This window comes from Aythya fuligula, chromosome 3 (assembly GCF_009819795.1).
Source record: "Aythya fuligula isolate bAytFul2 chromosome 3, bAytFul2.pri, whole genome shotgun sequence".
Taxonomy (NCBI): Eukaryota; Metazoa; Chordata; class Aves; order Anseriformes; family Anatidae; genus Aythya; species Aythya fuligula.
In genome coordinates this window covers 16,790,398-16,898,531 of record NC_045561.1, presented here as the reverse complement: position 1 = coordinate 16,898,531, position 108,134 = coordinate 16,790,398, and the positions used below count along the sequence as shown (strand labels likewise).

General features: G+C 39.8%; 1 protein-coding gene across 3 annotated transcripts; it reads right to left on the bottom strand.

The window, feature by feature from the left end:
- Nucleotides 1-13,259: 13,259 nt before the first annotated feature.
- LCLAT1 (lysocardiolipin acyltransferase 1) lies at nucleotides 13,260-104,395 on the bottom strand. Of its 3 annotated transcripts, none has more exons than XM_032184031.1 (6): nucleotides 104,148-104,395; nucleotides 75,143-75,311; nucleotides 73,458-73,656; nucleotides 66,068-66,214; nucleotides 57,776-57,892; nucleotides 13,260-17,338 (listed from the first exon to the last, which is right to left on the bottom strand). In XM_032184031.1, exons 2-6 carry the CDS (start codon nucleotides 75,305-75,307, stop codon nucleotides 16,830-16,832), a joined length of 1,137 nt encoding a protein of 378 aa, XP_032039922.1. In that variant the 5' UTR covers nucleotides 75,308-75,311; nucleotides 104,148-104,395; the 3' UTR covers nucleotides 13,260-16,829. The 3 variants fall into 3 exon arrangements, with proteins under 3 accessions (XP_032039922.1, XP_032039923.1, XP_032039924.1); XM_032184032.1 differs by having other exon boundaries at nucleotides 104,300-104,395; XM_032184033.1 differs by lacking the exon at nucleotides 104,148-104,395 and adding an exon at nucleotides 80,147-80,233.
- Between the last annotated feature and the right edge of the window lie 3,739 nt (nucleotides 104,396-108,134).

Genomic DNA, 108,134 nt, shown 5'->3' with positions numbered 1-108,134 from the left:
ACATTTGAGACAGCACCTTTCTCAAAACCTATCTCCCCTTTAAGGAAAAGTAATTCTTTCCCCCTCTGTAATTGGGCTTTAATAGCAACATGGAAACGGCCCTAATTTGCTGCCACCTCCTGGCAGCTCTAGATTTCCTCTTTGCTGTTAAATACTGCCGGTGTGGTAGGAGTGATGGTATCAGCAGCTGTTAAAGCCAGCAAAGGAGGAATAACATGATCTCACTACTACACTGCAGATGTGCACAGCAAGGCTGCCCAGGCTGTGAAATTGAGCACTCTGCAGACCCTGACTGTCATTATCACGAGGAAACCAACTGTGTTGCCTCTCAGCAAGGAGAGAAATGCAAACCTGCAGCACGGTGGGCGAGGGAATGGCAAGGGCTAAGGAGCACATTGGTTTTCTTAGAGGAAAAAGTGAGCAAGAATGACCTCAATGGAAAACTATTTTCTCTCCCTTTCTTTCTGCCTCATAGACAAATATAGCCTTACAAGTTATGCAAAGGCAGTTATCAAGCATGCTTGGAATGAGCAACTTGGGAGGTGATTTGTCTTTACCCTTGGTTTTGGGCTTTTATTCCATTTCCTCTTGCCTTCTTCCCTCCAGCATGATAAGTCTCTGGCAGCTGTTACAGCTTCGAGCCAGCACAGCCCGTGCAGCATCTGCACTGAAGCTGTCCCTGGCCCCAGAGCTGTGACAGGCAGCCACGAGGGCATAACTCGAACAGTGACGCTCAAAGCAGAACCACAAGCCCATCACAGGGCCAGGCAGGGGCTTCCCTGGACCAAGAGAGAAAGGAGGACCCTCGAGGGGCAGCCACCAGCATCCCCTGGCCATTGTGAGTGCCATGGGAATAACTGCTGGTCTTCCAAGCATGATCAGTGAGGAAAGATGGGTTGAACTGTGGTTAAAAAAGATGCCAAGTGCTTGCACTGAAGGAAGAAATGTGTAGATTGAATGCTACTAAGACTTGTCTAACAGTAAGCAAATGCTGAACTAGCCTGCCTGGAGATCTCGTGGAGCCAGTTAAAAATATCTGCCCACAACAACACAAGCACACTGCAATTGTTCCTCCTGGCAGACTGCTCAGTGACAGGACAGATGCTTTTCTTGCAGCCCTCTTTCTGCATTAGTAAGTGGGATGAAAGCCCCAGCATGAAATTCATTGAACATTTTCGCCTGGAGGTAAAAGGCTGCAAGTGCATGGAGCTGCTCAGAAAATAAATAAATAAATAAATAAATAAATAATAATAAAAAAAAAATCCATTTGCCTTTGTTCCCTGGACAAGCATGGTGCCAAGCACATGGAATTGCTTTCTCCTCCACAGAACCAGTCGTGCCTGACTTCAAGAAAATCAATCAAGTGGGACAAAACTACAGCAAACAGATCAATCTTCAGACACAGATTGCTCAGTCTTTGATAAACTAAAAAAATGGAACAATTGCCTTCCCTAAAAAGTAACAGCAAACGTCATCCACCAGCATCATTGCTTTCACTCCTGGTGGGGAAGTGGACCAATGCTGCTCACAGCTTTTCCGTGAATGGGCTGGGAAGCAAAGCAATTAGACAGATGAAAATAAACCATTCATCTGAACACAAAAGCCAGCAGAAGAGCTGTTGTAAACAAGGTCGTATTTCCTTCTCTGTGTGGTTTTGAGTGCTCTGCTTTTCTGACAGTGGTGATGAGACTGTGGGATGTGCAGTGCACCCAGACAGCCCCCTGCACAGGGCTGAGATTTCATGTCTATGAAGCATAAGAATAATGTGATACTTTATTTATGGTTTGGGCAGAATGGGAGCTTTTGGGTGCTCCAGCTGCGCCACCAAAGGGCCCATCGGCAGTGGTGCAGCTTCATAATGGGTAACAAATACTCTACCACATTGCTTCCAGTCATTAGAGCAATTTATTTCTTATAGAAATGCTGCCTCTTTGGCAAAAATAATGTTTCTTGGCACCTCAGCTTTTAGTCCTAAATATTGGTTTGGGGAGAAAATGCTGAGCAGTCCCAATGCCCCCGCTTGGTCCATGGGCCTGGGGCAGACCTGCGAGCTGAGCAGAAGCACCATCACAGGTGGTGGTCCTCCAAGAAATTATATGGCCAAACAGGATGGGGCAGGACAGGAAGGAAATCATAAATTTGATCTGTTAGTATCCATGAGGAGATGGAAGAAATTTTTAAAGAAGAAATGGAGATGCTCTCTGCTCGTAGGCTATGCACAGGAGAGGTGAAGGGCATGGGGCAAGAGGAAGAAGAGCTGTGCTAGCCAGTCAGTCACCTGTGTGACACTGAAGAGGCTTTTTCAAAGGCTGCCACAGCATCTCCAAAGCGTATGTCAGGAGACTACAACAATAACTTCTTTGGTTTTGAGTGCTCACAGCCTCCCACAGATTTGTTGAAGTATTTTTTTTGTTGAGAAAACATATTGTTTTGTTTGAAAATCCTGAAGCCAGACTGCAACAGAGATCTTTTTTTTTTTTTTTTTTTTTTTTTTTTTTTTTTTACCATCAGTTTCGTGGAATAGTTGTTTGGAGTCATATTTATCTCTAAATAACACCCCCTATGTTTGAGAAATTATGTACACAGTGACTCAGTCTATCTTTGGGATGATAAAAGTCTTCAGATCAATCTCCTTTCAGATTTCTTCGTCTGTATCTCCTGGGACTGATGATGGGAAACGCGGGACACAAATGTGTTCTGACACCTTTAAAACACCACATTACAGAGTTGGTGGTACCGTATCGATTGGGCCTAACAGCAATTCTTTTATTCACTTAAATATTTATTGTGATGAGCACTTCTTAGATTCTGATGTTATTGGGACGTGCATGGATTTTTCTAGCTCAGACAAGGACTTTTTCCTCTTGACGGACACCAGCAGGTTCCCATGCTAACTGCTGCACCAATGTATACACCTTCTTCCTCTCCCAAACCAGTTAGGACAATGCTTGCTCATTAATGATGGCACAGATGGGTGTGTAATTCCCCAAGCACCCAGTCTTCTCATCCCATATGTCCTGTAGCCTGTTGCTTCTCTCCCTGGGCTATGCATACCGCTACCAGAAGTGTTTCATCATCTTGTATTGATCTACATGGAAAAAACAAATGTACAACCATGGTCCTACAATGACTTAGTGAATGACTTTAGTTCAGGATCTTCTGCTCTGAAATGTTGTTCTTTGTTCCCAAATGATGTTCCAACTGATCTACACTGCGGATGACTGAAGGACTTTAGAAGAGAGGTCACAGAAACAGCTCACTATGCCAGTCTAGGATTGTTGTGCTCACCCTTACTGGGACACATTAATGAAGGAGCCTGGTAAGCTTTGCTTTTTCCACATGGTGCCCCATTTTGTCTATATTTCACACACACCGACTGCAGTAGGGCTTCAGGCCACCCCCTCCAAGCACATGTCCCACCAATGTGCACCGTGGCTTATGGAAGCTGTCTCTATGATCCTACAGCAAACCGGGGTGAACAGAGCTGTCTGAAAGGCCTAATGTTTTGCTCTAATTGAATTAAGTTCTTCCATGTCTGTCCATAGTGAATGTCTTCACTAGCTATTAAAGTGTTAATTTTCTTCCTGAGCCTGAACCCAGAATTTCCAAAGCAAGATACCGAGGAGAAGACTGAGGTAAGGCGAGCTTCTTACCAATGCTTCTGGCATCTCAGCTCCATCCTCACTGCCAGTGAACTGAAATGCGCAGCGGACACATGCTCTGAGATTGTGGCCATCAAAATGGAGGCTGAAGTCACTGCCATCACAGCAAAGACCTTCTGCTTCAGTATAAAGAAACACATCATTAAGCAAGAAGGACATTGCAGGCTTTTATTGTTTTGCGCTGGGTACAAAAACCCAATGTGAATGTAAACAAGGATTTGGTAGTCTTGCTCTACTGCAGATGCCCCATGAACCAGCTAATTCAGCCAGCTCTTCACAGGTCTGCTCTGCACAAAAATCAGACCTGCAGCTTTCACTGTAGCTTGGGGGTTTGATGCTTTGAAAAGCAGACCTGCCCCATGCCTAAGGATAACATACAAAGATAAGGCAAGATCGAGAGGGACAGCTTGAGACAAAATCACAGGTATCTTCTTGTCTCCATAGGTCTGTATTACACAAAGTAATTACAATAAAAACACGATTGAGTACTATCAAGCCTCTGAAAACAAGCTGTGTATACTAGTGCCCCAAGGCAAGGTATCACCTAGAATGAGGGCACTTGAAGGAGATAATCTCTATCCCTATTCCACTGTGCACACACACACAAAAACCATTCTCATGTCACAACATGAAAGAAAATAAACTAAAACAACTCCAAATCTTACAGACATCAGAGAAGGGCAGCCAGCAGAGGAAGCGAGCACACATCTCACATCAACCTGCATCGGGCTGCCAGGCGACGCTGTCAGTGGCACTTCATCATCATTCAGCACACAGCTCCAGGAGTGCAGCAACATAGGCAAGTGTGTACACGCCAGGATAGAAAATATGGCATCAAACAATATTATCATGCCACCTGTTTCATATAAGGTGGCAGTGCCCCTTGCTGCTTGAAGGGACGGGCAGCATCCAGCAGAGGTTTGCAAGAAAGGGTAAATACGAAGGCTGGGAAGACAGGGAGCTGTTTGCATGTCAGTAGCAGCACACGTTGCTTTGCAAGCTCTCACAGCAGCAGGATGGTTGGTACTAAGTTGTGATGCTCGTGATTAGCAGTATCAGTAATAATAAATACAAATCCCTGAGCCAATTGCAAGTGGCCAGCAAAACCCCCAAACAGCCACCGTATTGCAGCACTCATGACAGGAATACTAGGAAACAAAATCTCCAGCAGTCACACTGCACCCCCATTGAAAACAGTCACTGCAGCCAATGCATCTTTAATATCGTCCTCCAGACTTGCCTTTTGCCACATGGTTCAGAAACCACAACTGAAAGAAATTTTTCACAAAGACAATGCACATTGGCTTTAATAAAGCTTTGATATTAAAATCCCTTAAAATCCTGTATTCAGATTATTACCATGTTCTGGCGATGGCCTTCCAAAGACAAAGGAAGGTACCCAAGAAAGCAAAACAGCATCCATAAACAACCTCTTTTATCCTATCTTTCTAGAAGCGTCCATAACTAGAGGATGCGGGATACTGTTCTTCTTCCAGCAAACATCTTCCTGTGTGGGTGCTTGCACAGACTGTCAGGGCATGATCCTGGTGGAGGACCCAGCTCTGCATGGTCTACAGGAGTCATTACAGAGCCTTCAGAGCCAAGTTTACACGTCAGCCTTGTTTCCTCCTTCAAATACTCAGTATCGTCTTCATGTTTGCATTCAGAGTTGAACAGTGGAAGTACTGAAGGACAAACCAGTGCATGGGTTACTCCGAATCCTGTTCCTGCTCCCTGTTGCTCTTCTGGAGCAAGGCATGCCAGGGAAATACAAATTCTAGCTGTGGCTCTGTTGGTATGCATTTTGCCAATGTACCCAGCAGAATGTTTATAATTCTTTTGCCTTTTCCTTTTCCTTTCTTTTTTTTTCTTCCCTGTTTGTTTTGTTTTTGTTTTCCTAAGGTTGCTCTGCCTGCATATATGGTAAACACATCCATAGAAACAATTTTATGAAAATGCAAAAATTCAGATAATTCGCCAGGCTGTTCATGCTTGGAGTAGCACCCTGGGTTTGGGCTTAAAAATAACCTTTAAATTTCATTTAATAACTGCTATCAAAATCCTGTCTGAATCTTAATGCTTTTTTTTTTTTTTTTTTTTTTTCTTCTTCCTGCTTTCTACACCCCTCCAGTCTGAGGGAGGAATGACAAAATATTGTCATTATGTGTCCTTCATGTTTCTGCGCAGCTCTTTGTAATTTAGCTGGAATTTGACTCAGCCATTTGAAAGAACAAATCCTTACACCTTGTAGTCCACAGCTCATTTCTCAGAAAAGGAAAGAAAAAGTACTGGCACCACACGAAAGCTTCTGTATTTTGCTTTCCATGTATATTTTCCCGCTGTGCTCTGTGGCTTTTCAAAACTACTAGACTCACCCAACAAACACAAAACCTTTATTTATTTATTTATTTATTTATTTATTTATTTATTTATTTATTTTTCCTCCTAAAAGGAATGATGCTGATGCTCCTTATCCATGGTTACTGCAAATGGAGACGTGGGTTAAAGTCCCTCTTGTTTCAAGTTTAGCTCTTAGGGGCTATTAGGAAGAGAATAAAATTAGTCTGAAAGTGTGAGTATTCTTGCCCATAAATTCTATCCTCCTCCAGCAATGAAGTACTGAGCAGCTGTCAGATGTTCACTGTATAGTAAGAAGCTTCCCAAAGAGCTTTCTTCTATCAGTATGCCCACTCTCCTTGAAGCTCTATGAGGCTTTTAGCATCCTCAGCATCCCAGTGCAGGACTGTGCCCCAAGTGCAGGACCTCTGCCTGGGCTCTGATGCGCTTGGTGGTGTCACAGAGCTGGCAGTGACCTCACAGTCTCACTCCTGCCCTTATCCCCAGTGACAGCAGCCACCAAGGCCAGTGTCGCACGGAGAGGCATCTCCCGAGGATGGCACAGACGCTCGTCTCTGGTCCCAGCATGCTGGATGCCCTGGGGCTGGCGCTGCACGGCTGCCTCTGCCTCGGCCCCGGCCTCGTCCTGCTCCTGGTGGCCTGGGCCACCCTGTGCTGCTGCCGCAGCACCTCGGGCAAACGGCGCCAGGTAGGAGGGAGGCTCCAGGCCAGCCCTGCTCAGGAAGCCTGGCAGGGCAGGGACGGGACACGAGGCCTCTCAGTGGGCTCAGATGGGGCCAGGCTCACTGGGGGGCTGCTCTCTGCCAGCAGGGCTGTGCCAGGAGCCGAGGCAGGGGAAGGTACGGGAAGGCGGACGACTCAGGTAGAACTCTCCTCGGCCCTGGCGCTGGCTCCTGCAGGCGCTGGGGTCCCCTAGGGCCCCGCTGCTGCCGAGCCGGGGGCAGCTGGGCCCCACCACAGAAGCCAGCTGGCCACTGGCCCAGGCACAGGGCCCATCCCCGCAGACACTTGCTCAGGGCGCTCCGCGTCCCCCATCTCTTGCAGACGCTGAGGCGCCGCACGGCTGCAGGAGCAGCCTGCTCTGGATGGGCAGCAGAGCCCTGGGCACGCTGCTGTGCTACGACCTGGGCTGCAGGCGCTGCAGCCAGGCTGTCAGGGAGAGGCAGCAGCGGCTCCTTGCCAGGCAGGCGAGACCCTCCTGCTGTCCGTACTCCTCCTCCTCTCGGGACTCCAGTGACTCCTGCCGGCACGGGGCCATGGCCAGCTCATTGCGCCCAGCCAAGAGAACATCCTTCAGGTCCTGGTGGCAGCCCGTGCTGCGGAGGAGGAAGCAGAGGAGACTCTTTGCCCAGCACACAGCGCTGAACACCCAGGGGGCAGCCACACCTCCCCGCCGTGCTGGGCCTCCCAGACAGGCCGAGGAGCTCGTCGAGATGGCTCCTGTGCGCCACGAGGCCGGCTTGCCCCCCACCACAGGCTCTGACGCGGCTCACAAGGATGGCAGCCTGCCTGCTGGTGCAGATCCTTGTCCCGTGGCAAGGCTGGAGCAAGGGCTGGGCTTCTGGAAGCTCCTGCGGATGCACACGCTGAGGAAGTCCATCGAGACCAAGCTGGGAGCTCTCCCCGCCATGGTGCAGCAGTCCCACAGGAGGTACACGTACAGGGTGGCACGCTGCACGGCTCCCACGCTGCTGCCCTCCCGTCCTGCCCCCTCCTACTTCTGTTCACCGGAGGCCCTGTTCCTGCATGAGGATGTGCGGGAGTTCCTGGAGATGCACATCCGAGAGAAGAAGCTGCGCCACCACTGGGGCTTGCCTGCAGGGTCGCTGGCAGAGCCCCAGGCACTGCCCTCAGCCCCCTAAGAGCAGCGTGCCGCGCTCCACGTTCAGCACTGCCCTCGAGACTCAGGGTTGGGCACCAGGAAAGCGGGTGTCCGATGGAAAACATCCCCTGCTGCTGTGCTGCGAGGGACAGAAGCTGCGAGGGAACGTGGAGGCCTCCCCATCACTGACTCCTCCTACCCCTGCTCAATCCATTTCCTACTCGTGTTCAATCCATTAAACCCATTCCTATTAAAACTCCTCTCCAGGGCTGTGGGATGAAGAACATGGCACCACTATGATTCTATAATTCTATGATACCGAAGAGAATTGGCCCCTGTACTAAGCCCTGGGGGACACCACTATTCACTGGCTTCCAGCTGGATTTATCTCCATTTATCCCGGATGGTAATGGATCAGTAGCTTTCTATTTCTTTGCCATCCAGCTCCCAAGTGCTCAAACAGGAGTTGAAACCCATGCTGTGCAGGAGTTATAGGAGAGCAGGCAAAGGCTTGGAGAGGGAGCCACAGAAATGTCTTGGAACAGCTGGCAAGGGGAAAAGAATAGCTCTGTTGGTGCATGGATATAAAAAGGTTTATGTGCTGTACCCTGAAGGATAAAATTGACTCCATTACAGTCAAGTGCCTTGCTACCTTCAGCTGTGTGCAGACACTTCTGATCCACAAGGAAATTGCTTCAGTGCCTTTTGCTGTGCCCTCTTAGCTGAGCTATGCAACAAATGTACTCTCCACAGTGACACTTACCCTGCACCCGCTGGTTGAGGTGGGCTCAGGAATAACTGTCCAAACCCTCCACATTAAGTGAGGTAAAAAGTGATGCAAGTGCGGCTGCCTCCTGCAGTCACCCCGGCCCTGGACCGCTCCTGTGCCAGGGGACCCAGGATCTCTGTGCAGGCTGGGGAATGCAGCTGCTGCTTTCCCCTCTGCAAATTCAGCTGGTGGCAAAGCTGAGCGCCTGTTCCAGAGACACAAAAAGAAATAGGACATGGATATGACTGGTCACACAGGCTGCCCCAGCCAAGGACTGCCTTCAACAGCACTCATATAAAACACAGAAACAGACAGCCAAGACCCCTTCCTCCTCTCCGGCTGGTAGAGATAGTTCACTAGTGAAGGCACACACACAGGCCTCTCTAGGTTCACAAGCACACATGCATTCACAGATCCTTTGAGTCCCTGGCATGACCTGTCTGCTCAGCACCCCTGCCTGGATCCCACAAGTGGCATGGCCCCTCCGTCCATCCAGCACCCCCAGTGGATCCCTCAAGTACCAGTGCAGGCTCTCTGTCCACTCAGCTCTCCTGCCCAGATCCCTGGACCTCTTACTTGCTTCATGGCTCACCTACTCGCTGGCTAGTCCACATGAAGTTTGCTGCAAATGCAAGCGCGCACACACACAAATACCTGCACAGAGGGGAGTCACCAACCCTGGGGGTATGTAAGAAAGTTGGACGTGGTGCTTAGGGACATGGCTTAGTGGGTAATATTGGTGGTAGGGGCATGGTTGGACCAGATGATCCTGGAGGTCTTTTCCAACCTTAATGATTCTAGGATTCTATGATATTCCCTATCGTAAACTCATATGCTATTTTTTCCCTGTACGGGCAGAGCCTATCAAGTTGATCATGGAGTCCAGCGGGCAATAGAGAACGAATTTTTAATTTTCATTTTCCAGCAGCAACCCCAGCAAGTGAATCTGACATTTAAAGCAACTACTGAGATTACATTACCAAGATTACATTTAATATGGATGGCCAAATCCTTCAAACAAAATCAATATTCTTTTACTTAATAATACCCTCGCCGCATCTTAATGAAGGCTCCTCCAGCACAAGACTCTATTTTTCTGCAGTCATTTCTTCCCGTGACATCACTGACTGCATCAGATGGTGCATAATTGCTGTTTTCCTCCATTTCAATTGGATTTTATGAATTCCCATCCTTGATTTGTCAATTGCAGGATCAATTAATCAAGGGGTTCTTAGCAGAGAAACGTTTTTACTACTGAGAAGGAAGAGGAATTAATTTAAATTCTGCATCTTCCTGCAGTATCCAACATACTTTATTCAGTCTCCCCACAAGGCATGGACAGGAGGACAATGAGGGACCTACAGACCAGCACTTTGCCACCTGGGTTAACTGCTGAAATAGGAACCAGCTACTACTGATAACCCACAGCGGGTCAGCAGGGCAGGGCCATGCAGAGAGATGGACCTTTCATGGGCAGCATTCAAGAAGCAGCAAGGCAACACTGGAGCACAAGTGGTTGCAGCAGCTGTGGGTGAGAGGAAACACACACCAGCCATCCCAGTAGACTCATTTAATTAGCGGTGCCTGGAAAAATTTAGGCATGTGCTAAACCTTTGTGCCATCACAGAGCCTGATGTAAACCTTTTCTGAAAGCTGGGGGGAAAATGTTAATTTATGTATCAGATGGCACATGTCACTGGGTGAAGTGTCCCCCGGCGGGGTACATACAGCCTCCTTGTCAAGCTGAGATTTTGCTGCAGCATGGGACCTGCTTCCTCAGAGGTGAGGAGCATCTGAGCTAACATCCCAGACAAAGCCAGTGCCAGGAAGGCCATTTGTGCAGCCTGAACTTGTCCCTCTAAGCTCCAGGACATGTCCTCCTAGAACCCAGTCATATTTTTAGGTTCTTCTCCCTGCTGATTCATTAGTAGGGCTGATGTTCTCCAAAATGCTGGGCATCCAACCCTCAAACCGTGCACTCAGCGCACTTGTGATAAATACAGACCACTTCAATTAGATAAATTGCTCTAATAGGCATTATCTGTCCTTGCTGTGCACACACAGGCCACCAGGAACTGAGACGCCTCTGCCAAGGGTATGAATGGCTGCCTTGCTGTTTGTTTTATTTTAGCCATCTTCCGTTCTCACTGGCTTCCTTCTACATGGGCTTAATCAATTACTTGGGGAGGTTCAGTGGCCCTGGCAGGACTCCAGTTTTGGCACAACCTATCCACACTGCTGCCAGGACAAGGAAAGGTGGAGCAGCTCGCACGGGAGCCAGGGACGCAGAAGAACATCTTCCTTTCCTCTTCAGGGCTTCCTGGACTCTGAAAGCTGAGAGTCTCCAGCATCTCTGACTGGCTCCACACATTTGTATTGGGCAGTTTTAGTTAGTTAGCTTCTAAAATACACCTGAAATTGGGACTCAGCTGCAATTAGTGGATAAGAAGCAGAAAGGTGAGGAAGGTTTGGTGCTTGAGTGTTGTCATGCCCCTTCTCGCTGCTGACATCTGAGATGTTGCCTGTATGAAGGCTTTTAGCAATATTGACCTGGGAGCGAATACAAATAAGACCAGCTGGGATTTGGAGAGGCCTAGCTAAAACCTGAGTTTGTTTCTTAATTATATGTCAGAGTACTTGGCCAGTCAGGAGGAAGCAAAGGACTTCACAGCCAGGTTTACCACTGGAAAGGAATGTGGTTTTGGTAAGAAAGGGTGCCTGATTTTGTTAATAGAGCAATGAGAGCACCTAACTGCATGTTGTATCAATACAGAAAGCCTAAAATGTTCAGGAACTTGGTAACAGCAAGGCTTAAATGGAGCTGTGCTATGATCTTACAAGATTCATGCCTGATAACTTTACGACTCTGATGTTACTGCAATCTGTAAGTGGCAAAATGCAGAATAATCACTAAATAAAGCATCCAAAATACAGTATGAACGACATAATTAATAGACATAACAAATGCCTATGTAAGTGATGTGTTTGCATGGTGATTTTTAGCCCATGGCCTCTGGGTCCTTGTGGCATGTGCAGCAAGAGCCTGATGAAGAGGACTGGGGAAGGTCTGCCTCATGTTGGTGGGTTTGTCCTGACATCTCTCCTTGAGAAGTGTTCAGGGACCTGCTAGGCATAAACCAACGAAAGCCTCGGGGGGACAGAGTCATGCTTGCACATACTGTTTAAAAGAGGAGGAGCTGTTTCCATCACATGCACTCACTGCACACCGTTTGTTCAGCATTACTCAGCCAGGCTGGCCGTGAGCAGCATACTGATGGCACAGAGATCTACTGAGGTGGCTCAAGGGACATTTATGACAAGAACTGCTCCACCTGTATTTGTTGTTCCTACCGTGCAAGCACACAGAACGTCCTGTAATAACTTTAACAGCTTTTATGTAACGGCTCAGAATAATGAAGCTAATTAAAGCTGAAGTATTTAACCTTTATTCCTATCTTTACCTACCAGTCAATGATCTGATCTCTTCTGGCTGCCTGCATCCCTTGCTGGCAGCTTCACGCACTGGAAGGGGGATGAGGGATGGTCCCATAACTAAATAACCAGCTCTGCTTTTGCTCCTGGACCAACCATCTCCTGCCAGACCGTGGCCTGCCACCAGGCAGAGAAAAAAAAGGACAAGTGTGACCAAATTGAAGGGCACGATGCTCTTCTGGAGCCCCTCTGACCCTCGAAGAGGCTCGGCAGAGTACTGTAGTGTCCCACCACCAGTGGAAATTTGTGCTCCATCTCCAGGACCACAGCTCCAGGGTCTGCCAGAGCCTGCGGTGGGAGAATGCTGAGCCCTGCTGCTCCTTGTCTCACTCCCTCCTCCCTCTGAGCCCTAAATGATGCAAAAGGCTTGGTAAGGATTTTTCTTCTCTGAAGACTCAGCAGGCAGCAGCTAATGCAACCTCTCCTGCTCATCCCCAGTGCTCACATCCAATGGATAAGAAAACCACAGGCTCCCTCCTCATTAATCCCTATTTACATGCTCTCTCACTTACATAGCACTTTCTGTCATTAGCAGCACAAAGCTGCGAGACCGCCTTTAAGCTTCACACCACGTGAAGAGGCAGGCATGGCTTGCTGTAACCTTGCAGACCGAACTCAGTAACAAGTACCTCAGCAGCTCCCGAGAAACACAGCTCTCACCCTTCCACACCACTTTCCAGACAACGGAGAGAGAAATCAATGAGCCTGCAAAGTTATATTAAAAACAGGTCCTATAAGGAAGTAAACCTTGCTACAGACCATTGTTTGTGTCAGTAAATACAGCGGTAATAAAAGGATATACCTCAAGCTGAAGAATGATCTCCATATTGACACCTAACACTCCTTTTCAAGCCACAGCTAATTCTTGAGCAATACTGGCTAAGAAGCAAAACAAGGTAAATACTGAGCTATACTTCCTACACAAAGGTTTCCACATTGCTTTACAGGAACACGCTAGAAGAATGTGTATAATTGTCTCTTTCCAACTCGTTATGAACAGTAGGGAAATGTGTCACCTCAACAGCTACAAACCATCAGTCAAGTACCTGAAGGGACACCAGTCTACCCAAATCAGACACCCATCTGAGCGAAGACAAGGTTTGTTCCTTATGGATATGTGCAGCTTATGTCACACGCTGAAATGAAAACAGTAAAATTAAACACATGCAATGCTTCAGGTCTTTATTGTGGCTGTAGAGTAATTGATACATGGTTAAAATATCCTAATATAATCACTGAATTTTGAAAACTAAGTTTTTCTGTAGGTTTGTAGTGTCCTGGTGTTTTCATTCCTATGATGTCCGTATAAAAGCAAGTTATAAAAACACTGATCTTTTTAAACAACGGAGATTGATTCAATGCACAAAACGAGGAACCATGTTTTGTATGATCATGACAAGAACTCACAGAGCAGCCTGGGGCCTTGCGGCATTGAACATATGAGAAATGTCTTGGTCTGTTGTTCTCTTACCCAGATGAGTTTAAGGACACACACAGAGGACAGGATTGTAATCTTTCAGTTCTGAGCAAAGAGAAAGAAACCCACAGTGCTAATAAGGAAACATTTGACTGAACAAAGAAAGAGTATCTTCAAAAGCAAGAAAAACATGCCATTTCCCTCAAATAACATAAGGAAGACCTAGCAGAGATGGAGGTGCTGTAGCAGGAGTAGTCACTGCTGAACAGTGTGGCTACTGGGACTACAACAGGACATAAGCCATGACAAACCATGCTAAAAAGTAAGACAAATCTTGGTGGCAAAATGCTGTCCACCAAAGATAGGTGTGTTTGATTCCTGGTGTACTAGCACCTTTAATCTAACAGCATTGAAAACACTTTAAAATAATTTACCCAGCACGTCTTAATAAGTGTAATTCAAATAAGGAAACAGTTAAAAGAACAAGATATTCTCCCCAAAATCTGCATATTAAAACATTTTGAGTAAAAGCTACATTTTGACCAAAGAGGAAAAAAACATTCAAAGATCTCTCACAGCTCTTCAATCACTTTTTAAACATTTTTTTTTGTCGTGCATTTCTAATTAAATTGGAAAATGATACATATAATTTGAAAATTTACATCTGTCTCAAAGTCAACACCCTTCCTTGCGAGAAGAGGATTTCTCATGTGCTGCCCTGCTTTATGGAGTCAGGCAGTGCAAATGTGGCATTTACAGCTCACAAGAAGTTATTTCTGTTCAATCTGAATTGCAGAATTGCAGAATGTTTACCACATTACAGTAGGTTATATATTTGGCTCTGGCTGGATAGAAAATCCCTTTTAAGGGATTTTATTTCATTTATTTTATTTCATTTTCAGAGTCCAACTCTAATCAAACACATAAAAATATACTAGAAGTCTTTCAGCTCTATGACTAAGACTCATGCTGATGTTTCTCATACATTTTATGACATCACAAAGTTCTCTGAATGACTGAAAAAAAGTGTAATTGGTACTTATGTCACCATCATGTAACCTACCCTCTGAAATAATTCCTGAAGACTACACTTAGGCTATTGGAGCAGTCTGGCCACGTTTACATGCGGTGTGAAAGCACAACCACAGCTCAGGACAAAATAAAAGCCTTTTAGACCTCCTTTGCATTAACTATAAACGAAGTTCTTAGATTTTCTCTTGCAATGACAGTACCTGGACATGTAGAGAACTGCACAAAAGCACAGCACAAAGCAAAAAAAAACCGACAAGCTATGCAGATTTAAGGTTTTGCCTAAATGTCTTTGATATCACAGGATTACATTAACAAATGTCATCATACTGCACAAGAACTGCAACAAAACACCAGTTATTAAGTTTTTAGGTACTCAAATATAAATATGAAAAAATCATTAAGAAATATAATCCTAAATATAAACCTACTTCCAAGTATTTTTTTTTAAGAAAAAAGGGTTAAAAAATTAGAGTAAAATAGATAGCTTCAAGAACTTTCTGCATAATAAACAGTTATTAGCACGGATTAAAAAATACTTGTCATCTTGCGAGGGACAGTTGAATCGAGGCTGGTGATTCATTACAAAAATGGCCTTTGATACAAACATATTAGCCAACATGTTAAGTGTTGTAATGTAGAAGAAAATAGGTGTGCCCACAGTACTACCCCAGTGCTTGAGATGGGCAGCACAGTACAACATACACCTTGCACCCTGTACATTTCCATTTCGGACCAGTGCAGCTCAACATACAGAGCCAGGCCATTTGGGTTTAACTCAAAAGTCAGGAAAGTTTTGCAGCAATACATGTGACCAGGTGGTCTAACATTTTTGAGGCTGAACAACAAACCTAATCTGAAGTGTCTCCGAAGTGCTGGCAATGTTTGTGCCTTTTAGTGTGTGACCACAATCGTTACTCTTATTACATACAACAAGAAATAAATACACTTGCAAAATACACTGCCAGAGTTTAAACCCCCAGGTTTTCTGAATGTCATGAAACAAAGGGAAAGTTGGGGCCCAAAAAAACAATGTAAAATTGCAAGTGAATATGGAAAAGGAACGATATAATCAGACAATCAATGAAAATAGTGCAAAGGGAAGGGGTAACTCAATTTCTATGTGCTGTGATAGTCTGAACCCTATCTCTTGTAGCACCTATATGGAGACAACTGTTGCATCAGATGCATTTCAGCAGGTCTTGCTGGCATGCACAGAAAAGACAATCTTCCTGCCCAGTATTTTGACAACTGTCCAGTGTTTAGACAATTGAAATGTCTAAGGAAGCAATGTGAGAACAGAACTAAACACTTCAAAGAAAAGATATCTTGGCTTCTGAAAGAAAAAAAAAAGGTATTTGCAATTAGATAATGTCTACAATGAGACCTCTTTGAGAAAATATTTACCAGCTACTCCGAGACAGACACTTATTTTTACCTCTACCAGAGGGAAAAAAAAAAAAAAACAAAACACCAATAAAACAACATCAACAACCAAAAAAGCCCAGCTCCCCTATCCTGCAACTCTGTATACCACAGTAGGACCAAGTCTCTCACAGCTAAGAAGGGAACCAAAGCAGTATGAAAAAACAATAAGAAATCAAAACCTATGTGCACAGGTCTGTTAAATACTGTTAAGACTTAAACAGAGGCAGAGCCAGCATTGTTTTCTGTACTAAAACACAATGCTGCAAGGCTTAAAAAAAACTTCTGGTTGACTGAGCCAGAGTAGGTGACTAGTGTGCTAGGTTCAGTAGTGTTTGGAATAGCTTTGGTGAAAATATTTTATAGTAAGTTTGAATATTTGAAATAGCAAAAAAAAGGAAACAAAAATCCTCCTCCAACTTCTACTTACCATCAAACCATCGGTAGACTTAACAGCTTTTCAAATCTGGTGCTTACTTTCTAACAATGTGATTACACAGAAATCCTATCTCTTAGCCAGACAGTTTGGATTGGTATATGAAAGTTCAATGCATATCACAGTTACTAGCATCCTTTTGATTGTTTAATAATCCAGCAAAGTGTTTCTTAATTACAGCAGGATGCAGTTGCTAGCTGCTTGCAAGAGCAATGTTGAAATTAGATTGAGATAAAAACATTTTCACATGTAGCAATAACTAACGTTTTTCTTTCTTTTCACAGAACTAAGTGCAAATGTCTAACAGACAATGGTGATAGTAAAAGACAATTCTCATGCAAAAATTCTTCCCTGTTCATAGAATTTTCAGGATGTCTCAAAATCATCATCGAATTTTTACATCCTTCTCTACCCAAGAGCTAATTGTTTTTCATTTTTGTGTCGATAAATTTCTGTTGCTTTTTAAAATATTGATGACAAGCAAGTTCAATTAGCTCCAACCCACCAAATATTTTCTGCTGCACAACAAAAAAGACTACCATGGCCACAAAGTACCATCGTGCAAAGCGGTACAGGTACAGCAGTGCAAACATCCCCAGTGGGAACACTGTCCAATACAGAAGCGAGATGCACTTAACTGCAAAGACCCTGAGTTCAGATTTGCATGGTGGAATAATGCTTTGCCTCGTTTTGTCAAAGCACTTTCCACCTTCATAGAAGTGTCGGAGTCTCTCCTCTTTTTCTTCCCAACGCTTCTGGCACCAAAGCTGCAACTCCTCCTTAGAAGTGGGCACTGTCTCTATGGGGTATCTCTGGACATGGAAGTGAATCTCCTTTGGGAAGTTTCCATTCAAAAGGTGCTTCTCTGTCTGAGGAATGTTTTGAGGGTATGCCACAGTTATGTCATGGATAGCATCGAGGTTGTTACCTAGAAGAAAGATTTGGGGTAAAAGATCAATACAGATAATGCAGCAACCAAAACACTCATCACTTCAAGGCACGATTGAAAACTGTCAAAATGGTGGCAGAAATCCCAAAGATACATTAGCTACACAGGGTTTGTTTTATCTTCTGGAATTTGAAGGCTGAAAGGTCACAGGTTTCCCATCCATTACCTCTTCTGAATCCCAGCAAAAACTTTTTGGAACAACATTATACTAATTTGTACAAACTAATGTACAACACAGTGAGTAAGAGGATAAAATCAAATTTGAAGGAGAGAAGATGCACATCTGATTTTGGAAAAAGAACAGAGCATGCAAGAGAAATCTGTTACAATCTTCCAAAATAGTCATACCTGTGCTGCAAACTGAAATTACCTTTAACTAATCAAATATGAATAACAATGTTATATGCTGTAACAATGGCAAAAGAATGAGTTTGAAATTTGATCTGGAGCAAGCAGCACACAGTCCCAATTTATGGATGATCTAAGAAGATACACCTGAAGCATACACAATGTAAATAACAGGAGTTCATTATGTCTAGAGTCCCTTATAAAGGCTCAGGAAGCTCTCCGTAGCTCAGCCAGTTTGGCAGGGTGCTCCAGTTAACACAATTTTTTACAATTTGACAACCCAGTACTCTGACAGGGTGAGCTGTTGCCTACTGCATTCCAGATCTGGCAAACACTAAGTGTGGTATAAACAGTGGAAAAGCTGAGCTTTACGTAAACCTCAAATTGTTAGCTATTTCACCAGACTATATTGAACCATGTAAAAAGCAATTGTAGATTAGAAATTCAAGAGGATGCTGATGAAAAAACTCCACTCTTCATTACTGTGCCTTATCAAGCCAACAGTCTGAGAGCAGAGCATTATTGCCAAAGTAGGCTTTACAATCGCATCTTTGTACTAACCAGTTTTACATGGACGCTCTTTCTACATACCCTTTTTACCCTTGGCCTTTGACCAGACATTCTTTTTGGATTGTATAGAGAAAATTCTGTCAGTGTAAAACCGATCTAAAAATAGGTGCACGGTGCACTGGACATTACAGAGCAGCTAAGTTCTGCCAGCAGTAATTTATCTTGTCTTGCTGTTTCTATTTTACTGGCTGTCTCAGGGCAAAATAGAATTGGAGACTAAATGCTGCCTACAGTTGCGATGTCTGAAGACAAGTGCTGAGTCACCAGGATGGTATGGGGAGCACTGACTAGAGACAGGGTGATTACGCCAACCAGCACCATCAATACCAGGCAATGGGTTGCCAGGAGATAGATGGTGATATAAAATCACGCGGCAGCAAGTCCTAAGGAGTTAGACTGGAACTGCTGCAGGACAGCAAAACCCACCATTCCCCTGTGGCAGGGATGCCTCCACTGTCATCTGCTTCCTTTGAGGACTGAGGGAATGACTCATGTTCTTGTACAAAAAGCCTGAGTCCAGGTTATGACTGTATTGTGTGCTGATTGGTAAGAATTCGGCTGTATCTGCAGAGGGGCTGCTGCAGGGACCTGAAAAGCCTTTGTAAATCAGAATTCTAGAAATTCTGCACAACGATAAGCTATACTAAGTGGTAGGAATTGTAGCTGATGAGCTATGTTGATGGATTTATTTTTTTTTAATGCAATAATAAATCTCTAATTATAACCACAACCCTGTGGCCGGTCTTCATTCTGCCAAGGATCCCTAAAGAACCTGCCCATCCTCTGCAGTGCTGGGTGACAAGGACAGAGCAAATCAGGTAACATTCACAATGGAGGTTTCTTAGTTAAATTACATTCCAGATGCAAAATTAAACCCAAATCATCAGGCAGGTACCCCAGCTACTCAGGACAAAAACACCAGTTTCAGTAGCTTTAGGTTCTTGCGACCTTCACTCTGTAGCAGAAGACCCATATGCCCTTCACACCTATGAACAGTATGCTGTCCTACACTTTACAGAAGCACCTTGGAAAAAGAAAGCTTACTGCTGCACTCAGGAATGGTTAACAAAATTTATCTGTGGTTATTGTTACACAGCTATAAACACAAGGTAGATGATTAATACATGCTGCAATCTCTATTTTTGGATAACAGAACAGCTCAAAAGCACCGTTACTTTTCTTTGTAAGCATTCTGTGCTCCAGTCAAAGTTATTTATGCTTCAGGTATGTGGATACACAACATTACTTCAAGTAATCACAATGCACAGCTGGTCACTTTGGGCAGTGCACTTATATGTGGCATGGGAAGAATTTGCCAGGCTCGCAGCCAAAACAAACAGCATCAGAGAAAGATAACTTCTTAAAAAAAAGTTTCCAAGGAAAAACTAGGACATATTCTCTCGCTACACCAGCTATTCCATCAGGATTTTTGTTCTGTGTCGAGCTGCCAGCCCATTAGAGGTGAGGATGCTGCAGCCCCCAGTTCCATAGACCAGCTGGGAGCAAGTGTGAGCACATACTCCCAGTAGGTATGCACACAGATAAGCAGGTACAATACAGACACAAGGACAGCCACAGATCAGTGTGAACAGGAAACTTTACACTTAGGCAAACAAAAATGGCCCCATCACATTCCCCTCTCCAGCTGACTGGGATAAAGGTCTGTCAGTGGAACTTAGGCACAAACATACATCCATAGGGATTCTCCCAGCAAATGGTCCTGGAGCCTTCGTCTCCCCAGGAGCTGGACACGTATGCCCCTTGGGCTGCAGCTCCTCCCCAGGTGGGGAGCGTGTACACATGCTGCTGATCCCCCAGCAACTGACCTTAGACACGGGGTCAGCCAGTAGCTGGTCTTTGGTCCTCTCTTCTCCAGTTGCCTCAAGCAGACAGAAACATACACACAAACTGGTCTCGGCTGACCCCGGAATCTATAGTATCCCTAGCTGGTGGCTTGGACCTTGTAATCCCTTTAGTAGCTAACTTGTGACCCATCTGATCTCCCCAGTACCCAGCTCACAGCTGCTTCAGTAACTGGTTCCTAAATATCCCATAAATCTTGCACAATCCCCAGATGCTCTTCTCTGCACCTCATGATTCCAAAAGCCCTGCAAGCAGCAACCCTCATCAGTCTGTAAGGTGATGGGCAGGAGCACCGTGATGAATGTCCACCCGTGCTCACAGCTGATGGCACTCCCATGACAGCCCTGGTTGGAACTGGGACAGGGGCTCTGTTTCTCTGTCTGGGTTTTGGGGTTTCCCTGCCCTGTGCCACTGCCCTTTGTGTGTGCACAGACAACCCTTTTATCTCACAACCCAACATTATAAAACCTTGCAACCGAGTGTTTCTTACTATGTTCAGAATAAAGATACCATAGATAGCCTGAAAATTACTTTTAATAGTGTGTGTTAAATAATACATCAGCACAATGCTTCAGCTCTAGGGGAAAAAGTAGCCTAAATGTAAAGGCGGGATTAAACTATTTTAGGCTTTTTTTCAAATACATTTGCAGATTCAAAACTGCCAGAAGTGATGCTCTGTCCCAGATCACAGTCCCAAATATATGGATTGGTTGCACCAGGCTCATCCGCTGCACTACAAGGATCACTCAAGCACGGCTCGTTCCTCAGTAATGAGTCACGCCAGTGGCAAGGACACTTCCTTGCTCATACCTGGGACTGAGCAATGCTGAGCAAGCTCCCTGTGAGACAAAAGGATCTATCTGCATAAGCACTGACTCGAGAGCCAAAATGATGACTCAGAACGGAAGCTCTTTAAAGTCAAAATGACCATCAGTATGCCAAAAATAAGGATGAGTCCCAAGCAAATCCAGGTAATGAACTGCTCAGACTCTCAGCAGTCTGGAAAGTGAACAGGCAGATGAACCTCCCCAATATTAGCAGTGGTGGCTATGACCCTTTTTCATTCCCAGTGAGGGTCTCAGCAGCTGTAATTTGTCCTGCTTTACTTACTATTGACGTTACTTTAAACCATACAAGGATTATATGGTTTCTTCCCCTGTGTTGATCCAGTAGAGAAGATGCTATTCTTAATCAGTACCTCACAGAGTGATGAATTGTTGAGCCAGAATGGGGATGTGGAGGTGCCTTCACAATAAAATATTCGTGATAACCTTAAAATAAGCTGTTCTGTGAAGTCAGGCTAATACATAAGGGCCTTGGCCCTTCTACCTCCCACCACAGTGTAGCTACACAACCTTCCTCCTGCAAAGCAGCATATCTACCCTTTCTTCACAACAACTCCAGATGCTTCATACATCTCCAGACTTCATAAAACATTGCCTGTAGCTCTTCCCATCCTTCCCTTAACATCCTCAACTCTGCACGCATTTCCTTAGGAAACCAGGCAGAAGGAGGCTCAGCATCTGTAAACAAACTGACCAAAGACATAATCAAAGCAGAGATGGAAATGAGTACAACAAAATAAAACTGGCTGCGTTGCACAATATGTGATTATTTTATGTTAGCTTAAAATGAAGATACGTTTTTGAACATAAAAAAAAAAAAAACAACACACAAAACTGCTTACTAGGAAATATTACTTTGTTGGCTCCTGAGATTTGAATCACTTTTCTTTGAGAAAACTACATTCTGGAGTATAAGAAAGGAGCAGATTCAAGGATTTACCTTGATTTATTCAAGGAAAGTATCATCCTTGTGAAGATTTAAAACTCCAGGCAGCCCTCCTTAAACCAGCAGTGTGAACCAGGGTTAATCTAAATCACTTTCAATTCCGTAGTTATTGGAAATCTTTTTTTGGCTAAGTATAGCAATCACATAAGCAACCAAAAAAAGACACAATGATAATTCTGATCTTGATTAACAGAGAAGAGTGATCCTGCGTAACAGTTCTTTATCTAGCTATCCGTTTTTCCACTGTCACTGTGATACAAGGAGATACAGAGAGCTTTGACCCTGCCAAGAAGGAGTTAAGGCAATAGCACCTCTTGTCCTTGAGGGTGGAAGCCTGGGAAAGGGACAGTGACAGGTTTTGTGATCATCAGCAGGGAAGAGCAGTGCTCTGTGTGCTGTGCATGCGAGTGGAGATCTACTAAGAACTGCCACAAGGCACCTCCGAGGTACAGAGACCAAGATAAGGTCACCCTTTTGTTATAAGCTCAAATCCTTCTTGTAGCTCCCTGAATCTTTTCTAATATTTCAACTTACTTTTCCAAGTGTGGGTACTGGAACCAGAGAGAGTTTCCCAAAATGGCCTCATTAAGTTCTTACACAGACACCTAACACTAATACTCCTACTTGGGGCTGATTTTTTAAGTCTTTTTGATGTCTCCAATGATTACATCTTTTCTTGAAGGTACAGTACTGCTTGGAGAGCCAATGTCCACCCCTGCTTATTAAGCATTATAAAGTCCTTTGCTGTATCCTGGAAGGCAATGGAGTCAGTAAGCTACAGTGAGAATGCCAAGGGCAACACCTGGGTAGGGTTTGAAGTGATTTGCAACAGAGCTGAGGCACAAACTCCTCCATGAACTACGGCTGAGCTGGGGAGCCACCTCCCATGGACGCAAGAAGCCAAAGAAATGGCAACAGGGACCTGACAGATACCACTCCCCAGTTTTTAAGGAGCTTTTAACTGGAAAGGAGAATACTGCCTGGCACACTGTCCTTGAAGGACTGTTGATGCCTGAGTTGAGTCAGGGCATGCCAAGAAGCTGTGGTAAAGTTTTTTTACTCTTACATACGACAGAACCTGAAGTTCTCTCACCCAAGGCTAGTGTTTGCTAATCAGCTTTGTGTTTCCTTTCCATAAGTCAGAAGGGGGACTACAGTAAAGCAAACAATAATTTACCCAAATTTCTGTCTTTCTTTATGAGCATAATGTCACTGAACTTGTAGTGCCATGATAATCTAATCAACTCAAGTATCTCTCAGAGATTTAGCGATTCTTTGCAGCAACTATAAATGAATCTTACTGCAATGGCAGGGTTAGATCTCGCTCCTTCCTACTTGAAGGGATGCTCTTTTCTTCAGTAGGCACATCTGTCAGCTCCCTTCCTCCTCTGCAAACCAGATCAGCAGTAATACAAGAAGGAAGGAGTGGTATAATTCAGTTATAATATGAGAACTCAGTACCATGGGAAGACTGGGAAAATTAAGAGCAGATCAAGAATTAAATTATCCCTATCTGCAAATTAAGATGTATCAAGTGCTAAACTAATTCCTAGTGGATTAAAGAACACCCAGGCACATGAAGGAATGGTGTATAGGGGTGGTGACAGGGAACAATTTGACACAGTGGCTCTTTCTGCAAGGCTGTCAGATGGCAGTAGCCCTTAAGGCTTCTCTCCCAGGCTCCAAGGGGTTACTTTCTGAATTGCAAAGCAAAAGCTGCTTGAGCTATAAATAAAATAGAAAATATGTGGAGAGGAGGGAGCAAAGGGATAAAAGGGTTGGAATAACAAGTTATTTTCAGTCACTAAGGATGACCAGGCATAACTGACTCACCACTCTTTACTCTATCATTCCTGAACTACATTTATCAAACCCAGATAACAAAAACACTATATTTATTCCCCTGCATGTATAGCTTCCCATACTTCATGTCTGTTCTACACACACATATGGAATTAGGTTTTCACAGGTATGTTACATGTTTGGAAGGAGAAAAGGTCATTTTTAGGCTTATTATACACTATTACTTATTCGTACTGGAAATGGTATTTCTTGTAATAGACAGACACTTATGTACTGGTATGCAGCTCTACAACTCCACTAAACTTTAACATGAATTTCCTGGCAAACTGACAAGACATTCAAATGAGAATCACAATTATACTTGAAATAGAGATAATTTACTATACTGCAGTGAAATCCAAGTCTACCTTGTCATAAAATGTCTTTGTAGAACGGCAAATTTATATAGATTAGAAATAGCTGATTCCCTTCCCTTCCCTTCCCTTCCCTTCCCTTCCCTTCCCTTCCCTTCCCTTCCCTTCCCTTCCCTTCCCTTCCCTTCCCTTCCCTTCCCTTCCCTTCCCTTCCCTTCCCTTCCCTTCCCTTCCCTCTTCTCAGGAATGCCATGGAGTTGTCACTTTCTGTCAGACCCTTAGTTCATGTCAATGGCAGGATGGTACTATGAGTAGCATAACACCATCCAACTGAAATGCAATGGAAGTGATAAGTAAATAAATAATGGCTGTTATAGAAAAAAAAAAAAAAAAAAAGATTTTATGTTTGGCTTCTAGTGAATTAAATTAATTCACTTCTACAGCTGAGATAAAAGGTTCAGCTTAATTGCCTCCCCTTACTCATTTTTTTCCCCTTTTTAATGGCTACAAACAAGTAACCTGTTAATTCAGCACACTTTGCTATCTGTTCTCATCACTAACCAAAGTCAGCCGCTAGAGAGTACTCTTTAGCTGCTCAGTTACCTTCAACTGTTTTATAAACTTGCCCTCATCAAACTGTCCTAGGGATCCTCACTCATGTCTACGGCAGCATCCAGGAGCCCCAGGAAAAGCTATCTGGTATGGGCAGTAAACTTCAGTTCCAAACAGCGCTATGGGTAGGCTAGATGATGCACCCAGTACCATCATATTTGGGATACACAAGAAGAAACAGAAAACACGTTCACACTTTAGAGAGATTCAGTATTAAAAATACAGGCCATGCCAGTCCAAAATACTTGATGAAAACATACCCTGCAACAAAAATAAAATATAAACTATATGTTGAAAAACACCTGCCAGCAGCCACCTCAAATATTTGGATTGAGCGTTTCCACATAAATCTCGAGCCAATCTCTCACATTTCCTGCCTCCCTAGTATGTGCTATTGCCATTCTTGGTCACAGTGGCTTGTTTTGATTTCAGTGTACAAAGCAAAAGGAATGCAGAACAGCACCAGCAGTCTGACAAGAAGGTATAATGTCAGCACACAGAGAATTATTAGGCTTACAATCTCTCTCTGATCGATACATATACAATGAAGCGACATTATCCATTTGCTCCACCTTGTTTTGAATCCAGGGCAAGGATTTTGCTCTGAAAAATACTTAACACACTACCATTCGAAGAACTTCTGCCAAGTGTGTCTGTTTTATTATCTGAATTCACAGCTGAGGTATATTTACACAGAAATAAGCTCATCTATATACCTTACTGAGTTAAATCAGTTTGGGGCTTGAGAGGCACTTGAGCTTCATTAAACCAGCACAGCCCTCTTCTTGAGTTAAGTTCTTTAATGGAACTTAATTCTTTGAGATTCAACTCTAATACCACTAATTCCATTTCCATGTTTTTTTTCCTCTGCTGGCTGACTACATAAAACGTAGAGCCCCTAACACAAAAGCATATAGCATTGCAAAAAACAGGCATGCAGACTCACGACTGTATGCACTGAGATATGAACTTGTTGTTCCTAATCCCCTGGTGCTAGAACAGTCTCCACCAGACCACAGTACACAAGTGGACAAACTTTATTAAATTTAATCAGCCCAGTACTTGGGGGAGCCATCTTAATCAGTAAGGCATTTAATGAAAAGCTGCAACTCCAATGAATACTCTTTAATTACTACTGACTAATATTTATCCACAAAGAGGAATTTGTTTCAGGATTAGTCTGAGGACCTGGAAGAAGCCAAAGACATCAATTTAATAATGGAATGCCTAATTAAAGTATAATGGAAACCTAATTGTGATGCACTGCTTTTATAGCGCACAATTTATTTAGAACAATTGCTTTTCACTGGGCTCATTAGGGAAACTTAATCAAAACACAATAGTAAAAAAGAAAAAGGAAAACCAGAAACATTGGAACTTCCATGATGATTATAATCAGCTGATGAAAGATAGTGACATGCTTGTCAGATAAAGCACTGCCATCTCTTCAGAGGCTGTGGCTGAAAAATTTCAAAGGCTAATGATGATACAGTTCTCTCCCTCCTTAACAACATGGGATCAGACCCAAACCCTACTGCAGCTACTTGGTGGAGCTACTCTGGTGGAAAGGAGCCATAAAGTTGAAGGCTCTCACGGATTCTCCTCAGAGAAACCTCGTGTAACGCATGCAGCTTCCCAGCTACTGGTGAAGCATGTATATCCTGCTGTATTTTATTCCTTTTGTTGGTGAAGCGCCAGGAAAAAAGCAGAATGGAAGGGAGCTGCTCCTGCTGCTTCTCCACCCTGCAGTGCCCCGCAAAAAACACGCACAGGGAGCTCCAGGAGCAGAAAACCTTCCCCCACTGGTGGCTGCTGGAAACACAGATCCCTTGGCTTCGGCTCAGTGTTGTGATGTGAGAACGGTTTTACCAACAGTAGCTGTCATGACTGTCATGGAAAAGAAAAAGGGATGGTACGATCTGTGAAAACACAGAGCTGTGGCTTTGTAGATGAACGACAGATTGTGGTCATTTTAAATGCACAGCAGCAAAACAGCCCTGTCTCTAGAAATAACAAGATTTGTTTATGGTTTTGTTCCAACTACTGCTGTTCATAGGGATGGTTAGAAAAATTATACCAAGGTAAATTCTTTTAATGAAAATGAGCAAAGACTGCTGAGTGCCTAAATGGTCATTCCTAAACCTAGGTGTAAGCTGAATCCTGAACATCCATCTTTTTGTACTTCCACAGGTGTGATGCTGTCAGTCGGCCAGCCTGAGAAATAACAAGTGAATTCTTCAGGCACAGCAGAAGAGTAGGATGTGGGGCCAGTGGTTCATCTTCAGACATAGTCTCAGTATTGCAATGGTGAGGTTGAGAGAGACCACTCATGTCGGTATACAGTGGCTCAATATTGAGCCAAACTCAACTTACTCTGCTCATATCAAAAAAAGAACAGACTGAGGCTCATAGTCTACATGTCGTACCTTCATGTTAAAGGCACAAATTACAATGGTCCATTGCTTTTTAATGCAGATCAGAAGGCAATCCCATGATGGTAAGTGAAGTCACAGATGAGATGTAAATCCCTGTTGTATACAGGCCCATTTGAGCAGAAGTCTAAAACTCATTTCCTGAAAATACCTGCTAGAAACTTCCGCCTCTGAACTCCAATGAACATTTAACTTGGATGGCACTGTGCACTAGAAAGCCCTGAAAGCAGTCATTACTAATGTTTTCAACATTGATTTTTGACACAAATATGAATATGTACATAACTAAATCACAAGGAATAGAATCAACTGAGGCAATTCAATTTAGGACCAGCTTACATTGGACTTTTCAAGAGCTGCAGAATGATAAACCACAAGTTGGTCTTTTTGCAAATAAATGATGGGGTGATGAAAAATCCAATCTACCTTGACTGAGGTCATAGACAATTTAGGTCTATGAAGTAGTGCTGGTAGAAACTGCACTTCTGTTTGTCCACCAGGACAAAAGAACTTCAGCTGCTTTGCTGTATTTTCTGAAATAGAGAAAACATACCCAATGGATGCTGAAACCCAAGTCCACCACTCATCTCAGTATATTTTCTGCCCAAGTAATAGTGACAAAAACTATCTTCCACCAACTCTTCCATCTGCACTGCCTTTTGATAACATTAAAAACAAGAAAACAAACAAACAATAAGCAATTATAGCATGAATATCTTTGCAGCTATACATAGTGACCAAGGTAAAAAAAATACAAAACAAAGAGTGAGAACTAGTATTTTTCTTCTCCTCATGCAATGTCAACCTACAGTCATAATTTCATTATGTGACGATGGTAACTTTAACTATGCTGTTTTACCCTAGGAGTGGCATTTCAAATGTCAAGGCTGACAAAACTCATTCAGCAAACCGAAAACTTCTGTTCAAACACCTATTTGAACACTCATGCTTCAGTGGGCTTCATAACAAAGTGAAAACTTCCTTTATTAGTTTAGAAAATATATCTTACGTCAAATCAAAACACAGTGTTAGAAGAGTGAATATGCTGTTGCAATAATAGATAATATCTCATGGGATTATAAAATGGAATCTTTTTCTAGATCAATATACAAACGTAGATGTTGTTGTAGTATCATTTCACTCTCACCAACTACAGACATGAATGAATAATTCTACCCATAGAGTAAAATCCTGGCACATGTTGGCAATTTAAATTGACTAGTACAGTGAGTTATGGTGCTGTCTGTGATGAAATAACTTAATCAGTGGAAGCTCCAAGATGGAAATGAATTGGCTACTGTCCACTTGTCTTTGCTGACTTTCAAAAACTTCTCCCCTGATACTAAGAGTGACAAACTAGGTACGAAGGTGATTTTAGACTCATTGGTAAATCATTTCACCTGATCTGAAATGGAAAACTGATGGAGATCCAGAAAGCTAATTTTACTGTTTTCAAGTTTTTTATTTTAAGTTATTTTGGTAATTTCTCTGTTAGAACTACAAGGCATATCTTTATGTCCCTCCCTAAGCCATACACTGTCAAGAGAACTGGCAAAGATGGCCACAGTAGTAGTCTGATACAATTTTATTTACAGCAGACATGAGGCAGATATGAGGCCAAGTTAGTTACTAGGAACATCCTCCTGAGGCTAGCTGCAGGAAAACCTCACTGGAATTCTGAAAGGGAAAACTTCAGATTTGTCTAATACTTAGAAGAAACCCCTCCTTTATGTGCTGCACTGGGGCTTGATGGTCTTTGCCACCTCCAGTCAGGTTAACACCAGGCAGGGTATATATGTTATCCAGAGTCCTTCACAGGAAGGTCCTGGTGTCACCTGGCAGTGGGAGCATAGCAGGGTTTGTACAACGATGGAATAACAGTACATGCAAGGGTAGAGTGGGAAGACCTAGTGCTGAGCCCTGCCAGCAGTCCAGACCCAACTGCGTCATGAGAGCCACCCAGCTGAGCACACGATTCCTGATATGGGCAGCTCAATCTCCAGTTGGTCCTGAGAAGTCCCGACCCTGTACTTTCGTTTTAGCATCTGCAAAAGAAATATAAACTATAGCTATCAATAGACAGGAGTACTAAAATAGAATTTGTTTATGTAACACTCTGAAAAAAGCATGATTACTCAGACACTTCTACAACAAGAAGGGTCATGAAAACTGATGAAAAGTCCATCACTTCATCCGGACAGAATCCTGAATGTTGACACTACAGCTGATCTGTGCAGCTAATTCTGATACTATACCACCCTTTCTCTTCATGATCTATTGTCTGCAATTGTAAGCCAGTAACAATACCTGTCTCACTTCTGAATACTGAAAAAGGGAAGAACAGAACAAACACCACTTAATGCATGATGCCCTGAATTCTTGATTCTTAAGCATACGTTCTCAAAAGGCTGTTTTAAGAAAATATTTACTTTTTGGTTGTTATGGTGATCATCTTTTCACAGCAGTTTATAAAAACAGGAATGGCTAAAAATAAAAAATCCAAAGTAACCCAAGGAACTAAAAGGGGAATATGGCATGCAGATTTTTCTGGTTCAGAATAAATCTGCATATAGTATCTTGCAGCAGCACGTTTTACAAAGGGAATTAAAGCCATGAAATTAACATTTTAATGAAGTAGAGAGACCATTGACGTCAGGACTACTCACTGATTGCTGCTTCCAGGTGGCCTAATGAGATGAAAATGAAGTTTATATCTTTAGCTAGTCTGAGCCAGGCTTGTTTTCTGACTGTGATTGAATTTAAATGAGAAGATACTTCTGTGTGCAAACATGTCTAGCCTTAACAAATCTAGGCATAATAAATGCTTGATTTAAAATATTTCACGTGAAGAAAAGGGATTTCAGCCTTCTGCCACAATTCAAAACAAATGCAAAGCCAAAGTTTTATCACTAACTCTATAGTATGCCACCGTTTTGTACCAGTTGCTCCAGGAATCCTCATATAAAATTTTTACTGCAAGATGTCTTTGTTTATCTGTGAAGAAGCAGAAAACATTCTGGATTCTAAAGGTGAAGTGGGGTATCATAAATCTAAGGTAGCCTGTGGATAGTCCATACTGTGACTGTTTTGGCACCAGAGGCATGTTAGACATTCAGGTCAACTGATGGAAATGCAAGACCACCATATATTGTGAAAGACTCTTCAAAGCAACTGCAGCACATCATAAATTACATGTTTCTAAATGATGCCAAGAGTGCATTTTCTTTTCAGCCTTCACTGTAAATAGTGAATAGATATGCATAAATATTCATCATCTGGGAAGGGGCAACACACTGGGGGACGAGATGCTGGAGAGCAGCCCCACAAGAAAGGATCTGGGTGTTTTTGGTTGACAGCAAGCTGAACACAAGCCAGCAGTGTGCCTTGGCAGCCAGGAGGGCCAACCGTGTCCTGGAAGTGCATCAAGCATAGCATGGTTAGCTGCTCAAGGGAGCGATTGTCCTGCTCTACTCTGTGCTGGTGCGGCCTCACCTGGAGCACTGTGTACAGTTTTGGGCGTCACAGTGCTAGAAAGATATAAAACTCTTAAGAGAGCTTCCAAAGGAGATCAACAAAGATGGTAAAGGGTCTAGAGGGCAAGACATATGAGGAGCAGCTGAAGTCACTTGGATTGTTCAGCCTGGAGAAGAGGAGACTTCGGGGGAGGCTTCATTGCGGCCTGCAGCTTCTTCATGAGGGGGATTGGAGAGACAGGCTCTGCTCTCTGGTGGCCACCGATAAGACCCAAGGAAAACCAGATTTAAGTTGTGACAGGCGTGGTTCAGGCTGGATATCAGGAAAAGTATATTCATTGAGAGGGTGGTTGAGCACTGGAACAGGCTCCCCAGGGAACTGGTCACGGCACAGCCTGCTGCAGTTCAAGAAGTGTTTGGACAGTGCTCTCAGACACAGTCTGATTTTTTGGGTGGTCCTTTGGGGACCCAGGAGTTGGAATCAATGAGCCTTTTGGGTTCCTTCCAACTTGGGATATTCTATGATTGTTTCTTATTAGAGGAATGAATTAACTTTGGTTTCATGATATACTCAGAATTTCTATGAAATTGTGCAAAAATATTTAGTATTTTTCCACTTCCTAGCCTTGTTACAATATTCAAAAATAAATATTTAAAAAACAAACCCAAACCCAGACTCAATTGCTAACACTATACCTGATATTAAGTCTAATTCTCACTTCATTCCTAGGTTCACACTTTTGTGATGCAGACCTCAATAGTCCTAGTTTCTCGCTTCATATGACAACTTGACATACAGTCTGCTGCTGAACAGTGTCACTGATCAGTACTAGAGAACAGAGCAGGGCAGGAGAAACGCAGAAAAGTTGTAACTGACCTTCCAAACTCTTCTCCTAAGTCTATGACCTAGAGCTAAAGTACAGTAATGAGAGGACGTTTCATTCCCCTTACAGGATATTCTCTATTTTGTCCATTGTGAGTTGTAGGTTCATAAAAAGAATAAAGGTGATCCATCAACAACACTTGTCTCTCTATAAAACCAAAAGCTTCATAGGAGACCACTGCTATGGAATAGCCTTCTGCTCTTCTGCAAGCTGGGGTTAATGTTGTTTACTACTTCTAGTAGACTGCTTATTAGCCTTTTATAGGCATCAGCTTTCTAGTCAAGCTACATGTCTGGATACAATATCTGTATTTGCATTCTTTTTTTCTTATTTGTCCCCTTGGAACAAGCTATTGCATATGGATTATATTTGAGGATTCAGTAACTAGATTAAAAAAAATGTCCCACTCAGTAATGGAACAGCAATAGCTGCTAAAGCTGTCCCTGACTTCTCCACAGCACTGCCAAGCAACGATCCTGGCTGTCAAGGCAGAGATTTCACAGAATCATGGAATCTTTCAGGTTGGAAATGACCTCTAAGATCATCTAGTCCAACCTTTAACCTAGCACTGCCAAGTTCACCACTAAACCATGTCACTAAGCTCTACATCTACACATTTCTTGAAGACCTCCAGGGATGGTCACTCAACTACTTCCCTGGGCAGCCTGTTCCAATACTGCACAACCCTTCCAGTAAAGACATTTCTCCTAATATCCAACCCAAACCTCCCCTAGCACAACTTGAGGCTATTGCCTCGTCTTATCACTTGGTGCTTGCGAGAGGAGCCCAATCCCCACCTACCTCCATGCAACCTCCTTTAAAGTAATTGGGAAGTACAATAAGGTCTCCTGAGCCTTCTGTTCTCCAGGCTAAACAACCCCAGATCCTTCAGCCGATCCTCCTAAGGCTTCATCTTACTAGGTGTGAGTCAGAGTCGTAGAAATCTTAGGAAGTGTGAGGCAGAGTGAAATTGCTTGGAAGGACTTCATGAAATATGCATCATGCCCTGCCATGGAAACTGAGAAGCAGGGAAAGTGACTGACTCAAGCAAGGCAGCCAGGAAGAATACATGGCAGACACAGATTTGTGATGCTCTTGTTTCATCAGCAGCAGAACCCATGTTCTCAGGAGCAAATAAACACATCTGAACTCAGGACTGCCACCTGGCTGCAGCGACTGTCTGGGACACGGAGCCTTCAGATTTGATTCTTACACTGTTTGTTTTACTGAGCTGAGTGACCTGGATGAAGGGCTGGGTATCAACCTGCATGTTCAGCATGCTACAAAAATAGAAACGTATCCTGTTGTGGAAGGAAATACCTTTCTCTCCAAAAGAAGTTTTTAACCACTTTTATTCTCAGGATGCAGATGATATGGCTAAACCAATCCGGTACTAACTCACCTCCAGAAGGAGCAATACTGCTGGTCTGCTGCTTCACACTGCATGCTCCCTCCCATTGCTCCCCTGGTCCTGCTGTGAGCCCTGTCAGCAGATGGAGCCAGCAGAAGCTAACCCTGCCAGAGAGCCATGCTTGTACTGGGGCTGCAGGGGAATCTGAACACCTGGTTGCTGAAGGAAGTGAGATGCTGGTATTCCTGCTACCTCCATCAGGAAAGCTCATCAGGCTGGAGTGGATGCTGAATGCACAATACATTTTCATATTAGAAACCTCTTCCTTCATCCACCAAAGAGAATAAGCACTCTCAGTTTACTCCACCCATCCAAGAGGTCAGTGCTGGCTTGTCTTTCTTGGGGCAGGAGACTCAACCTGCAGCTCACATCTGTTGTGTTGGTAAGATGCAAAAACAAGATTACTCAGAACACAGTGTCCTCCTGTAATTCGTATAAATTCTGGGCCAAGGGTTGGGACATTTTTTCTTCATTATTCTATCGTTGCCTAGCATAGCAATTTGCACTTGCTATTGCCTAGAACAGCATCTGGAAAAAGTTAGGTAGCCAGAACAGAGTAACAGACATGAGCTCAGTGTGTTCCCAAGACCTGATTTTAAGAGATACAACACACCTGCAGCTTTCAGCAAATTCATTACGGAGTTAAAAGGCTCAAAGCTTTCTGACAAAAATCAAGCCCATGAGGATTGAAGTGCCCCAGAAATATGCCACTGTTTTCTACACGCTAGCTAAATGCTCCAGAGGCTTATGAACATTTACCTCGAGTATGGATTGCACTATTTCAGCCTGGGAGGTGACAAAGATAATGAATAACCTCAGCAAGATCCACATCCGAGAGGGATGTTCACAAATTCCTGGCTAGCAGCAAATGGAAAAACAAAGGCATGGAGCCACAGCTGCTCCTTTTCTGAAGAGACGAAGGACCCAAGAGAACCTCCAAAATTCCAACACGTCCTCCCAGCTCTCTCTGGTGGGCTTTTACTCCATTTTGTTAAATAAATGCCCTCTGCCCTTCATCTAGACACAATGCAATTTCTGCAATCACTGCCAAAACACAAAATTGCTTTGATTACGGAGCAGGTACATGCCTCGCATGATTTAGCGCAAACAACTCCAAGCGAGCTGAGAAGAAAACAACCATGTTGGACCTATGTTGAGGTAAAACTGTGGTTTTCAGCACTTTTTAATCCCTCCCCCAGTATCGTCACACATTTATTTATCTGGAGCAACAACAGCTTCAACAGATTCCTGAAAATAAAAACTTCCAGGGACAAAGAAAATCACACTACAAGTCACCAGCTGCCATCGATCAGTGCTCAGCTCTTGACAACCTCACACACAAAACACTTCCTGATGTCAGCAGGAGATAAGAAACAGTGAAGTGCCTTGAGGGAAGAGCAGAATGAAGACTGGGCTATATTGCCTTCTCCAGATGTGCACAGCCTTAACCTTCTAGACATTTGTGTTTTAATTTTGCAGACTTCATCTTGAGAAGAGAATTACTAGTAGAGTAGTTCCTTAGGTTTTCCACTCCTCTGAACCACCAGAAACAAACAAACAAAACACAAGAACTGACTGCAATTCATTTGTATGCTTAATAAATACATTTTTACACTGACAGATCAAACAGGGATAACATTTGATGCAACATACTTATTTTACTCTTTTTACTCTTCTTTTGATAAAGAGTAAACACATTTTTTTAAAAAATTGAAAATAGCCCATGGTACCCGAGATAAAATAAAAACAAAAACAAAAAACAAAAACAAACAAACAAACAAAAAAAAACCAACAACAACAACCAAAAAAAAGAATGAAAAAGAAAGAAAGCTCTACATCATCCTTCAGTTTTGATTCCCTAACTGCCTTACATATGACAAAGCACTTGACCAGAAAATTAATTTCAGAGACAGAAAAATAATTCTGAATCCCATCAAGGGACATTTATTTGAAACCATGTGAGGTTCCTGTTCCATGAGAAAGCTCTGAGTAAACGGCGCTGCAAAGAATCTGCTTCAGCCAAAGAAAAAGAAAGCCTTGCCATCAGAATGGCACGAAAATGACAGCATCAAACTAGACACAGGCACTCTCTTCTATGACTCTTGCTACACCTATGTAAAGCATTAGCCACTGTTTATAAATACATTTCCTTAAAACAAGGTTGTAGTTTGTGCATTTAGTATCTGGAATTTATAGTGTTGTTTTTTTTAGGAGACAGGCATATGCTCTCCACACACAATATGTACAAAAAACATGCATGCTTAATCATGTCTAATCATCTCTTCTACCTTTATGAAATGCATCTATGATTTCCATCCTAAATTATGCATAGGATTCTTTATTGTAAACGATGTGACTCACCCATATAAATGTAATCCGCCAAGAACTGCTTACTGTAGTCAGCTGTATGGCAGGCACATTACTGGCAATACAACGTAAATTACCTCAATACCTCCACCCCACCCACCAGCTTACTCTCCAAAGTGTTAAAGCTAAAAGATATTTTACGCTGCGTTTTGGCAATACTCCTGCCATGTGCAAAATGAGAAAAATTCGGTATGAAAACTTTTCTTCTAGGAAGGATTCGTATCTTTTTGTGTGTTTGTTATGCATTCACTGTGTGTGACAGATATGACTCAAACATATCAGTCCTAGCTGGGACCTGTACGAGGTTCATGACTGATAATGATGACAATGCCAGTCATCATAGCAACTTTCACTGTTAGAGATGAATCTCAAAGCTGTCCAAATGGGTTCTAGAGATTCTTCTTACTAGGATTGAAGGCATGATTTTCCTTTTTAAAACACCTAGACTGGCTGCTAAAAAAGCTTGGTTAACATGTTTAAATAATTCCTGTGGTGTTTCACTCACTGCTTCTCAAAATTAGCTCCCAGGTGTAGTAGATCCACTTATTTCTGTTGCTTAACTAAAGTAATCAACAGTTTAAGGATGTTTTATTCAAACAGATCCTTAGCTTGTATTTTTCCACTTCTTACATGGAAACACGGTCACAAATACGTTTGCGTCTTGTTTCATGCACAGAATTGCAATTAGATCTTAACCTCGTGCATCTAAAGAGGAAATCATATGAAGTTTCACAAAAGTTATTTTTATATTCCACTCCAAAATAGAAAGGGTGTACTTGGGAAAAACAAAACAAAACAGGCATTACAAAATAAAGACGTCAGAGTACAAAGGTACTGTATTTGGTTGTTTCAAACTCTTCGCTCCTTAACCACATTACAGCAATGAATGTTCTGTGTGTCAAAAAGACCCTCACCCAGCTGCTACAGAATAAGTGGCCTGATTTTATTTGCGAGAGAAAAGCACTCACAAATTTAACTTGCTCTGGCATTCTGAAAATATTTATTCCATATAGCAAAATCTATTAAACTTGAACCTGAAAAAGAATGCAACTCAAGTATTTAAATTTTTATTTAAATGTGTGTGTATTGCTGTATCTGTACGTTTATATGTTTTTAAAAAGCAAGTTGAATCTTTTTATTCTTGTTTTCAAATAAAAATGATTTGAATTGGACAGAGAGTGGCTACTGACAGCATTCTATTGAACACGCAAAATCCATTTGGTGGAAAAAAATGATAAAAACAGAAGCATTTTTTTTAGTTGACAGGTTACCTAATAGAAATATATTGTGTTTCAACATGTTTAAAAGAAAGAAGATACTGGCAGAAGATGAATTACAGAATTCATCTATTTTGGTTACAAACTGCTTATTTTTATTTTCAGAAAGCTAATGCACTACCAGTCCTGTGCAATCACATGTGTATAGCTTGATTTGTGTATTTGTGCAGTTCCCTGACCACAAATGAAATTGCTGGATTAGGATCTAAAATTTAAAGAACCTTCCTTAACCTCTCATATGTGTGTATTTATATACACAGGCACCAGCACCTTGAACAATTTACAACCCCTTTGTGTATGCTTATTAATTTTCACTGTGCCACCTGTATCTTTCATTTCCCCTTATTTCCCTCAATCCACAAATCCTATTCTGTGCAAGCAAAGTAAGCCATAAAGTGGACAAATATAATTGCTGAGATAGTAAGTGAATAAGAGAAGCACCACGTTATACAACAGAGCATTATATAACGTTACTCCCTCCTCACATATATTGTTTGACTTTCTCAGACACAGTAATACAGGATGAAGAATACAGATCTGAGGTCACTTTCTGTTTGCACATGCAGTTGCTGCAATGAGTTGCTGTAGGTGAGTGCACACATATGAAGTGATTTTGAAAACTACACCTGTGTACAACTACCTATAGTTTTCTGAAATTGAATGATTTAAAAATAATACTTCTTAAGTTTTTTCTTACAGACTCTTAACCTTCACTAAGAAGTGATTATGTAACATTTCCAAGCTATTCTGTGTCGCTATACAGACCCTGTATTTTATTAACAGAATATAGAACGATCAAAATCCCAGTAGGGTATGCTGGCATTACTCTCCCTCCAGCTGGTCATCTCAATCTGAAACGTTCTCCAGTCCATGAACAGGAAAAAACTACGGAAGAGCTGACAGCATCATATGCCACAGACACATGCATCCCTGTGAATTTCCAGTTTACAATACCAACAGCTCTATGAAAGACAAAACAAAACAAAATAAAACAAAAAGGCACATTTCATATCAGGATTTAAAAAACAAAACCAAAAACCCACACCTTAACAATTCAACAGTTTCTGGTTGAGGAGTTTCATCTCCTTAGTATCTGCATATGAAAGTAGATTGTCTAGCTGCAGAAACAAAGATGCAGAAAGACAGATGGTGTTGCATGTAAAAATTGTGCATTTTTATATCTACCAAAATACAACCGAGGGTGTGTGTGCAGGAGGTGTAATCCTCTTCCCAAATGAATAGAGGATTTTCAATACAGGATGGGTCCAGAGATAGAGGTCAGAGAGAAGAGAAAGGAGAAAAGGTCACATTCAAGCTTTTAATAGACTGTATTATTTTCTGGAGGATATAATTCCAAAACTATTTGGCAAAACTTCAGGATATCCATCAGCATAAGCAAAATGAGGGTCAGTTGGCTATTTTGTGAAATATTGAGCATTTTATGAGTCATAAATTTAATAAAATGTGGATGTGCTAAATTTACTTCACTCCCAAGTCACACCCTTTTTTGGTAACCTCTGTCCATGATATTCTTTAATGCATCAATAATGGGAATCCTCAAAAAAAATCTAAACTCAAAGAAATTAAGACTGAATAAAAACAGACAATACATGAATACTGAAGTCCCATTTAAGGTAACAAAAGAATAGAATAAAAACTCCAAACACACACACACAAACCATATATGTCAGTTTTGATACAGGTTTTAATTAATGATAGGAGAACCAAGGTTTCACATAGCTACTCTAATTAAAGGATTAGGATCTTGTGAGTAGTTTTACCAGCCTATGATAGACATTTCACAGCTATTACACTTGAAAGCCCAATTGTTAAACTGCCAAGACTACCGTTAGATCATGTCACTAGGCTCTACATCTACACGTTTCTTGAAGACTTCCAGGGATGGTCACTCAACTGGCAGCCTGTTCCAATACTGCACAACCCTTCCAGTAAAGACTTTTTTCCTAATATCCAACCGAAATATCCTAATATCCTCCCCTGGCACAACTTGAGGCCATTGCCTCTTGTCTTATCACTTGGTGCTTGGGAGAAGAGCCCAATCCCCACCTACCTCACTCCTTTAAGGTAATTGGGAAGTACAATAAGGTCTCCCCTAAGCCTCCTCTCCTCCAGGCTAAACAACCCCAGCTCCTTCAGCTGATTCTCCTAAGGCTTGTTCTCTAGACCCTTCACCAGCTTCACTGCCCTTCTTTGGACATGCTCCAGTACCTCAATGTCCTTCTTGTAGTGAAGATGTTCAACACTGAACACAGTATTTGAGATGTGGCCTCACCAGAGCTGAGTACAGGGGGAAAATCACTCCCTAGTCCTGCTGACCACACTACTTCTGATACAAGCCAAGATGCTGCTGGTGTTCTTGGCCACCTGGGCACACTGCTGGCTCATGTTCAGGCGAGCATCAATCAGCACCCCCAAATCTTTTTCCTCTGCATGGCTTTCCAGCCACTCTGCCCCAAGCCTGTAGCATTGCATGGGGTTGCTGTGCCCCAAGTGCACGACACAGCACCAGTATTTCAGGATTACAGTGCAGTGGAGGAAAAACACCTGCCACATAAAGAACAGCATTGTGCCACATAAAGAGCCAGACTTTCATGAGTGACTATGATGTGGTGTGGAAAGACAAAGTTTGCAAAGGGCCTCACAGATACGTTTCATTTCAATTTTAAGTCAGACATAGAGGAAAGTCATTGGGGAAAGGACAATCTGTAGATTGCAATACTTTTAGTACTTACAAATTAGTCTGACTCATAAACAAAAAGTTGGGTGGTGTAGGAGAGAGGGGGAAGCAAGATCTAATTAAGGAAACCACTAAATACACGCTTTAGCTTAACCAAACACTTATATGTTCCCTTTCCTAGAAAATAAACAGGAGGAGGAGGAAGGGAGGATAAACACAATTGAAACAGGCAAAACGTTGTCTTCCCAAACAAAATCCTTACGTAAGAAATGGTATCAAAACCTTCAATGGATTAATAGACTTTAAAAGACATCATTCTGAGGAAACCCTTTACTGGGGAAGGCTTTGAATTTCAAGTTCCTGCCAAGAAAAAACAATAGTGGCTCTCTCTTTTGGAAATTCAGAGAAGAAGGGTTATCACCGTTTTACAAGGATGTAAACCTTGTAAGCCATTCTTTTGTTGTCTTTCAAAAACATATTCACTTATTTCAACTGACTATGTATTTCCTCAGGAATTTCAAATCAATAGATACTTTCAGGGAAGCTATACAGGTCAGTACAAAATGAGCTGATTTCTTGATTTTCCAGAACAACAGTCAGCCTAGGCAGAAGATTTTATATTATAGGTGCAAATAATTAATCTTCAAATCTTAAAAGCAATCCTGTGAATGCAATTCTGAAAAGTTGAACTCTTGGGATGTTCATGAGGAAAGCCACTTTCTCCCCCCACAACCATACTGGCAGACAGCTGAACTGTGACTCTTTATAGAAAGTTTGCTGTATGCAGGCGTTTGGCTTTTAGTGCTCTTTTTAAAATGCTCATGCATTAAACTGCTATTATGTGATCTCTCAGTTAAGCAACACAAAAATTGCAACTGTTGGGAAAAATACCAAAGTACAAAAATTACCTCATTTCTCTTGAAGGAATTTTGTTTGGTTTTCTGGTGTGAGCTGGACAGTTGATAATCTCAGAATGATCCTATGTCGCATGAAATACAGCATGGCATAAACCATGTCATGATTTTATCATACCTGTTTCTTTATTATGGCCATTACAAAGCATGGGATATTGCTATTCTACTAATTTCAAGTGACATACTTTTAATTACATGATAACAGCCACAAGTAGTGGAACATTTTGTTTTTGTTCTTACTCCTGTTGTTTAATAAACAGAAGAGGACTTCAATCATACAACATCTGTAATTTTATAGCATATACAAAGTGCCAAGGGACCAAATTTACCAATTTATTTTACAGCCTAGAGGATACATGAAGGCAAGGAGGTTTTGTGGAGATCTGGAATTGCCAGGTGTCTACCTCAGGTGCCAACTTTCAAGAATTCATTATTTTTCTTTTGTCAACTTGCCTAATTGTCCTGCTGCTTAGGCTAAGCTGTAGCAATTAAGTTGGCATTGCCATCAAAATACAACAGCTTCAACCTCATATTGGCATGCCACATTCCTCCCCCACCAGCACTGCTGACACCAGCATTTGCAGGCCAAATGGTGAATTGTATCAAAAAGAATACAGCAGTTGAAAAACAGTCCTTTTCCTGTATTTTTCCCAGGTGGCAGCACTGGCTTAAATGCATATAAATCTATGATGTTGGTTAGTTTCTGTGTGGAATAAAAATTACTTCCATCATCTCCCTCTAAGTTTTGCAACTTGTTCAGATGCAAGCTAACTTTAGAATCATTTTCTGCTTTGGTTTAATGAAGTTCGGCTGAAAAATAAAAATCTGAACCTCCACAGTGCAAACCCCAATATTCTGGTTAAAACAAATGTATTCTCAGATATTTGAAAATTCTTGACTGGATGTAATTCAGCAAAGCTTTATGTATTTCTACAGAACTAAGGAGCCAGTCTTGAAAGAGCAAGCAGACAGAAAAGCAGTAGATCCTCCCTGGAGTCGGTGACAACTGCATTCATCTTGGAAGTGAGCAAAACAACTTTAGCCATAAAGGGTAAGACATTATTAGTAATAGAATTCTTCACATTCTTTTCACAAAAAGACATTTCATATTACAAGACGATATCCTAACAAACTAGCCTTAGATGGTTTGGTTGGATTGAGTCTGCACAGTGCAATGCCAACATATCATACGTTCTCCTGATCAAGCAAAAATTAAAGTAGGACAAGCTGTCCAGTCCAGATTGGGTTATTTGGTCTAAAAATACAGTTCCTGAATACCCATTTCACATCAGTATGAAATAACTCAGATGGCAACAACCAATTTCTTTTCCTGCAAGGTAGAATTAGTACCTCCACATTACAATTTCCCAGGACTCTCATTACAATACCTTGCTATAACTGCTACACAGAACATCAAGTTCAAGCTGCTTGGACTGCAGTGGTTTAAATTTCTGGGCTCTTTTAGCCTCAGATTAATTTCTCTGAAGGGAAGACGGGGTACCACAATCACAGCTAAAGCAATTCAGCTACATTAAAGACTAAAGCTAAAGAAAAGACCTTCTTTTTCTGAGTCTCAGGGAGAAAAAGAGAATTTATGTTCAGTGGAAGAAGAGACATGCAACTCGGGAAAGTACAAGGAAGTTGCAAGCATATGCAAGGAAAAAATGAGAAAGATTAAAGCCTAGCATGAGCGCAACCTGGCCAATATGGTAAAGGATAACAAAAAATGTTTTTACAAATTTGTTAACGGGGAGAAGAGGGCCAAGGAGAATCTCCATCCTTTACTGGACATGGTGGAGTACATGACTACTGAGGATAGGGAAAATGCTGAGGTTTTTAATGCCTTCTTTACATCTGTATTTATTAGTCAGACCACTTATCTTTGGGGATAAGTGGTCTGACTAGTAAAGTACTAGTACAGTCTGGGATGGGGTGCAGAAAAAACACTCCCAGTTCAGGTGGAAACAGTTAGAGACCTGCTGCTCCACCTGGACTGTCACAAGTCCATGGGGCCAGATGAGATCCACCCGAGGGTGCTGAGGGAGTTGGTGGATGTGATTGCCGGGCTGCTTTCCATCATCTATCAGTGGTCATGATCATCCAGAGAGGTCCTGGCTGACTGGAGACTTACTAATGTGATGCCCATCTATAAGAAGGGTTGTAAGGAGGACCCAGGGAACCACAGGCTTGTCAGCCTGACCTTGGTGCCAGGAAAGGTGATGGAACAGATCATCTTGAAGGCAATCGCACAGCATGTGTAGGACAAGCTGAGGATCATGCCCAGCCAGCATGTCATGAAAGACAAGTCCTGCCTGACCAACCTCATCTCCTTCCGTGACTGGGTGACCCGCCTGGTGGATGAGGGAAAGGCTGTTGATGTAGTCTACCCAGACTTCAGCAAGGCCTTTGGCACGGTCTCCCACAGTATTCTCCTGGAGAAGCTGTGGCCCATGGCTTGGGTATGTACACCCTGTGCTGGGGTAAAAACTGGCTGGATGGCCGGGCCCAGAGAGTGGTGGTGAACAGAGGGAAATCCAGCTGGCGTGGAGTGGCTGGAAAGCTGTGCAGACAAAGAAGATCTGGGGGTGCTGGTTGATGCTCGCCTGAACATGAGCCAGCAGTGTGTCCAGGTGGCCAAGAAGGCCAGCGGCATCCTGGCTGTGTCAGGAATGGTGCAGCCAGCAGGACCAGGGAGGTGATCATTCCCTGTACTCTGGTTTGGTGGAGCCACACCTCGAGTACTGTGTTCAGCTTTGGGCCCCTCACTACAAGAAGGACATCGAGGCCCTGGAGCGTGTCCAGAGAAGGGCTACGAAGCTGGAGAGGGGCCTAGAGCACAAGTCCTGTGAGGAGCGGCTGAGGGAGCTGGGGTTGTTTGTTCTGGAGAAGAGGAGGCTCAGGGGAGACCTCATTGCTCTCTGCAACTACTTGAAAGGAAGCTGTGGGGAGCTATGGGTCAGCCTCTTCTCACAGATTACCAGTGATAGGACTAGAGGGAATGGCCTCAAGTTGCACCAGAGAAAGTTCAGGTTGGAAATGAGGAGAAATGTCTTTTTGGAAAGAGCAGTCAGGCATTGGAATGGGTTGCCTAGGGAGGTGGTGGAGTCACTGTCCCTGGGAGTGTTCAAGGAAAAGTAGCTGGTATGGTGCTGTGATTTGGATTTAGGAAGAGAATAATGTTGATCACACGCTGATGGACTGAAAAGCCAGACTTTTCAGCTTCTCGCTCTGTCCTGCCAGCGGGCAGGGTGGGGGTGCAGCAGGAGCTGGGAGGGGACAGACCCAGGACAGCTGCCCCAAACTGGCCAAAGGGGTATTCCATCCCATCTGGCATCATGCTGGACAATTAACAGGGGGGCTGTGTGGGGTGGGGGGGACCGGCTGCTGGGGATAGGTTGGACATTGGTCAGCAGGTGGTGAGCAGTTGCACTGTGCATCACTTGCTTTGTACACATTATTAGTAGGTAGTACTATTACCCTTATTGTTATTATTTTATTTTCTGTCCTAATAAACGGTCTTTATCTCAACCCACAAGCTTTCACTTTTTTTTTTTTTTTTTTTTTTTCCCCAATTCTCTCCCCCATCCCACTGAGAGGGGCAAGGAAGGTGAGTGAACGGCTGTGTGGTGCTTAGCTGCCTGCCAGGTTAAACCACAAAAGTGGTTGAGTCTCAATCCATTTAATGCTAAATGAAACTCTGGAGAATTTCTGCCTATTTCATAAATAGACTTTAATTTCTCATCTTCTCATTTGTCTGACTGAAAGTTTCTAGGGCGAGTTTTACAGTACTGCTGGGCATTCCCAAATGCAGCCAGGGGAAGCTCTGCTTTGAACATGGAAAGCACTATGACTGTAAAATAATTCCATAGGTACCTAAAACCAGGCAGTAAATCTGACCTTAATTTGGCTGGGCTTCAATTTCCCACGTGTGTGAGATAAATACAGACACAGTGAAAATAAATTCCTTTAAGATCATGAAGCACTCTTGTACTAGAGCAGCAAGCAGCAGAAATGATTATATGAACATTCTGTTTTCAGAGAAGAGCTTGAAATGTGCAGTACATAAGCCCTGGGGCCATACACTGAAGACGAGGAGAAAACAAAATATTTAAAAGTTGCTCCTTCAGTGAGTGCTCATTGAAGGAAAGGATGTGTGTGGGGAAGAATGGCATGCAACCATTTAGTTAAGAACCAGATCATCTTGTATATAGGTATAAGAAAGCCAAAATAAGATTCCACGAACAGCTTTGTGATATTTGCTGACTTTGAGTGCCAAATTTGCCAAGCATTATGTTTTTTCTTTTTAAGTCTTGCTTTCACTCTTGGTTTCATCAGAATAAAATTACCAGTGCCCAAACAAATGGAATAAAACACTTACAATGTAATGATACTGGCTGCTGAAAAGTGATAAAATCAAATCCGATCTCACCCTTAAAAAAATACACTAACCCTTCAAATACGAAAGGTTTCATTTGCTTTTAAAGCCCAGACCTGATTTTGTAAGAAAGATTCAAAACTGTAAAGCTCTTAGACTAATTCTTAGAGCTCTAGACTTATTATAGCAGTGCTCATTAGCAACCGTAAAGGTACTTCACTATAATTTTTTTGATTCTGTTTCTCAGGCATTCATAAAATGAAATTAATCATTCATTTTGGACTTGAACATATAAAAATTGTACATTTCAAAGAAGCAAAGAAAAGAAATAGGATTTTGCCATTCTGACTTGCAGCACAAGTGTTAAAGCCTCAACTACAACGTTTGCACATACCAACTGTTTATGACAACAGTAGTCTTATTTTGGGCATTACAAAATTCAGTTGATGCTTCTACTATTTTTTAAAGCATCCCTAACACACTTGTGCACAGCCATTTCAAAGACTTTTTAATACCTAGAACTGCAAAACATACAGGCAAATGATTGTGTCCTGCATGCCTCTGGCAGTCCATTTACCACTGATTAAGGACTCCTGTCTTACTGAAAGCTGAATACTGGCTAAACTAATCAAATTCAGCAGTAGATTAGAAAGAAGGAATAGGACTAAATTTTCTGCTCCACGCTGAACATTGTCATGACAAACAATTTGGCAGATGCTGATCTAAATGCTTTGGGATTTGTATATCAAAATTGAATAGCCATATGCTTTCCACTGAAATGTGCCAAAGGTTCTTGAACAGCTTCTGAATTTTGTTTACACCTGTGCATATTAATATGCAATTAAGAATTGTTTTAATACCCTCACTCCAAAGACTTACAGCTTGAAGAGACTCATAAAAAAACCTCTGTATATAATCTAGATTTATAACTTTTTATATATTCATGGGCAATTCTGACATGAAGCAAGCAAGCAGCATAAATAAAAAGTGCATATGGAGTCAGGCTAAGCACTGCCAGGCACGGAGTATTCTACAGTAGAAAGCTAAACACACCTTTTGTCACTTTTTCCTTCTCCTGAAGCCTGTTTTTATTCTACACTCAACCACCACGAATGAGTTTCCTGTCTTGCAGATAACAAGCTAGCTCTTGGCTGAATTTTGGCTGGAGTTGTTCACGTGGGGAAGCCACACGGTTCAGCCACCCTTGGATTGACACCATCTCCACCTCTGCCAGCCCAGCCCATATACTGGTGGGAAGCACCCCTTCATTACTTCCACGAAGGTTTGGAAATAAGCTACTCTTTTCAAAATCTTGGCATTAACTATGACTGCTTATCACACTGATTCAACACTAGTCCCTTTAATCACTGAAAACAACAAATGGTGACATGACACCCAACACAGAACTAAATTGGCTTTTGAAAGGTTAACTTATCTGTTTCTGTACAAGACAATACTTATGAAGACCACAGTTCTACTCTGTGTAAAACATACATTAAAATACCTACTCAGGAAAAGAAGATTTAAGAAGAAAGGATCTATTTCAAGCATGAATTTGCTGCTTTGTTCTATTCAAATGCAAAACAGTGTTGTTGCTTATTATATTGCCACTTTCAACATTGCTTAATTTACATAAAAATTAGATTCTTTTGCATTCATCAAGCATTCATGGTTATCTGTGTATATTGAATATATTTCCATGTCACCATCCATTGCTAGATAATTAGTGCCTGCAACCCTTACCACATTTCGAACAGTGAAACATAATGAGATGTTATTTAACATCAAGTTTTCATTCAGCAGATGAATAGCAATTTCCTACCCATCTTCACCTCTCCTGTGTCTTCATACTTTTTTCTGATCTACTATACTTAAAGGGGATGCACGTTTCATTTATGTGATAGGCATCCAGTCTACTGAAGTTAAACAAGCATTCAACACAGACATCTAAATGCTGACCTTCTTCACCTTCTTTGTATTACCTTCTCTTCAAGTCATTCTACCTATTCCAACATATGGACATACAAGACAGAGGAATTTTCATTGAGATCAAGAATATCTACTTGAAACACTAGAATATTATTTTTTTTGGTATAAAAATATTATACAATTTTTTGTCTTGCACAATGACAGATCCAGAACCTTATCCCAGTACAGTTTGAAATTTTCCACCATTTTCAACAAGTGAAGGACATAGAGAGTTGAGCAACAAAACAGACACTTAGAATTACCTAACATAACTTTGCACCAAATTCCAGAAAAATCCCTGCAAAGGAATTCTTACCTCAAACATGAAATATGATAGAACTGTTGTTTCCTCCCACAAAACCCAATGTTTCTATTCTTAGTACACAAAGACTAAGCAATATTGAGGTACTGCAATAGCCAGGGCACAGGCCTGATACCAACAACTTTGTCATTTTCCTCCTTACTAAGATGCTTACAGCACTTTACAGCTTTGGGACTAAGTTGTGCTCACATCTACTGCTCTTGGGCTAAGCACTTTGGACCAAAATTTATCTTTGGTTAACAAAAAGACTACCTGCTGTTTTGTTTTTGTTTTTGTTTTTATTAATTCATACTTCCTTTCTAGACCTGGTGTTGCATTCATTTACTTTCAAATACTGACAAAAGTTCATGGAAAAGCTACAACAGCATGCACAAGTAGGACCCATTACCCCAGATTCCTGCACCCTGCCCAGCACGCCATTCAAAGTTCTGGTAGAGATTTTACTGTCCATCCCGCTTCCTTTGGCAGCTTTACTTGACAGTGGTCTCCTTTCAGTTCTGATAGACATGATAACTCAAGCACATAATCCATTCAAAACAAATTCCTTTGAGAGCCACCAGCTGGCAAACTGGCCTAAAGACAGCAAGTTTGTCAGTGGGGTCCATATTATTCAAGGCTGTTCAGAAAATAGCAAGGCTTTTCAATAGCCTTTGTTTATCTTGTGACAAAAGCCATTGAGCATGTTATTCATCTTCTTATTATTTGTTCATAATTTGCTCCTTACTGTTATGTTTGTGTTTTGCTTTTTTTTTTTTTTTTTAAAACAGAAATCTTTTTGTGAAGTGTTATACTTTTGGGATAAAAACTATACTGGTATTCCTTTTCAAGATAACTAGTCTCAGAATTTGTCCACACCAGATATACACAGAAAATGACAACATTCCTGAACATTTTCCTGGGGGAAAATACAACATGATGCTTCTGCTTCATAAAGAAGAAATACAATTTAGTAAAGAAAGTCAGTGAAGAAACATATCAACTTGAAAACTGGAATGATTTTTTTTTTTTTTTTAAGAGAATGAAATCTGAGAGTTAGAAGATGCTTGTTTTGTAATGTATTCAAATAACCCATTTGATATTGCACTGCTCCCTAAAACGTACTCTGGATTATGCATAGATATAAAACGTTATTTTATTTTTAAGATCTAGATTTGATAATGCACTGTCACAGTATACATCCTCAAATCCCTCTTGTTTCTTTCATCTATCTTCAGAACTTTCATCCTTTTGTATTTGCAAGAACTCTTTAACTAAAACAATGAAATTACCAGACTGGCAAAAACACTTTTGTTCTCTCACTCAAAAGCATACACCACAAGAGGGCTACATTCAATCTTGCTTTCTGAAATTCTTGTTTCTGGGCATTTAGTTATGCAATCTGAGCATTCAACCCTTTTCTTTATTTTACTTTGAAAACATGCATCACCTTATGAGACTATTGACTTGTAGGTCAAGACAGAGCATACAGCTAGTGAACCCTGGATTTTTTTCAAGCCACATGTACCTTCTCAACTGGGTTCCTCTGTCAGCTAAGAGGAGGCAAGGGAGCAAGATAGTCAAACTCATTCTGAAAAGCAGCACTGCCACCCTGGTTTAAGGATGCTCCAGGATATTTTGCAGACTGTGTGTCCTCATTTTGGTCATATTCTGAGCTAGCTGGACCCTATGTTGGCTTCATTACCACAAGTTTTTTGGTTTGTGTGTAATGCTGCCCTAATCTTGCTATGGTGCTTTCAGTCAGTTCAGAGGGAGTGGCAGAGTGAAATCATTTTGCTCCTAAAAAAATTATGGGGGATATATCCTTACTGCATAAAATCACAAAGAATAATAAGTAATTTCTTTCTCTAACTGTACTAACAAGGTTTTAAAATGTGATCCTCATCCTAGACAATTTTTCAAGAAAGACAGAAAACAGCCCATCAAAACCCCTACATATATACACACCTTCGTATGTAAGCAATAGTGTACCTTACATGAGAAACCTCATCATGCAAGCCATGGACTCATTATATTCTATCAGCATTTCCCTGTTCGATTTTAATGAGTTCTGCACTGCTCACTGCTATCCAAACAAGAACATGTGAAAAAGAATATGCTGCTGGGTGGTTATGAAATGCATGGGGAACAGTGAGAGGCATGGGACTGAAAGTCAAGAGAGTTTATCCCGTCAAGGAGGTGAATAATCTTTCCAAATGTTTTCTCCTCATGTACAACACAACTATTAAAAATCAGGGATTACGTATATAATTTAAAAATGATTGCATGCTTACATGCATGTCTCAGTGTGTAACGTCAACTGAATTCATTAGCACCACAGGTAGAATAAATCCTAATCAATTTCCATGGCTTCTCAGCATTGTTTGGAATGTATTATTTACAGGTTTATTAGATATTTCCAATGCTGTGGACATGCAGTGTGCACTACGTGAGACAGCTGCAGCTTAACTGACTGCTACCTGCTTCAACAATACTGGTGTACTGGTGTGATGGCTGTTTCAGACACACAAAACCAAAATCTCTGCCTCAAAAAGACACAGTCCTCACAGATATGCAAAGAATGGGAAGAAAAGAAGGAGCCACATAGCTGCTGAGCATATGTTTCATTTCTTTCTTTGATCCACACTGTAAGAAGAGCAAAGCAAAGAGTTCATAGAGAAAGCCAAGGAGCTTTCAGGTCTTTTGTAAGGAATGCTTTTTTAGGTAAGTGAAGACAGAAGGACTGGTTAAATCACAGTGGTGCTGCTGATGAACCCAGAGAGCACTCAGGCAAAGAATCCTTCTGAGGGAAGATTTTTTTAGAAACATCCCAGCAGATTTAAAGAACAGTAATTCTTATAGGATTTTAAATGGGACTTGTGTCCCTAAGGTCTGTGTGTTTGGCTTTTCAACATCAGTACCCATAGCAACTTCCAGGCAACACAATCGCGCCACTGCTCACAAATTCCAAAGCGTCTGAAGCGTTTTTGAGAATGTCTTTCTTTTTATTTATTGTGCGTATTATGCTTTTCTCCTAATAGATGTGCTTATTGTCTCCATAATGCCACAAACCATCAGGACAGGCTGGCTCCTTTCAGTGCAGCAAAGGACTGGTTATCAGCATGAGCCAACCAGAAGGATGCTCAGGCCCCTGCTTCTGCAACTGTTTCATAATAACTAAGAGCATTTGCTTTTAATCTCATACTGCAACATCAACAGTGACCAGCAACACAAAAGAAAAAAAATCAGTGTTTCATATACCTACATGTAGATAATACGTACGTCAGAGGTGCTTATTTTAAGATACAAGCACTAGCTTTTTACAGTAAGAAATGGGACTGGGGAGAGAGATGTCTACAGAGAATGTACATTAAACTCAGTTCTCCAGTTCTCAGCTAGCAGCTATTCCACAGGACACTGACATTATGGGAAAATATGTTCAAACCTTGCATCTGTACATACTTCATTATAACAGTTAATTCACATTGTACAGATCTTCAAAGAATTGGCATGGCACGTACACAGCAGAGGGAAACTCTTCCAAGCAGAGGGAAACTCTTCTACCAAAGTTTGGTGAGAACATCAACAGCAAAGACATTATTTCCTTCCCTCCAGAAGCCTGCAGTTCAGAAAAAGGTTGACAAATGTCTTGAAACAGCAATATTTCAGATTACATACTAGGTGAAGAGTTGAGTTTATGCTGAAGTTTGTGTTTTGATAAAAATCTATTTTAGAAAGCATTTATACTCTACTACAATTTTTCCCAAGCTCCTCTGCCCTTGTATGTTTTTCGTTTTGCAGTATCAGTACCATAGCAACACCCAGGACTCATGAATGTGGAACTGCTCTCAACATCTCTGGAGCAGAGTCGTGCAAATGACTGCCAAGCTGAGGGATCTGAGTCAGCCTGGAAAAGTAAGACGTTGGGCTAATTTTTGTATACCCTGAAAATAATGGCAGGGGACTGGGAGGAGAGCAAAGGGAAGAAGGAGATGAAGCTGCAACAGTATTAAGGAATGAAAGAAAAAAAATGCTTACAGTTTAATGATGATTAAATTTTGCAACTAGAGGAGATTGCAAGTTTTATTACTATCTTACAGATTTGATAGCTATATCAACAACTTTAGGGTTCCAACATTTTCAGTAACTGAAATGATACTCCATGGACCTTCTCCCCTGCCAGCAATTACTCATATAGAAAAGTGATATCAGAAATAAAAAAATACATTTATAACAACTTGATGGAAGTGAAAAGAGCCAGCATCTGCAAAAATTGGAAGAGTGGGTAATTCATTAAATATGTTCGAGAATCTCCTCTACAATACAACGCTGATTTGGGATTAGTCTATTCAGTGTGTAGATGCAATTTTTCTAACAAAACACATCAGGAAACATCATCTCCTAACTGAAACTAAAGCAGTATTTTGTCCTGAAAAAGTATGTTTACTCTCTGCTCAAGACTTCTTGAAGCAATTATCTACCTTATTAATAAACAGAGCTGAGAAATGGATATGGTGTGTACAGCATCTGGTAATGCCATGTGAAATAGATAACAATACTATTCTGACGTTTAGAGTAATTAATTTCTACTTCAGCAATAATTATACTACTAATGCAACCAACAACACCTGCAAAATCATGGATCATGGCCTGACAAGAGCAAGCAGTAATAATCTTGAACTTTACATGAGGCTCACCTATTGTAGGTCCTGCAGCCATTAGTCTCTAAAAATAATAAAAACAAAACAAACAAACAAACAAAAACAACAACAAACATACAAAAAGCTCAGTATTCTGACACACACACACAAAAAAAAAAAAATCCCCTTGATAATTTTTACATCATTCAGTAGGCTTTCTTAGCATCAAGCCAGTCACAAGGATGTCATGAACAAGCCCACAAAAGGGACAGGTTCTTGTTTTGTGTGGACTCAGTGGAACATAGAAGCATTCCAAGATACTACAGTGACCTAACCTTACTGCTGTGAGGGACACTATAAGAACAAAAATAATGAAAAAAATGCCATCTGATCAGATGACTGACCTTTTGAAATAAGCACCCAGAGAGATGCTGACCATGTCTAGACTAGCAGATATACCTCATTACACACATTCATTTCACCATCTAGCCAAAAATCTTAAACAGAATAATCTTTCATTAAAATGTCTTGAAGAGAAGACAGATTTAAACAATCAATCAGATCATGAATGTCATCAAATCAGAATGTCATCTTTAATTCTGAAGAGATTTATTTAGCTTTTACTGAACCATCTTTTTCCTGAACTCTTATTTGTCAAGCAAGACCTTCACTTCTACCCATGTGGTAGGCTACCATCACGCTAGGCTTGCACTTGCAGAAATTAAGAAGTCCCCATTTGCCAGTCATTAGCACACGTTTATCACAGACACTGTGTATTCTGAGTGAAGGGAAAATGCTGAAAACCCCTAACTGCTGGCAATTTTTATTTTTTTTTTTAACATGGTTAGCACAGCTACTAGGAATAACCTGTGAGGAGGTAAATGGAAAATGATCTGCTACATGGTTTATCTGCTTGTCACAAGCCATGACGCACATGTAAGAGAGCGTAAGAAGATTACTTCAGTTGATGGATGTTGATAGGCTCAGGATCATACAACCTGAAATATTTCTTATGAGTTGTACGGATGTGTAGGTAACAAACCCAAGAATCTGTCAAACTGCAAACACTACAGCTAGCAGTTCTGACATGAAGATACTGGAAATGCTGCAGTGAAATGCTGCACTCCATTCTCAGAAAACAATAGAGGATGGAAAGAGGAAAGGATGGGGTCTGAGAGATGAGAGTAGCTTGGAAAAAAAACACAACTCTTTCCTAGAATGACTGAAAAAATGGGCTGTTTGACACAGAGGTGAGGTGAATAATGCTCCAGTAATACATGAAAAAAGAGAGGGGAGGAAAAAATGTGCATCACAGGCCAGAAAATATCTGACAGAAAACCGGTGCTTGCTCTGAGATGACGCCAAAGTGTGCTCATGCAGATGTTTGCAAGATTTGGTAATCACTGATGGTTAGCACAATTCTGGAAGAAGTCAGTCTGCCCTCTCCCATGCTCCTGCTTACAGAGAGAACTGTCACTGCCTGCAGCAAAGCATGACAGCCTCCCCTGGATTTTCTACATCACTGAATTTCACAGACCTGCCCAGTGACAAAAGGACATTTTTGAGCAAGGCCTTTGATTGGTTTTTGTTTGTTTGTTTGTTTTTATGAACTAGTTTATTATGAATTTTCTTCCAAAACATAAAAGGCATACAAGCTTCAATTTATACAGAGATAATTTTCTACATCAAAGGCTATGCTATTTACTGCACAGGTTCCAATTCATATGAAAGTACAATTACAGTTACAATGCCAAACAGTAAAGCTTTAAAACTGCATTTTCAGCTAAAGAATTGCTGTAAGCTCTTTCGCAGCAGCTCTGCAATTTCTAACTATCAGTCTTACTCATAAAATGACTCTGGGAGGCACACATACACAGAGCAAAACAGCTTGGGAAGAAAGAATTTCCTTGCATTGAGGAATGATATCTTAGAGTTGTTGCTTAATCTTTGCAAATCTGGCAGACATACATGTGAAATTAGTTGATTGAGGACTTCATGTGGCCACTTACACCTTCCTGTTTTCCAAACAATGTGGTTTCAGTTGACACATGCACAAAACAATCACCAGAAACAGGTCAGAGCTGGTCTGAGAGGTTGCACTGCTTATCAATGCTGGTCAGTGTACAAGCTCTGGCCCCACAAAACTCACAGAGACTTTGGTAGTGGTCCAGCATAACATTCTGGGAGTCAGAAATCTGTTAGATTATAAAAAGTGAGGATAGCTTTCATTAGAACAACAGATCTAGATCTTATTGTGATGTGATATGGGTCCTTTCTATGTACTGCATCTCTGTTAAACAGAATATGAAGCGGGCACGAACATGAAAACTGCTGAAGACCTGCTTCACTGTGGTTCCATTGGACCAAATAAAACCTCTGCAGACACTTCTGTTCTCAAGACCTGCATGCCTTACTCACTGTTTATGTGAAGAGGAAACAAACTTTGCATGTCAGGGTAGGAATCAGCTTATTTTATACATTCAGCTATACAGCCCTTAACCCTTAATTATGGACCCACATTTCACACCTGTGTTGATTTTCCTTTAAAAAACACAAATATAATGCCCTCTGAAATTAGTATTACTTTGATTTATATTTGAAGGAATGAATGACATCCAGGTATTAAAGACATATAGCAAGTGTCAAAAAGAGGTCAATTAAAATTTAATGTTAACAGAAATGATTGCCTGCAATAGTACGAACAATCTTCTAATGATGCTTTAAAACCTTAGCTCTGTCTGAACCCTTACTGTTTATTTAGTCCTGAGAAAATACTTAAAAGCCATGAGGCAAGCTTAAGAAAACATTCATAAACTACTTTTTTCCCTTGACTCTTTGACTACAATTACAGATATTATGTTAAGATAACATATGCAATTCAGTGAATCCAGACAGTATTGAATCAAACTCAAAGGTATAATTTTCAATCTCTTTGAAACATAATACTAGAGATGTGTGAACTTTCAACATAATTTGAAATGTTAGGAAAACTTTATGAAATACAACCAGGCCTGAAAACCTAAACTTAATTTCTGCTAACCTTCTTGACCATTCAGAGAAGGATCTTAAACCAGAACATCATGACCATTAAATAAACCCGAAGTGATTTTAATTAACCTTGTTAGAGGCATGCTTATAAAAGTCTTATTTAAATTTTTGATTATTTCTGTCATTTTTCAAAAACCCACAGGTTGTAAAGATTTCCCTTAATCCAAGTTCTGCCAAAAGTAACTCCATGTGTGTGACATCTACTCTGAGTTGCAAGCTCAAAAAAGGGATTTGATAAGAATTTAGGCAATGATCAAAGAGAGGTATGTAATGAAGACTTTAAAAAAAAAATAAGTCATGAGCAGTCTTAATTTTGGTGTCTCGAGTTCATTTTCCATTGCTTTTTTATATCAAAACATGATGTGACTCTGTATTTCCAAAAATGCTCACCTATGTTCACTACTTCTACTACTTCCCAACTCTTCCTTGCCAAGCAAGGCTTCCAGCAATGAAAAACCTACCAGCAGGTCCTTATTTTTTTTTAATAATCTCAAACTTCTCCCTTTGGCAGGCAGAGTAACCAATATGTGGTAAAGATCTGGAATTACTTACCCAAAGAAATGCAGCAGAAAGCTCTAATAATTTTTTACCAGGTGCTGATTCAGAATTTTCTTGCCAGTCTCTTTGATGGAGGTTAAGTAGATATATATTTTTTTAGCTCCCATAATCTCAGAAATTAGTTAGGAGTCACCTTAGCAGCATTTAATAATTTAATCAGGTAGTTGAAATAATGACCATAGAAGAGCGAGAAGAAGGCCAGAGGAATCTGTGTTCATTATAACTGGCAAAAATCAATTTGCATGGCTCAGAAATTTTTGCCACCTATGGAGAGCAAAAACCCTGACAGCCACCAGGGCTATGTTGTTACTGTATAGCTAGTGCTTCCTCTAGGAAGCAACTCCCTAGCTAAGACACAAGCAACATTTAACTGAAGGTTATTTTTTTCCCCAGTTCTTCATTTCCTATTCAGAAGGGTCACTAATAGTTATTTTTAGGTAATAACAGGTAATTCTATCTATGCATATTAAACAGTGTTCTTGTCAAATTATTACTATTTTTTCTAACATTCAAAAACCAGTTACATTTCTAATGATATTTCCCTCCCTTCCTCAGCCTATTTTGGGAGCAAAATAACGTGCTCAGACCTAAAGTTAAGACACTTCAAGCCTTAGAAATGGAAAAGAGTGTAAACACCCTGTCCTTAACAATCCTGTGGTGTTTTTTACTTTATTTTTATTTTTTCTTACTGCTGGTATCAGAAATTAGAATTGTACGAAAGGCACTCAAATAGTACAAATAATCAGTCAAACCAGAGCTGGATGATAATGCTAGGTGTCAATGCTATGTGCTATCTATACCTGGACAGATGACCACCTGGACATCTACCTTTTATATACAAAATAGTGTATATATAGGCAGGTCTGTAATACTTGAAAGTGTTTTAATGTAAAGTGACTACAGTTGGCTTGTCCATATAAATAAAATATTTCCACATAAATTGTCCATATCTGGCACACTTGCAAACAATTGAAAAACAAGTCTAAAATTAGTAAATAATAAATTAGTATTTTAAAATGCTAGCTGAACTGCATTCTCACACATACATTACTACCTAATACTCTACAGTTATAATGTTTGTAGCTTATAATGGCTATTGTTGTACCAAATAACTAGTGAATTCAATGCTAGAGGGACATTATCATTTCACATAACATTTGCCTGCCTTAAACAGAAGTAGAGCTTAAAGCACTGGAAATTTGCATAGATCTCTCATGCAAGAGAGAATCTCTGCATCTCTTGTACAAGAGAAAAGTATTCTTATAAAAATAGAAAATGACTGTATAGCCATAAAAGCTCATTTCTGAGGTAAATATAGAATCTACTATTTTTTAAGTTGATAATATTTCAGGTTGAAATCATTCCTTTAACTTAAAATTTATTCCAGCCTAGAAATATTATTATGCAATAGGTTAATCTAGTGCTGAAAAGCTTTAAGTAAAACAAGTTTTTGAAATTTCATGTATGAAAATTTTTTCATTACAGCAAATTGAGTAATAAACATTCAAAGTACATGAAAATGTCCACTGAATGTCAGATGGTCAAAAATATATTGACTATATCTGTGGTCAAACAGATATATAGTCCTTTACAGAGAGTGTCCAGTTGGACAAAATATCAAAGTATTTGCTGTGATTTTGGTGTATCTGCTCAGTAGGAATGTGGTAAAATGCAAGTCAACCCTACTTCTAAAAGCTAAAAATTCTAGCAAGGAAAAACCTACCAGCAGGTCCTTATTCTTTTTAATAATCTCAAACTTCTCTCTTTGGCAGGCAGAGTAACCAATATGTGGTAAAGACCTGGAATTACTTATCCCAGAAGAATGAACCTATAAATAAGTCACTTTATATCATGCTTATATCATGTTTATTTTCTTCAACCATGCATTCATATATACTATGAATATTCACTCATCTGTATTTGAATTGCTGCCCTATCAGTATTATTATAATGGTTACAGTTATGACCTAGAGACTGGCAGAAGTCTCATCAAAATGCCCATTTCCAGAACAACCCCCAGATGTTTCATTCTAACAAGCAATTGCACCTCTATACTCTGCTCCCTTGATATTGGGAATTGGATTCAGTCTCTAACACCAGATGAATACAGGGATGGAAGATTATTTCTAGGTAAAAAGCAAGTACCACACATTCTCTCACCCACTGAGCTGCCAAGCAACATAACTCATATTTCACACAGCTTCTCCAAACCACCATTGCATCGAAAAGCTAGCAGCACTGGGCATCTTCATGTTGCTCAGCATTCCCGCTGTCCATTGAATACACCAATGTGTGCTCTCTGCCCCCAAAAAGATTTTCCTTCTACTTTCAAGAGAGGACAGTGTAGCACGTCTGCACGTTCAGACTGAACCCTGCAACCACCCTGTTGGGATTAAGGACAGGTATAGACAATAAGGTCCTTGGGTTCTTTTTTGCTATTTTCCTGAGGTAGACTGCTAAACAAACTACACTATTTAAAAAATGCAAAAATATTGATCTTGTACAATACATATCTTCTGATGATATTAGCATCCCATATCAACTCTCTCAAATCTCTCCACGTTACAATCATTTAAGTATGGTTGCAAAGAAAAACCTTTTTTGTGTGATCAGTATACATAAAGCATCTCCGAAATCACTTCAAGCAGCCTTGTGAATATCAACTTCTACAACTGTGTTGAGAGTGGTTATCTTGAAGACAAAGAAGCGTGCACAAGCACAGAGCAGCATTACCTTCCCGTAGACATTCCACCACAAACGTGAATCCCGTAGTTCGCGGATGTAAGACGTACTCATATTTTCGAAGTCCGTTCTTTTCAGCAAAGTCATTACTGCGGGCTTTGGTACTTTCTGAAAGAGAGAATAAAAATTACCATTTTCTATTAGTGTGTATGTAGACCAAGACTTAAGGATCATTCTTGTATGACAGCAGTTCACACAGAACAGATGTAAAACAGCTTTTCAGACAGAGGCAGACTGCAAAGTGCTTCTGGTTAGATATGTATATTTTGGTATTATGAAGAGCAATGTGGATTGCAAGAAAAGCCTTTTTACCGTGTTATTACTTTTCAGAAAATACTTAGAAAATTTTTCATATTTTTGAAATGCAACCTGAAATCTAGAAATTAAAATTTAATAGATCTTCTTAGGCTTCAGTGCCTGTTTTAAAGTGAAATGTGTTAATGACTTCACCAACTGTTTTTTAAACTCAAAGACACAATGTACAGCAATATAGGTTTGACGTTGTGTATAGAAATACCTTGAGTTCAATGAAAACTTATTTTGGAAAGAAAACATTAAATGGAGGAAAACAGTTAATCGAACACATTCAAACAGTATTTTACTTCATTTTGAACTTGATACATGTTATTCATCACCCTGTGCTGCACACACATAACCCACTACAATTTTTTGACCTAGTGACCAGTGCCACAACACATCCTTGTTCCTGTACGCACAACACAGGTTAGGATCTGGAAAACCACCTGGCTAAACCCCATGACACACGGATTTCAAAACTCTGGCAAAAAGAATTCTCTCCAGAGTAAAACAAAAGTTTTTAAGAGCCAATTCTTACAACTGCTTACAGAGCCCACTAGGGCAGGAAGACATAGACACCAAAGTGCTTTTTATGAAGACAAGCGGAGAGGAAGCAATTTATGTTCTCATACAGAGACTCTTCAAAGCAGAAGTCAGCAGCCAAAAGGCCTCTGCTGGCTGCACTTACCCCTTCACCGCGGGTACTTCTGCACCTCATCTTGGACAGCAAGAGAAAGGACATATACAACATTCCCATGGCAACATGAAAAAATTCAACTTTCTCAACTAACTTCTTTAATAACTATTTAATAATATAGACTCCTACAGATGTTGTAAAAGATGAAATCCCAGCAACATCTGTGGAACAAAATCATTGCCTAAGCAATATATAATCTTTCTCCAGGAGAAAGAGCTCTAAGTACCCACAGTTAACCTCAACAGAGATGAAAAATAAACCAGTGGAAAAACATACCGTTGCTTAATAACTCAACAGAATTGATACTTATAGGTAAGCTCTTTTCCTTGCACTTATCATAATTTTTCCCTGTAAAGGAGCAATAGCACTTGTGGAAAAACCAGCAACAGCAGTATGATATGCCTTTTTCACAGTGATCCATCTTTCTTTTTACCCTAAAATACAAGAGCTCTTGGGTTTACCAGCAAGTGTGGGTCTCTCATAAAGGAGCAACTACCAATGAATAAATGCTATACCATAGTAGTATACTGAGGAATTTTTCCACTGTAACCTATCGTTAACTGTACAAGGTAACATGTTATATATATGCTTTTTATCCACATAGATTATCCATAATAAGATTTACTGCACAGTTCTCCTGACCATGTGATTTGGAGGAAAGGAAAACTACTGCACAGGAGGCAAGCAATTCAGTAAAGAGCATCCAAAGATTTAATTCTTGCCAAATTTCCAAAAAAGTACAAACACTTGAGAATATTACCTCTTTTAAAAGCACTGTTAAAATTACTGAATGTGAGATATTAAAATTATAGTTGGCTACATAAATTAATCTTTTCTTGGGCATATGCATCATGTCATTCATCATATGATCAGAGTACCTGTTTTTGTCTGCTAGACGACTACTACTTCATTCAATTTTGGAAACAGACCATGGTGAATCAGTGAAGGGAACTTGCCTTTAGGATCCCTGCTTCTTACGGCAAAACTTGAACAAGTAGTCATAATCAAGGCTTGGAGTGGCATAGGAGAGAGCAATCTGGTAACTATTAAATGTTCCACTGAAAAGCTGGATTCTACCTCTTAACCATAACTGTATCGTACTATTAGCCCAGCAACCTAAACTCTTTATGAAATTACACTGATGATGAGGAGTTTTCCTTTTAAAAGCAGACAAGTCAAAAGCTTCTTTCCAGATTCTGTGGTGATTCAAGTACATGCTTGAAATTAATTTATAGCAAAGTTTTTAAGCTAATGTGTTGTTTCTTTCAAAGGACTTCCAACTTCTTCAAATTGGAACATTTCCAATCTGCAAATCAGGTCACTCAAAGCTGTGAGATATAAGTCTATATGTCCACTCAGTAGAACTGTATTTCAAAGGGCAGGATAAAAACAAACTTCTTGGTGTTTGCAGAACAATCCTACTTGCACCACAGGAAAAAAAAAAATGAATAAAAGAAAAATAAACATGCAGCTTATTTTTCTAAACAAGAACTAATTTGCTCTTTAAAAAAGGTTTGGGACCTCCATTGCCCATTGTCTTCAAGCAATCATCTTCAAATATCCTTATTCACCTCCTTGCACTGGAAAAAATTCACTGTAAATATCCATAAACATCTTCCAAATTTCCTTTTATTATAATTCCTTTCTAAAAACATAAGCAGCCAGACAATGGTGTTCTAGCCAACACAATTCAGCTACTTATAGACAGCTACAAGTCTATGGGGCCTGATGACATCCATCCCAGGGTCCTGAGGGAACTGGCTGATGTAGCTGCCCAGCCTCTCTCCATTATATTTGAAAAGTCCTGGCAGTCAGGTGAAGTCCCCAGTGACTGGAAAAAGGGAAACATCACTCCTGTTTTTAAAAAGGGTAGAAAGGAAGACCCAGAGAATTACAGCAGTTTTGGAAGGTTGAAGCGTTTTTGATGCTATCCTGAAAGGACAGGATAGACTTTCACTATAGGAAAAAGCAAGCATAATACTCTTCCTCCCCATCCTGCCTTTCCTGGCACTTGGGAAAAACAAAACAAAACACCAGTATGTTATTCTGCTAATATTTATATACAAATGTACTGACTGCTATCTTATCTGATGCAAGCACCTTGATGCCTATTGCTGCTTGGTATCTGAGTGTGAGACACCAGTGCCTAAACGTTCTAGGGGGAATTCAGAGCAAGTCTGCTTAGTACAGGGTTCAACAAAAGGCCATAAGGTGGTTGTTCCACATTATATGAAATCTAGAGTTTAGAAAACTGATCCAAGAAATTAGAAATACATGTTATATCCTCCCCTCCTCTTCATATATAAAGAGAACTTACACAACAAACAACTCTTTAAAATCTCTTAATCAGCAGACCAGGCTACACTGTCAACGCTATAAAACTTGTGTGGATGCTTCAGCATTCTGCAGTCAAGACTGCAATATTTGTAGGCAAAAGACTAAAAAAAAAAAAAGAAAAAAAGAAGTGTAGGATGCCTTTACAAGTCTGATAATAAGAATACTTCCTTAAAAAGAGGAAACGTATGTTCTGTGTTTTGCTTCTAACCACTTCTAATGCAAAATGCATAAAGCAGCTCTTGAAGCAGGGACTGGAACTGAGCTTGATTTAGGTGTCTCTAATCCCAAAAGGTCACTCACATCCATTGGCTAAGGGTAATATTCTCTCTTGATACCTCACTCAGAAAAAAAAAAAAAAAAGAGTGAGCATTGCTTTCTAGAAACAAATATTTCATTTTTTCCTCAGTAATTAAGCCAAAGTAAATCTACCTCCTAACTTTTTACTCATCATTGCTATTAGGCTCATTTTGTATTTTAACTCCTTGGTTCCATTTTCTCCTATAAAAAGGAGGACTAAGAAGAATGATTTATTTCTATGGACAAACTTCATTTATGGGTTTCAAAAGTAATACAAATTCTAAAGGCAAGAAGTGTCCAGCAAGATTTCAAATGCTAATGCATACAGTGTAACTAGGGGTGTCTGCTACCTCCATCTAACAGCTACAATTGTGCCACAATCCTTTAGCTTTATTGACAAAACAGGCCAAACATTCAATGTTAATGCCATGAGGAATTCCTTCTTTTTAAAAGTCACATGCAAATCCTGTATGTGTCAGATATGACCCTTATTAGAACAACTACATACACGTGGATGTAAAACCTTCCCTACACTGTTGCCTGGTCCTATTATTTAGGTTAACAATTATGTCACTTGGTAACTTTTTAAACCTGCATACTATGCAGTAATTTCTGTGACTCTTAAATTAAATGAATACTTAGCTCAGATTTTATACGGGTACTCCTACAAAAATACGTGCTGAAACAAGGATGCATTCAAGCACTTGTATTGTGTTGATACACTGCAAGAAAAGCATTATCATTTGAAGCCCACTGAAGTCATCTGTTTCCTGCATGTTTACTGCAGTCATATTTTTCAGTTTAAAATGACTTTTTCAGCCTGCAGTGCACTTGTCAACTTACACAGAACAAGAATTTAAGGGTTATAGCCACAACCTCTTTTTTTTTTTTTTTTTTTTTTTTTTTTGCTTCTATGCTGCCTTTGATCACAAATGTAATATCACTTGATTATATTTTTTCCCTATTTATCTAAAACATTATGTTGGTAAATCCCATTAATTGCATTATTGCTTGAAGTTATTGGAAAAGTTCCTATGTCAGCAATTTCATAAAAGCACCATACCTCTGAATTTCATTTGAAGTGTACAGGACAAAGAAATTATGCCTAATACATTTCTTTCATCTTCAAGTTATAAATCTTTAGGAAGTTAAAACTGATTTTTAACCCCCTGAAAACCAGAGGAGAAAAAGTGAACAAAATCGTAACATTTTTAAACCAAATTGTATCAGATTATATTTTTAATTTATGATCTAGTTTTGAATTAAAACAAGAATTTCTAGAATTTTACTTTGAAAGATGCCAAAACACAGTAACAAGCTTCATTTGTGTTAGTTTAAAGAATATTGGGATCTACTGCTCCAAGACCTATACCCAACAAAAAGATAAGTCTATGCTTCCTGTGAAACATGTAAACAGTACTAATTCACCTTGAAAAAGCTCACATGCTTTTACATATTCATCTTTATCCAGACTGATGTATTTTGCTGGATGTCACCCAAAAGAGTGATGAATTTCCCTCATCATTCTACTGGAATGCCAACTTGGACAACTTTAATATAACTACTTCTAATCAACTTTCAACTATTTTTTTCCTTTTTTTTTTTTTCCCCTACTACTAGTGACCTGAAATTTGAATATTATGTACTATGTTCTCCTTTAATCTGACTTGTGATAAAAGCATGCATATACTCTTATGATTTCAAGTACTCTCAAATGATGGTACCAGGCAGTGAAAAAATAAATGCATAGTCCAGAAATCTCTCTAAGAAAAAAAAAATCCCCATTTATCTATTATCAGAGGTTTATATAGAGAGCTTAATAGCTCTATTGGCTCACAGTTACTATTTTAAGAAAAAGTTAAGCAATTGTTCTTACCTGTGGTATTTTCAAACTATTACATGTTAAATCAAACCAGTGCTTTTGAACGATATTTTTTGCATTAGTAAGGTACTTGAACTTTAATAGAAAAGAGAAAATCCAACTGCAGGTCTGTGTTACCTTCTAGACAGAATACTGTTTCATATCACAACTGCCTAAGTTTGGGCTTTATCAAGACTTTCAACTTCTTTTCAATTTATTTTTTTTCCAGCTGTTCCTTAAAGCAAAAAGGTCTGTGCGATCCTGCTTTGTCCACCTGTCCCTCTTAACTTTTGAAGTTACTGACACCTGCCAACATAGTTTGACAGAGACAAGAGTTTCATAGATAATTAAGCTCCACTGAAGATTTTAGAAAAAATAATAGCAGAACAAAATGGGAACCCCCAATAATAGAGATCTTAATGATGTGAAAAGCTCGCATAAACTCCACAGGTATTTAGGCTTTCACACAGCATGCGGCTGTCTGTCAGTTAACACGTGTATTGGTAAGGATGAGCCACAGCACATTATGCCTTGTGCTGAGACAGCAGCAGGAGAGATTTGTGGGAATGTCACATGGAAGGAAACATGAAAAAAATGAAGAATTGGTGTGAACAAGAGACCATCTAGGGGTGCAGACATACACAATGAGGCATTAACAGGCCAAGAGCAATATAGCCACTTTTAAATGTTACTGCTTTGTAAATAATTAATACATAGAGTCTTCTAAGGAACACCTAGAAAAACAAAAGAGTGAGCAAAATGGTTATATTTTAACTTTCCGGAAGCATTATACTTATAGTTGCTTATTTTCTTCATAGCTTCAGAAAGTTTAGCTTCTTTTTTAGCAGTTACGATGAAATACCTTTGATGAATTTAGCTTTAAGCTTGAAGTATTCCAGAATGAAAAGATGACCAACCTATCAGAAATAACTATCTAGTCATTACCTCAAAGCCTATAAATACATGTACAGTCTTCAAATACATTGTTCAGGGTTTGTGATATTACTACTTTTTAAATTTACATAGCATCTTCCAATGCAAAGTACCTCACCAACCTGAGGTCAGGCAGTGGCCCATGTGTAAGCAGTCATAATTCTGATTCCCTTGAAATCTTTCACTCTCAAATACCAGAAAACATTATACAATTTATCATCAAGAGGAGTAGATCTATCATTGTCATGTGGCCTCTGAAAGGATAAAAAATTATAGTAGCATAGAGCTGCACAGCAATTCTCCTTTTCAGTGAAGTACATGTGGAACATTGTTTTCAATTTTAAACACCAGAAGAATTTTGTTATCAGAAGTCATTAGCAGAAAACATTCCCTCCATTTCTGAAAAACGTTCCCTATGATACTGAGCATCCACTCAGCACAAACTTTTATTTCTCATTTTAAAAGACAGAACATGAGGCTGCAACAGATGCTAACACGTCAATAATATAACAGCTCTCTGAAAATCATTGTTCAAAAGATTACACAAATTACATTAAGACATTCGTTTATTCACATATTGCACAAACATTGGTTGGATTAGGTTGCAAAGGGATTTTTGTATAGTCTTCTATATTTTAAAATATATGAGCTGATGTTTCCTGTGAAGACCATTACATAGGGATAGCTATTTACTTTGAAAAAAAGGGGAGTGCATGCATGCGTGTCCCTATACATCTTATTATGCACAATGTTTTTAATCTTTTTTTTTTCCTACTACTTTGTAAATTACTACAAAGTGTCTTCTAAGAAACACCAAGAAATACCACAGAGTACCAAAGTGATGTTTATTACTGACAGGAACCTAGCATTGTAAACAGTGGACAGTTTACAACATCAGAGGCCAGCAGAGCTGCCCAAAAAAAAAAAAAAAAAACAAAAAAACAGCACCCTACCATCCCAGCCCATCACTCTGTCCTGCAGTGCATCTTCCCTGTACTGCCCATACACTTGTACTTATACAGCAACTCCATGAACTGGGGGAAACCATCACCACCAGCCAGCAGTAGTAGTAGCAGTTGTCACCAGTCATTCTAATCGTAATCGATTCTCTAAAGACGATGCTTATCAAATACTGTTGCAGGAATGAAGAACCACAGAACATTCATAAAATGCTTTCCTTTATTGACATTTGAGTCTTCTTCAGCACTGGTGAGCAGCTTGCTACTGATGCTGCACGACAGACCTACGTTAATGCAGGTATTTTACTAAGTATTAAGCAAATATTGTGGGATTAAACTCATTAAATTTACTACTGTAATAATGTTAACATTTGTTTTAGGTCTATTTTTTATTTTTATTTAGAGTCAAACACAGACAGCTTACATGGCCTAATGAACAAGCATCTCCTTTTTCTCCTCTTAAAACACTGAGCAAGAAATCTAATAGAATCATCAATTCTCATCTTCAATCACCCTTCCATTGGTCTAAAACAATTTGTGCTATTCACCCAAATCATACGGAAAATAGGAATGGAAAAGTGATTTATTCCAGGTCTTGAAACCTATTTTTGCCAATACAACGTACAGATAGAACCAACCCACACAAAGCTATTTCAATCACAAGATGCTTTTGAAACACAACAGTTATTTTAGGAAGACTGGCTAGCCCTCTCAATGGGACTATGATTGTGCCTATCAGATATACCAGCACATGATGATTAATAACAACAATTTCTACTGTCTATAAAAACCCACTATTGCTCCTGCAATATTGAAATAGTGACTTTTTTGAACTGTTACCAGAAACAAAAGGGTATCTCCATGACTGACCACTCAACAAGAAGACAACAAATGTAGCATACCTGTGAGATCAGTTCCTTCTGGAAAGATAAGGAGCTGTAGTGGTTCATTAATGTCACAGAAATAATCCAGCATTTTTTCAAAGTGACTCTTATCATCTTCCCATTTCCTCTGAATGAAAATAAAGGCAGCAACCTGCATTGCCCAGCCTGAAATTTAAAAATAATTTTTAGTAACATTTTATTCCAATACTCCCACAGTATCTGTAATTACAAAATATTTTACAAATTGCATTAGATACATTTTATTTTCCGCCCACCTGTCTTCGTCTCTGAATAAAGGCATTTAGGTACTGTGTAACAGGAGTTTTAAATGGGAAACAAAAAACACATAATCTAAATATATAAATTAATTAAAATTTAAATGGCTACAGTTTTGAAAAACTTAAGTTACCAGAATTAGAAAAGCTTTCTAGAGAGCAAGAGTAGTGATGTCACAAAATTTTTAAAACCATGACCCTCAACGTAACATCCAACACTGATTTCGCAATGGAAGAAATGCCCTAATGCCCCTTTGGGCAAACACTTGAGTGATGCACTACAGGATAAAGTAAAGCGGCATTATATAGAGAAAGTATAGCCCTTAGACTTACATGTTAATCACTAGTGTTCTGCAAATAATAGTTATTCTTTCATTGGCTTTATTATATATACCTTCTTATAATTTTCATAATTAATGAGAGAAAATGCAAAGTTGTTTATCACAATTGATTATATTAAAATGTGACATATTCATTGTATTAATATACAAGACAACTGATAAGATTTACAGCTTTATATCAAAATGACAGCATAATGTATTTCAATAAATGGAACTGCATTCCAACAACTTATTGTCCTTTTTGCAGTGAGGGGTCCAAGACACAGTACACAGACACTGGTCTTGGCAGCGCAGAGTACTAAGGGACAGTCACTTCCCTGGTCCTGCTGGCCACGACATTTCTGATGCAAGCCAGCATGCCACTGGCCTTCTTGGCCACCTGGGCACACTGCTGGCTCATGTTCAGCTGGCTGTCAAACAATGCCCCAGCTCTTCTTCTGCAGGGCAACTTTGCAGCTACTCACTGTACTTAGCTAGCTTATATTTCATCAAAAAAAACTGCAAAAAGATATTCTACAATGAAGCAAAGCCATCAGTTTCCTATTCACTCCTTTGCTTACCACAATTCTCAAAGCCTGTTTTTCCTTTGATGATGATTACATAACATTTTTGCAGTTTATTTCAGCTCCTCTTTACATGAATTCATTTCTATTCTGTTCTTACAAGGAGCATATGCTAGAAAAAAAACTTATTAAAGTCACCAATTTTAAAATCAACTTCATAAGTATTCAGCCAGGATAATATATTAACCAGGATGTATAATCTCTTCTATATTGGACAGGGTCATTAATTGTACTATTAAAGATTTGTAACCTGTATTGTGGGATCGATACTTCTTATTTTTAAATCAGCTAAGGAGATGAAACCCACATAACTACCATGCCTTCTGCAATCTGCACCTAATGATTCTCAGATCCTGAGATAAGGAATGATATACAGACAACTGAATACTGGAAATGGGCATGAGAATTAAGAAAGAATATGCTCAGAATATAGTCTCAGCAAATTCGTACACCATGTTTGTTAAAAACCCTTGTACACAACATAAAATTTTGACCACAAAATCTTATGTGCATCTATGCATATACCATGTGCCCGGTGCCAAGAAGTACCTGTACAGCCATATCAGAAGAGGTTACACATATTTAAACAAATCATTTGCAGGGAAAAAAAAAAAAAAAAAAAAAGGTCAATTTTAAAGTAACTGAAATATAATTTACATAATTTAAATACGCTCTATTCTGGCATTTAACCACCTTCTACTTGCTACTGTATCTTTTATTACAACGGAGCAAAACCAGTATTTTAAATTGAACAAAACAGGGCTTCATTTTCCTCCTTGTAAGTATGTTATATGAAAGAGGACACTTTCTCACAGCAATTTTTGCCAAATACCAAATGGTGCCAAAACATGCAGTTACTCTAGAGGGTACCAAATCTAAAATTAAATTCATAAAAATGGACACAGCGAGGGGGAAAAAAACCCTCTAAGCAGGAACAGAAATGCCTTGTAGCATTTACAACTCCAAGGACATAGCAGGCTCCATGGGACAGAGTGGAAAAACACGTTAGGAAAGTTCTGTGGTCGTTCTGGTATTTTCCGCTCGTTCTTACCTCAAAACATAGATTTTTGTATGTTTTATGTACCCTAGTCATTATCCATAAATTAATGTATGTAAAAACTGTACTGTGCTAAACCATTTTATTGTCTGGTATCACACATCAGACCCAAGTTCTTCAGTCCTCAAATTCTCATTGCCGCAGAGAATGTAAGTGGAAGGAAGGGAAACAAGCAGCAAAATAAGTGATATTTTGGGAAGCCTGCTGATATTCTCCCAGGTCAGCAGCTCCTGAGGAAGCATGATTTTAGTCCACAACAGCAAAGAAGCACAGAAAAAAACTCCCTGCCAGATTCCACCCTCTCCCTGCCTCTCTGCAGGCAGCCCAAGGCTTTGAATTTGATGGAAGCTTGCATAATGAACTCCTTCCAGTGATCCTTCTTTGACCATCAAATTTACATGAACATCAAATATACAAAACACCTCTGGCTACTGAGAAATCAGCTGCTGGCATGACTCTTACTTGCCCAAATGCCCTTCAAGAAGAAGATATATGCAGCAGTATCCCATTCTTATCCTTAGTGGTGGTATATACAAGCTAAAAAGAATTTAATGCAGGCAGTAATGTCATGAAAGGAGGGTTGGTGAGGATGAGAAAGGAGTTGGGAGGCATCCAGTCTTAAAAACAGTAACAACAACAAAAAACAGGTTTGATTTTATAACATAACATCCTTTTTTTTTTTTTTTTTTTTTAATTTTTTTTACCCTCCCTATCTCTAAGTGTGTACCTAATTAGATAAAACATCCCTCATTGCTCCAATAAGAACAGATTATCTAAGAGTCAGATGACCAATAGTAAAGGATAGAGGCTTTCCTCCCCAGCTCCTCCAGCACAGCCCACTGAGCTAAACTATTTTACCATCTATGAAACTGCAATAACCTTTCACAGTTATTCAGCTTCAAAGCCTCCAACAGAGCATGACGTGAATGTGAATTCCTGCCTTCAATCAAAAACCTGGTCCATACATCAGCAGTGGAGACGCCTACTGTTTGCATGGCTCACTGTTGCATCAGATTCAAGGGAGACAGGAAACCCAGCACAAGCTTGCAAACACGTGCCTTAAGCCTTTGAGTAGAGTGAAAACAGGCTTCTGCTTTGATTTTCTCACCACAGCCTGTCTGCACTGTGCTGCTGGAAGAACAACACATAACAAAACTTGAGACATGTCTGGGGAGACATGTCTGGAGACAGGGGATCCAAGTGGGAAGGCACAGAAGAACAAGAAGAATTCAATAAAGCAACAAGAAAAAATGAAAGTTTTTCCTAACAAGGAAGATTTACAAATAAGCAGAAGGAAGTACCTGCTCATATGCAGCCTGCAGAGAAAGGTGCTGCCCAGTTAATTACTGTTTCGTTTAGGGCAACATATTGTCCAACAAAAGTAATTACATTTTGATTGTTTGCACAGTGTTTTTTGATCATCTAAACTCTGCTGGGCAATAGGAATTTTCCTGGCACAGGCAGCATTTACTTGACAAGGTAAAAAAATATTCTCTTTTTATTTGCAAATTTTCTGAGAAATCTTTGATTAGGAAAACATAGCAGAGAAACAGTGAAGATAAAAAAAAATACAGCTAGCAATGCAGTTCTATTTCTTTGCTAAAATTATTTTCTTGTAAGAATTTCACACATTTCTGATAGAATTTCCACACATTTTTGGTAACTAACATTGCTTGGAAAAGTAGAAGCACTTCAGATTTACAAAATGGTTAGCGGTGCAGAAACTTACTAGGTAGAGTACCCAGCCACACTGACCTTTAAATCATTTTTTAGAGCTGAAAAAAAATAAAAAATGCAGCTTCAAATCACATGTAATACATACATAATGATATCTATGCCACGCTTCAGTAAGGCTTTATCAGCACCGAACTCTACACAAAAATATAACACCTACACAGCAAGGAAAGCCTGCTTTGAACTAGAGAAATACAATGTAGGTAAGAATTTCCTTCATTCCTTCAGAACAGGACTGGGAGGGTTTCTTGCCTGGGGTGTATCAGAAGGGGTGTGCGTTAGTAGGTCGAGAGAGGTTCTCCTCCCCCTGTACTCTGCCCTGGTGAGACCACGTCTGGAATATTGCGTCCAGTTCTGGGCCCCTCAGCTCAAGGAGGACAGGGAACTGCTCGAGAGAGCCCAGCACAGAGCTACGAGGATGATTAAGGGAGGGGAGCATCTCCCTTATGAGGAAAGGTTGAAGGAGCTGGGTCTCTTTAGCTTGGAGAATAGGAAACTGAGGGGTGACATTTATTAAGGTTGATAAAAATGTAAAGGGCAAATGTCAGGAAGATGGAGCCAGGCTCTTCTCAGTGACACCCAATGACAGGACAAGGGGCAATGGGTGCAAGCTGGAACACAGGAGGTTCCGCTTAAGTAGGAGACAAAACTTTTTTGTGGTGATGGTGACAGAGCACTGGAACAGGCTGCCTAGGGGGGCTGTGGAGTCTCCTTCTCTGGAGACATTCATACCCCACCTGGATGCATTCCTGTGTGACATTATCCAGGCGTTCCTGCTCCAGCAGGGGATTGGACTAGAAGATCTTTCAAGGTCCCTTCCAATCCCTACTATCCTGTGATTCTGTGATATAAATTGTATGTGTCTATTATTGTAGAGAAGTCCTATCTTGTCAGCTATGCAGGAAACTGCCAATGATATTAGAAATTCTCCTTGAAAACTGACACTGTAGAATATATGTCATTAGCTGATGATGATGTCATGCAACAAGCTGCAGCAGCAGCCACAAGCAGAACAGTGGTCTCCTGCAGCTCCAACTTGGGCAAGTTGTACCAAAATACTGCAAGAAAGTTTCTGAAAATGAGACTACTGAAATGTAATACTGCTTTATGAACACTTGACTGCACACAATCTATCAAGCCAAAACTACACTTTCAGGAAGAAAGGACCATCCATTTTTCTGGGCTTCTTTCTTTCTTTTTTTTTTTTTTTTTTTTAAGGTTCACGTTTAATCGAATTTTTTGATACAGTGGAATGCAAAGAATTAATAACTTAAGAACCAGATAAGTGACTCAATGATTCTCCTTGAAACATTTTCTCCTTCAATTTTAAGTAACCAGAAATAATTGCCTACTTGTTGTACAGACTCATTAAATACGATGCCTGTACACTCTTCACCCACAAAGGGGGTGACAAGGACTCTGGACCTATTTTTGTTCCAAGCTTTGCCCTTCACCTGTCATATATACCACTTCAATCAGTATAATCTTATAATCTTTTGTAGACCTAATTTTTACACCACAGCTGGGATAGGAGTTATGATAACAAAAGGTGCAACACTTAATACTCTTTTTAGAGACACAGAAATGAAAGACAGGGTTGCATTATAAACCTTGTATTACATACAATTTTAAATGAAATGCTTGCAAAAAAAAACACATTAGAAAGGACTGAAAAATGGGCTGAAAGCAACACAGCAATTTCATCTAATATATTTCTCAAACTCAAAGTAAGGTTACCATTAGGTAAAGATTTATTAGAGTTACATTTAGCTGACATATCGATACTTCCATAATTCTCTATTTCTGAGTATATATAACTAATTCATGTAAATATATAAAAGATGGAATTGGAAGAAATTATTCAGTTGTGTCATTTCCAGAAATATTATACCTTAACGACAAACACCTAAAGTATAAATTATAGCTGCAGTGAAACTGCACTGAAACTGTCCAGCTGATTTTCAAGTTACATTCTGGCCTTCAAAAGCTTATAAAATGAGCAAAACATTTCTGTAAAAAACACAGGACACGGTTTAACAAACAACAAAATCTGACAAACACCTACAAAAGGTCTGTCACATAACACAGAAATGCCATTAGAGGTAAGTGGGAGAAATTCTAATCTCACTGATTGCATTAAGAGGTTTGTCTGTTATGAACACTTATCTGTATTATTACCCCACCAATATGTACTAACTATGAATTGAAAAAAATCAGTTTCTAAACAACTCTTGGTGCATTTTCAGGAACCAGATTTTGCCAAGCATATGTAACATCCCAGACTCTGGAGCTAACCTTCCAATTTTATTATAGACATTCTAATACTAAGCATGCACACATATAAATGTTTTGTTACACAAAAAATAGGGGATACTTTTGAAGAGATTAATCTATTAATCTTCCAGACTATAATCCTGGATTCCACCTTCCAACATTTCTTTAAAAAGTTGCAAAGGAAGCAGGTTCCAGTATTTCAGAACATCTCTGGTGTATTATGAAAACATTTATCTAAATATATATGTAATGTTAAAAGAGATATCTTTGTCTCACGTAAAATTGAACATTATGCTTGAATGTCAGGAAAAATGGGAAGTATGTTCCCTAGTTGCAGCTCTTACTTAGAGGACTACAGACCTAGTGAGTGAATGTAATAAAAGCACAACGGTGTCAGAGTTCCTCCTTATGGGATCCTGCCAAAATGATCTGTTCAGATAAATGGCCTGACAAAAGGGAACCATAAATAAGCTTACTCTTACAACATCATAAATGTGATGCATATCCTAGCCCAAGCTAGTTTTTATAAAAAGGCAAATAAATCAGAGACAAATAAAATGCAAAGAGATGCTTTTATTTCAGGTAAGTCTATTTATGCAACAGTGTTTGGTCTATTTAAAATGGTTTCTCTGAATATGTGCAACTCAGATCTGTCCCCAACTTACATCATAGATTATTTCATATCCTGTACAGCATATTTTGGGCAACTGAGTTTGATTTAGAACTACAGCTATTAAAATGAAACCTCAACTTTGCAGTTGCCTACAGTGTTTTTCCTTTATTTTTTTTTTCTAATCTTCTCAATAGTATAGATTGGATAATGAAGAAAAGAATGATAAAAGCATGTGCAATATGCGGTGAAATGACTCAAAAACCAAGGTCTTGAAAAGTAATTTGAAAAGAAGCATATAATACATATCTTTCACAATTTTTAAAAATGCTTTCAGTATGTAGCAATTTTTTAAAAAGAAAGGCTCAAGCATGCAGTTCATGTGTCCTCTGGGAGATATGTGATTTAATCGCTCAATACACCACATATTATTTTAAACAATATATTTTTTTAAATACTAAAATAGAATTTAAACTTAACTGAGTACAAACAGTGGTGGGTGAAGGAATTTTTAAACACATTTTACTTCCCAGGTAAAGAGTTTAGTGACCTACCAAATCCCGGAATGCTTTTCAGACTGGATTTGAGACAGATTTTTTCGAGTCTGAGGTAGCTGTATCGCAGCAGGCAGTTCCACAGGAACATCCAGTCCATTCGGGTGCGATGGTTCATGATAATGACACTCCTTTCTCCAGGAACAAACCCATCACCAGTGACAACCACCTTGGCACCAAACACCATCTCCAGCAAGGCCTAGAAATGATATCTGAATATTATGACTTCACTCCCCAAAGAAAAGCATCAGCCCATTAGTAATAAAAATTAATTTCAATGACATCATTTCATTTATTCATACACTTTATCACTGGTAAACAGATTTCTGTTTTCTAATAAAAAAGACAGCTTTTCCACAACTACAGTCAGCTGTGTAATGAAAGAGGAAAGAATAATAAAATAGCACACATTAAAAAGCATTCTTTTATGATCCATGTCCACTATTAAGTTACTTTTCCCTGTTTTTCCCAGAATGTAGGAATAAAAGTATGGGAACCAGTATGAATCATAACTTGGTAGATAAAGTCTAAGTAGAGAACAGCTGCACAAATAATCTACTGCTCAACACTGTCAGGTCTGAAAAAGTATTTGAAGCTGCCTTGCTTTCTTCTTGGATCCAAATGGTCAATGTGTTTGTGCTAGACTTCCAACTGTAAAAATGGCTAGAATCCATCTACAGAAAGAATAGCTGAGAGAGCAAAAAAAAATAAATAAGCCTGAATATAGCACAGTGATGTACATCTAAATCTGTACAAATGTACAGTGCTGCCTTGAAGCCTGGGCCTCTACCCCACAGTTTAAAAAAGCAGTTTAAAAAACAGACCAGTGAACACACTGATCTAAGAAGTGCCATTCCAAAGCATAAAATAAGCCTCAAAACTTGGGAGGATGCAAACAAGAGGTATACACTCCCAAGAAATGGAGACAGACAACAGATATTACTTATAGGTATGACTTATGGAACAGGATATCTATTTCTGAGCACTAATACAGCACTTTACATCAGGGGAAAAAAATATCTGAAAAGGCGTAGAGGAACAGATGACAAAGAGATGGATCCCATTCATACTTTCCTCAGGAACAATTCAGAGAAAAGCTTTGTTATTGATTTCCAGACTCGCAGCTACGAAGTTGATGCAATGTGGAAGACTTCATTTCTATGGGAAGTTGTTTTTGACCTGAAATTGTCTAATACAACTACAAGTACTAAATTCTAAAAGGATTAAGCATGAGAACAGCGAAGGTCAGGAACAATGTACCAGATAGTAAATTATTTTCATAATTAGAGAGTTGGAGCACAGTTGAAAGCAGGAGTTTATATGAAGACTCATTTAGGAATCTTAGCAATTTAAAAGAACCCTTGTGCTTTCTAGTGCTTCACCTACCCTTTTCTGATTAGCATCTGACATTAGATAGAGGTAACATTAAAAGGCTTTTTCAAGAGTACAACCGTCATGTGGTGTTAATTTATACATACATTAAACTGTAGGAGAGCAGGAACACAGACAATCTGCAACATGGACTGAGCTAAAGCCTAAGCCTTCACAGCTAGCAAGAAAGTTGAGGCCTGATTAACAAAACCATAATAAAGCTGAATTTTTGTTTTAATCAAATGTGTTAGTAAACAAAATAAATAGTAGGACTTAGAAGAGTTGTCCAGAACTTGGCTCAAACTGCAACTTACCACTGGAAGTGTGAGCCAGGTGGCCACAACACAGTCAGTGATCCTGCGGTACCAGGCAGGCGAGATAAACATCAAAGGTAGAAAAGGACCGAGCATGAAAATACTTCCAAAAAAGCTTCCCAAGAACAGTGCAACTGCGAAGTATATTCCTTTCCATGACACCATGGCTCTGAAAAACAAAGTTGGCATTATGTTAGAAAAATAAGCCAATTAATAACTCTTCAGACCCACAACTTCAATTTCAGGTAGTATTCCTCCTTTTTTTTCACGTCTAGCAACACACAACAAGAACAGTGAAGGCTACCTTGTACTACCTTATAACATGTACTACCTCAGAAGCAGCAGTACTAAAACAACTCCATAAACACAGTAATGTGTAAGGTGCATTGGGATATTAAAGAGGTCATATAAGGACCAGCTACATCATAATTTCCTCCTCTTATAGCAATATGCAATTCCATACCGACATCTTCAGAAAGCTATTTTAAAATGCAAAGGTACAGAAGAGTTGTATAACAGAACACCTATATTGAACTTTTCATCTATTATCATAGAATGGCTTGGGTTGGAAGGGGCCCTAAAAATCATCCAGTTCTGACCCTCCTACCATGGGCAGGGACACCTCCCACCAGACCAGATTGCCCAAAGCCCCATCCAGCCTGGTCTTAAGCACATCCAGGGATGGGGCATCCACAGCTTCTCTGGGCAACCTGTGCCAGTGACTCACCAACCTCTGTGTAAAGAATTGCTTCCTAATATCTAATCTAAATCTTCCCTCTTTTAGTTTAAAAACATTACTCCTTCAGCAAACTTGCTGAGGGCACACTAAATCTGTACTTCAGCTGTCCTTATCGGTGATTTTCCAAGAAGCTGATAGCCCTTGGTTTGCAAGTAAGTAGTGAAAACTTGATATAATTCAGTGTCTGTGCTAACAGCTAGACTGCCTTATTATAAATTGAAATGTATAATGCATAGAGCTGCTTAACACATTCTGGTAGGACGCTTAGCAATCCTCCTAGCTTTTGTAATTGTTCCAGGATTTCATAATTTAGCAACTACTACCAGCAATGACAAAGCAAATGCGGAAATATCAGCTCTCCAAATTAGGGCCTAAAAATAGACTGTTTTCAACTATTTAGGACTCAGCCAATTGCTTATAAAAAGAAAGGTTAAGTAGAAGTCACTTTTCAGTCACTTTACTGAATTCCTTTTTTGACAGGCTATTTTAGAAATTACAAGAGCTCAGATGGACAGGACTTCAGAAGAAAAACAGGAAGCTAGTGTTTTTAATTTAAAATGAGCAATGGAAAAGTAATCCATTAAGCCTTGTGTACTGTAACATACATGATTTATCTCAAGTGTATTTTGTGCCACGTCCATAGCAATAATGTTTGCACAGCAAAGTATTCAAAAGTCAAGAAATAGTAATCCCAGTGTTCCTAGCACGTGAACATGCATCTCCTACATGATGCTGACAAGTAACAGGAAAGCAGCAGCATTTGGGGATACTTCTAGGTTTAAACAATTTCATAAACTGTACATTTTTGGAGGATGGCTGAGAGCAGAGGCCATATAAAGTTTTCAATGTAAGAGTGATACAAGCTGTATTTAGCCTGACTTCTGCAGCATAGCAAAAAAGTAATACTAAATACAAACCATTCACTGATAGCTGGCTGCATCAGAAGAAAAATTTAAGAGAATAATGTTGGAATTTAAAAAAAAATCCACATTGTTTACATTTCAAAGCGCACAGTCCACTCTTTCCTGCAGAAAGCAGGATCTAAAGAACCAGCTGGACACATTTGCATGCACTAAATACGATTCATTTTAACATATCAAAGGATCCCTGAAGAGCACTACACTGGACACTGTTCCACATGTGTTCCTGTATGTGGTACTGCAAACCTGTGTGGGAAAGTCTGACATAAATGTCACAGAGGATAGAAGAAACCCAGAGAATGACAGAAATAACAAAAAGGGCAAAGAAAAGCTCTAACTGCAGCAGGACTAGAAGAAAAGACCTCTTCCTAACGTACCAAGATCAGAGCCCTGCAAAAGGGAGTAGAGAGGATTAAAATTCAATGGGATTAATCTAACTAGACGTGCATTTTCTGAGGAACAAACAGGAAAACAACTGGAAATGGCTTTACAACCCACTGCCAGATCAGGAACAGGAGTTTGACCAACTTCAGCCAGCCAAGCTGTCCCTCTTGGAGCCTGCTCAGAGCCACTGGTCATGGTGGAGGACATGAGGATGTCTGTCAAGCACCCTGGCCCCAAAACACTGCTGAACAACATGGAAGTGCATGTGCCAGGTGGAAATACTGGAGTACTGCACACAGATAACCACAGTGTTAATAACAGAAGACACTGCTCTGCCATTCTCCTAAACTGTTTGGAAAGCAATCTAGGTCACTTATTTACAGTCCGAGGTTTTCAGTTTACATTAGTTCTTCCCTCAAATTATCACACAGAGACAAATATTTAAGAAAAACTTTTTCTGTATTTTATGTAAAAGACTGTCTGGTAAACATTTTTTTTCTTTTTAGATGAAGCTATGTGAGCTATGCTAAGGACCTGAGGAAGTTCCGAAGTTTCTCTTCTTCAACCTGCACCCCAGCAGCATTTTGTTTATCATGACAGTATCTATGCATATCATGACAGTACGGATGCTATACTGCATTCCACTGAGTTAAACATTGCAGTGCTTATTTCTAAACACAAAAGATATCACATGTGTTTTTAATTGATGCCATTTATCCCTTGCAGGCACATTTTTAAAGTGTAATGCATACCACGTTTAGTTTATATCACTTACATTAACAGAACATATTACCTTCACATTTGTATACATGCATTTATCAAGAATAATGGATAGAGTGTGTCATTGAATTACCTCCACCACCATAAAGCACACAAAATGCAAACAGGTATGAGAAATAGAAAAACAAATCTTCATGAATTCAAGCAAAACTGCAAAATGAGAAGTGTAAGCTGAAGAACAATAGCAGAGAGTAACCCATCCAGCTGGCCTCCTGAAAACAGTGTTCAGCAAGAGCATTTTAGTAACCAGGTGAAATTAAGACACTCTACTTACTTGGTTTTGTTTCCGGGTTCAGTTAGAAGCTGCACAACAGGTTACATGGTTTTAAGTGCATCTGCCTATACACGACAGCTGAGAAACATTTCCATGTATTCTCATTTTAACCATCAGTCAGTGATGGGTGGCCATCATACAAGCTGCTGGGCTTGCTGACTGCCAAAAGCACGTGCTCTAGGCTGGAAAGGAGGTCAGCAAGAGTACTGCTCTGCACGTATTTAGAGCAGAGAGAGAAGAGGGTGAATACCCCACGCTGTATTTGACACACTTTGTAGCCCAGGTGCACCACTACAGCAGTGTGCTGTCTCTAACACAAGTGGGGCCATAAGGAGCCTGCTCCAGCACTTCCTAGATGAGCGGCACAGTGCAGAAGCTTGTAAATTGTATAGAGCCAGCTCTGTCAGATATTTAGTCACAACTTTGTGTCCTACAAAAGCTTCAGTACAGTTTGGGAACTGCCCTGTCTCTGAAGCAATGCGGATGTTCACACTGTGCTGCAGCTTGCCTAATAAACCCTTTTTTGCTCAGCTCCTTACCCTCACCTTCCCAACAGCAACCCACTGCCAGCCCATGCCTCACACTCCCAACCCCGCATTGCACCTCTCCAAAGCAGCAATACTCCTCTCACACACATGCCGTGCTGTCTGGGACAGTCTGGGCACAATAAACCCCATGATGCTAGAAGGTCTGCTTGTGAGAGTTGGTTCCAGTTACCTCAGGAATTCCCCATTAACTCCTACCGATGACAACAGGGAAGTGACTGATCCTTTTGCATCTCTTAGCCCTTTAAAAAACTTGTTTGGAATCAAGGTGTCCTTATAGATGTATATGTGAGCCATCCCAAATTTAACGTGTATATTCCACAAGAGGAGAAAAAGCTACAAAGCAATACAAAGATATACACTGGTGATTTCAAAACATTGTTAAGAAAGCAACCAAACTGGAAAGGTATACTCAATGAAAACTTGTAAAATGTGAAAAATCTCAAAACAAAGAAAATCCAGAGCTGATTCACCTGAGAGATTAGATATCCAAGAAATGATTTAAAGGATTAGATCGAAAGTCTGAGCAGCAGATACCAAGCATTTTCAAAGCACCTAACTACTCCCTTATTGCTGTTGCCAACTCTCTCTTCCTATGGCAAGTATGACTCTAAACACTGGATTTGGCATTTGGGCATTTTAAAGCCCCTCTCTATTCACTGTGTATGTCAGAGCTGTAGTTGAAACAGTCAAAACTATTTTAAGATTCAGGCTCAAAGCTGCAAACATTAGGAAGGCAGCACCCACATACTATGCTTGTAGTTATTCATCTGCCTTGTGGCAAAACTCCAAGCTAACGGGGTACTGTGCTTCGCATGGCCCTGTTGCCATAGCAGAAGGCAAACATGCCCTGTCTCCAGGTAACAGGAAACAGGGATTCTCAAAATACAATTTTTGTTTTACATTTCAGTTAATTTTAAAAATCCTTGGCTATGACAGGAAAAAAATACTTTCCAAAACATTTGCATTTCTGTTGACTCCATTTTTATTAGAATATTTTCTTAAAATTATTTCATGACTCTACACATACAGTTTTTCCATAGTACTATAAAGCAGTGGCATCTTCCTGTGATCACATTTTAGCTTCTTTTTCTTATTGTCCACATGTTTTTATTCCAGGTGCAGTTGGAATTAGAGGCAAACCATGGCTTGTTATGATGTTTTCAAAAGGTTTTAAACATGACCTGTGAAAATCCTGTTCTCTACAACAAAACTAGTTCTTCTCTACTGTTTTTATGGCTTTGATGTGTACAAGAGATGAAAAACAAATTTATTTGTTTAGAAACAAGAAAGTTCTTCTAAATTAAAGCTCTAGAAGTTTTACAGCAGTTGAGACTCACCACATGCTTCAAAATTCCTTACCAGTTCTGGAGTTCAATAGTCTTGCAGAAATAGGTTAGCTGTCTTCCAAAATCCAAAGAAACACAAGATTTAACCTACAGTACTGAACTAAGCAACATTATCTGACAGAGCCAGCTGCCTGCTAACCTAGAGCGATTTTCAAGTATTTACTGTTATGCAGTCAACAAATGAGGTTTTATTACATCACCAAAATAAAAGGGCAATAGAACAACACCGCATTGTTCCTGGCGTTTCCATTCAATAGCCACGGGCAATAAAACTGCATGTTGATTAATCTTCATGAACTGAACAGGGAATATGTGGCATTTTGTTTAATTTTTTTTTGTTCAGTTACTAGTGGAAAAGGTAAACATTAATTTCAATTAAAATCACAGAGAAATTCATATAGATAGCCAATTATGCCTCTTCTCTAATAGTTTTGCAAAGAAAGCTAGCAGTTAGCTGCAAACTGACTTAATTTACCTCTGCATTTCTTCAAAGCACTAAGAAAAAGGGGTAAGCTAGAAATTCCAGCTCCCACATTCAATTTTGCATTCTGAAAAATACTTCCCAAGTCAGAAGATAACATTTTCACAATGATTTTTAAAACCTTTCACCTGGGTGAAGTGATTGGTCTTCTTCAAGGAGGTGAGCAAGAAGGTTGTCAACTTCACAGGTGTTCATTAAAAAGCTGTCAAGCTAAAATCCCAATTTTTTAGTACCCATAAAAAAACAGTGAAAAATTACAGTTGTCTAGAAAGGAGAGTAGGCAGTCAGATAATAGAAAATAGCTTCACAGCTTGCAAGGCAAATAATACAGGGGTCTCAGCAAGCACTGATCTGGTGGGCCGTTACAGACCACCAGACACACTGACAAGTTTCAGTGGGAATGACACAACCTAGTAAAATGTTTGAAGCTCAGCGAAATCAGGCTTTTCTGTTTCTGCATTTTTTTTTTATCATAACATTTCAAAGGAAAATTTTAACAATTCTTGTATTCCAAGCAAGAAACTAGTTTCTATATAGTGAGGTATTTTAAAAAAGAAAATCACTTACAGTTCATTAGCTTTTGTAGACTGACTCAGTCTTGTTTACAGATCTACAGCATGCCCTATCTCTTTGACCATGTAACTACTCACTTGTGCCTCAGGTTAAAAAAAAAAAAAAAAAAAAAAAAGATCTGCAGGAATAGCATAAGTTATATGGGAAGCAATGACAGGAAGAAGTTGCATTATTATTTGAATAGGTATCCACTCTAATCAGTAGTTTATCAAATACAGGCAAGAAGATCCATCAGTTTCCATAGACCCCTTTATGAACTCTATTTTATTGCTGATGCTTCTCCTGTGTACTGCAGTATTTTAAGGAATGTACACATATAGCACAGATCAAAATCACAGAAAAAAAAAAACAACATGAAGGAACAGGCACTTGACCATTAAAACTATTTCCTTTTTATTCAGTTCCTGCATTTAATAAACCTTCAAGGGATTTAACACATGTATCATAAAATGATATAGAAGAGGGCAATAACAGATAATTATCATCACAAACCACATCCCTGACCCTCTCCAACAATAACATGCGCATGCACAAAGTACAATACTTAATGAGTAATTTCCGTAAATAAAACAATAAAATATGATTACTGCTGCATCTTACCATTTATTATCTCTTTTATTTGCCCAGATTTAATCTTACTACTATAATTCAATAAAGGATGTAATAGAATATTTTATTTGCTCTTCCAAGTCATTTTTTTCCAAATGCAAAAACTGGCTGAGATTCTCTGCAGTGCAACCTTTAGATACTGTAAGCAGATAATTCAGTCAGAGTATAGACATCAAATCAGGCTGATGATTTTTCATTCAAGTTTACCTGTACTCTTTTCACTGTTGCTCTGGACAACCATTAGACCAATAAAGCTTGAATGAGAACGTGAACTAAGGTATTTAAGCATACTTTGTAAGAGGGTGTCAAGCAACAGCTACAGCTATTTCTGGGAAAGAAAAAGAAAAGAATAATGGAAAAGAAGTAGTTTGCTTTTATTCTTTACTATCCAATAATATAATTGACCATTTCAGCTGGTGTAGAAATAACTGCACAAGAGCATTTTCTGTGCAATTTACAGAAGAAAAAAAAAGTGGTAACTTTTGGCAAACACAAGTCATTTTGATTAACTTCTTCATAGCTTCCCACTTCCCAGTTGTTCTTTAAATTATCCTGCAAGTTGCTATGACCCCACAAGCTTATATTAAAGAGCAATCAGCAAAAAAAAAGAGTGCCCTGGCTGACAAATCATGAAAAGTAATTTCAGCAGATGAAGAACAGCTGTTGTACTGCTGCCATCCCCTTCAAACCTCTGCTTTTAAAAACAGAAAAAGATCGAGAAGGTTCATCATCAAACACCAAATAGGGATGTTGCCTAGCCCAATCAAACATGGAAGAGCGGACAGTTCTAGAGTTTTATTAGTTTTATAATATAAAGCCTGCAGGTCAACTGTAGGCTTAGTCTACTTTACAGAAGAAGCTACCTGTAGAGGCAACAGCTGGCAAGTCTAAATCCTCTGGTTTTAAAAATCTGCAACAGACCTATCAGCTGACCAATTTTGATTGATAACAAATCCAAGCAAAAACTATGAAAAATAATTTTCCACTTAGTAATTGGAGATGTAACAAACAAGTTATTAAATGTAATTTTTCCCCTGTGTAACAGCATCTCAACACTTCAGTTTATATCTGTACTTAAGGAATGGCATTTATAATTTCAGAAGTATCCATTTAACAATAAAGTCCTCAGTTGGGGAACACAACTCAAGTATTGCAGGTTGAAGAACAGAGAGTCAAAGACAAAACAAGTAGAGCAATCAGTTGAGCATCTTAAAGTCTCTACCACTGGAATGGGACCAAAATTCCTTCCTAGGGACAGTAAAAGCTCTTCAAGTTATTCACATGCACTGCAACAGATCCTGAACACATGATTAAAAGTTGAACTTCCATGGTTCTAAGAACTTTGCTCTGTTCAGCATTTCACAGACAAATTGTTTGCTTTAGTCTGCTTACAGAACAGTAACCAGCAATTTCCTTCTCTATAAGGATACACCCTTGAAACTATCAACGGCTCTTCCACTGCCATCAGTACCGAATTCTTTCATTGGGTTAACAACACAAAAGAAAAACAGGAGACAAGTATGAACAACATTCAAACAGCCTGTTCAACAAGCTATGTAAACCATCAACCATTGCTAGGATAGCAGCAGCACGACAGAAAATTGATGCTAACTCATATAATTGTAAGGGGTACAATTATGAAAATAAAGAGGGGGCATGTAAAAGCAAGCTTTCAGATGCATTAAGCAAGCTACCCAACTAGGAGAAGGTTTCAGTGAGAGTTTTGTATTTGCAGCCTTTAAAAAAATCTCCGTTTTAGAAAAAAAGTATGTTTTAGAACAGAATACATTAACCCAAATAACTCCTGTTTTTTGGTATAATGTATGCTACAAATGCATGTGCAACAAGTGAATGTGATTCTGATTTGATGGTATTACAGCACTTTTTTTTAACCGAAGCATTTTTTTTTTTATAAAGCATCTTTTATGCTGTGAACCATTGCCTGTGAAACAATTCCAATTGCTAGCCTACTCTATTTCCAGTTCTTAGGAGCACGTTACAGGTTACAAAACTTTAGCAGGCCCAGCCTTAAAAATCCCAACAGAAGACACTAAAGCCAGTAAGGGTCCACCCAGAATCAATGGTAAAATCAACTTAACTAGAAACTTATCTTCATTTTGCTACCCCTGTAAGACATTCTAGCTAAATAGTACTTATAAAGAAATGGAGAACTATGCCTACAGATCAATTCATGTCTCTCTCTCCCTTCTATAATTAAGAAGTTGCTATTATCAATCACATATAACTCTGCCAAATATTTGAGTCTGAGCAACTGCCTCAGGCCTTTTTTTTTTTTTTTTTTTTAAATATATTTCCAAGACAAACGTATATAAAAAGAAATTTGTGAACAACATTAAAAATGCTCTAGCCACATAACTGGAAAATTCCATACTTTAGATAACTTAAAATTTAGCAAGGCTGCCTTAGTGTCAGGAATACGTGGCACTTTGAAGCATACTTACACATCAGCAAATATTACATGATTATAACTTTAAAAGCCACATGCATTGTAATTATCTATTGAATTATGCTTACAGGCTGGCTGCTTTCCAAGGTAAACATAGTAGAAACAACAGATGGTTACCTGGCAGACTTGGAAGCAAAAGGGGAAACATGAAGTAGTTCTGCAGCAACATGATCATTTCATCCCCACTACAGGCAGTGGAAACTGTTTATTTGCATTTGATCTATTTATGAACGTGAAAACCTGTTCTCCATCTGTTATGTTTTGGTGAAGATATCCCAAAAATGCATAGCCAAAACTTACACGTTGTCAAACCTCTGCACTGCTATTAACCGGTAGTATTTCTGATTCAGGACCTAACCATAAGAGGTGAAGCTCTACTGTGCTTTTCAGAGCCCTCTGGAGAACACCCTTCAGATCTAGTTTGACAGCTCACTAGCTGGACCAGTCAACAGCGTGTTGGGGTATTTCTAGGACTACACTACAAACCAGAGTTAAGAACTGCAGCTTTAACCCTGTCTTGAGCTCCATAATTCTCCTTCCACCAGCTACAAGGGAAGCTTATCTTCTGACAGAACCTCAAAGGGAGGTCCTCGAGACTTCAAAACCACTTCTAACAGAGCATTAACTTCATCCATCTGCATGGTGCTGTGCATAGATGCTAGCTTTGCCTGGGAAGATACACAGCTGAGGTAGGTGATCCGTACTCGAGCTAGAGCCATAGCTCAGCAACAAGCTGATGCAGGTACTTCGCTTCTGGTTCCAGGGCTACTGAATCCGATTCTATAAAACACACACGTTTTTCTTCAACCTGTAAGTGCCAAATATAAAAAAGCCAATATACCAATAAAATAGAATAGAGTAACTTGTGTTTTTTGTTAAAGCTGAATGGGTTTTGTCCCTCAAACACACAGGAAGATAAGAGCTAACCTTTGATCCCTATTTGTAAAGTGTTTTACATTGAGATGCAAAGGCCCCAGTGTTATTTATAAATGAATAACGAGATGCTTGCATGAACACTTATAAAGGTCATTTTATCCTATAACAAATTACCAGTACAAGAAGCTAAACACAGTAACTCAGTGTTGTAGCCAGGGAAGTTATCTGCCAGTGCTTATGCAATACTTTTCTAAGCCTCTAGAAGACAAATAGAAAAAAGCAACATCTAAGACTAAGATTTTTAGCCTTATTATGTAAAATAATAGCTCGTTTGAAACAGAACCTCCAGTTATAATAAAGTTTGCCAGAATTGAAAGGAGACCATATAAAAAAAATAAATTAAAGGGTTTTCATGGGTGGTGTATTTCCCATATCAAAGACCATGTCAACGTTACAATGAGTTTCAAGTCAGTTCCAAATACATTTAGCAGTTGCAACCTCATTAGATGTACGTGCTGTGGCAGACTGACGCTAAGCAATCCAAGAATAAAGTAGCCATGAATTACAGAACAGCAAGTGACCTAGTCAGGGAAATAACCAGTGACAGCAATTCAAGGTCTACCAGATTTTACATGTGAGCAATGCTCTAACTTAACAAGAGCTATGAGGAAAAAAAGGGAGGGAAGAAGGAAAGCCTCACAAAAACTATAGATGAAAAGTCACCCAACACACACTTTGGGCATTGTTACAGAACAACTGACTGCTTTCAGTCTCTGTCTCAGTATTGCTGATTTTACTATGAAAGTGCCTTAAAAGCTTCAAAGATATAGGGGAAAGGAACAAAATGACAGAACAACTTTTAAAAGGCAGTGAAAACTGTACTGCTTGTAACTTTGGGATGAGAGTCCAGAAAATACATAATATCCAAACCTACACCAAGACTTTCATGTGGAAGGGAGACAGTGTCGAGAAGGTTATGGGTTATTTGCACTAGATAAATGATACCCAAAAAAGAAGATATTATCCAGATTTGGCAGTGCAGATCACACTAACAGAAGTATCTAAATCAGGAATCTTCTCATAGCTGTTTCTGTAGTCATGGAATGTCTTAATAATATAATGCAGTTGTTAATATCAACTGTATCTAGACTTTTATTTAGGTCCAGACAGATTTAATGATCTATCTAATGATCATTATGAAGGCCTTTACTTTTTTTTTTTTTTGCTGGAAGAGTTTCTCTTCCGAGAAAATCTAGAATTCTCAGTTCTTTCCAAGTGGGAGCACAGCCTGGCATATTTTTCCCCTTTTACCAAGTGCCCTGACCTTTCAAGGGAAAAGGTTATATTAACACACAGAATTCCTGGAAAGGATCTGCTATTATTGATTAGCATACTAACAGAACAGGGAAAAAAAAAAAAAAAAAAAAAAAGCTAGAAAAACTGATTTCTAGCTGTGAAATAAGTTCACTAATAAGGATATGTATAAGAAAGCATGTATATATTGCTAATTGCATTTGCAAAATTCCCAAATACAATCGCAGAATCACAGCATGGCCAAGGTTGGCAGGGACCTCTGAAGAAAATCCAGTCCAACCTCCTGCCGAGCAGGGTCACCCAGAGCACATTACACAGGATGGCATCCAGGTGGGTTGTGGATATCTCCGGAGAAGGAGACTGCACAACCTCTCTGGGCAACGTGTCCCAGAGCTCTGTCACATTTCCCAGTAAAGAAGTGCTCCCTCATACTCAACTGGAATCTCCTGTGCTTCAGTTTGTGCCCCTTGCCTCTTGCCTTGATGATTGCTAAACGATACTGGGCCCAGTACTGACCCCTGGGGGACTCGGCTGGCTACCGGCCTCCAACTAGACTGCAGCACTGAGCACAGCCCTCTGAGCTCTGCCACCCAGCCCATTTTCAATGTATCTCACTGCCCACTCATCTAGGCCACACTTCCCAAGCTTGCCTATAAGGACATTGTAGGAGACAGTGTCAAACAGTTCTTGGAAATGCCTCTAATGATTTAATTGCAATGGGAACTATGATGGTGATACTTCTATTGGGGAAATTATGATTTACAGGCTTGTCAAAAACAGATACTCGTGACATTCAATTTCCTTCTCTTCCCCATCACTTTAATCCTTCTCCCTCTTATCTTATGAAAGTAAATGCACTACTGAAGCTCTCAGTACTCCCAAATAACCTATCAATGGTATATCTTCACATACTGGGATGCTTTCCATTCAAATAACATGGTCTGAGGAGAGATTATGCAGAAATCAGTTCACTTCTGCCATTACTGCAAGGCCTGCAAGAAAAAACATCACAAGCACAGCCACAAAATGGAACACAGAGGCATAAGCACTGAAAACAGCAGAACTGACTATGAAATATTCTCATGTCCCTGAGTTAAGTGAAATTTTTCAGACGAACATGGAACAGACAGCTATGCTATTTGCTATCACATACAGTGATAGCAAATGATACAACATCAGAATCAAAGACCTGATATTGCACAGTACCATTTGGAGTCTATTAGAGCTCTTCATTTATGTCAGCACAAGTAAACACTAACAAAAGGATGGAAACTATTTAGAGAATCTATAGTTTCAAGGCCTTTATTAAAAAAGGCACTGTAAAATTGTTCCAACTTCTTTCTAAAATGTCATGAATTAATTCAGTGACAACTGGAATTGCTTGTCTTTTCCAAAATAAATAAAAAAAAAAAAAGCATAAAATCAAAGAGACCTGCAGGATGATGCTGTCTTAATTTATGGGCTGAACAGCATCTGAATTTCTGAGTGGAGGTAGCCAGGGAGCTTAGAAACACTCAGCCTTATACACCCTAACTTATACTGAACAAGATCTTAAACCTAATTCTGCAAAACAGCACTAAAATGAAAGCCCATCTCTTCTTTCTCCAAATTGGTTTTCTTCACTGCCCAAATTCAGCAATAAGCAAGGTGAGGATCTTGCCCTTCAAAGTTCTGATTTCTCCCCTCAGGAGGTCCACCCTGAGCAACAAATGAAGCAACAGTGCATCCAGAAGAGTTATACCATCCTTCTTACATTGGGGTTCCCAGAGCTGAATGCAGTACTCCAGGAAGGGGTCTCATGAGAGCAGAGGTATAGAATCACTTCCCTCGCCCTGCTGGCCATGCTTCTTTTGATATAGCCCAGGATACAGTTGGCTTTCTGGGCTGCAAGTGTATATTCCTGGTGTATGGCGAGCTTCTCATAAACCAGCACCCCCAAGTCCCTCTCTTCAGGGCTGCTCTCAAATCCATTCTCCACCCAGCCTGCATTTGTGCTTAGGATTGTCCCAGCGTAGGTGCAAGACCTTGCACTTGGTCTTGTTGAGGTTTGGTCTTCAAAAGGTTTGCACAGGCCCACCTCTCAAGGCTGTCTAGGTGCCTTGGGATGACATCCCTTCCCTCTAGTGTGGGCCACGCAACAAAGTTTAGCATCGTCAGCACAATTGCTAAGGGTGCACTTAATCCCACAGTACATATTACTTAAAAAAAAAAAAAAAGTTAAATACTACCAATCCCAATACAGATCCCTAAGAGACACCACTTGTCATTGGTCTCCAGTTGATTATCAAGCCATTGACCACAGCCCTTTCACCATGACCATCCAGCCAATTTCTTACTAATTCCTTATCCACCAAGTGGTCTCTCCATCAAGTTAATGTCTCTCCACATTTGAGACAAGGATGTGGTGAAGTACGAAATAAATAATTAAGATTGAGACCACCATTTTTCAAGGCTAAGACATATGATTTTTAATTGTATGTAGAATTGCTTCATATTCAAAATTTTATCACACACAAATCATTTTCACTTTCTCATGCTGCTGTCATGGTTTAACAGCTAGAGAGGACTGCAAGGAACCCAAATAATCTAACAGTGGGAATATAGGAACATGCTAGTTATGTCAGAGTGAAAGCTTAGAGCTACTTGAAAGCACTCCATTACAGCTAAGCAAGGCAAAACAACATGCCTTCTAACAATTAGAATCCAATTATAGCAGAGGCTAATTAAAACGCAAAAGATTAATATACTGACTCAGGCATATTTAAGCCTGAGTTTTCCATCATCCATCACTGAAGGTGGGGTAAAGCCGGTTGTTAGAAAGTTTTCAAATGTGCAGTAAGGATAAAATTTGAAAACAACTTGAGGAAACATGGATTCCTGCTGACCACTTAGTTTTCAACAACAGCTAAGATTTATTGTAATGAAATTTTTTTTCCAACATAGAAACAAGCTATAACAATGTGTTTTTCCTTTCCAATGTTATTGAACCATCACAGTAAGAAAAGAAGCTTTCACAACCACTTTTAAAAAGATCTCTTCTATTGGATGCAAACATATATTATTAAAGTAATGCTGGTAACAGGAACCAGTTATTGGAATAAGTGATATTGAGGATTCCTGAGCAATTAAATTTCATTACAAACTTTGATATATTGATGAGAATGTTTGAACTGAGTATTTAGAAAAATATACTGAAAACAAATGTCCATGAAACTATTGGACATGAAAATGTGACATCTTTGCCAGTTTCTATTCTAAAAGGTAAGCCAGCAATATTCACTAAAAGCCAACAAGTTATTTTTAGATCCTCTCTCATCTTCACCAGTTTATGCACGATAAATTAACAGTCTTTTCAAAGAGTATGCTAAAATAAATTAGCTATATAAATTCAGTTTGGAAGTAGGTGGTTGGTAAAATAGCACGTGGGTAGCCCTGTCCCAGTTGTAGTGTGTGCTGTTCTTTGATATTCACGAGGCAAAGGATGTGAAGACAAAGGTGCACTTGGTGCTTTATTATGCTTGGTGGAATATGGTAAGTTCAGACAAAAATCCCTCACTGGGTAAGCAATGATGACGTGGTTTTGTTAAATACGTATTTGCTCACCTTAGAGGTATCTCACAGAAACAGTCTAAGTGCAATAGGAAGTAATTGTAGAAATTTTAGTAATTTCTATAAAAATATATAGTAATAATGCAATAATAATATATAATAATGTATTAATTGTAGTAATTGTAGAAAGTAATGGACTCGTGGCAGTACATGTACATCAATGTTTATCAATTGTGAATCAATTTTAAGAATCAGGCTCTATAGTCAGGTTTTACCCCTTTTTACATGCATTTCAGCAACATTACTGTGGTTCTGGACTAGCAGTTTGGTTGTTTTTTGTTGTTGTTGTTTTTTCAAATCTTTGATAAAAAAAATTACAATAAAAAAAGTAACTGTCTTCTGTTTCATAGCACAGACTTTTAAAATCCTGGAAGAAAAGTACCTTATGTAATTTTCAGTTCACCAAGCCTAGTCACAATCCATCAAAGAAGGATTTTCTTCATTTAATTTTGGGTATTTAAATTAGCACTGAATTGGGTAGCTAGAATTATTTCCCCTCATTCCCCATCCCATGTCTCTATACTCTGTAAACTGTTCCTGTAATCTTTTCTTACAAAAGAAATCTCCACTTTCCCTTACTGTGAAGCACAGCTTATTTTCATGGAGGCTTGATGTACAGGGGGCTAATATTGCAGAACTTGGTAGTGAAGCAGGCAATGATAATAGGAAAAGCTAAAGAGACACTTAATTTCACGGATTTCCCCCTCTCCTTACATCTTCATGCCACCAGAACCTCCCAAATGCACAATACTATGTAGACAGTATTTTTTTTTTCAAGTTTTTCTTCTGAGAAAAGGAAAGAAAGGAAAGGGGCATAGGATGCCTTGGAAGAGTTACGGTTTTCCTACAAGACATATAACAACTGCTGTGCACCAAAACACAGCTTGGAGCTTTAATAGAGTTTCAGAAAATGAAATCTAGTTGTCAGGCAGTTTTTGAGATGAGATCAAGACCAAAATTACCAAAATCATTTACATTTATGTAAGAATAGTAACAACAAAAATAACTGTTTCTTTTTATGTACAAAAGTGACTAAACACGTGCAGTCGTAACAAACTTCAGCAATGAAAAAAATTGTTTGCAAAATTAAGTGCTTTTTCACAATAGCCCTCTCTTCTGTTTTCTTCCCCTTTGTTCCTGTTCACTTGACAGAAGAATATTCTTCTGTCAATTTCACATTTGAAGACATTTCAAAAAACTGTTTTAGATTCAGACTAAATTTTAGTTGTCAAGGACTCGTCTTCCCCAAAGTCTGAAGAGAAGATCCTTTAACCAAATGTTTATGGAAGGTTATTAAATTGAGTCCCCTTAGCCAACAATAGTTTGCCTAGAACTGTCTTCAGAACAGTTGCCCTGTTTGAAAACACCAGCATTTGGATATCAAACGACTCCCACTATTACACCATTGACCCATATTTCAATTCAATAATTTTGTTTCCATAAAGAAATTTTTAGAGTAACCATGAAAATTCAGTGTTCGTTTAGATAAAAAGGACACAGGTACTATTATGTCACAAGCAGCTAAGTCAAGAATATCACAGTATTACTGTGCCACTGAATTTGGTCAACCAAACTTATTTTTCTAAATAATCACATATACATGTATTTTACTCTAGGTGCCCTAGAGCTGTTAGCCAAGTGTACAATGGGCGAGCTGCACACACCATGACCACCAGAACTTCCCTTAGCCATTTTTCTTTTCAATAATAAATGGTCAATTTAGAAAAATAACTTTCAGATTATGAAATACATATCTGACAAAGATTTTCCCTCACACTATGCAGTGCAATCAACCTATTGTCCTCTGATAGCTCTAAGAATGTAATTCATTACTAATGCAGTACCTCAACCTTCATGTATCTAACATGTTAGAAGCAGGCTACCAGTCCTCAATAATGGACTATTTAAGTATAGTAAGCGGTAACAGTAAGCATCTAGTAAGGTTTTGATTTTAAAAACTCTTTTTTTCATGACAATTATATTCACTAGATCATTTTTCTCCCCCTTTTCAGAAGCAGCAGCATTTGTCCCTAGTCAAATTCTTTGTAACTCAAAAGAGTAAACAGGGAAATTTATTTTGCCAGCTTATTTAGGGACTTTCCAAGCACACATCTATTTACAAAAACTTGGCCTTTCAACAACTACTTACAACTATCTCTACATCCTCCTAAAAAAAGCACAAAACCAGAACTCTAAGAAAACACAGCAGCAAGGTTTTGCTCAGGGCTCCTATCTAGTTTGCTCAGGGCCCCTATCGTCCCATATATCCAACATATCTGAATTTCAAAACAAGCTGAGCATTTACACTTCATAAATGAAAATGCACAAATATGCCTAAGTAGAAAGGAAGCTGCACATTACCTAAACCTGTATGGGAGACTCCCTTCATTTTCAAAAGGGGAACTAAGACAGCATTGCCACAGGGAAAGAAATTGTTACTTCCTATTTTAAGTATTAACAAGTTACCTATGACATCCTAGCTGTAAATTAACGTAGCGGTGATTTCTCTAGTTATATTCTAGGGTCTTTTTATTTTATTTTAATCTTATTTTAGGTTTCAGTATTCAGTTTGTTCTTAAGACAACTTGTTTTTCAAGTATTCCAAACTTGGTTCGGATGTAGAATTTTATCCACTGAAGCAAAGAAAATGGGTCTTGTAAATAATAGAATTTATCTGAACCATGGAGGAGCTGAGGGGGTGTAGTAGGTTTACACAGCAAGGTTTTGGTAGTGAGAAGCTGTGTGGGGGCTACTGTGAAAAGACTGCAAAAGCTGCCCCATGTTAGATCAGAGCCAGCTCCAGCCAGCTCCCAAAGGGACCTGCTGCCGGCCAGAGCTGAGCCAGTGAGTGACGTTGGCCGGACCTCTGTGAGAGCAGACTCAAAGGCAAAAAAACTGCTGCACAACAGCAGTTGGTGGAAGAGAAGGGTGAGAAACTGAGAAAAAATCCAAGATACACCAAGGATAGTGAAGAAGGAGGGGAGAAGGTGCTCCAGGTGCTGGAGCAGAAGTCCCCTGCGGCCTGTGGAGAGGCCCCTGGTGGAGCAGGATGTCCTCCTGCAGCCCATGGGTCCCACATGGAGCAGATCTCCACGCTGCAGCCCCCCTGTGGGTGGAGGAGCCCCCGGTGGAGCAGGTGGATGTGGCCTGGAGGAGGCTGCGGCCCATGGAGAGCCCCCGCAGGAGCAGGCCCCGGGCCGGAGCTGCAGCCCATGGAGAGGAGCCTATGGTAGCAGAACTTCCTCTACTAAATCCACTGATGAAGAAACTGTTCTTTCATATCACGGATATGAACATGATTTAATTACAATGACTTGCTGGTACAGAGCACCTTTGGATAAAAAAAAATCCTCTCTAAACTTAGAATAGTGAATTCGTTGTAACCTCAAGAATTTAAACCAAAAAAAGAACAGCCTGCAGAAAACAGCAACATGTACAACTCAAGACAATTGAGCTGCAACCAGCCACCAGCATTTCCAGATTCAAAGAACTGTCCTTGGGAACTCCGTTAATGGTTGCCACACACACCTGGTATAGAAGAAACCCAAACAACATCCAGATTATTGCTCTGAAAACCTTGCTTCCTATCCCTCTTGCTATTTTTCAGTCTTGGTTTCTGATCCTGCTCCTCATTCTTTGTCACTTCAGTTGTATTAACTTCTTCTGCCAGCACACCTTATGCTGTTAGTCCAGTCTCTGGTCTGCTGTTCAACACCAATTCTAGGTCTCACTCCCCACAATACCCCCATCATTCTTACTGCTTCTGAGCATGCCATTGAAGCTGGAGGAAGAACAAGCAGATGTAGATCATAATCTCTACACTTGAATCTCTGGAGCTTGTATACCTTTGTTTTCCAGTTCTTCATCAAAGCATTTCATGCCAGTCTGTCATAAATTACTGGATCTACCCATTCATGCCCCAATTAGATTCCTCTCAATCAAGCAAAAGAAAAGCAACTATCAGCTACCTAACTGATGCCCTAGTAGTAAGAGTAACAGCTGAGTATCATCAAGGACCAAGCACATACCCCTAAAATTCCCTGCAACCTTAGTAGTCAGATATAGACTATACACTTTATAGTTCTTGTTATCCGGCGTTTTTCATGTAGCTACTCTGAATTAGATGAGAGTCTGAAAAAGTGTTTGCTTTATTGTGTGGATTCTTTGGGAAGCTTTGTTGTTATTCTGGGACAAGGAAAGAGAACAACATTTACATAAAACCTGGCAAGAAGTGGCAACACCCACTTTTCATTTGTTATTTTGGCCCTGACTGATGATATTTTTGGATTTTCATTCTGGAAAAAGGATAAAGATGAGGAATTGTCTGAGGGAGTGTTTGTTGGGCTGCCTGCCGTCAGTAAATTGGAAAATTGCCTAGGGTAAAGAAAGGACAGATTCTGTAAACCTGCATTTAATCTGTGTTTAACAGAACATTCTTACAGAAAATGAATATTTACAGTTTCTTGATACCTAAGATACTTTGTTATCTTATATGGTGTTGAACAAAATGATCAGTAGAACAAACACAGAAGTTGCTGAACTGAATCAGTCCACCCAGCCATCCTGTCTGACAATATCTTGAACCATACATTTCATAAGAAGGTGCAGGAAGAAAGCCTGAAGTAGGCAGTGCTGGCAAGTTTATTCTTAGTCTCTGCTGACATTTAGCTTAAACCATAAAATACATGTTTTTATATTCTTCTCAACATTACTCATTCATTAACAGACTAAGCTTGTCTTCTATATAAACAGACCTAATCCCTTTGTTCTAGCAGCATCCTTTGAAGGTTTCTTCACTGTTGCTGAGTATCCAAATCTATAAAGGAAAATGACTGACAGCAGACAGACAACTTGCCCATTCAAGTAACAAAGGTACAAATCCCAGCCACAATTTCGGGCAACCATTGGTACCAGGTAGTCAGAAGTAAGGCAAACCCATTAAAGGCTTTTAACTAACTTAACTGCAAAACACCAGTAATTCTCAGAATGCCCTCCATCCCCTCCCTTGAATCTTTAAAATAAAGTCTAAAGACTGTATGTCATTCTAAGGAAAAGTTCAATTTTTTTTAAATGTCTTACCAGAAAACGTTGTGAGTTGTGAACCAGCACATCAGATTATGTAAAACAACTTAAAGGCTTCAAAGAACAAAGTATTTAAGAAGAGGAAAGTAGTAAGGAGAAAATTACATCTTATTTCTGGGATCGGTTCAGACAGCCATACTGGAGCAAAGGATGCTCTTGAGAAGCCAGGAACCTTCCAGCCCATGCTACTAACAGGTCAAGGGATGTAAAGAATGGGTAAAAAAAAAAAAAAAAAAAAAGCAAACTGGACAATCCCAATCTAACAACTGCAAAAGAGAAAAAAATGTACTCCTGTTGTATGCATTATTTAAAGTATAATTTACCCTTCCACCATTTGTTATCATCTCAGACAATGAAATGTCTCAGCAACTTCCAGAGAACAGATTAAAGTAAGTTTTTCTCCCCTCAAAAATATGGGACTAACACAACCATCTTTTTTTTTTTTTTTTTTTACACAATAACATATATATACTATGATTCACTTGCATTAAGTCTTGCTAAACATGTTATTACCTTTAAAGAGAAAATGCAGATAATAATTTCAAAACAAAAAAGAAAGATGTGGATGTGCGATGACTATTATGTGATTTCATCCTAAATTGAGTATACTTAACCTACCTTTCAAATATTTTTGTAGGTGCTTACGTACTGTAGGTGCTTATTGCTTCATTCTTTTTCATTCACGTTTGCTTTATTTTTCTTCTGCTTACCAAGGTAACAAGTATACTTACAGAAATGTGTCCTAGAATTCTATACAAAACAGAACTGCATCACTACTCTGTCACAATAATCACGCTGATATGAAGTAGATGCCACTGTAGCTGAAAAAAATCAAATGGCAAAGAAGATGACAATGAAGTATGTGGGAGCAAATATACAAATAAACCCTTTATAATGAAAGAAACTAGTACTAAAAATCTTTTTAAAATGTCAGCTGGGGGACTCAATAAAGGTCAAGACACTTTGAAAAGAAGCTGATTCAAAAATTTTTTTAGGTATTTACATTCTTTTGTTCCATAATTCCGTACAATGTATTCTACATTACCTTAAGTTAAGAAATGACCTTTATTGCCAACATTTACTGTCCATTATCTAAGAAGTCCCAATTTTTGCTTGAAGAAGCCAAACTTATTGATTTGTAAATTGTCTCAGTCTGCACCCTGCAGAATACTTAGTGATTTCTACCTCCAAAATCACTGCTTATGTTGATTAAGTTCTAGCATCTAATTTCTTTTCACTGTTCTAGAATAAAAAAGGTGGCGTGACCACAGGAATCACTTCATGTATTTTAAACAGCTTTTAACATTATTGTTCCCGCCACTAGCGAATGAAAATAGGTGGGGCAAATATTTTTGTTAAAGAAGAAATCTTTCATTTAACAACAAAACTGTGTTGAGAAAGCCAACTGAAATGTACAGACACATTTTGAAATCACTAAACTTAGAGGCACTACAAAATTCTGACAATCTTGTGAAATTGCGAAATGTTTGTTTAGAAGCATTTTCATTACAGAAATGTCAGGTAGATTTCCTTAACTAACAGAAAGGCATGTTTATATAGTTTTAAAACTATCACTCATAACAAAAGCAAAATCAACAATGAGAAATGTTGTTTTTGATACTGTGCATACTCCTAAAACCTCTTTTTTTTGGTGGTTAAACAACCGTGTTTTCCTGTGTATAAAAAGTACTTTTGTCCCTTCTTATAGTGCAACACCATTACATAAACAAGAGAAACAACCACCAGCAAAACACAGCAAATGCTTCTCTTTCCTTCCTCCCTCAGGAAGGGAAATTGTTTTTCTCCGGCAGCCCGGTTACAAAGCACATTTAAAATGCTCTAACGACAACAGGTTTAAAACCACCTCTTTGCTTCTCAATTCACACCGCCCTAAGACTTCAAATAAAAAAGGAACCTTGTTCCTAAACAACACCCCTTACTCTGCAAGGGAGTAAGTTTACTCTTACTTCAACCACCCCAGTATCTGTAGGAGGGACAGCACAGCAGGGCACAGGCAATCCAAGAGGTTCCTGGAATGTGTTGGTGATACCTTCCTTCTCCAAGTGATGGAGGAGCCAATGCGGAGAGGTGCTATGCTGGACCTCATTTTCACCAACAAGGAGGGGCTGGTGGGGAATGCGAAGCTCAGGGAGCTTGGCTGCAGCGACCATGTCATGGTGCATTTTAGGAGCCCAAGGGCAGCAAGGAGGGAGCACAGCAAGCTTGCTACCCTGGACCTGGGGAGAGCAGACCTTGGCCTCTTCAGGGAGTTGCTTGGTAGAGTACCATGAGACAAAGCCCTGGAGGGAAGAGGGCTCAAGAAAGCTGGTTAGTGTCCAAGGATCACCTCCTCCCGGCAAAGAGGAGGTGAGAAAAAAACACCAGGAGGCCTGCATGGATGAATGAGGATCTCCTGGCCAAATTCATGCAGAAAGAGGAGGCCTACCGAGGGTGGAAGCAAGGACAGGTAGCCTGGGAGGAATACAGAACTGCAGCTGCGGAAGCTTCACATCCCTTGTTCTGTAGGTGTCCAGTTTGAAACCTTAGCATTCAGTACAAGGATTACAATGGACTACAACTAGCTATTAGTAACAATATTCGGTGTCAAGTGCTTATCAAGTAAAAAGCACAACCCAAATCTTCAGAGCGGCATTTAACTAAGGACGCTTTCAGCTAATCATCACTCCTTTATTCAGTTCAGTATACAGCATCAAATGTGCAACTAGTAAAATGGGTTCTACAGACCACACGTCTTAGATCCTTAAGGCATTCCTAATATACAATCCATCCTAAATAGTAATTTTCTTAAGGAAAAAAAGTTAATACAATAATGGAATTGCAGACAGTCAATTTGTATGTGGGTGACATTAACAAGACATATTCAATATCTCACTTGTACCTATGTTTTCGTTGATACTGGAATGCAGACTAAAAATCACATGTCTAATGTGAAGAGAATTTTGGGGAACACCTGCTTACCTCTCAAAGAAATCATGCAACTTGAGAAATGCAATTTCAGTATATTCAAGGGACAAAAGAAAGCTTTTTGATATTCATGAATTTCCAGAAAATAATTACAATTAAAAGTTAGGACATCTTAAGCAGAGGGAGACCTACCATCGCCCACATGCTATGTTCATACTTTTCTAAAAATCAAAATTCAATACTGAAGTCACATAATTATAATGGTTAAGCATCCCCTTCAAATTCTGTACATAAATAAAAGCAGAGATGTAACAGGAACAACTTTTTCTGCGTTTACTACCTTTGAAAGGGTAAATCTGTTATCAACAGATTAATGGGAAAAAGAACAAAGCTTTGGTTTAATTACTACTTATGTTTCAAAACAGTACAGTAAGTCTGTGTTATTCACTGTAGTGAGTAGCCAGCAGGATTAAATCCATACTGGATTAAAGAGTAAATCTTATCATAATAGTGTTTCACACACCTGATTCAGGTTACTTTTTTTTTTTTCTTTTTAATGTATGTTTCAGTATTTCCCCCCATAGAAGCAAAATAATACCTCCTAGTGATATTAATTGCTCATAAAAGAAAAAGGTTTTAAATAAAAACCTTAATATGATAACCCTAAAATACAACATATTTTCTTTTCGATATAAATTCTGTCCACCAAGAAAAAAAAAAAAAAAAATCAATGAAAGCGAGCTTTCAGAATTTGAAGAAAAAGCATATTGACTCCAAGCACCCCCTTTTTTAATCCAACTCATCACATTTTAGTTATTTTATTATTATTATAAATTAGAGAATAACTTAGGTAAATGAACTTCCTTTCAAAAAAAAAAAAAAAAAAAAAGTGGCTTTTCGTAATGGCTTGAGTTTAGAATAGGCATATATGGAACTTCCCTAACCCTATTCCAGAGCAAAAATAGTTAAAAGTGTTTTAATTAATCCACTTTTCATTGACAAATAGTTCCTTTACAATGTTTTTAATATAGCTCAACATTGGCTGCATCTTTCTCGACAGCTGGTATTTCCTTAACAGAAAATGTCACAAACGGCTTAAGTATAACATTCTTTCTAAAATTCATTTCCTTTCTGTGTAAGAAGTTAATACAGCAGGGGGAAAAAACGCAGGAATGTTTCATGCCATGTGGGATATAACAGTTTTAGAGTTTTGCTTTAAATCAGCCCAGTAACGTTTTTGTAGAAGTATTATTAATGTTGCTTTAGCTCTACATTTGGAAAAAGGAAAAATGCTTGCCCACAACTTTGCTTCTCTGCAGACTGCATTCCAACATGAACTTCACTTTTATGTTCTAGGTCTTCAAAACACGCCTGGTGGAAATCTGAGAGCTCTCAGTAAAGTTCAACTTAGAGGAGAGATATTAAGAATAAAAAAATCATCTAGCTAAGAAAATAGAGACTGACGGTTCTGTATCAAATATTTTCCTACGCAGAAAAAAAAAGTTCTTTATAACTTCACTCTAAACACTAAAATCATTCAAAACATTGGTATTAGCAGAAAGGCACACCGCCACCTTTCTCAGGAGAAGGACAGACAGTAAGACCTGACTCACAGAAGGAGATGCAATTCCTGTGGTTAAGCCACTCCCCTACAGTAACTCCAGATCCCAAGCTCTTAAGAGCTGGGAGACTTGCACTGCTGCATGCACAACTATGTTCCCACATGCAAAAATCCCTGGAAATGCTATCTTTACAGGCTACTGAGGGCAAAGGCATTTAGTCTAAAGCCTGTACCTACACCCTTTAAAGGCTGTAAATAACTACATGGCTGGAGAGCTACAGCAGGAACAACAGTCTTCAAGAAAATTTATACACAAATGATTGCTTTAACTAAAATTTGGCAATTGCAACCTCAGGGGCACAACCATTTATGATAAAATGAAGCATCCATTTTGTAATGAATAGTACACCAATGCAAGCACTGGAAATAGTGGTAACTGTCAGAGCTTTATTTAGAACTTGGTATTCAAGTGAGAAAATTTAAACCTGATGTTCCTAATGAAAGAACACACTTCTCTGAGCAAGGGCATAATTTTGCGAGACACTTTGTAACTTTCAATGGTTACAAATAGATGAGTCTGCAAAACATTTCCTGTAAATCAGACTGACACACAAATATTTTTCTAAGGAAACTAAAGTGCAAAACCTGTCCATCTCCTGGAGACAGCACAAAATGCAGTAAGACTGAACCTCTTTTTAAAACAGTCTATCCCAAACTACAGAAAGATCAGACATACCCAGAACATTACATTTCATCTTCCCAGACAGTCTGCAATTATTTAAGAGAGATTAAACCATATCAAACACCCCCTATCCACATGTGAAATGCACATCAGTTCCCAGAACATTTTTTCCCCTACCTGTCAATGAATAAGGAGTTTACTGTCAAAATACCATTTTTACTTGTTGTAAGGACAAACCTAGTGACCTTGGCAAGAGACCCTGAAAAAAATACCCCTAAAACTCTTTTCTGTTTAAGCGAAATTACTAGTCAAATTGACAGATTTACTGGTGTTGTCACACTGAACAGGGAAGACCAGAAGAGAGGTACTGTCTATGCAGGGCACTAATAGGAAATGATTCACGAATCTTACCAGACTCTACACAATCACTCGATAACCTTGGCATCAATGTTTTACCTCACGCTTCCTGAAATTTTGCACTCAAGGGAAAAAGGCTTTCCACTAGCTCAGAATTTAAACAAAAAAAAAAAACCACTTCATCCCAGTAGAGACCCAACAGGTAAATTTTTCTTCTATTTGTTTTGCTCTTTGAGAACTCTTACATAGGTCTCCTTGGCTTTGTTAAAGAACCTTGTGATGACTTCCCTAGAGCACACGGCCCCAAACTCTGGCTGGTATACTACCTAAAAAAATTATGTTGCAGAGCTAGGAACAAGTTCCAAGTTCTGACTACAGACAGAATGCAGAAAGCCAGATTTCAGTCTGTTAACTTCAGTTTCATTTAGCGAAATTTACAGCTTCAGCTTACTAACAGAAAGCAGTACCGACACCCTGCCGAAGGAGGTACAAGACAACCGATGAAAACTTCAGTAATCTCCAAAACAATGCTCGCACAGAAGTCTGGAAGAACAGCATTTCACTTTGTTCTGATGTAACTTGGCTTCTTGCTGAGTAGAATTTACAGTCTCTTGCTGAACAGCTACCTTTCAAAGTTCAGAAGCACAGTATGAAGTGCTTTCAGGGGTATTTATTATAAAAAGACTAGTATCAAGACATATTTGAGGCAATTATACATTTTTGACGGAAATAAGCTGTAAAAACACTTCAAAAGCATTAATCAGCTTGAAAACATTTATTTCTGCATACATTTTTCTCAATAAGTTAAAAGATGTCCTGCTAATGTGATTTAAAATATAGCTCAAGCTAATTTTAAGCATGGTTGGAAAAGTTTGGCCTACGCTGATTAAAATCTGTACTTAAATGAAAGGAAAATGTAACCACAGAAAATATGCTTAGTTTAGAAAAACAAGCATATCACTGCCAGAGTGGCGTCCTAAGTTTAGAATGCTGCCTAATGTTATAATTAGGAGAAACTAAAATGAATCTCTAAATGTTTCAAGATGAAACAGCCATTGGGAAATTTGCAAGATATCTGATTATGTTCTGAATTCAAACACAGTGCTAACACTCAATCTGAACAAATGCAGGCTGTTGCTTGTGTGGGAAATCAATGTTAAAATCTATAGTAACACTAGCTAAGAGAAACAATAATGAAACCTAAGAGCAAAAATACCAAGTGATGTGGAATTAATTATTCAGACATAAAGAATATTGTTTGAGGAAGAAAACAGTTTAGAATCTACCGTTTACCGCTTCTGTCTCCCCAAGAGCTGACCAAACTGAAAAAAAGGGTTCTCTGTGCTTTTACCACTGTTAAAAACGCTTTAGTGGCCATATTAAGTGGTTCATGCAAGTTCTCACATGCAGGACTGTAACTTCTCACCTTCAAACACCACAGAAGGTCTTCCTACTGGATTTGAAAGGTCATAAGGCACATTTTCTTTAACTTCCCAATTAACATTAACATTTATATCTGGTCTGAATCATTATCAGATTGGACAAGCAAAAAGTAAGAGAAAAAAATACCACATAATAACCCCAGATCTGTATGTTGATTTCATGTACAAACACAATAAATTCCAGTTACCACGAACAGTCAGCTAAACCTTTGCCTGAGACAAGTGGCAAGGATTCATGAAATAGAACTCTATTCCTATTTTAAAATCATGATGATGTGAGCTTGTCAGAACCAGCACTACTTGCTACTGGTTCTCTTCAGTTTAGCATGAGAAATGATGTGCTTGGTTTTATTTCTCATTTCATTTCTTGTACCTTGATACCCAAAAGGACATGAACAGCTGTTTTATACCAAAGGATGATCAAAACACCTGCAAGCCACAGGAGTTTTAGTATTACAGAGAAAGTCTTGGAAAAGACAGTTTCAAAGCAGCAAGAAGAAAAAACAGTTTTGTTTCAAGGAAACCCCAGAAAAGAATAAGCCCATTGTCAGATTAAAGGCAAATTAATTTTCTCAAACTTATGAAAGGACAGTGTATTGAAACCAAGTTGAGCAATTATTTTTGTATTGATCAGTAAAGCCTCCCTCCATTAGAAAACCTAAGAGAAAAATTCCTTAAAAAAAAAAAAAAAAAAAAAGAAATATTTTGTCTAGGTTCAAAGAAGTCTGCTAACTCTCTACCTGCTCATCCTATCCTGCAATAGCAACAAGAGCCTTTACAAAACACAGCTGTCTTTCAGGACACAGCTGTCTTTCAGGAGTCATCAACTTTTTGTCCAAGTCAACAAGAAGTTACATAAACCGAAGTGCAAGCCTTTTCACACACTCAGAATGGATCTGTTTCAAAAAGGCAGCTCTCTACAGGTTCCATTTTCCACTATTCTAACTCTAAGAACTCACCAAACACTGCTGCACAATGCAAACAAGCCAGCTAGTTCCCAGTCCGGAGCTAATAAAACATTAAACCAGATTATGCAACTTGGTATCGGACACAGGAAACATGGAATCTTGTCTGCCTGTTCTCAGCACCACAACCTGAAGAAACAAGTGAACAAGGGGACAACCTCGAAAAAGACTGTCAGTGTAAAACAGAAGTAAGAAGCAAGGAAAGAAAAAAGGGACAGACATCATTAGAAGGAGCTGCTAGAGAAGCAGAGACTCTGCAGGAACAGATGAAAGACATGACAGCCTGCCACTTGAGCAAACAGAACGGATTTGTTGGATCAAGTAACTTTAACACTGCTAAAATCCCCACTGAAGCTCTCTGTTCTGAGTATTAACAAACACTACAAAATCTCATGCACCAACCAACATTTCTGCAGTGTTCATTTTAACATGTGCTTTGACTTCTCTACTTTTTAATCCTAGTCTCCCCATTTTGTAATAACAAAACCAAGTAGACTGTCTGTTGTTTGGTTTTTTTCTTTTCCCCATGTTACTGCAGGATAAGTTTGTGCTTGATTAAAACATTGCCACAGTAAACGTTATTGCAAAGTCTGTCACCAAAAGCAGAGATTAGGCAGTGTCTTTAAAAGAGGAAATATCTCCTATGGAGATACTTAGCAAACAATAAGGAAAATATGCAACCCGTTATGTAAACACACCCCACTCAATGAACTAGGTTAAGTATGGCTTAAAAATGGAGTAATTACATCCAAGAACTATATCACAACGGATACACGAGAACCAAAGTGAGGCTGCACATATAGTTTAACTCTCGCATTTGTGTCTGGTGCCCAGCTTTCTGCAGCCAGTTAAGTTCTTAGTGGTTTAGCTGGTGTAAGTTATACACGCCTTGTTCTGATCCCCATCCCGCACTTCTTGCACAAGGGACATCTGGGTCAAAGTTTAGCTTTGCTAGGGAGTAAATTTAGCCGAGATAGCAGCACGCATGGCGTCACCCATGGGCGAAGCGACAAGAGGCACGGCGACTAGGGAAAACCACACGAGTATGGCTGGAAAAAACCTGAAAGCAACCTGCACAGAACTTCACTGCAACCTTCCACAGGAGCCTGCCCCGGCTCTGCTTCCTTAAGAAGGGCAAACACTGAGGCTTGAGGCTACAACAACCACGCGACTGTTTCTCCAGACAGCGTTACAGGCGGCGCAGCCGAGGTTTCGGGACGTACATCTCCCACACGCCGAGCTCCCGGCCGCTCTCAGGCACCCTCCTGCGCCGCGGCCCCGCCCGGCATCTCCGCGGCCCTACAGCGCTCCGGCCATGCCTGGGGAGGAAAGGGGAGCCAGGTCAGGCCGGGCCAAGCCACACAGCGAGCCCCACGGCTGCGGTGCTCGAAACCCAGCCGAAGGAGCCCCCCGGGGCCGGGGCCCGGCCTCACCTCACCTGAGGGGAGCCCCCCGCCCGCTCACGGGGCCGCCCCGCCGCCCCGCGCCGCCATGGCCGCCGCCATCTTGGCGCTGCGACCTCCGCCCCGCCCCGTCTCTTCCGGAGGCGGCGGTGAAGCCGTTGCCATGGCGCCGGCGCCGCGCCCGGCCTCCCTTAAAACCACACATGCGTGTGGTTTTCGGCCACGTTTTGCAACAGTTTGGTCAAAATGAGAGGAATTGGTGTTGCACCACCTCTCCTCTGCCCTCCTTCCTACCCCTGCCAGGCTTCTCCCCCCCAAAACAGGGCTGCCAACGGCCGTTGGGTGACGCGGCCCTGTGGTGCAATAAATAAATAATATAATAAAATAAATAAATGTGGTAAAACAATAATAAAAATAACAACAATAATAACAGTAAAATCATCTTAATTCCGTCATTAGCTATAAAGTGCGACAGCTAATCCACCCAAGAGTGCTGCGTTACAGGCAAAATATCCTCCTGCTGCTAGCAACGGGTTTTCTTGTAAAATTGTCAGTGAGGCAGGAAAGAAAGCAGCAAAGGGCTGTGGAATGATTTCCAGTACTGTTAGGGCAGGCCTGGGGGTGGTTAGGCCGAATTCTCTCTGAAACTGGCAGTGTTTTCGGCTTTATTGCGCTGAACTTTACAGCTGTGCGGTGTTCACTCAGTTAACCCTTTTATACTCTTTCCACACACTTTTTTATAAGGTAAATGGATCTGGTGAAACCCTCAGCCCAAGAAAGAAAACTCCAGGAGGTTTAAAGTGAAGTTTTATGCTTTTTTAAAACCAAGCCAAGCCTGTGGCCTGCTCACTGGAGCTGCTGGATAAGGGCCAAAGTCATCTGGGTTCTCTTTCTGACCCCTTAACCATTTCATGTGCATGGCAAACACATCCCTCAGCAAATCTGTAAAGTTCAAGTACCAGGGCAAAACCTGGCCCCATAACCATTTTGAGATATATTGCCCCATAGCCACTCCGTTGGTGGGATCCTTGTTTTCTGCTGTAGGTAATATTGAGGCTAACATCAGCTCTTGGGAAGCACCTATCATCATCATTCATTGAGAGCGCATTGCCTTAATAAGTACCATTGTGGAGCTGAAAATCATTAATCAATTTGGTCAATATTGAAAATAAAAATTTAGTAAATGAACATTCCAGGAATCTCATCCTAAAAATATTGGACATTCCATTGTCATCCCTTTTCTTTGTAAAGCTAAATATTAAAATTGATACAATGCTCAACTGAATTCTCAGAGTACGTTAAATCCTTGTCCAAAAGACTCTCCTTCAAACCACCTATAGTTTCAAAAGATGCCTCAACCCTTCATCTTCTTACTATTGCGTTGGGCCAGGGCTTGCCCTCACTGCTAGACACTTTCATTAACCAGTTTTTCAGACTCACACATGAATAAGTTGGTCTTTCTACTGGATATCACCATATTGTCCCTCCAGAAAGGTTCTGTCAAAAAGGTCAGACAGTCAAAAGACCAAATGAAGTACCTCTATACCACACATCATGAATATAAAACAGAAGGAGCTGGTAGCCACTGCCCATCTAGAAAAATATGACATGATTGCTGTCACAGAAACTTAGTGGGATAAAAAAAAAAAAAAAAAAAAAAAAAAAAAGTGGTGGGGAGGATTGATTGCATGGAGCTGCCTTTGAAGAACAGCATTGCATAGGTTGAGAGCTTGCATGTGAAAATTAAGAAACTAAACCAAAACAGGAAACTTCATGGTTGGTGTCTTCTACAGGCCACCCGATAGAGGAGGGGATATTGATGAAGAGCTGTTTTTAAAGCTACAGGATACAGGAAGCATCATGCTTGAAGGCCCTGATCTTGCTAGGTGGCTTCAACCACCCTGACACCTACTGGAAAAGCAACACAGCAAACTGCAAGCAATCCAGGAGACTACTGGAATGCATTGAGGATAGCTTCCTAGCAGAGGTGATAGAAAACCCATCCAAAGGAGATACACTGCTGGACCTGTTGCTCACCAATGCTGAAAAACTTACCAGAGGGATCAAGACTGGAGATACCCTGGGCTTTGGTGAACATGCTCTGGTAGAATTCTCAGTCTTGATGGATTCAGGATGGGCAGAATATAAAATCAAGACACTAAATCTCAGAAAGGCAAACTTTTGGCTGTTTAGGGCACTAGTGCAAAGGATCCCTTGGGAAACTACCCTCAGAGATAAATGAGAGATAAGAGATATGTAAAGACATTTTCTTAGGACACAATATCTTGTGGTAACGACACTGTTTTTTGTTGGGAATGCTGTCAGGAGATACTAACTAAAGACTGATGAGAAAATGTGAAACGCTATACAGCTTTGCTTGTTACAGCACCAATGCCTGGCTATACAATCTTCCAGTTAAGACTTTTTACTTATAACTGTGGAGAAAATAAATTGTTAAGAAAGATTAAAACATGTAATGGCGTTTCTGTTTTCCTTAAAGAACACAAAGCAATTTTGTACATTTTGTAGAGGCATCATTTTGTCTATCACATAGTTGTGTAGCCTACTGTGAAGAAGAACATGACAACTTTTCAACCGTTCAGCATGGCAGTACTAGAAAATACATAGAACTGCATTTTCAGTCACAGCTACACAAGCAAAGCATGCAATCCCTCAAACCGCTGCAAGATGAGTTAACATAGCCATTTTGTCAGAATACAAGAAGTCTACTCAAAAACTATACATGCAGTCATATTACCCCTGCAGTTTTTATGAAAGTGGAAAGTACAACTCCTACAGCCAAAGACAACAGCGAGGGGAAGAAAAGAATGTTCAGTATTTAGTGAAAAAGGAAGAATCTGGCTGACTGGAAATGTATGTACATTTCAAAAGGCTTTGTTAAAACTATTAGGTAATGGCCTTATGTCCACAAAAAAATAATGCCATTTGAAGTTTTGTTTGAGCTTTTGACATATTAGAAAGAAAAGAAAAAAAAAAATCTTGGATTTAATTTAGTCCCGAAACAACTGTGGGGAGAGCTGGAAGGAGGGAGGCCTGAATTCCACCAGATTTGCTCCCTGTATCCCTCAGCCTACCTCCTTCCCCACTGCATTAATCTTATCTCCTCCCCACACCACAATCAACAACCACACAAGGCAAGAAGTGGTAGGTACAGGTTGGCCAGTGTGTACCAGCTGCCAAGAACAATAATAATGTTTTCTCACTGGGGGCATGAATTTAGTTCTCTCTCCTCTGGCATGCTGTCAGTATTAACAGATCTTGTAGGAATGTAATTGTTTCTGAGACTGCTACCCCTCCATCAAATCGGACAGAAATTCCTCAGATGTGTTCAAAAGCTATTAGAGGGGAACTTGCAGCCAGACTAAAAGCCACTGTGGCTGTGTAAGGAATACTTGTGTGGAGAAAAAAAAAAAAAAAAAAAGAGATTACTGGAGGCAAAGGGAGGGGAGTGAATTAATGAGAACTCTCTGAAAGGGATTGGAATTAAAAATGATTCAAACTTTTTAGTTGTGCTAGCACCTGAGAAGTAGAAAGTGAAAACAGGAACTGAGGTAAGCTACTGTCCATGCACTGCTAGGACTTTGAAATGTATAGATGAAGATAAAAGAATTTAAGATATCAGTAACACAGGAGA

What these genes read in the sequence shown, in the direction of transcription:
- LCLAT1 (XM_032184031.1), bottom strand. Translation starts at nt 75,307, where the DNA reads ATGGTGTCATGGAAAGGAATATACTTCGCAGTTGCACTGTTCTTGGGA. An exon ending in GAAAAGCATTCCGGGATTTG is followed by an intron (nt 66,215 to 73,457) that starts GTAGGTCACTAA and finishes TTTAAATTTCAG; the next exon opens with GCTGGGCAATGCAGGTTGCT. An exon ending in GGTGGAATGTCTACGGGAAG is followed by an intron (nt 17,339 to 57,775) that starts GTAATGCTGCTC and finishes TCTTTCTTCTAG; the next exon opens with GTAACAACCTCGATGCTATC.